The sequence below is a fragment of the Diospyros lotus genome, chromosome 11, assembly GCF_014633365.1.
Source record: "Diospyros lotus cultivar Yz01 chromosome 11, ASM1463336v1, whole genome shotgun sequence".
In the NCBI taxonomy this organism is placed as follows: Eukaryota; Viridiplantae; Streptophyta; class Magnoliopsida; order Ericales; family Ebenaceae; genus Diospyros; species Diospyros lotus.
Window position 1 is genome coordinate 17,582,531 of NC_068348.1, and position 133,762 is coordinate 17,716,292.

At 37.0% G+C, this 133,762-nt stretch overlaps 6 protein-coding genes and 2 non-coding genes across 18 annotated transcripts; 3 read left to right on the forward strand and 5 right to left on the reverse strand.

Moving 5' to 3' along the window:
• Window positions 1–10,886: 10,886 nt before the first annotated feature.
• LOC127812458 (uncharacterized) lies at window positions 10,887–13,799 on the reverse strand. Of its 8 annotated transcripts, none has more exons than XR_008025925.1 (3): window positions 13,547–13,799; window positions 13,101–13,165; window positions 10,887–11,815 (listed from the first exon to the last, which is right to left on the reverse strand). XR_008025925.1 is itself a non-coding variant. In XM_052352846.1 (2 exons), the coding sequence occupies exons 1-2, from the start codon at window positions 13,636–13,638 to the stop codon at window positions 11,407–11,409; spliced, it is 501 nt and encodes a 166-aa protein (XP_052208806.1). In that variant the 5' UTR covers window positions 13,639–13,799; the 3' UTR covers window positions 10,887–11,406. The 8 variants fall into 8 exon arrangements, 2 of the variants coding, with proteins under 2 accessions (XP_052208806.1, XP_052208805.1); XR_008025921.1 differs by having other exon boundaries at window positions 13,537–13,799; XR_008025926.1 differs by having other exon boundaries at window positions 13,514–13,799.
• On the forward strand, window positions 13,743–13,814 carry TRNAT-CGU (transfer RNA threonine (anticodon CGU)). The gene has a single exon. It is a non-coding gene; the product is annotated as a tRNA-Thr (tRNA).
• Window positions 13,815–24,584: 10,770 nt separating this feature from the next.
• Window positions 24,585–24,691, reverse strand: LOC127813806 (small nucleolar RNA R71). Its single transcript, XR_008026212.1, has one exon. It is a non-coding gene; the product is annotated as a small nucleolar RNA R71 (small nucleolar RNA).
• Window positions 24,692–40,524: 15,833 nt separating this feature from the next.
• On the forward strand, window positions 40,525–40,854 carry LOC127812756 (uncharacterized). Its single transcript, XM_052353283.1, has one exon. The coding sequence runs from the start codon at window positions 40,525–40,527 to the stop codon at window positions 40,852–40,854; it is 330 nt and encodes a 109-aa protein (XP_052209243.1).
• A 7,175-nt stretch (window positions 40,855–48,029) lies between these two features.
• On the forward strand, window positions 48,030–71,871 carry LOC127813313 (uncharacterized). The gene is made up of 15 exons (XM_052354234.1): window positions 48,030–48,190; window positions 48,283–48,454; window positions 48,604–48,655; window positions 48,778–48,817; window positions 49,774–49,875; window positions 63,642–63,754; window positions 63,873–63,938; window positions 64,036–64,175; window positions 64,459–64,552; window positions 64,660–64,721; window positions 65,591–65,695; window positions 68,377–68,452; window positions 70,818–70,930; window positions 71,374–71,433; window positions 71,531–71,871. Exons 1-15 carry the CDS (start codon window positions 48,103–48,105, stop codon window positions 71,640–71,642), a joined length of 1,395 nt encoding a protein of 464 aa, XP_052210194.1. The 5' UTR covers window positions 48,030–48,102; the 3' UTR covers window positions 71,643–71,871.
• Window positions 71,872–78,384: 6,513 nt separating this feature from the next.
• On the reverse strand, window positions 78,385–78,991 carry LOC127812469 (14.7 kDa heat shock protein). Its single transcript, XM_052352864.1, has one exon. It carries the CDS (start codon window positions 78,973–78,975, stop codon window positions 78,559–78,561), a length of 417 nt encoding a protein of 138 aa, XP_052208824.1. The 5' UTR covers window positions 78,976–78,991; the 3' UTR covers window positions 78,385–78,558.
• A 154-nt stretch (window positions 78,992–79,145) lies between these two features.
• LOC127812468 (heat shock 22 kDa protein, mitochondrial-like) lies at window positions 79,146–80,500 on the reverse strand. Of its 4 annotated transcripts, none has more exons than XM_052352859.1 (2): window positions 80,199–80,500; window positions 79,146–79,723 (listed from the first exon to the last, which is right to left on the reverse strand). In XM_052352859.1, the coding sequence occupies exons 1-2, from the start codon at window positions 80,425–80,427 to the stop codon at window positions 79,311–79,313; spliced, it is 642 nt and encodes a 213-aa protein (XP_052208819.1). In that variant the 5' UTR covers window positions 80,428–80,500; the 3' UTR covers window positions 79,146–79,310. The 4 variants fall into 4 exon arrangements, with proteins under 4 accessions (XP_052208819.1, XP_052208822.1, XP_052208821.1 ...); XM_052352862.1 differs by having other exon boundaries at window positions 79,146–79,717; window positions 80,199–80,499; XM_052352861.1 differs by having other exon boundaries at window positions 80,202–80,497.
• Window positions 80,501–81,288: 788 nt separating this feature from the next.
• LOC127813553 (bifunctional adenosine 5'-phosphosulfate phosphorylase/adenylylsulfatase HINT4) lies at window positions 81,289–106,900 on the reverse strand. The gene is made up of 6 exons (XM_052354576.1): window positions 106,705–106,900; window positions 106,527–106,573; window positions 82,497–82,573; window positions 82,307–82,373; window positions 81,655–81,732; window positions 81,289–81,550 (listed from the first exon to the last, which is right to left on the reverse strand). The coding sequence occupies exons 1-6, from the start codon at window positions 106,780–106,782 to the stop codon at window positions 81,436–81,438; spliced, it is 462 nt and encodes a 153-aa protein (XP_052210536.1). The 5' UTR covers window positions 106,783–106,900; the 3' UTR covers window positions 81,289–81,435.
• Window positions 106,901–133,762: the final 26,862 nt, after the last annotated feature.

A 133,762-nucleotide genomic window follows, 5' to 3' on the forward strand; every position in this document is an offset into this window, starting at 1 on the left:
AAATACTGTAACATCACTATTCACAACGTTGGATTACTGTAGCATCATGCAACAATGGTAAAAAAATTGTTTTTTGATCTAGATTTTGAAAAAATATTTTTATACTTTTAAAAAATTATTAAAAATAATAATTTTAATAAAATATATCATTTTTGATAATACATATATTATATAAAAAATATTTTATAAATTAATTTAAAATACTTAAAAATCTATAATTTATATATTAATTATTAAAATTTAATAATAATTAATTTGAATAAGTTGGCTCAAGATATGACTCAATGTCACATGACAAATTAGGGTCTGCAGGTATGAACCAGCATTATGTTTTGTCAGATATCTGCACACAGTTTTATATCGAGGCATTTAGCAGTTTTCTGTTATCATTTGTTCTCAGCTGGTACAAGTTTTTCAGTTATCATGAGCCGTCATTATATTTTGTTAGATCTCTGCTCAGTTTCATGTTGAGGTCTACTGCCTAGTTGATTGGTTCAGCTGTCAGGGTTAGGGTGGTGGCATTAAGAGAGGAATTTACAAGGGACTTGTGGAAACAATTGAAGGAATCAATGGCCATGGCATTTAGTATTCATAATGCGGCAAATCCTAACCATCCAGTTCCTTCCCTATCCATTTTTAAGTGCTGCACTTAGGTATTTATTGAGTTGTGAGAACTTTTGTAATGCCCTGATATTTTGGAGAAACTAATTACTCCTTAATTTAGTAATTATTAAGAAATTGAGGGAAATTATTATGGGTATTAAGTGGATAAATTATAGTATTTATTTAATTTCTGAGTAATTTGGCCTTATTAGAGATTATTTATGGGAATTAGATTAATTAGATGGGAAACTCAGAGAGTCAAAATTGAAGTTTGACTTTAGTGTGACAGGATTTAATTTTATTAATTGGGATGTGGAACTAGTTTCTTGAGCCAATCTAATAGGTTTGAAATTTTTTGGCACACACCAAGAAGGGGTGAATTGGTATATAAAAAAAAAATTCTTAACTTTTTTTTTTAGTAAACAGAGATGTCTATGAAGACCATAACTTCGTTAAATTTTAAGATCTTGAAATGGTACGATGAGGTTTCAACCATATAAAAATAATCTCGTCTTGACAATGAAAAACACAAAAATGAAAGATATGAAATCTTTTTCAATAAGAGGTTAAATATACGAATCAAGAGAAGAATATAGAGATGTTTAAAAAAAAACAAATAAATAGATAATACAAGCATAAGAAACGATGATTTATAGTTGTTCGGCTTTTCAAGACTAGTTCACTATCTTAACTTCCCACTAAGGATTTTGAAATAAATCTACTATTAACCCCTTGCTCAAACCGAGTAGGTCCTCTAGTTCGCAACTAGGAAAGATACAAACTTCCCATTCAAATGATCCCTCTAGCTACACAAGCTAGGTAATACAAAAGATGAATAATAAGAGAGAATCTAAGAGATGAATCTCTTAGTTACAATAATATTTCAAAATACAAAATAACGATTGAATGAATTAATATAAATTTAGATCAAAGCCTTGAAGAGAGAAAAAATGAAGCACAATCGATGTAAATAGAAACAAGTACAAATGTAACCTCAATTCAATTCATTTCCGTCCATTAGTCTCTTCTTGATCAACCTGGAGTTGTATTTATAGGCATTCAAAAAGATTGAAGAGGAAACTAACCGTTTGTAATCGTTGGGATTTGATAAACTAGTCGTTGGAAGGTTTTTGCGAAAAGAGTTAATCGACAGATAAAAATGGTTAGTCAACAGAATCAGGCAAAATAACAAGGTTGGTTGACAAATAAAATAGGTTGGTCGACCAAGTCATAAAAACAACAAGGCACTTAGTCGGTCAAGACAAAAATAGGCATGACACTTAGTCAACTAAGGCTATCCTTCTATTGACAAACTTAAAGAGCTAGTCGACCAAGTCATGATAAAAACACTGTTAGTCGGCCAATCTTATAGCTCAGTCAACCAAGTCAGAAACAAACATGCTGTTGGTTGACAGAGCCTATAGCTTAGTCGACCAAGTCAATATATCTATTCTATTAGTCGATAAAGTGAAAGCATGTAGTCAACAGAGTGAAGGCATGATGATATAAAATATATTTATATTTCTTTAGTTTAAGTAAATATCCTCATTTTCTTTAATTTATATTTTATCTTCCATTTACTTTAATATATAAATATAAATAAGAAAGTACCCCCTCATTTAGATTCAATAAAAATATCCAAAAAAATCAAAATTCATAATCATAAGAAAATAGAATTTTGGTTTTAGTACAAACTCGGAATTTAACAAATTTTTCACTCTCAAAATACATACCTTATATTTATTAAAAATTTCATTAAAAATCGTCTTAACAACAATGAATACTACCTATCAAAATACCAAAAAATAGTTTTTCAAAATAAAAATATTTTCTTATATGTCTCCTCACAATGCTCTAAAATTATATTAAAGATAAAAACACTCAATATCCAATTGTTCAAAACTAATTTTGTGAAATCATTTAGGAAATTCTTTTAGATCTTAAAGCTTATTTGCGTAAATCTCCATCTATAGAAAATTATAGATAATTTGATTTTTTATCATCAAAATCAAACACAAGAGTAAAATATCACAATCAATTTAATAAAATAGAGTCAAATAAAATAATTAATTTTTAACTAGAGAAATTATTTAAATTAGTTTGAATAATTAGAAGGGTATATTAATGTATCCATTTCGTGAGATATGTCACATGAAATTAAATGGTTATGGGAGACTATGGTTTAAATTTAAAATTAAGCTAGTCAAACCCTAGGAAACTCAAGAGTCACTTGACCAATTTAGTGGTCTTCTTAAATAAGAGCCATGAGATCAAGAGATGATTAATGGCCAAGATTAAAAGGCATGAGGGAGTATAAAGTGGGTTTAGAAGACTAAAAGACACAAAGCAAGACAGAAAAATTAAACTCTCTACTCTCCCTCTCTCGCTTGGCCGAACACTCTAGGAGGTGAAGGAGTTGTATTTTTGTTGCAATTTTCTACCAATTTTGGTCAATATCAGTCAAGATAAGGGGTACAGGCTATTTATTTGTTGTTCTGTCATGATTATATTTGTAGCTTGCTTGTCTTTTAAGTTTAACAAGCTATTTGGCTTACCATTTTTTTCGAGAGTTTATTAGCTTTTATACTTATAAATTGTGTAAAATTTAAAACTTGAATAATATTTAAGTTGATAATATACTTTAAACTATCATTTATATAATTATTGTTTGGTTTGAAAAAATTAATAACTATTAGAACTTAGCAAAAATACGAAAATGAACATGTTATTGAATAATATAAATAAAATTCATCAAATACTATTTTTTTTTAATAAAAATAAATTATAACTTGATGTTCAACTAAAATTTTTTTTACTATTAGATGATAAATTATATATAATTATTAAAAAATATATTAATACAATGTTTTATGTTTAAATTTAGGTTTAATTTATAAAAGTGTTAAATATATTAATACAATATACATTAAAATATATATGTATATACATTATATATATATATTTTGAATGGAGGAGAAGATGGAGGCGACGGTGATGGGTTAAAGGCAATGGGTTGACGACAATAGAGGTAGATGGAAGAGGCTTATTCAAAGAAGGCAACGGACAATGGCGATGGCGATGGGCTGGAGGCTACAACGATAATGCTAGAGGCGGCGACGAGCTGGAGTTTAAAGGACATAAAGGGTTGTAAATTTTAAAGTTTGTGGATGGCAAATTTGTGATTGACTTGATCAACGAAATAAGCTCTAGCAGCTTATTTAGACAAACTTGGGAAGATGCGAGCTTATTGAAAATGTTGTTAAAATAACTTATAAGATTGACAGCGTTTAACCTATTAGATTTTTAACAAATGCATAACAAAATAAATTGTACAACATTTAAGCGGTTAAACCACTAAGCCAAACACCCTTTAAATTTTGAGTTCCATGTTCTACCAAGTTAAATCTTATGCTCAAGAATGTGTTTCAAGTTATGCAAGAGATATATGTGATTTTTATGACATGAGAAACATGCAACTAGAGTTTAGAATGTATTAGCTCACCTTTTATGCATTTGTTTGCTTGTACATATGCATTTTTAAGATTACCACCCTTGCGCAGTCCCTCGTCATTCGTATCCTCAATTTTGACAGAAAAGGTAAATCGTAGGTGGAGGTTGTGTAACACCTGAGATTTTTATACTCAAATATGATGTAATACCCGAAATTATTAGATTCAGATTCTTGAGGAAATAAGACATTTCAAGAGATTGTGGAAGTCTTGAGGCAAAAGTTCAGTTTCTGAACTAAGGGTAAAATTGTAATTATTGAAGTACGGGTAAAAATATAATTTACCTAAAATCTTAGGTATTAACATAATTTATCCTTTCTCCAAGGGCTATAATGCAATTAAAAATTGGCTCAAAGACCAAGTTACAAAGGGTCTAAGTGCAATTACCCTAAAAGTTCAAGCCAATGTATAGTTCTTGGAACTTCGTGACTAGATTGTTAGGGAAATGAACTAAGCCAACTAAACCATTTGAAAGTCATAATTACGGATTTCAAATAACAATCCACTTCAATTTTGGATCGAAGTCTAAGTTTGCTTAGTCTCCAAGTTTGGGATATAGGCAAGCACTCATGATGACTTTAGAGATGGGATAAAAGCTCATGATGACCTCGCAATGTGGCAATGCGTGATTGGTTATAGAAGTTTGTTTAGCCTCTAATATCTTATCCTTAAGGACACGTGGCAAGCAACCATTGGATTACTTGGAAGCTAAGTTAAAGCCTCATAATGATGCATAATAACCCTCTGAGGTGACAGATAAGGCTTCATAATGACTACTGAGGTGGCGACACGTGATTAGCAAGAAAAGTTTATAGATAGGCCATGGGTGGATTTGAACTAAAGTAATTCAATTCAATTTAGGTTGGGATTTCAAATCCATGGCTATAAATACCTTTCTCTCTTCCATATACTCCTCTAACTTTCTTCCTTCCTACAACTTAGACAACAAGGTGTGAGGGTTTTGTTAAGAGAGAAAGCATTAAGATCTACTTTCTCGTCCAGCCAAGTTTGAAGGTAAGTACACTACGAACTATCTACGATGTTTAAGCACGCTCATGAATCATGTTTATGTGGTCCCTCATGTTATGTTTTAAGTAAGTTTTATGCTCTCAAGCAAGTTATGAGACTGGGGTTTAGTAACGCTACGCATGGAGGTTCTTACCCCTGCAAGTTGGTAGAACCTATCATGTCCCCTTATGTTATACGTTAATGTTTCAAATTCATGTTATGTCATGTTTAAATACACCTTATGGTTCTCTTATATTTATTGAGATTTGCGTAATCTCACCTCTTATGTTCCCTCCAGGTAATCATGAATGAGGAGATCGAATCGTGGACGTGGAGCGTGGTGGCTCGCTAAAAGGAATTTTCAAGAATTTAGATTTTTTTTCTCTCTCTTTTGTTTTAGAAAGATTCATAGTATTGAACTCCTATGTTATATGTACACTATTGCTTTATCGTATGTCTTTAAAACTTATACAAGGTTATGAAAATGCCGAGTCTCGTTTTAAGTTCCAGATTCCTCTATATGGATGCTATTGCTACAAAGCATATTTGCTAAGTCTTTCTTTCTTCTATTGAAACCATGTTTTCAGTGTCAGCCTTTATATTTAAACGAAACATGCTTTGAATTTTATTATATTTGAAACTTTACTTAAATTTATAGAAGTCTTGTTTTTCTACGCTAAACCTTAGAGTTCATATGAATATTATTAATATTAAGCATGTTATTAAGTTATAGGTGTTACACTTTGGCTTATTGTGCAGGATAATGAATTGAACTCAAAATCTATTGGTGTGGATCTCAATTTATCGTGGTCTAACCACTTGACCTATGCCCTGACGCTGTACAATGTGCATTCTTTGTAGATAGAACTAGCGGTTCCTCCAAGGGCAAAGAAAAAGTAGACACTTGATAGATTGTGTTTTTCTTATAGAGGCATTCGAAAGTCATTTTGTATCAAAACTAGAAAGAATTTGTGGGATTTTATCCCTATTTATTTCCGGCCATACTAGAGAATGTGCCAAAAATTATGTTTTGAGAATTTTGCTTGTAATATTGGCTTGAATTTTTATTATGTGGTCATGTATTGAATTTTTATTATGTGGTCATGTATTGATTGATGTGAAAATTAGAAGAAAGATCTGGTCTAGGCATTGTCATGGTGTGGCCAAAAATTAAGGGGCATTGGAAAACCTATTTTGCAGATCTCTGTCATGTTTATGTTGCCCTAGAGTTGTAAAAGTTTATATATTGTGATGGATGAAGACTATGATGTATTGGACGATGGAAAAGTATTGCACTATTTTGTGTATTTTGATTGTTTAAGTGTTTCCCTAGTGTTATTCAGTGCCTTGGTAGATAATGGTGTCATGCTAAATTTGAATTTGAGTTATGAATTGGCAAGATAAGAGAAAATGCTTATGCTAACTATATTGGAGTTGGAACGTGATTATTATAGTGTGTTTTATTTTACTGCCTAAATAGCATTATTTTTTTTAGATTATCCTGGGGTTTTCAAGTTTCGCTCGATTAATTTTTAAGGGCGAGTGACCTTCTCCCCTGATGCATTCTTCGGATAAATCTGAATGTGAATACAGCTTATATACACTCGGATTGGACCTTCGAGAAGCGGCTATCTTTTCCATGAACCCTCCTTTACGACATGTAGACGGGACCCCCGAAGGGGCGATAGGACGCACCCAGACCTTACCTCTACAAGGGCAACTTACCTTCCAGCATTTAAATGTTGCCTTCTAAGTTACCGCTGAGATTCGAACCTCCGATACTCTTGTTATTCTCCTTGTGCTTTACTATTGAACCATGTTTATGGGGCCTAAATAGCATTATCTTGCTTTAGTAAAGGAATATTGAATGATTGAATTTCTACGTTACAGTCATTTAGAGTTTGCAGGATATTAGGTTCAATGAAATAGAAGTTTGTTCCTTGAGAACCTTAGAGCAGAAGTCTTTAATATGGTGTTCTTGGGTAGCCATTTTGTTCATTGGCTTGAAGGAATGAACACTAGTTGTTAACAAGGGTTCATTCCCACATTATTTGTGACATGGGACTATGTGGTTTGAATTTGATGTATTTGGACACATATATTTAGAAGGGATGAAGTAAGAGGGTGTAGAAGTGAAATTATTTACTTGATCTATGAAATGGAATTAAATTTTGGGAATCTTATTATTTTCCTCTGAAGTGAAGCTATAATTGAAATATTGGAAAATAATAGAGCAAGCCTGGGATTTCCAAAAATTACAGAGAAATAGTTCATTGGCATGATCTTGGGAAAATAAATTAACAAGCATGAAGTATTAGTGAGTCTCAGTTGGATTAATAGTTAGCTTTTAGAGTTAATTAAGAATTTTTTATTTGCTTGTCTTAATTATGTTTATTGCTCACTTAATAAGAATGAACTATTGTTACCGTGTCGAGTTTGGTCATTTTGACTATCAAACACTTTTAGTATTGATGATGGTCATTAAAAAGAGTTTTTGTATATGGTTGATTTTTTATTGATGGGGCAAAATGATTTCTCTCATAAAAAATTGTTACAATTTTACGTATCAAAGACCTCCAAACGATTCAACGTGGTTATAAAATTAGAATTGAGGTAAAATCGGAGTGAATTGCAATTTAAATCCTCAAAATCGTTGAAATCGCGATTTCGACACGTGATTTCGACGATTTTATTTTATGCTCACTGGAAACTTAGAGACAAAATTTGATTAAGGTTTTACAATCTGAATCGAGAGTTTTATTTGCTCGCCTTAGTTATGTTTATTGCTCGCTTAACAAGAATGAACTATTGCTATTGAGTTGGTCATTCTGACTATCAAACACTTCAGTATTGATAACTTTAGTATTGATGACTGTCATTAAAAAGAGTTTTTGTATATAGTTGGTTTTTTACTTGTGGACATATTGATTTATCTTATTATCATTGTTGTTAAAATCACAATTTTATGCGTATGAGTTTTCAATTTTATGTATCAGAGACCTCCAAACTATTCAACGCAGTTATAAAATCAGAATTGAGATAAAATTTGAGTGAATCGCAATTTAAATCCTCAAAATCATTGAAATCATGAGTTGAATAGTAATTTGAATGATTTTACCTTTTGCTCGTTGGAAGCTTAAAGATGGAATTCAATTTCATCTCTAAGCTTCTTAGAGATTATTAAGGCTTTTGTAATCTGAATCAAGGGTTCCATTTGCGAAGTGCTCTGCAAACCCTAGCTCCCCCATGTCAAACTGCCATCCACCGTCGTCTTCCCTTGCCGCAAGGTTGCTCGGTGTTCGGTGTCGCTATCGATTGAGTTGATTTACCTTCCCCTGCTATCGACTCAATTTACTTTTTCGCCACCATTGATTGAGTCAATGCCATGTTGCCATTAGTGCTTGGTGCCTTCCATTTCCCTCCGTGCAACACCATCGATGCTTGGTGCCACCATTCTCATAAGTTGGTAACAACTCCGATTGCTTGGTGCCACGATTGATGCCATTGATTCATTTTTTTTACAAAATTAATTCATTTTTATTGTAAGTTGGTAATATTACTTTATTTTTTATAATATTATGTCATTATAAATATATATTTATATAAATTAAATAATATTTTTAATTATCTCTAAAATCTTACAAATCTACAATTTGATTTTACAATCTAATTTTATGGACCCTCATTTGATCCACTTAAAATCTCAATTTTAACAACCTTGCTTATCATAGTTATAACATTGAATTTTCTTGTGATTACCTCATAAAATCTTTCCTGGAGTGCCTAATTGTTACTTGTTTTATATAAAGAAATACAGACCGTGAGTAGCACAAATGTTGCAGCAGAATAAAATTGTGTCTCAAACCAAAAAAAAGAAAAAAAGAAAAGAAAGAGAAGAGAGATATTTCTGGCCGTCCAATCCTTTTGAGGTAACAAGGGCCCACTATTTGCAAAGTTTTTGCATATGGTTATAATCTAGCAGCGGTTTATACTTGCCAATAACATGTTACTGCAAAGTATTGACATTGTTGTTGTAACATTCTGCAGTTACCTATAGCTCTTCTTCTTCTAATGAACTATCTTGATCTTGGGAAAATAAATTAACAAGCATGAAGTATTAGTTAATCTTAGTAGGATTACTAGTTAGCTTTTAGAATTAATTAAGAAATTTTAATTTGCTCGTCTTAGTTATGTTTATGGCTTAACAAGAATGAACTATTGTTGTCGAGTTTGGCTGATTATCAAACACTTCAGTAATGATAACAATCATTAAAAAGAATTTTTGTATATGATTGGTTTTTTATTTGGACAGATTAATTTCTCTCATTATCATTATTGTTAAAATCATAATTTTATGCAAAATATTTTATAATTTTTTTTCTATAAATGATTTTATAATTTTACGTATCAGAGACTTACAAATAATTCACCCTAGCTATAAGCTTCTCAGAGATTATTAAGGTTTTACAATCTAAATCGAGGGTTCCCATCTACAAAGTGCTTTGCAAACCCTAGCTCTCCTATGTCAAACCGCCATCCACCATTGTTCCCCCTTGTCGAATGTCGTTCCCTGCCACGTCTTCGTTCCCCTTCGTGCAACACCATTGGTGCTCGATGCCCCCGTTTCCCTCCATGCAACACGAATGTCGTTCCTCATTGTGTCGTCATTCCCCCGTACAACACCGTCGGTGCTTGGTGCCATTGTTACTGTAAGTTGGTAATAGCTTCAATTGCTCGCTGTTGCGGTTGATTCATTTTTTTTATAAAAATAGTTCATTTTTACCATAAGTTGGTAATATTACTTCATTTTTTATAAAATTATGTTATAAATATATATTTACATAAATTAAATAATATTGTTAATTATCTCTAAAATCTTACGAATTTACGATTTAATTTTACAATCTAATTTTATCAACCCTCTTTCGATCACACTTAAAATATCGATTTTAATAATTTTACTCATCATAATTATAACATTGAATTTTCTTAGGATTACTTTCATAATATTTTTCTTGGAATTGTTACTTGTTTTATATAAAGAAATACAGACTATGAGTAGCACAAATGTTGCGGCAGAATAAAATTTTGTTTCAAAGCACACAAAAAAAAAAAAAAAGTCAAGAGGGATATTTCTGGCCATCCAATCCTTTTGAGGAAACAATGGCCCACTACTTCCAAAGTCTTTGCATATGGTTATAATCTGGCAGCGGTTTATACTTGCCAATAACATGTTAATGCTAAGTATTGACATTGCTGTTGTAACATTCTGCAGTTACCTATAGCTCTTCATCTTCTTCTCTCTCTGTTATTTTCTTGGGGGCACGGGGATGGGGGGGGGGGGGGTAATATTTGATTATACCACTTAAATGTAGGGGGGGAGCAACTAAGGCTCAATACACTTGAACTTGAGACATTGGGCTCACAGCTCACTAGCACTATCACCTACCACTAGGCTACAACTCCGGTGGTAATTACCTATCTTTCTTCATTCATCAGACTCTCTGTTGATCGTGTAATTCCATCAGATTTAAGTTGTTCTTTGCTAAAGATTTTATCCAATGCCATGTTTATTGGGCTACAAAGAACAGGTGGTAACAGCATATTTGGCATCATACTCTTGTCTCATAAATATTAAAACAAGTAATGTTCTAATTGAGGTATCTCAGGGTTTGATTTCTTCCCACAGGATTGCCGACACTGATTAACAAAATTGTTTTTTGTGGCTGCTTGACATATTGGTTCTTATCGGTAACATGCTAGGTGTAAAAATAAAACTAAACTGAGACTGATTCTGCTTCTCCTTTTCCCCAAAATAGTCTCCCTTCTGGCTGATTATGCTTCCAAATGTTTGTGAACTTGACCAGCATGCTCCCACTGATCTCTTATTCATGTTAGCTCTGGAAGGAAAAAGAAAAAAAAAAAGCGGAAGAGAACCATGCATGACTACTGAAATGAACTGTTCAACGTTGATTTCTTCACCCAAACCATCTTACTCCATCATTAGACACATCTCAATGAAGAAATAAGGGCTGGACAATTCTTCTGCTTGATTAAAGCTTGCCAGTTATGGATATAGACTGCTTGGTCAGGTTCCAAAAAAGGAAATTCAAGCTGTTGAAGAACTTTAAGAATATCTTCAGTTTCACCAAGAAGGCAGGCTGCATGTCTGACACATTCCTCACTTTCTTCAATAGCATTGCGGATGCACTTTCTTGGGTGCAATCTGCTACCTGAAAACCAACTGTACTACGCCCGTGGGAACTATTGCGGATGCACTTTCTAGTTATATGATGTGCGGTAAGTTGGTAAGACAAGCACCCAATATATCTGCAATTTCAAGAGATGATTGCTCAAACAATCCCTTGTCTGTCTGTTTATTGCTTTCTTCCCAGTTCAGCAGCATAGTTTGACTGATTCTGTACATTGTATTAGCGGCTATAGCATTGGTGGGCCAGTTGAATCGATTATCCTTGAAGCGTACATTTGCGTTTCTTTCAGTTTTCGCAAAAATATTCCTAGCCATGTTGGAAAGTCTTTCCAATGTCTCCCGAGAGGTCTTTGCTTCAAGAGCTATTTTCTGAAGATCAATGTCCAGCCCCTTTTGGTAAAGATCAACTCCTAGCCAAATCATCTCTGCTGCATCTCTAATGTTCACAAGGTCTTCTTTGCTGTTGGCATTTTTCTCCACAAGCCTGGCATATTGGAGGCCTTCACTCACACCGAATAATAACCAAGAGATCGAGAGAGCATAATTTGAAGGGAGTGTATAGATGGAAATGAGGGGAACAACAAGAAAGAGGAAGAATACTTGAAAGAAAGGTAACAGAGAGTGAGAGAGAAATAACAAAAATATTCAATTCATTCCTTCATATGCCCTCCCATCCTCTAGCTGTAGCTTATTTATAGCCTCACAGCCCATGCACCCATGTGCAGTATAACTGGAAATCATAATTACTTATAACTAAGGATAAATATCTATAACAGAAAGAGAAAAAAAAAATTACAAATACTGTCCTTGGAACGTGACAATAAGCAACCCACCCACGAGCCACTATCGCAACTAGAATTTCAGCAGCAACTGTAGAAAATAGTCCTCTCACTCACTGCAAGTTTTAGCAGCTAGTACTTGTCTTGATTATCCCTAGCTATCATACCATCACCATCTCCCAACCACCCTGACAAAGGCAGCATCAAAATTCATTTTAACATATCTTTCTTCAAGTTCATTCAAGCCTGTGGTGATAAATTCAGGGTTTTCATTCTTTGTGGTATCTTTTTGTCCACTACACAAAGTATACCAGTGTTCTTCCCAACTTTGTCTCTCTAGTTAAGTTGTCTGAGTAATTTATTTCTCCATCTGCTGAGGTAGAACGTTGTTAATTGTGCAGATCTTTTCTACTGTGCCATGCTATTTTTGTTGACTACAGAGTTGTATCCACCATGACCGGGCTAACATGCCCAACAATATTAGAGGTTTCAAGTGGCTATGAACCAGAAAGCAATCTGACAGATTGACCAAGGAAACTTAACAGTTATTGTTAAAACTTAAGCAAGAGAAAATCGTATTTCATTTCCAGGAAAATAGTATTCTGAGTGTTAACAACCGACTTCCTCAAAAATATGACACAATCTAACCACCTAGTCTGAAACCAAACAAAAAGATAAGGATCAAGAGTTAGCCCACTTTTGACCACAACAACCAGAAAAGAATAACCAAAAAATAACCAACAAATGATGGATAAAAGGATAAATGAACAAGGCACAAACCCATCGGATTGACCTGATAAAGCTACGAAAATAAACTGCTTATCTCCCGACACTACCTCTCAAGTAGATGAATGGATATCCTTCATTCCCAACTTGCTTGTTATCCTTTGAGAAACAAAAAGAAAAAAGCCCATTCCCTTTTGATAAAATCGTCACTCGTCAATTAGTTTAGCTCAATACTAAAATACCTGGTGCAACCAATTATTTTACCGTTATATGCTCAAATTATTAGTAGCGGTTCGCATGTGATCTTGAACTTCTCGTCTGAGATTATCCTACAGTACAACACAACAACATAAAAAGCTTTAATCCCACTATGTGGGGTGATTATCCTACAGTATAGTAACAAGAAATTTGTACTAACAAAGAAAGAAAGGGAGAAAACACTCTTGCCTTCTCAACTTAACTTGAAACCATAGAACAGATAACCAGCGAAGAAATCAAAATATTGAATCATAAATATGTCACAACATAAAATTGCCAGGGTAAATGAGGTAGAAGGAGGTGTTTTCGTCCAGCTAAACTTAAGAAGAAGAAAAATAATAATAAAAGGAGTAGCTATCCAGTCGGCATATTCCAGATACTGTAAAAAATAAAACATGTGGATGCATCTTGGTTCGAACCAGAGAGCATAGAGTTTAGATACCCGTACGAACATAGGTTGAGTAGGTCGAGGACTGGAATTGGCAAGAAGAATTAACGATAAATCGATGCGTACGCCGGCGACAACCAAACCTATTCCGCACATCTCGTCGCCTAAACCCTAAACCCTATCGTGCAGGAGAAGGTTTTGAAAGAGATTTTGTAGTTTCCTGTGAAGGCTAATTGGTTCAAAGCTTCAGGCGTCGCGTTGCCTCCGTAGCATAGTGGTAGTGCGTTCGCTTCGTAAGCGAAAGGTCGCGAGTTCGATCCTCGCCGGGGGCTACTACAGACTTCTTTGAGTTTTGCTACTTGTACGCATTGGAGTGACGCACAGGAGAGGGAAATGACGAAAATACCCTGAAACTGCCACTCAAATTACATGCTTCTTCCTCACCCCTCTCTCTCTCTCTCAGGTTGACGCATAGGAGAGTTTTGCCCATTCATTTTCCGTTACATTTGATCAAATTTTGTTATTTGGGTATCTAAATTTAGTAGTTAGATACTATCGATCAAATTTTATTATTTGAGTGTGTAAATTTAGTACTTGAAAAATAAATTTTACGTAATGTAATTAATTTCATATTGTAAAATTTTATCAATTTCATATTTTGTAACGATTGTGATTGTTATTATCATATGGAGAATGAAAAATAATAGATTATTTTATGGTAAGTATTGAGACTTACTATCCCAAGCATTCCACCTATGTGGAAGCACCATGATTATAGAAATTTGTTTAGTAGAATATGTGATGGGAATTTGTATTTGCAAAGCCATAACTTAAACTTTTTCAAGGAATATGTAATGAAAAATGAATAACGTTTTGCCTTACTAAAATTTTTGTTATCTTTTCCTCTATTTGGCTCATTACGCTCCATATGAATGATACACTAGATGCCATAGCCAAAATATATATATATATATTCAAGATCCAACTATTCACAAATACATATTTCAAAAATAAAATGTATTTAATTGATTATCTTCCTTAAGTTATCAATTTTATCATAAATAATATAGAAACATAATTAAAATTTTAATGACAAGTCAATAGGTAAATCAACTTTAAGTAAAAAAAAGAGGGGGGGGGGGGGGGGGGGGGGGGCTATAATTTATACATAACAAAATCATTGTCTATTATTAATATCTCCCAACATTGATCCTATCACCTCATCTTCCTCGAAACGTCGATGTGGCACATAGGTTGGCATAAATGGTTGACTTATTTCATAAGTCGACATTCAATTTACTCCATAAGGTGCATTCCAAGGTTGATACTGAACGCCCAGCAAAGAGGATAAATTTTTTTAATTTAACTATAAAAAAATGACAAAGTATAATGTCGAAGCATACGATATAACAATTACGTACCATCAACTATTGTAAGTGAGTGGGGTTAGCACGGGATTTATTGCTTCTTGCGCTATTTGTATTAGGGCTTGAGTAGGTTGTGTATTATTTTACATTGAAGAGCTATTTCCTTTACTTGACTTCGAAGTTACATGTGCCAAAAAATAATATCGGCCATTATGTGCAAACATTTGATACTACTAGTAGATAATAGATAACTAAAATAGAGTTGTAAACATATCTTGTGTTTATTGGTACTTGTTTCCACTGGCCCTTTTTTATGAAGTTTTCTAGGAACTTCCTTTGTTTTTGTGCAATGTGGATCCAAAATGGGACAGGATGATGTCTTCGCAACTTCAACACAATCAAAGGAGATTTGAACACTGCCTTGGGAAATGAGATTACGTCCACAACTTGTTATCGGTATTGATATGGTTAGGTTGTTCAATTGATTTTCGAGCAACTCCGTGAACTCGCAGGGGCATTCTTCATCTACTACCAAATTTGTCACATTAGCAGATAAACTTTGTAATTGATCATATCTTACCTGCTCAGAAGTGCTAACCCAACCATTGTAATTGATCTTTATCCTTGTGTATCCTCTATGCACATCTTTCCTCCATCTCCTCGAGATATAACTGTTGGGAATCAATTCCACATCGTTTCGGATCAATACTGATAGAGCGTGTCTACAAAGTATCCCTCGAAACTTGAACAAGTGACGGCTGCAAACAATGTGACACTTCTCTCCCTCAAACATAATCGTAAATCTCTTTTTCTTCGTAGTTTCATTGAATATGATAACTTCTTGGACTTCGTACTTAGTTCCAAGATAGCCAACTTCGATAGATATCGCAATACACTTTTCTAGTGAGCTATTCTTGAAATTCTTTGAATTTTTAGATTGTGTAAACCTCTTGGAATTGTTTCTCTATACAATACCTAGTTGCGCATGGTACCATCTGTGAATATGACTTAAAATCTGTCTGAAACTCCTTTTCAACTTTACACCTCAAAGCCCGCTCATATTGTTCAACAAATAACTTCAACAAGGTTTTTGAGTTGACATATTCGTCAAAAAATACATTCATACTCTCACTCCGATGCGTTGTTGACATCCCAGCCCAAAAACTTATTCTCAAAAAACAAAGTACCCAACAACCTATTTCTCTAAAAAGCCCGAATAACCAATCATTGTCATGCAATGTGTATATATCAATAATTGAACTCCAACCCCGTTCGAGTTCTTCCGAACTTTGCGATTCGTAGACTGCTTTGCGCACAACCAAGAGTATTTAACCCTTATGAGCGTGGCCCCTAAATTTTGTAGGTAACTTTTTTAGTATGTTCCACAAACACCATTTATGCCTCGTGTTCGGAAAAACAATTTGATTGACATTTTGCATAGCCCTATCCTGATCAGTTATTATACCAATGGGCATATGACCCTCCATGCACTCCAGCTAAGTCCTAAACAGTCAAACGAAAGTCTCAGTATCCTTACTGGAAACTAAACCACATCCAAGCAACGTCGATTGTCCATGATGATTCACACCCACAAAAAGGGCAAACAACATGTCATACTTATTGGTTAAGTACATGGTATCGAATGTGACAACGTTGTCGAATTCCTTGTATGCTTGTCTACATCTATTATCGACCCATAATACATTCTTCAGTCGGCACTCATCGTCCAAATCCACACTAAAAAAAAATGACATTATGCTTGCATTTTTGAAAAGTAAGCTTATATCGCAATTGCATCTCCCTCCACAAGCCTTAATTGCCTAACTTTATTAATGTAATTTCTACAGTCCTTTTTTGACAAATGATAGATTCTTATATCCACATGCTTCAACCACAGTTGAGTTGTAACTTTTGTGCATCGGAATACCAACTATGTCATTTACTTCAAGTTTTCGTTTCACATGTTCACTCAAGTGTCGATTACATCGAAAGAACCTAGATTTTGAAGGATTTGTTTTATGATTATGCTCTAGAATGACTTTGGTAACACACTATGTTCCTATCACATCTGTCGCAGCTGTCAGCTTAGCTAAACACCCTGTTTGAATAGTTGCTTGAGGCTTCAAAGAACTGCTTGTAGCACTAGTTCTCTGGCCTTCTCAACTACAAGCAAATGTCACATATTTCAACAACCCATCATCACCCTTTCTTGAACTTCTTTTTTTGGTAGGGAAAACCCACACTATAAGCATATGTTCTGTAAAATTTAAAAATATTGTTATAGTCCCTAAACTTCATCCCAACCGTAGGCATAATCTTACTGCCCTCTGATGTGCATTTATCATTCACCCCTACTTCAATCCCATCGTCGGAAACTACTACATTCTCTTCGTTAGAATACGAAAATTGACCTAAGAAACAAATTCATTAGCCTATTGAATTTCAAATTAAGAATTTAATCTGCCTAATTCATTCACCCCTACTTCATTTTGCTACATTTGTTTCCTTCAACTTTGCTATTGAATTAGGCAGATTCAAGATAGGTCCTCTCCTATGGTCAGAGGTCCAGTTTGATTTGTAGGGGAGATTATCTTTGTGCCCAATGAACTAACAGCCCGTAAAACACGGGTTGTTTGTTAGGCCAATTAATACTATGTCACTTGTGGAGATGCTAGAAATTAGGAGAGGACCTATCTTGAATCTTCTTTGATTTGTTTGATATTTTGGTATGTTGCGTGTTTTCTACTAGCTTGGACTACTGTGTTCTTTTAGTACTTTGAGGTTATACTTCTAAACAGATGCTTACTTATTTTATTTTAATCGATGTGTTGAGTTTTCTTAAATAATGTTGTTTGGGTAGTATATTAAATGATAATTGATGTAGATAATAATGTTGATTAAAAATATATTTGTGCAGAAGGATCTCTACTGAATCAAGTTGGGTTCAAAATTCGACTGATGAAGATTTCAGTGATGATGATTTTTTATTTACAGAAGATGATTTGGATGCGTCTATTGGTGATAACACTGATGCTTAGTTATTTTGTTGCCAATAAACGAGTATTTATTGACAAGACACCTTATAGAACATCATTGCTTACTGGAAAAATGTACATGCTTGAAATTTTAAATGGACATCCAGACGTGTGTCATCGTAATTTTCAGATGCAGAAACATGTTTTCGTGAATTTTTGTGATACTTTGAAACATAAAGGGCTATTGACAGATGGGAAAAAAGTTAGTGTCGAGGAGGGTGTTGCTATGTTTTTTATGATTATAGGGCACACTATAAGATATAGTATTATTGGCGATAGATTTCAGCATTCCAACAACACAATCCACAAATGGTTTAAGCGTGTTTTACGGGCTATTTGTTCATTGGGCACAGAGATAATCTCCCCTACAAATCAAAATGGACCTCATGAGCGTCTCTTGTGCAAATATCCTTTCTTTAAGAATTGTATAGGTGCAATAGATGAAACACATGTTACAGCTTGAGTACTTGCATCACGACAAACATCTTTTTGTGGAAGAAAGACTAATGTAACACAAAATGTGATGTAGGCATGTGATTTTGATATTGAATTTATATTTGTGCATGTTGGATGAGAAGGTACGGCAAATGATTCGCGAGTATTCATTGACACAATTACAAGACCCTTGAACAACTTTTCAATGCCATTGGGAGGTATATTCTAATACTTCAAATGATGTATTAAATATTTTTATAGTATTACAATCTTAAATCATAGTTTTTTGCAGATCAATTTTATCTTGTTGATTCTGGCTATCCAAACATGCCTGGATTTCTTGCCCCTTATCGAGGTCGAAGATATCATCTGTGTGATTATCTTGGACGAGGAGGACCACGTGAAAAGGAAGAGCTGTTCAATTATAAACATTCCTTGTGTCGGAACATAATTGAATGTTGCATTGGAGTGTTAAAGGCAAGATTTCTTATTTTGAAATTAATAACTAATTATCCACTTAGTAGGCAAAGACAAATCCTTACTGCATGTTGCACAATACATAACTTTATTCGTCAGGAGGACATTTTAGATAGGTTAGGTCATCTCCAATGGAGACAGCAAAATGAAAAAATCAATCGATTTTGCCATTTTTCCGTCTCCAATGGGACAACAAATCATCACACCAAAATGGTGTGATGAATAGTGGGACGCCATATTTGGCATCCCACTATTCACCCACGACAAAAATGCCGTGGGAAATTAATACCCAAATTATCCTTCCCCTTTCAATGTAAAAAAATGTTATTCCCATTATATCTTTTTTTAATTTTGTTTTAGTATGTATAATTATTGATTTTAGTCTTAATTTATATATTTAATTTGATCATTATTTTTAAGAACATAATAAATTAAAATTAAGCAAAAAAAATTATAATTATTTAACAAGATAAAATAAATTACTTCATAAGATTTAAAAAATTGAGAACAACATGAGCAATACAGAAACGTAAACATTGAAAATTAAATTGCAACATACACTAAAAATGAAAGACAAATATTTAATAATCCGGTAGATTATTTTCAGATCCTCCAAGACCATCAAAATAATGACCAAATGGAGTTCAGGAACTTCCAAGTTCTTTGTCCTGTTGTTCACCTCTTTTCTTCATGATTCTTCTCTGTTCTTATCGTATAAATTCGCGTAGTTCTGGATCTGAAATAGAGCTCAAATCTTTTAGTAGAATTTTATTTTCAGAACAAAATTCTGCAGCGTTGGCTTTTTTTAGATTACTTTTAGTTCGAGCTCTCTGAATTTCATAAATTTGCTGTCTATCTTCAATTCCCTTACGTATGATTTTAGCAAGTTGACGTTTCTCTTCCATCTTTTTTGCAATCATTTTTGAAAACTCTTCTTCATTTTTCCCTTTTGATTTCGCCTTTTTAATCCCAATAAGTCGTTGACTCGAACTACCACTAGGATTTTCTTCATTTATATTAAAAGAAAATGAAGACAATCCAGGAGACCCTAAGGTAGGAGTCTTTGGAGTTGGAAACTCTACATGTGTTTGAAAGCTTGGTAATTTCACTTGCACGTGTTTTTCAAATTTTTCGATATACACTTATTTTGGTCTATAAACTTAGCATTTATACATTCAATGAGCATAATTTCTACTTGATTTGATTCTATATATGGTTATGTAGATGTGGAGCATGTGTTGAAGATAATTGGAGCAAAAAAAAAAAAAAAGAGATGATGATGTCGCATTTTTTGAGCTAAAATGGCAATAAAGGCAAGGTCAAAGGTCAATTCGGGGTTGAGGATGATGATGTTTGTAACACCTGGTGTTGCCGGTGTTATGAGAATGAGAAAAGAAGTAAGAAAACTTTCAAAAATGCCCTTGAGGAGATGTTAGATCCTTGAGAATGTTGGTGCCCTATGAGAGGGACATTTTGGTAATTTGGATAGTGAAATCCAACAAAAGGTAATTTGGTAAATTAAAAATAATTCCTATGTGGAATTAGGTGAGTAAGTGAATTTAATCTCAATTTTGTATTATGTGGAGATATGGGATTAATAATTCATGAAATGGGTATTTTGATAACTTGGAGTGATTCCATAAAAGAATTTAATTATGGAAAATATTGGGAAATGGTTGATATTCAATTATATGTGAAAATAATTATTTTTTCCCTAAATTGGTGAATTAATGTGGTAATGCCACATGGATGACCAAGATAAAGAATTGGAAGCCAAGTTTGTGTCTTAGAGTGACACTTGGCATAATCTTGGAGATTTGAGAGAAAAATATATATTAGAAATGTGGGGGCATATATATATATATGTGGAATTATGAGTTGGAGAATGATTTAAATAAATGCAAAAAAAATGATTTTAGTCTTTCAAGCATTTAATGAGAAGCATAATGGTGTTGGATTAAAAGAAAAATCCAAAAGAAAAGTAAATGGCCATCATTAATGATTGAAATTATGGTGAATTAAATAAATCTAATGAAAAATGAGAAAATGGTCACCCATTAATGCTTTGAAAAATTGTGGGATTTATTTAAATGTGAAAGAAAGTGATTATGTCATTCAAAGTGGTCTCTCATGTGATGGGGGAAAATGACCAAATTAAATAAATAGAAAAGAAATTCTATTTTGGGATTTCAAGACAAGATCAAGGGTGGAGATCTAAGAAGACCAAATGGCATGGATTGTGCTTCTTGTGTTTTCTCCAAGAGAGAAGTCTTGTTTATTAAAATGGATGGTTGAGATTTAGTTTTCCCTTAAGCACATGGATTGTGCCTTTAGTGAGTGGCTAGGATGCATTCTTGAAATATGGGGAACTAGTATAAAATGGCAAGAAATGAAGTCTTCTCTTCCTTTGGTCATTTGGAGAAAAAAATAAAGAAATGAGGAAATAATGAAGAAGAAAGAAAGAAAGAAAGAAGATGATGAAGAAATCAAGGCAAGTATACTTTCTTCTCTTTATTTTTTTGGTATGCTTATATGCAAAAATTAAGTGGCTTGTTGAAATGCCATTTTAGGTGGGAGAAAATGATGCTGGAAGCTCTTTTGAAAAAAAGATTGGAAGGTTCAAGAATGAGGTAAGGAATGGCCCCATGTGGAGGAGGCCTTGCATTGCATTGTAAGTAGGTTGCATAAATTTTTATGTATCTCTTTGCATGCTTTACTTGTACATGAGACCTATGGCCATGGGGGTGGGAAAGAAGTGGTAGGTTGATGCCTCAAACCATGTTGGGTTGTGATGATGGAGTAACCTAACCATGCTTGCATGCATTTGCCATTACATAGACTTGTTATGCTTGTATTTACTTTGCATATGCACCCTTAATGAGCTTTTAAGCTCATGAGGTTTGTTGGACCTCTTTGTAAGTGTTAAAAGCCCCATAGAAAAGGTGAAAATGGGAGAGAAATGGCTATGAGTGTTGAAGGCTAAAGTTGTGTAGCCTATGTATTTTGGTTGGTAATGTAAAATAAATTGTATTTTATTTTGGTTTCATGTGTATGAAGCTTCCATGTTGTGTATGGTAGCTAAGAGAGGGAAAAATTTTGATGTGTTTGAGGTATGTTGTAATAAATAAAAATAAGATGGTTTGTTTGTGAAATGAGGCTTTGGAATGAGAAAAGTGGAGATTTTGATGCAAATTAGGGGTGTTTAAATTTCTGAAAAATTTGGGGTGTAAAAGCCCAAGAAAAAGAAAAAAAAAAAAAAAAGAAGTGAGGAGGCCAGCAGGGGTAGCATGCAGCAGCGTGCGGGCGCGCGTAGCTGGGCCCCGGGGCGCGCCGTGGGCCCTGCCGGCCGAAATTGTTTTAAAATTCCAAAATTTGGGGAATTTGGGGCATTTCTAAATTGATTTTGGGCCCCGAATGAATTTTCAAAATAAAGGGATTTTTCAAACATTTTTGGAGTTAAATGCTGGAATTCGAAAAATGAAAATTTTTTAGTTTTTCCTCCAAAATTAGTAATCAATCAATGTATGGATTGAAATGGTGCTCTTTGGAGCCTGATGAAATTCTTGGATGGAAAAAGAATTAAATATAAATAAAAAAAATGGCGGTTGGGTATTTTCATGAGTTTTCTTTTAAATGAAATGCAGTGTGGTTGAAGCCCAATTCTGCTAGTGAATCCTGGGGTTGAGGAAGGGAAGGACAAGCCTAGTTCCCACTTAGGGTGTTTCGTCTTGAAATATGGTCCACCCTTCACCTAAGACCGGGCAGATGGACAATTCGGGTAATTATTCACTAGTAACACCTGTAAGTGGGAGCGGGGCATTACAATGTCGCAAAGCACTAGAAGAATGACGTCATTGGTGAAGTGTTGGAAATCAAAGAGAAACGGCTCACTATGCTGTCATGAAAAGCATTGCATGGTAGGGTCGTGGTAAGAATTGTTTTCTATGGCTCACGGCCTTATCGCGGAAAGCATTCTGTGATAAAGCCGTGATTGAAGAAGTATTATGTGGCTCATGACCTTACCACGGAAAGCATTCCGTGGTAAGCCCGTGACAAGATTTTCATTTTGTGCCTCACGACCTTACCACGGAAAGCATTCCGTGGTAAGGCCGCAGTAAGGCTCTAAGTTTCACGAAAAGGCCGTTTTGAGCCCGTTTCCTTTCAAATCAAGTGGAGATGGGCTCTCTCAAGGGGCACGACTTTGGAGACCTAAAAAAAATTATATAAAGAAGGATTCTTGAGAGATTTAGGAGCTTTTAGAGGAGGAGAAGACGGCAAGTCAAGGAAGAAGAGGGAGATTTTTTTGAAGATCTTCAGTTTTGGTTGTATTTTTCTGTTCTTTCTTCTCTCCAATACCATGAACTCCGTTTTTATTATTCTTTCATTGGTTGAAACTATGTTAGGCTAAGTACTTTGTGGCTAAGGTGATTGATGAAACCTAGTTCAATGATGGTTTAACTAAAAGTATTTGGGTTTTATTATATTCTTGTCTTTCAGGTTAATCGTTTGTTATGCACTAATTCTGTTTTGATGCTTGGTTGCCATTAGAACGTGTTTGTGATTTATATTACTTTCAAGAGACTCAATATAGATTAGCACTTGGTAATAAATGACATAAGGTTCGATAATAGGTAGAGATACCGTTATGCCTTATGAAATCTTATTTAGATGATCATTGTAGATAAATGTATGTTTGTATAATTGTAGATTAATTATAGATAATTAATCTCATATGTAAGCATAGATTCAATTGACCATCGAGAAAGGCTTTTGATTAACTTAAGATCATCAATTTTCAGCTCAAAGCAAGAATTATAAAACCCGATCACTAAAAGATTAAACCAATTAAAGAACTACAGTGGATTCATGAACCCTAGTGCATTAGATTTCTACATTCAAAAACCTAAAGAATTATTTTGTGTTTTCCATTTGGTGAGTTAGTTTTAATTAATATAAAACTTCCATTGAGTATCCTTTTAATTGTGTGTGGTTTATTAAAGTTAATAGTGGTTAAAGTAGGGATCGAAAGCTAATCCTCGTGGGAACGATACTTTATTTATCATTATATTACTTGTTACGATTTTCGTTCACTTGCGGGAAAGAATACGCGAACATGTTTTTGGCGCCGTTGCTGGGGACTAGCTATTTTGATTATTGCTTAAGATTAGCTTTAACACTTGTGTTGATTCCTTTAATTTTTTTACCCTGAACTATTTCAATTTTTGTTGTGTTAGGATTGAAATAGTGCATGCGATGTTCATAACATCTTGATCTTGTGGAGTTTGATCTGGAGATTGAACAAACTTTTCATCAAAGACGTCGTGAACAGAGAGCAAAAAAGGAACAACAGCGAAGCACTATGGACGACAACGAAAATCAGCTTGTTTAAGTGGAGTGTACTGTTGAGATCAATGAGAGAGATATCCTAATGGGAGATTTCATGATGCCCCCTATCATTGAGAACCGGTTTAGCATAATCTATCCTCCATATGGGCATGATAACTTCCAATTGAGGTCAAATGTGATTAATTTATTCTCCAACAACATTCCGTTCTATGGAAGAAGTGATGAAAATCCTCACTATCATCTCGCTCGCTTTTTGGAGTATTGTGGAAATTTTAAATATCTAGGCATCAATGAGGAAGCACTGAGGATGCGACTTTTTCCTCATACTCTAAAAGACAAAACTCGGGAGTGGTTGGATTCACTATCACCTGGTAGCATCACTACATGGGCCGATTTGGTTCACAAGTTCACACTAAAGTATTTTCCACCAACTAAGATCAGCAAATTAAAGCATGAAATTTCGACTTTCTAGCAAGCTGAAAATGAAAATTTTCATGAAGCATGGGAACGATATAAAGAGTTGTTAAGGAAGTGTCCAAATCATGGGTTTTCTTTATCAGCTCAAAATCACTATTTCTATGCCGGGTTAACTCCTTATAGCCGTTCGACAGTTGATTCTACAGCAGGTGGTTCTATTAGAAACAAATTAGCTGGGGAGCTACATGATTTTTATGAAACAATGAGTAAGCAATTTGTAATGTGGCTAGATAGGAGTTCACATAGGAGAGCAGCTGGAGTACACGAAGTGGATATGAATACGTTGATGTTGGCTAAGATTGATACTCTGTCAAAGCAGATGGAAACCTTAAAATACTCTCCATCAGTTAGTATGCTGGAATGATCTTTTCCAGTTTGTGTAACTTGTGGGGTAAACCATCTGTCATCCGAATTCCCATTGACCGTTAGGGACCATTCACTCACAGAGCAGGCTGCTTATGCATAAAACTTCTCACGTCAACAAAATTTCCAACGTCCATAGAATAATCCATTTTCTCCAACATACAATCCCGACTGGAGAAACCATCCTAATTTTTCATATGGCAACAATCAGGGAATTCAAAATCCACCAAAACAGGGGAGACCACATGAGAAAAAATGAGGATGGGAAGAAGCAATTTCAGAACTTCAAGAACGAAGCGAACGGACCAATGCTGCAATCAAGAATATAGAGACTCAAATTGGGCAGCTAGCTAAAATTCTTATTGAGAGGTAACAGGGCACATGGCCAAGCAATACCAAAGTTAATCCCAAGGAGCAAGCGTCACTACAAGGAGCGGGGTGCAATTACCAGAAATTCATGTTAAAAGACCAAGTGTGGAAAAGAAAACTAATACTGAAAAAGAGACAACAACTGAGACTAAGGAGCCCGAAGATGTAGCTGAACAAGAGGAAGTGATTCCATTACCAGTCAAGCCTTATGTAACGACCCATTATTGGGTTTAGAATTTTAGAATGATGTATTAACTTATTTTAGTTATTATATAAGTTGAGCAAATTTGATTCTTAATGTTGAAATAGATCTATGGGCTTGTATGTATGGGTTTAAATTAAATGGATGGGATAATGAGTTGGGCTTCAATTTATTTAAGGCAAGTGGGCTAAGAGTTGGGCTTGGGCCTTTAAGGAAATAGAAGATGGGCCATTTATTTGGGCTTAAGCCCAATACAAAAAAAAAATAAAAAATAAATAAATAAACACCCACCATCTACGCATCATTACTTCCCAACCCCCCTTTCTTTTTCTTCTTTCACCTTTTCTTTCACTTCTTCTTTATTGTTTTTCACTCCCTCTTTTACTTCTCCTTTCTTCTTTCACTCCTCCTTTTACTTCTTCTTTTTCCTTTTACTCCTACTTTCTTCTTTCACTTCTTTTTTTTACACCTTCTTTTTCTTCCTCTTTATCTCATTTTCTTCTTCTCCCTCCCGACTTCTTCTTCTTCTTCCTCATCTGATACGCATTCTTTTTCTTCTCTACTGCTTCTATTCTGTTAAATTTTCTGTGGCAATTGAAGCTTCTGTGCGAGTGCTTCATCTTGATTTATTCATCCTCCTGTAAGTATCCCTTCTTCTTCTTCTTTTATTTTTCTCCCCTTCCATGTGTAGCATCTCTATTAAATTTTTTTCTATCTACATAGTATAAAATTCCTAAATATTGTGAGTCTATTTGATGTCTCAAAAGGGGTTTGATTCACCCCAATATTATTCTGTGAATGGCATTTTTCACCTCCATTATGATGGGAGTTTGTCCACCTTCATTGCTCATTGTAGTGTATTTATTGGTATATCTTATATGTGAATGATGTCTGGATAATTAATGTCTATACCCGAATGTCCCATGAAATTGTGGAAAAATATCAAGTTAATGTGTGAAAAATTCGGATGCTACAGTACCATACAGTACCTATACAGTATCTCGATACAGTACCTATATAGTATCTCAATATAGTACCATACAGTACCTATACAATATCTCAATACAGTACCTATATAGTATCTCAATACAGTACCTATACAGTATCTCGATACAGTACCATACAGTACCTATACAGTATCTCAATACAGTATCTCGATACAGTACCATACAGTACCTATACAGTATCTCGATACAATACCATATAGTATCTCGCTATAGTATAATACCATATTCGTACAGTATACATACAGTATCTTGCTACAGTACCATACCGTATCCGTATAGTACCCCGCTACAGTACCCATCCTAAAGTTTTTATTAATATTAATTAAACATTTACTTAATGTATTAGAGCGATTGTATGGTGGAAAAATAACAAATTTTGCCATAACATTCTTCAATGGTATTAGATGTATATTGAGAACGAGAATTTAAATTTTACATTGCTGGTAAATGCATACATGATGCATACATGTACATGATGCTCATATATATATGTTCTTAGCGCACTTATTATTTTGCGCAGAAATAAAGGGTACCCTAGGAGCGCTTGACGCGGGACGAGGTGGCCATAGCCTGGCAGGTTGTGCTCGATACGTTATGTGTTGATTTACTGATATGATGATTAACGCATATTTTGCATCGTGGCTTATGAGCCTATGGGATTTATACTTATGATGTATACACTTGTATGATTATACATGAACAAAAAATTGAAATTTATAATTCTATGAGATATGATTTCCGACTTATATAATTGAATATTGTTATGAAGTCGTTGTACACTCCTCTCGGTGTCATCATGATTTCTCTTTCTTCATACTGCTCCTTTGTACTAGAACTTGCTGAGCCTTGTGGCTCACTTGATCTTCTTATGCCATTCCAGGTAAAGGTAAAGCAGTCATTAAGGGCGAGTCCAGTGGGACTACAACCCAAGGGTAGTGGTGTATAGAGGCACTCAACTCGGAGATCCTAGTTGCGTTTTGGTGAGGTAGATTGATGAGATTTTAAATTGTTGTTTTACATTAGAGCCTCATATTCGGTTTGTATGGCCTAAGAGCCTAGATGTATCAACATTGGTTTGTAACAAAAGTTATTGATATTCCGCTGCGTGAAAATAGATAAGTGTGTGTGTTTATTTTGAGGTATTGTTCTATATCATCCTTGTGATGACCTCCTTTCGAATGTCCTATGCTAGCGGGCACATTCGGGAGTGGGCCCTTACACCTTATGTTCCACCTATTCCATTTCCTCAAAGGTTGCGCAAGCACAAGTTAGATAAGCAATTTGAGAAATTTTTGGAGGTATTCAAGAAGCTACATATCAATATACCATTTATTGAAGCTCTGTCTCAAATGCCCAGCTATGCAAAATTTATGAAAGAGATTCTATCGAACAAAATGAAGCTTGAGGAGCATGAAACTGTGATACTAACAGAGGAGTGTAGTGCCATAGTACATAATAAATTACCGCTAAAGTTGAAAGATCCAGGAAGTTTCACCATCCCTTGCACCATTGACAGCTTATATTTTGAACGATCTTTATGTGATTTGGGTGCTAGTATTAATTTGATGCCATTTTCTATATTTCAAAAGCTCAGGCTAGTCGAAGCAAAGCCTATGAGGGTATCATTACAACTAGCAGATCGGTCCGTGAAACATCCACATGTAATTGTTGAAGATATTTTGGTAAGAGTGGACAAGATCATATTTCTAGCAAACTTCATTATTTTGGAAATGGCTGAAGATAGGGATATTCCCTTTATTTTGGGGTGACCTTTTCTAGCTATTGGACGAGCGCTTATTGATGTGCAGAAAGGACAACTCATGTTAAGGCTTAATGAGAAGCAAATCACTTTTAATGTGTTTGAAGCACTAAAATTTCCTACTGCTTCAGATTCTTGTTTTCAGATTGATATTGTGGATAAAGAGGCAGAAAACACTTTCACTCTAGAGCACCCATCAGATCCTTGGGAAACATGTGTGATGCACTCACAAGTTGAGAATACCGACTCAGTTACGATTAAAGAATGTGTCAGATATTTGCAAGGATCTAAACTTATTCAAAAGGGGAAACAATACAAGGCATTGGGCTTCCATTCAACAAGCTCCAAAATTGGAGCTAAAGCAGCTGCCATCCCATCTTTGATATGTTTATTTGGGTGAGTCTTCTACTCTTCCAGTTATTATTGCTAAGTCCATTAGCCAATAAAAAGAGGATAAGCTACTCCAGGTGCTTTGAGAACATAAGTCAGCTCTTGGATGGACTATAGCTAATATAAAAGGGATTAGCCCATCCCTTTGCATGCACAAGATACTAATGGAAGACACCTACAAGCCGGTGGTGCAACATCAACGACGACTAAACCCTTATCTTCAAGAAGTGGTTAGAGCTGAAGTACTGAAGTTACTAGATGCTGGAATTATCTATTCTATCTCAGATAGTGCTTAGGTCAGTCTGGTTCAAGTGGTGCCTAAAAAGGGAGGTATTATAGTGGAAAAGAACGAAAACAAGGAGCTCATTCCAGTTCGACCCATTACCGGATGGCAAGTTTGCATCGACTATCGTAAGTTGAATGATGCAACACGAAAAGATCATTTTCCCCTACCTTTCATTGATCAAATGTTGGAGCGCTTAGCAGGTCATTCTCACTATTGTTTCCTTGACGGTTATCCGGGATATAATCAAATTCCAATAGCTCCAGAAGACCAAGAGAAGACAACATTCACTTGTCCATATCGTACGTTCGCTTACCGACGGATGTCGTTTGGTTTGTGCAATGCCCCTGCCACTTTTTAGTGTTGTATGATGTAAATCTTCTCTGATATGGTAGAAATATTTATTGAATGGTTCATGGATGATTTTTCAGTCTTTGGTTCTTCATATGATGAATGCTTAAAGAACTTGACACTTGTTTTGAAGCGTTGTGAAGAAACAAACTTGGTGCTCAATTGGGAAAAGTGCCACTTCATGGTCCAAGAGGGAATTGTATTGGGACATCAAATTTTAGTTAGGGGTATTGAAGTTGACAAGGCAAAAATTCAAGTGATTGAGAAGCTTCCTCCGCCAACATCAGTTAAGGGTATCCGTAGCTTTTTGGGACATGCTGGCTTTTATAGACGATTTATTAAGGACTTCTCCAAGATTACAAAGCCTTTATGCAGCTTGTTGGAAAATGATGCAAAATTTGAATTCTTTAAGGAGTGCCTAAAGTCATTTACCACTCTAAAGGAAAAGTTAATTTCAGCACCTATTATTGTGGCACCAAATTGGAACATGTCGTTCGAATTTATGTGCGATGCTAATGACTATGCAGTTGGGGCAGTTTTGGGACAACGAAAGGACAAAGTCTTACATGTGATTTACTATACTAGTTGGACTCTCAATAATGCTCAAATGAACTACGCCACTACAGAAAAAGAGCTCCTAGAAGTGGTCTTTGCTTTCAAAAAATTTTGGCCATATCTCATTGGTTCAAAGGTGATTGTCTATATGGATCATGCCACAATGAAATATCTATTTTCAAAAAAAGATGCAAAACCAAGGTTAATCCGTTGGGTACTACTTCTCCAAGAGTTTGATTTGGAAATTCGAGATAAAAAAGGATGCGAGAATGTGGTAGTCGACCACTTCTCTAGATTAGAGCAACAAAATCAATCTGAAATAGGGGATATTAATGAAAAATTTCCAGATGAGCAACTTTTAAGAGTGGAACGAGCAAGCAGCGAAATAGAGGTACCATGGTATGCCGACTATGTGAATTACCTTGCAAGTAACCTTGTGCCTCCTAATTATGACTACCACCAACAGAAAAAGTTCTTTTCGGAACTCAAATATTATTTTTTGGAGGATCCCATTCTCTATCGATGAGGCGTCGATCAAGTAATTTGGAGGTGTGTTCTAAAAGATGAGATGGAGATGATCTTAGAGCAATGCCATGCCTCCCCCTATGGTGGACATTTCGGAGTAACAAAAACAGCAACTAAGGTACTTCAATCTGAGTTTTATTGGCCAACTCTATTCAAAGATGTTCATACCATGGAAAAAAAGTGTGATAAATGCCAAAGAATGGGGAACATCTCTAGGAAGCAAGAGATGCCACTACATGGCATTCTTGAGGTTGAATTGTTTGATGTTTGGAACATTAACTTTATGGGGTCGTTTCCATCTTTGTTCTCCAATTTATACATTCTAGTGGCAGTGGATTATGTCTCCAAGTGGGTTGAAGCCGTAGCGTTACCAACTAACGATGGTCGAGCAGTGGTAAGTTTTCTGAAAAAGAACATCTTTACTCGTTTTGGAACTCCTAGGGCCATTATCAGTGATGGGGGGAAACATTTTTGTAACCGGCATTTTGAATCCCTTTTGGTAAAGTACGGGGTGATGTAATACCCAGGAATGATTTGAGGTCATAAATAATATTTGATGAATGGTACAAGTGGAATTATCAAAAGAATAAGGCTTTAGGACACACTATTGCAGTCTTAAAAGACCAAAGTGGCTCGAGGGAGTACCCCGGACCTTAGATAGCCAAGGAAAATGGTATAATATCGACAAGTGATTCGAATTATGATTTTTAGTGATGAAATAAATTGGATCAGGAACAGTTTTCGGTACAGTTGTTGACCGGGCTGAGGAAAATCGAATCGACGTAGGAGACATCCGAAAAGTCAACGGAGCATGTTGAGGACTAACATTTTATGTATAGAACAACCCTTAAGAGATTTCGGGTTAAATTGAATGGATTTAACGTCAAATCAATCAGTCGGGCCTAAGTGCAGTTTTCTAAATTTACCCGAGGGAGGTCAAAACAGTAATTTTTCAGAAGTTTCAAGGACTAAATGAAGAGTGCTAGTCTTGAGGGTCTTAATGGTGTAGTTGGATTTATCAGGGGTATCATGGAAAGAAGAAAAATGGCATTTGATGAAAGTAAGGGTGGAAGTGTAATAAATCAAAAATGTAATAGTGTGAACGCAGCAAAACGGCCGCCGCAAATCCTCGCATGTGGAGGCCTAATCCGGCGATGGGACGGTCGGGGAGGAGCTGGGGGAGGTCGTATACGGCGGTGGGTTGCTTGTAGGCCAAGTTGTGGCCGGTGATTGGCCGGATTTTGGCCGGATTTCGAGTATAAAAGGAGGCCGCGGGTTTTGATTTTTGGGCTTCAAATCGATCGAGTTTTTGAATGGTTTCGGGAGAGTGAATAAGGGGCTTTTGGTCGCGAGGCATCAAGGAAGATTTTGGGAGGCTTTAGAAGCATTTTCGTCAAGTGTAGAGGCCGATTGAAGCTTGGCCGAGGGTTGGAGGCGGTCCGCCACCGTCGACCTGCAACTGGCCGTTTGGGCCACTTTCCGGTGGCCTTTCGGCCTAAAAATGGTACCATCTGGATCGATTCTCCAAGGGCTTCAAGGGGGTACCGGTTTTGCAACCATCGGAGCAACCGCCGGTGACCGGTCTTGAGGAGGAAGACGACGCGCGTGGCTGCACGCGCCAGCTTCCACGCGCAGACACGCGCCAGGCACGTGAGGGCGCGTGTGATAGGGGCATTTTGGTATTTTTCTTTCAGTATTTTTGTTAATTTATTTTAGGAATTATTGTGTTGAAATATTTTGGAAAATAACTAAGGAAATAATTATTTTGGAATTATTGAAGTGAAAATTGGGAGAAAATAGAGGAAATTATGAAAAATTTGAGGAAAATAGATTTTAATGCTTCCTTAATTAAATATGATGTTTAGGAAGTATCTTGGCTTGAGGTTGAGCACAAGTTCAAGTATTTGGGGTTTGGCACGCAAATCGAGGCCGTGCACAAGGATCGAGGCAATCCAAATTCGTTCAAGGTGAGTGGTTTGATTCCAGCTTTTCCTTGTCTTGGAAGTGTTTTTAGGTGCTTGTGGTGGGTTCTAGTGAGTGGTTATACCCTCCTAGACATAGATTGTTTTACAAGACTTTTACTTAAGATCATTGTGTCGATATTTGCTACATTGCATTAATTGTTTTACTTTAAAATGTTGGTGCATGGCGTGTAAATTTTTATATCATTTGGGGTCAAGTTTAATTGCATCGTTGGATCCGTATGGGGCGGGATGGGGTCTACTTGAGATTGGGACAATGTTAATCCAGGTGAACGGGTGTCACACTGGGGCACTCGAGGGAATAATGTTAAACTAGGTGAACGGGTGTCACGACGGTGCACTCGAGGGATTAACGTTGGACCAGGTGAACGTGTGCTACAGTGGGGCATTCGAGGGATTAAGTATGTCAAGGTGATATCTCGAGTTAGACGTGTCTTGCATATTTACGTTTGTCTGAGTATGCCATGCTCGTGTGTCTCTCATGCATTGTATGAACTGTTTTATGCCGTCACTTAGTTGTTTATCATCTAACTTGGGCTATGCCCCTGGAACGTTTAATGTTCCAGCCAGGAACTGCTGCGAGGGCAAGGATGTGGCCGGTTGAGGGCCAATGGTGCTTAGTTTGTTAAGTCGTAGTAACGTTCGGAGGCTTTAGTATGTATTTCAGGTTGTAAATGAACAGTTGTATAATAGCGATTTTATCATTTGGCCTGTATTAAGTATTTTGCTTTGGAAATACTATGGTGTTTTGGTATTAGTGTGTCCGCTGCGTTGTATTAAGACTCGTTTAGTTTAAGATTATTGATCTTGATAGTTAAACGGGCAAGACTGGGGTTCGCGGGGTTTTGTTTCTGCATGTGAAGATTGTTCTTGAAATACCGCGCGTGTTGAATTTAAAGGAAAAAAAAAAAGAAATCTCGGGAATACCCTTATAGTGACATGCCCGGCGAGACGGGGTGTTACAATTGGTATCAGAGCCCTAGGTTAAAACCCTAAGACGATTTGGCTAGGTTGTTGAACTTAGCATGGTTAGAACTATTGAATGAGAACTTAGAATGGGATTATGGATTCTAGGAGACATTCGGAACATAGTCGAAAATGGTACGGAGACTTTAGAAAGGTGAAATTTGAGGTTTTCAATTTGAATATACGTTTAGCGTTAAGTGAAGATGAACAAGTTCTATTCACATCTTTTGGAAATTAGGAAGCCAATAATGAGGGTCGTCGAAATGAAAGAGATGTATGATCCAAAACCTTTGAGGAATAAATACTTTGGTGATTCTAATACAACTTGAGGTATAGTATAAATCTCCTTTGGAAGAATCTTAGTGAATCGTCTTAGTACCCTCCCGATTGGGACATGTTAAATAATGATGATGTCATGCCTTGACAAAGATAAGTGAAACAACGGAGATTATTAGGAGAACCTGTTAAGGGCGTGGGAAAGAAGAACGACTTGAAGATTTTAAGGTTAAGTTAGATGTCTGAATTAAGGATTTAAGAAGAACGGATTCAGTTAGGGCTAACTAATGAAAATCCCTACTTGGAGATTTGGGAATTTTTGATTGAAGTCTTTGAGGTTATTAATTGGAGAATACTAGACCTCGCTAGGAGATAGAACGTCAGGTTGGGAATTAGCATCCAACGATGAGGTTCGAATGTAAGGTTGGTTCAGTAACCTTAAATTGAGGATTCGTAAGATCTGGAAACCATAGATTGAAGATCATTAGTCAAAGTCATTTTTGCTAAATGTTGGGATATCTGGTGATTAATAAGAGTAAGCGAGTTGGGATGTTTAGTTTGATATGATATAATCTGATTAGGTTTGTGAACAGATGATATGAAGAATCGAGGGTAGGAATGACTTGATATAAATATCGAGAAACCATTTGCAGTAAGCAACCTAGGATGATTCGATAAGAGCTTTGAGAATAAAAAAAAAAAAAATTTGAGTTAGGAATCCGAAATTGTTGATGAGGATATTGAGATAAAGAAATCGGAATTGTTGATAGTGGAAATAAGGAAATATTACCTTAAGAAAACAACTCATAAGAACGAATCATATGTATATGGTCCCATATGTTATTCAAGGACAAAGAGTCAAGGTGTGGATTTGAGTCTGATGAAGGTTTTGGGAAATGATAGAAGTAAGAACTGTATCGGGGAGTTCAGGATTAGACAAGAAAAACGAATCGGAACTAAGTAAGGATCGAATTCTTGTTTGAGGTGTTAGAAGTTTTTCTCGATAGTAATTAGCTTGAAAAAAAAAATGCTCTAGGTTATAGTGGGAATTTTCCTTTTGAATAAAATCTTGATGATATAGGATTTTGGAATTTCGAACAGTGACTACGAGACAAAGAGGGATCAACCATAAATTGGCTATAGTTAGGATCAAGTTATGACCGAAAGTTATTAGGTTACGAAACGTGAAGTTCGCATGTTTTGGGAATTAGATTTTTTTTGGGGAAATTTGAAAGAATATTTTGACTTGTCAAGAATTTGCAAATAAAACCTTACTTGATAATCTTGAGATCAACGATAGATTAGAGATTCGTGATTTAGGACGAACCTTGGAGATTAGGAAATTTTGGGATAAGAGAATTACGAGTTTGACTATGATGTTTCTAAGGAAAATTTACGCGTACTGTATACACTTGGAGACAAAAAGATATTTCAACTTATGGAGACAATGCTATTTTAAGCTTGAAATGACCCTAGTCGATTTAAGAAGGATACAAACTCAAAGAAAATAATTAGCATAACGATGATTATCAAGGACTAAGAGGTGGTCATAAAAGTCTTGGTTTGAATTTTAAGGCACCAAGCAATGTGATAGGCTTGCTAAAGCTTGATTAAGCTCATAAAGATATCTTGGGATTGGATTAGGTCTTAACAAAATTAAAGTTGATCCTAATAGATTCAAAGAAATAGGAATGATTGACATAATGACCTATGGAGTGAGTGTTAGTTGAAAGTCAACCGTGGAATAAACATATAAGGAGAATGGAATTTCTAAGCCAATCTTGTGATAGATTAAGCATACGACAGTGACGAGAATATGGTTGAACGATCTAGTATAAGTTTAGAAAATGATAAACTGGAAATACAATTGATGTTGGAGTATTTGATAAATTATGAACGTCTGCAAGAACAACAACAAGAGCGTGAGGTTCCGTCACATGCGTAACAAATTTGGAAAGTAAAAGAGATTAAATTGTGAGAAAGAAATCTGAAGTCTTAGGAATGGATAGGATAAGCGTGCTCGATACGATTGAGTGTTACTCTGGAAAAAAAAAAAACATTAGGAATCCAAAAGATCAGGGAGTTGGATTAGTACCAATAGAACCACTGTAGCTCTCAGAGATGGAATGAGGAATTCTAAGCATAACGATAACACCATTGGTGTTGGTTTGTAACAAAGGATCTGAGCCTAAGGACCAAGGCAGAGGACTGGTGGTTGGCTCACGGTTTGGGGTGTGATACCTACGAGTCAGAGCAACACAACGAACTGTGGAGACGGTCAGGTGCCAAAGTTTGGGTGACACTGAGGATGTTATGTATGGTTTAGAGTCCAAGTTCCTAGGGACCAGAGCATCGTGGTGAGATCCCTAAATCATTATTGAAAGGTTGAAGGATTGGAGAATGACCTAAGCAGGTTAATTGCTATGTGGAATATGGTAGTCGATAATCAAAAAAAAAAAAAGAATCGAAAGAAGGAAAAGTAATCTCAAGTGACGAAACAAAATTTGGCAAGCTATTAACAGAGATTTGTAAAGGCTTCTTCTAGGATAATTACAGAAATTCGTGAAGTTAAGGTTACTAAGAAATGATTAGTTGGCCTGGGAATTCAGGAGTTGTGATGAAATAGTAATTATGCTCCTAGGTCAAGGTAGAATAGTCCTTGGTATAGACATGTGTTGGGGGTTGCTTCCAGATTAAGCAAATGGTGGGACAATTGTTTTTCAGATATGGCCTTTGGAAGAATTTAATTACGATTATTTACCTAGTTTTGGTAGTGTATTTAATATTACGTGCCCCAGGAATTGTGAGCAATAGGCTCTATTTAGTTGTCTCGAATTTTACTTTTGGTGATATAAGAAGATTGAAGCAACACTAGGTATATCTTGATACTCTCGAAAACATGAGTTGATCTTTAAAAGAGACAAAATCAACATGAGGATGTGGTAAGTTATATGTTGGTAAGTAAACGAAAGTGTTGCTCTTTCCAAGAAACATGTTGCGATTTTGAGAAAACATATGAGTAAGTTGTTATAAAAGAAGACGTGGGTTTCCAATTCCACTAAGGAAATTTTATTTGGGTTAAAAGACAGTAGGCCAAGCTATTAAAGTTATGCTAGATGTTGCTAAAGACTCGGTAAGAATCAAAAGTTATTCAATAAGGTTTTCATTTAAGGAAGTAGTATGAAAAGTAGATCGCCTAGAAAGGAACGAGATTAAATCTATTCCAAGAATCAAGGATAAGAGGAATCTTGTTTAACTCAATAGAAAAAATGTTTCTCATGTGGAAGAATATGGAAAGCACCGTTTAGTTGAAGTAAAGCGTTTGGCGGTACTAGGTTGAGGAGTTACAAGTGATGGACGTATATAAAAATGGAATGTTGTCAATAAATTGAAACGACACGAGAATTCTGTGTTGAGATAAATTGATTTGATTGATGGATGGTGTTTGAAAGAGAAATAGTAACATGTCAGGATGTTAGGTTCCAGTAAAAGAAATTGTGTTTTGAGAGACCTAAATGGATAATTTGCATGACCGGCTGTAAGAGGCTAAGAAGTTATTTTTAAAGTTAATATGCAACCAAGGTAATGATAATTGAGAAAGATACGTTGAGTTCATTCAATGTTATCAATTTCTGTGCAATCATGACAACTGGGTAAGTTTAATGTTATCAATTTCTGTGCAATAATGGCAGATGGGTAAGTTTAATGTTATCAATTTCTGTGCAATGATGGTAACTGGGTAAATTCAATATTATGAAATTCTGTGCAAAAATGGCATCCAAGCTAGTTCAATCTTTGCATGATCATGACATATGCATTAACATAAGAGTGGTTGGGAGAATTATTAGTCAAATAAAATAGGTTTTGAGGACCCAGTTATAAGTGATATTGGATTTTATAAATTATTTTGGGATTCGTGTAGCCGTAGGTATAGAGCTACAACGGGATATTCTGGAAGATCAGAAATGAGTCTGGTAAACCCAAACCCTATGGAGATAAAAGTTATGAATGATTACTAGGAACTAGAAATGGTATATAAGGCATTACATTTGGGAGTCATTAACACCGGTGGTGATACAATTGTCATGGACAAAATTTCGAGGACGAAATTTCCTAAGGGGGGGAGAATGTAATACCCAGGAATGATTTGAGGTCATAAATAATATTTGATGAATGGTACAAGTGGAATTATCAAAAGAATAAGGCTTTAGGACACACTATTGCAGTCTTAAAAGACCAAAGTGGCTCGAGGGAGTACCCCGGACCTTAGATAGCCAAGGAAAATGGTATAATATCGACAAGTGATTCGAATTATGATTTTTAGTGATGAAATAAATTGGATCAGGAACAGTTTTCGGTACAGCTGTTGACCGGGCTGAGGAAAACCGAATCGACGTAGGAGACATCCGAAAAGTCAACGGAGCATGTTGAGGACTAATATTTTATGTATAGAACAACCCTTAAGAGATTTCGGGTTAAATTGAATGGATTTAAGGTCAAATCAATCAGTCGGGCCTAAGTGCAGTTTTCTAAATTTACCCGAGGGAGGTCAAAACAGTAATTTTTCAGAAGTTTCAAGGACCAAATGAAGAGTGCTAGTCTTGAGGGTCTTAATGGTGTAGTTGGATTTATCAGGGGTATCATGGAAAGAAGAAAAATGGCATTTGATGAAAGTAGGGGGTGGAAGTGTAATAAATCAAAAATGTAATAGTGTGAACGCAGCAAAACGGCCGCCGCAAATCTTCGCACGTGGAGGCCAAATCCGGCGATGGAACGGCCGGGGAGGAGCTAGGGGAGGTCGTATACGGCGGTGGGTTGCTTGTAGGCCAAGTTGTGGCCGGTGATTGGCCGGATTTTGGCCGGATTTCGAGTATAAAAGGAGGCCGCGGGTTTTGATTTTTGGGCTTCAAATCGATCGAGTTTTTGAATGGTTTCGGGAGAGTGAATAAGGGGCTTTTGGTCGCGAGGCATCAAGGAAGATTTTGGGAGGCTTTAGAAGCATTTTCGTCAAGTGTAGAGGCCGATTGAAGCTTGGCCGAGGGTTGGAGGCGGTCCGCCACCGTCGACCTGCAACTGGCCGTTTGGGCCACTTTCCGGTGGCCTTTCGGCCTAAAAATGGTACCATCTGGATCGATTCTCCAAGGGCTTCAAGGGGGTACCGGTTTTGCAGCCATCGGAGCAACCGCCGGTGACCGGTCTTGAGGAGGAAGACGACGCGCGTGGCTGCACGCGCCAGCTTCCACGCGCAGACACGCGCCAGGCGCGTGAGGGCGCGTGTGATAGGGGCATTTTGGTATTTTTCTTTCAGTATTTTTGTTAATTTATTTTAGGAATTATTGTGTTGAAATATTTTGGAAAATAACTAAGGAAATAATTATTTTGGAATTATTGAAGTGAAAATTGGGAGAAAATAGAGGAAATTATGAAAAATTTGAGGAAAATAGATTTTAATGCTTCCTTAATTAAATATGATGTTTAGGAAGTATCTTGGCTTGAGGTTGAGCACAAGTTCAAGTATTTGGGGTTTGGCACACAAATCGAGGCCGTGCACAAGGATCGAGGCAATCCAAATTCGTTCAAGGTGAGTGGTTTGATTCCAGCTTTTCCTTGTCTTGGAAGTGTTTTTAGGTGCTTGTGGTGGGTTCTAGTGAGTGGTTATACCCTCCTAGACATAGATTGTTTTACAAGACTTTTACTTAAGATCATTGTGTCGATATTTGCTACATTGCATTAATTGTTTTACTTTAAAATGTTGGTGCATGGCGTGTAAATTTTCATATCATTTGGGGTCAAGTTTAATTGCATCGTTGGATCCGTATGGGGCGGGATGGGGTCTACTTGAGATTGGGACAATGTTAATCCAGGTGAACGGGTGTCACACTGGGGCACTCGAGGGAATAATGTTAAACCAGGTGAACGGGTGTCACGACGGTGCACTCGAGGGATTAACGTTGGACCAGGTGAACGTGTGCTACAATGGGGCATTCGAGGGATTAAGTATGTCAAGGTGATATCTCGAGTTAGACGTGTCTTGCATATTTACGTTTGTCTGAGTATGCCATGCTCGTGTGTCTCTCATGCATTGTATGAACTGTTTTATGCCGTCACTTAGATGTTTATCATCTAACTTGGGCTATGCCCCTGGAACGTTTAATGTTCCAGCCAGGAACTGCTGCGAGGGCAAGGATGTGGCCGGTTGAGGGCCAATGGTGCTTAGTTTGTTAAGTCGTAGTAACGTTCGGAGGCTTTAGTATGTATTTCAGGTTGTAAATGAACAGTTGTATAATAGCGATTTTATCATTTGGCCTGTATTAAGTATTTTGCTTTGGAAATACTATGGTGTTTTGGTATTAGTGTGTCCGCTGCGTTGTATTAAGACTCGTTTAGTTTAAGATTATTGATCTTGATAGTTAAACGGGCAAGACTGGGGTTCGCGGGGTTTTGTTTCTGCATGTGAAGATTGTTCTTGAAATACCGCGCGTGTTGAATTTAAAGGAAAAAAAAAAAAGAAATCTCGGGAATACCCTTATAGTGACATGCCCGGAGAGACGGGGTGTTACAGGTGAGGTATAAAGTTGCTACACCATACCACCCCCAAACAAATGGCCAAGTGGAAATTTCGAATAGAGAGCTAAAGAAGATCCTTAAGCTTACAGTGAGTACTTCCCGAAAAGATTGGTCCAAGAAGTTGGACGGTGCATTGTGGGCGTACAGAACAGCCTTCAAAACGCCGATTGGTATGTCCCCATATCGCCTTGTTTTTGGTAAAGCATGTCACTTACCTGTTGAGCTAGAGCACAGGGCATATTGGGCAATGAAAAAGTTGAAGTTTGATCTCAAGAAAGCTGGTGAGAAACGGTTGCTATAGTTAAATGAGATGGATGAGTTCCGATTGGAAGCCTATGAGAATGCCAAGTTATATAAGGAGAAGACCAAGAAATGGCATGATCAACATGTACACCGAAAACAGTTTCAGATGGGGCAAAAAGTGTTGATGTTCAACTCGTGTCTCAAGTTGTTTCCAGGCAAATTACGTTCAAGATGGTCAGGCCCGTTCACCGTGGTCCAAGTATACCCCTATGGTGCAGTTGAAGTGACTCATGACACTAAGGGCACATTCAAAGTCAATGAGCAGAGGCTCAAACCCTATCTTGGCGGTGATTTTCCAAAGGATAAGGTTTCTACCGCGTTGGACAACCCTGAATAAGCACATCAGAACTGTCAAGCTAACGACGTTAAATAAGCGCTTATTGGGAGGCAACCCAATCTCTTCACCTTTCCACTTCATATCAAGTTGCATTTATTTTTTTATTTTCTTATTTTTTTCATAATTATTTCATGTGCATTTTTGTTTTAGGTTAGATTGTTAATCTTGTGAATTTGTTTTGTGCATCCACAATAATGTTTAGGTATTATTTGGATTGTTTTTTTTCTTTTTACAACAATATTAAAAAAAAAGAGAGAAGAAAATAAAAAATAAAAAAATAGGAGCAGAGGCAGTGGCGTGAACCACAGCCCTTTTTGTCGCTCACAGCCAGGCCGTGGCATGCATGCCTTGGCAGTGGCGTGAGCCACTGCCCTCTCTATGGCTCACGCCCAAGCCGCAGCAAGCATGTCACGGCAGTAGCCTGGGCCACTGCCCCCTCTGCTACTCACAAACAAACCGCAGCATGCATGCCGCGGTCCGACCGGGTTAAGAGCGGCCTTTTAAGGCCGTCCCTTTCTTTCCCCCATCTTTTAAATCTATCCCTCTCTTCCCCTCTTTGCCTCTCGCATCCCTCCTATAATCACTCTCTTCCCACTATTTTCCTTCTTCCACCTTGCTTGAACCTGCATTCCTTGCATTCCCCACACTTCCAACTAGTGCATCTCCCCCTTTACATTGGGGCATCCACAATATGTGTTTTATTTGTTTTTGATTTTGCAATTTGTGAATGATTCATCTTGATGTTGCATGATGGTGGTATATAATAGAGTTGGGGTTTGTTTTTGAGGGATTATTGGAGGCTTTTTGTGGTGTTTTTGTTTTTGGGTTTCTCACACCTTGCATAGCCTATTTTACCTTGTGATTTCAGTTATACATATGATGTGTTTGATAAAATGCCCCAACCAATGTTCACATGTACATTGCACCTTAAGTTTGGGATTGTGGGATTTAAGTTTGGGGGGGAGTTTGGGCATCCATGTGACTCTGTCTACTTCATGTCATTCTTATTCATTGTTGCCCTCTCATGTTCAAACTTGTGCATTGTAGGTACATTTTCAGAAGTGATAATGTAGTCGAAGAGCCATCATACACCAGCTGCTTACAAGGGCAAAGCCATTGCCGAAAGTTCCAATACCTCAAAATGAGCATGTGTTGATCTATCTATCATCACAACCTTGACACTATGGACCGGGTACACTCCTTCCTTTTCTTTCTCTTCGTTCCATTGGGACAATGAAACGTCTAAGTTTGGGGGAAGGTTCACTATGGGCAGCTTGCATATGTCGTATGGTCTGGTTATATGGTTTTATCAAAAAAAAAAAATTGTCTTATTTTGTTGGGTAGACGTGCCATCAATGATGAAACTTATTTGATACCATTTTGATGCAAAGACTAAAGATAGTGATGCTACTCATTTCATTTTGTGATTCATTATCCATGTTAGACTAATTTGAGCACAAGTGTCAGAAGGTTCAATCCATAGGTTGACTACACTACTAAGTTTCCATTTAGACTTTCACCCTTAAACCAACTTTGTGAGCAACTTAATCACCTAACATAATGAAAAGAAAAGTTTGGGGAAGGGTGAGCCATGATGGCAAATGTTGAGGAATGTGTTGATTCTGTGCATGTTAACAAATTTGTGTGGAATGTGTTAGACATACTAAGGGAAGCTAGGCAATGACCATAAGCTAGTGATCCCATCCCTATGTCACTATGTCGTGCACCAAATTAAATTTGAGCCTGCATGTATCTTATACCTTTCTTCGTAGCCTGAATGACTTGAGTGATTATGCTCGTAGGGGTATCTTAAAACCTAGTGCCCCGTGGTCATCTGGCTTGGGAGTCATCGGCTAAAAGCTCATTACAAGGGTCATTCAAAAAGCTTAATGGAGTGAAGGCTTGCACATAAGATATCTAAAAAAAAAAAAAAAACAAGATGAAGCATAAAATGTACTCGTTTAGCAAAAAAAAAAAATCGCAAGGCTCGCAAAGAAAAAAAAATTCAATAATGGTGCCGATGTTTGTAATCTTGGGGATTGAGAAAACTGGTGGGTTTGACTATCTAGTGGATGTTAGCATGCCGAAGCATTCAAAATAAAGGAGAGTATTCACAAACTGAGACAACGCCATTTTTGGCTGAGTCCAACTAAACTTGAACAATAAAGAAAAAAGTGATTGAGAGCACCTAGGGATTGAATGAAAAGACCAAGTTTGGGGGTGAAGTGAATATCACGAGTGGGAAAGTGTACAAGACCATCAAGGGGTCGGGATATCAATAACCTTATGCATGATATTGTACCTAACAGGATTCGCGCACACACACGTCAAAACATGGAATAGGTCCAAAACATTTGTGTAGCATTACTAGAAAACTCTGTGTGAATTATGAATGATACCAAAATCTGAGGCTACCTAGAAGGCTATCCAACTTGTAAGTGATTTTGAAATATTAACTATTCTCTACTTGAGGAGTGATATATTTGAGTCGATAATCTTGCTCAGGATGATCAAGAGTTTAAGTTTGGGAGTATTTGATAAGTGTCTTTTATACACTTATTTTGGTCTATAAACTTAGCATTTATACATTCAATGAGCATGATTTCTAGTAGATTTGGTTCTATATATGGTTATGTAGATGTGGAGCATGTGTTGAAGACAATTGAAGCAAAAAAAAAAGTGATGATGATGTCGCATTTTGGAGTTAAAATGGTAGTAAAGGTAAGGTTAAAGGTCCATTTGGGGTCGAGGATGATGATGTTGCAAAGCACCGGAAGAATGATGTCATTGGTGAAGTGTTGGAAATCAAAGAAAAACGACTCACGGTGTTGTCACGCAAAGCATTGCGTGGTAGGGTCGTGGTAAGAATTGTTTTCTATGACTCACGGCCTTATTGTAGAAAGCATTCCGTGATAAAGTTGTGGTTGAAGAAGTATTATGTGGCTCACGACCTTCACGGAAAGCATTCTGTGGTAAGCCCGTGACGAGATTTTCATTCTGTGGCTCACGACCTTACCGCGGAAAGCATTTCGTGGTAAGGCCGCGGTAAGGTTTTAAGCTTCACGAAAAGGCCGTTTTGAGCCCGTTTCCTTTCAAATCAAGTGGAGATAGGCTCTCTCAAGGGGCACGACTTTGGAGACCTAAAAAGCATTATATAAAGAATGATTCTTGAGAGATTTAGGAGCTTTTAGAGGAGGAGAAGACGACAAGTCGAGGAAGAAAAGGGTGATTTTCTTGAAGATCTTCGATTTTGGTTGTATTTTTCTATTCTTTCTTCTCTCCAACATCATGAACTCAGTTTTTATTATTCTTTCATTGGTTGAAACTATGTTAGGCTAAGTACTTTATGGCTAGGGTGATTGATGAAACCTAGTTCAATGATGGTTTAACTAAAAGTATTTAAGTTTTATTATATTCTTGTCTTTCAGGTTGATCGTTTGTTATGCACTAATTCCGTTTTGATGCTTGGCCGCCATTAGAACGTGTTTGTGATTTATATTGCTTTCGAGAGACTCAATATAGATTAGCACTTGGTAATAAATGACATAAGGTTCGATAATAGGTAGAGATACCGTTATGCCTTGTGAAATCTTATTTAGATGATCATTGTGGATAAATGCATGTTTGTATAATTGCAAATTAATTAGAGATAATTAATCTCATATGTAAGCATAGATTTAATTGATCATCGAGAGAGACTTTTGATTAACTTAGGATCATTGATTTTCAACTCAAAGCAAGAATTATAAAACCCGATCATTGAAAGATTAAACCAATTAAAGAACTACGGTGGATTCATGAACCCTAGTGCATTAGATTTCTACATTCAAAAACCTAAAGAATTATTTTGTGTTTTCCATTTAGTGAGTTAGTTTTAATTAATATAAAACTTCCATTGAGTATTCTTTTAATTGTGTGGCTTATTAAAGTTAATAGTCGTTAAAGTAGGGATCAAAAGCTAATCCTCGTGGGAACAATACTTTATTTATCATTATATTACTTGTTACGATTTCGTTCACTTGCGGGAAAGAATACGTGAACAGTATCATTAAGAATGGGCCAGACATGGTCAAACTTAAACCCTTTCTTGTATTGATCATCCTGTGACAATAATATTTTGCCTCGATCGATCTGTAAAATGATATCAATATACATGTTAACATTTATTACGAATAATATAAGAAAAGAAACTTTTTAATCAATATTTACAATATCTTGTTCAGAAGCACCACTTGGATTTAGATTTTTCACTTATCGAATGCATCCTCACAATTTACCAATAGCTTTTGAAATAGTCGTGTAGCAAGTTTGCAATTATCTTAGCAGTCAAATCTGAGTGATACACTCTGGTAATGAGTTGTTGTAATCAGTCTCAACTCGAGGCCAGAATCTCTCTTTCGTTTGATTCATACCTATGATCGGGTTTTGAGAAATATCTAGATATACACGACATAGGTGTATATCTTCTTGAACGATGTATGAGCCACTTCTTTTGTTGGAACTCATTTTTTGTTGGTTAGCAAAGGGTGAAGGTTAGCAGAAGGTAAATGTGGCAAATAATGAAGAGGTGGCACATTATTTATAGTAAAATAGAAAGAATGATAGGGTTAGATATGGGGAATCAAATCCAATGGGTGAGGTTTGATGATATCCAATCAATGGTTGTGATACATATTCGCATAACGAGGTGAGACTTGGGGATAAGATAAGGTTAGGTATGAGTTACTATTTAGCAGATGGTATATACCCGAAGTGATCTACTCTTGTACAAACAATTCGTGAGCCACGTGGTCCCTAGAAAAAATAATTTGCAATGAAACAGGATAGTTGTAGAAAAGATGTAGAATAGGCATTTGAGGTTCTACAATCTAGGTTTGCAATAGTTGTAGGACCATCACTCTTTTGCCAAAAAAATATCTTACACAATATAATGATTGCGTGCATTATTATGCACAACATGATTATCGAGGATGAACGTGATGTTGAGGCGCCAATTCGAGATTGGGTAAAAGCACCAAGTCCAGACGTTGAGATGGTTGCTGATGAAGGCACCCGATTTCAAGAATTCCTCACTTGACATCGAAAAATCAAGGATAAAGAGGCTCATATTGCACTTCGAAATGAATTGATTGAACATTTGTGGGAGAAATATACTAATTCTGAGAATTAAATGTCGAGTCTTAATTATATTTTTTTTCTTTGTAATGTTTTTTTGTTCAAATAATCCCTTTTGAATTTTGTCGTGTTAAATTATAAATCTTATAGATTGCGATATTATGTATAATATCGTATTTTATTTTTTAAATAAATGCAATATTTTATGTAAATACGTATAATTTTTTTACATATTTAATTTAAAATTGCGTCAATAATTAAGTAATTTTTTGAAATAAATTAATTGTTATGAATTAAAGAAATAAGAAAATATAAATAACACTATTCATTTGGCGTAAATTTTGGTGTAATGGGTTGGAGATGTATTGATAAGATAGTGTGAAAGTTGCACCATTTTAGTGCAAAAGTTGCACCATTTTGATGTTTTGGGTTGGAGATGGTCTTATTCACTGAATATTCAGTAGATAATATGGTATTTGATGATATGACGGAGTCAAGTCAAGATCGAAAAACCATACATTTTGATACTAGTCAAACAACTCAAATAGGACAAGTCAGGGATCAAATTATTTCACAAATGTGAATGAGTATCAAAGGACTCGTACATGAGTCTGTAATTTTATTTTATTGTTTTAATTTTAAACTGTGTTTATTTTTAGTATTTGTATTAAAACTTGTAATCGAATCTCGCTTGTTATTGAATTGTTTGATGCAATCTTATAATTTATAATTACATTATGTAATACCAGTTCACGTCTTTAATTTTTATTTTAATGCTTGCTATCTATAATCACATTATGATCCCACTTGCTATTTTTTTTCAAGTCAATTTATTTATTTATTTAAATTTAAGTAGTTTTAATTTTTTGAATAATTAAATTCATTTAATAAAATATTATTTTAAAATTATTTTCAAAATTTCAAAGAGAACGCATGTTTTAGTTTTCTGTTTTGAGAAATAATTTTTCAAAATGATAAAGAGAATGCATTTTCATTTTTTTGAAAATAGATTACTAAAACAGAAGATTAAAAATGAATTTAAAACTCAAAACTGAAAATTGAAAAGCAAAGAGAACGCAGTCTTAGGGGTTGTTCTCTTCGTGTTTTAATTTTTAATTAATTTTTAATTTTGTGTTTTGAGTGTTTGTTTTTAGATTGTTGAAAATGCGTTCTTTTTGTCTAGCGTTTTTCGTGTTTAGGAAATTTTGAGTGTGGTTGTGATGAAAACAACCAAAATAAATTTTTATTGTTTTAAGTTTTCTTTACAAAATTTTTCATCATTTTCAAAAATGTGTTTTAAAAATATGAAAGTAAGCACGTTTTCACTGTTTTGAAAAACTGAAGAGTAAAAACAGTGAAGAGAACAGAGTCTTAGACTCTATAACACATAAAACCATTCAGGAGACTTCCACAAAGAGCATACAACACGAATACATCTGCATACATCTTCATTTCTGTTTCAAGACATCAGTTTTTGACTTAAGTATCGGAGAGTTTGTGTGGAGAAGATCCATGCGTGCTTTCTAATTGTCCCTATGTTATAGATCTTGTTAGTGCTACATCCTGGAAGACCCTCCAGACTCTTTCGAAAGCCAGTCTCCCAAAGACTCGCCAAGGATGAGATATTCGAAGACCCTAAAGACCTATCTAAAAACCCTCGAAACCTTAGCTCTCCTGAATAGCGGATTGTGCCCTCATTTATTGATCCCTCAGTAACATTTTGGACCTTCCTATTCTCCAGAAGCTCTACACTGATTGTTTTCTAAAATAAATAAATTTACTTATTATATTTAAAAAACAACAAACTTATTTAGCCAAAAATAAATTGTAAAGAGGGCTAGACAAATTTCATATCTATTCATATTTATATATAAGTACTATTATATAAACAAATAAAATTTAATCAACAAGATTTAATTTCATAACCTTTAAATACAATAAATTTAATTTTATCACTCTATAACTTTAGTTTTCATTTAAATTTTATTTTAAAATATAAAAATTAAACTATAATTATTAATTATCACTTATTCATGCATAGTACGAATTTATTTCTTCTTGGTGGCAGCGTTGTGTTTTATTTGGGGGTGTTGGTTTTTGCAGAACCTCTCTCGAGAGATCAACAACTCAGAGATGGCGACGAGATCGAACTTCTACAAGAACCCATCATTCACCTACAACAAAGACTTCAGTCTCAAATCCGTCCTTCAGAACCTCCAAGGTATCCACAATTCCATCTCTCCCCAACTCTTCCGTTCCCAAATCCCTAATTCCAGGGTTTTGTTTGTTCACTCCTTTTCACTCAATTTTTAGCTTACAATGTCGCCACCGGGATCGCTCCTCCTCCCGGAGAACCCAACTTGGGCGGCGAAAAAGTTGCTCCTCGAAAACGCCCCCGCGCAAAGTGTCCTTCGGCGGACCGGAGCAACGCTTCCACAGGGAACGATGGACCGATGTCTCACCAGGATTACATTGAACAGAGGAGGTGGCTTTGAGATCTTGCTTTGTTCTTGCTTGACTTATAAGGAACTTGAAATTTGACGTCGTAATTGATGATTATTTCAGTTCGAGATACGTCTTTTGGGAGTCTAGCTTTGTTGAGATACTTTAGCTGATATATTTATGTATCCACAGGAGTGAGGTGAATTCTTTTCACAATTGTGTGGAATTGACTGCAGACATATTGGTAACGACAATTGATTCATTTTTTATATTTAGTTCATTTTTTCATCAGTATTTTTTTTATTTTTATTTATGAAAAAATAAGGTATTGTATTTATCTTCTCGTTTTTTGATGCTATCTTACAGGACAACTCTCATTCGAGCCTACATTTGGTAGAATATGATAGTAAGTTCTCGTGTGACTCCCTCGTTAAACTTTTAGATCTCTCTCTTTATTTTTTTATGCTTTCTGTGAATGTTGAAATTATTTTCAGTAAAGTATAATTGGTTACCTTTTTCCCTGCAATCCAATGAGATACTGAAATTTATAACTAGAGATTAATGTGGTAGTGTAGATATTACATCTTATAAGTATCATGAAATAAGCACCCTATGAGAAATATAGCTATTATGGAAAGCCTGTTGTCAAGCATGAGAACTTGAAGTTTGAGAGCAGTTGTTTTGGCCATTTGGCAAGATTAGGTAAATATCCAATCTGCCACTTTCAGCTCCCACAAGTAACGGGAGAGCATTGGTTTATTTATTTTTCTTTCCTAATCAAGTGGTTAGTAAGAATTTTGGAAGTATTTGATGAGAATTAATTGAGAATTTTCTCATAAATGATCTTCTTTTGGATAAATGGTTAATAGAAATTAAAAAAAACATTAAATAATTGTGCAAAACCAACCAGTCCTCCCCCTCTTCCTGGACAAAAAAGGAAAAAGAAAACCTTGCCTATGGATTATCTTTTTCTTTTCCCTTTACAAAAGCTCATCCTTTGGTAGAATGACAATTTTACTGTTAATCATTTTGCTAGTTTTGTTTGTCCTTGTTTCTATCTTTGGTGTTTCTAGACCACCTTGCAAGGTGGTTATGTACTTTCAAGGAGTTCCTTAAGGGCCATGTTAGGAAACTTGCCAGTCCTCTGCAGCTTCTTTCTTTGTTTGCCCTCCTTCTCATTTTCCTTTCTCATGGCTTTTTACTGATTATATAGGTTTTAGTGTTAATCCTACTTTTTTGCTGTTGTTTATTTTCTTATCATCTTCTGGATGACTAGTTTAGTTTCCATTTACTTTAAAATTTGTTTCATAACACTGGTTTAGTTGAAATCTGCTCATTGAAGATGTATCCATGAATGCTCAGGTGATCAAAGTAATTCCTCGGAATGTGACGAGAAGTTGGATCATCCTCCTCATTCTGGTTCTGTTTTGGGTTACTGTGAGAAGAAGCCAGATCCTCATTCTGGTTTGTTTCTTGATGCCTATCCAAATTCTGTCTGTTTATGATTTGTACTGAATTTAGACTTTCAATTACTAGTCATTGTTCAGATATTTAACATATTTTTTGCATACTGTTAAGAATGAGGTTGGTAATAAAGAGTGATCCTTTTTTGTTGGTTATTTGGACAAGTAGTACATGTCATATTATGTATTTTAACTTTATTCCGGAGGATTGCTGTTTTTATGGATGAATCTTTTAGTCGATTGGCTTTGCCAACAGTGTAAGATTAAAGAGGAATCTTGGCATAAAGAGAAGGAAAAACAGGTTTTCTAGTATTACTGCTGGGTTATGGAAGGATAGTTACTGAAATGTACTCAATATGCACAATCACTTGGTCATCACAAGCAGTTGATTTGTGTTTGTAGACGTTCTTGTCTAGCTAATAGTGGTAATATATGTACGAAGGTGCAGGATGAATGATGCACTGAAATGAGAATTTGGGATTTTTTTATTGTTTCAAGGCGATAGTGGTTTAGTTTTCAGATAAGAAAAGCTAGGGTTCCTATTAGTGATTATTTCTTTTCTTTTCTTTCCTTTTTTTGTGGGAAGGAGTTGCAGGACTGTAGTTGTGGGAGGTATAGGTATTTAGGCCATCTGGTGACATGTCCGTGGAGTTTTAAGGGTTAAACAGGATGGACATGTGTCATTTGTTTATTCATTTTTTGTTTTTTTTATGATTGGTCAATGTACAATTCTCTTAACAGAAATAATGCACCTCCATGAAGCCTCAACTCTAACAATGGAGCTATTTGACCTCAAAAATACTTTGGATTATCTTATAGGTATTAAGACTACCATGTGTTTGCCAAAGAACCTAAAAAGCCTTGGGCTTAGGCTGCCAAGGAGTCACAAAATATGCTAGGCAGTGCCTTTATGGCTGCTCTATTTATTTATGGCATGACAAGATGGTAATCATTTTGAGTGTCGCGATCCCAAGGGTAGAAAGGGGAATTATCAATAAAGGGGAATTATCAATAAATACACTTGTATCTGTTAGCTAGGCAGTTAAGGAGTTAGAACAATACAACAACCTAACCTCTTCTGTTGTGAGGAAGGCTATATGTGTAACCGAGAATGGGGAAAGTGGATTATCGAATAACAGAAGAACTCTCTCTCTCTCTCTCTCTCCTCTCATTTCTACTTCTCTCCCTCTCGTTCTCTCTTTCCTCACTCTATCTATTCCTTTCTCTTTCCAATTTTGTTTTTTCTTCTTCTAAATTTCCTATTCAAACCCTAGTAAACCCTAGAGTCTTGACAAGTGGTATCAGAGTCGGATGAACTAGGTGCGGAGTAATCGGCGGAAGCCATCATGACAAGGAAGGTCTGATGATAGATACACCTAAGCGAAGTCGGACGATCTTGGGTGGAAAATTGAACGAACCCACAGGTGGCAATTCAAGAAGTAGTGCATTACGGGAAGTATGGAGCCAATGATTGTAGTTGAGGTCGGTGATTGGGTAAGAGACGGTGATTGGGTAAGAAGGTGTTGGTGTCAGGACCCAACGGTTGGTTAAGGATGGTTAGAAGGTTTAAACGGCTGTAGGGGAAGTTGTAATTGTAGCTGATAGTGTAACAAATAACAATAGGTTATTAGGTGCAATTGTATAATTGTAACAATAGTTGGGGGTTCTATATAAAGGGGCCTTCCCTCTCAATAGAGGATATAAATGAATTGAATGAATCAGTCTATTTTCCTCTCACTCATCTTTCTCTCTTTTCGTCCAAACCCTTCCTTCTCAATTACCCCCTCCTCTTGTTTTGTTTTCTTCCCCATTCTATTCTTCTTCTTCTTCTTCTTTTAAATTACTATTCAAACCCTAGGAAACCCTAGGGCCATGACAAGTGGTATCAAAGCAGTCAATCATTGGCTGTGATTTTGATTCAATTATCGATGGAATTAATTGAGCTATAATTCGAATCATTCGGTTTCATTTTCCAACGCTATTAAGATCCGACGTGGAGCCACGTTCCTTAGCTGTGATTCTTGGAAGTTCTCCAGCGGTATCAGCAGCAAGGTAGGTCGGGTGAAGTACTGACGATTAAAAGGTTGGTCGGTGCATTGCGGTGATTTCGACAAACTTAAGCAAATAAGTAATTCTTGGCTTGGCTTGAGTCTTGAAGGCGAAACGGAGCAACAACCAAAAATTGTTGTGTGACTTTGGGAAACAACTTGGTCAGGCGTTCCAACGACTTTTAAGGGCGAGCTTGAAGCAATCAGAACCTAGCCCAAATTCTGCAAGACTCCAGTTAGAATTGTGGCGGGCGATTCTTACCCGAGTAAGAAAACGAGATAGACCCAGAGAATTTCGGCCGAATTCCTTCGACCAAGAACTAGGTAATTGTAATTGGGTCCAACATGGCGAGACAAGCAAGGCCAACAGTGTTCTTGGCATTGAACGAGGTCCACGAACAAATCTGGGGGCGCAAGTGACTCAGTGTTGTGGGCAAGCAAGACAAAGCAATTTCGATCGGATCTTGGGGACGAATAGGGAAGGTGAAACAAATTCAAGAGGCATTCAACAAAGTGATTGGATAATAGAAGACCTGTTAACGGACCAAGATCGAGCTTTGAATAAGGCCGAATTCCTTCTACCCAAGAATTGGACGCTCTCAATTGGGGGGGTGGAGTTGAACAAGGAGGTGCACGCGACTCTTGAAGATTGATTAGAGTCGTTGTAATCGTACGACTTCTTCCTCTTCCGAATCAAGTTCAACTTGGAAGTTGATACAGAGGTGACTTTGTGGTAACAGTAGGCACTGAGGTGTTCGAATTGTAGAAAGGGTGCTGGTGGTAGCGAACATCCAAGGAAAGATGGCAGCCATCGATGAGGTGATTGAACAGAAGATCGAGCAGAAAATTGATTGCAAGTTGGATCACGCGATAGTAAACCCACAGGAGGAATTTTCTAGACAATTTCAAGAAGTGAAGGACCAATTGCAGGGCTTTGTACTCATGTTCGCAGGGCGGAATCAGGTTAAACTACCTATTTTCTTGTTTCCCAGAGAAAATGCTAATCCAATTAGTATAAGGAATAGAAATCCTCACTCATCAGATCTTGTTTATGTTGGAGCTTCAAACCTTAATCGTCTATGGAATCAAAATTCCAAGAATAGTCCATGGAATCGAAGATCCATTGTCAAATCTCAGAGAATAACTCAGAGATGTGAAACTATAATAGTGAAAGAGGACTTTGGAATGTCCAAAGAAGAAAACAGTAGTAAGAAGGAAGTTGCTAATAATGCATTACAGTCTCAAGAGTTCCTTAAAATGGAACAGCCTAGGGAGAAGTCAAGATAATGGAGACATGATTCACTGCTTACTTTAGAATTTGAGTAGAAGAAGTGTTCAGATTTTGGTAGTATTGCCAAGGAGGATGATTGCAATACCAGAAAAGATATTGGCGGTGAAAAACATTATCTAGAGGGAAACTATACTGATCAGGTGGTTTGGACAGCAAGTACAAAGGAACAATCTGATTCCTTTGAAAAGAAGTTCATGAAACAACCAACATTGAAGGGACGATGAGGTGGAAATTTTGTGTGAACGGTAGGTGGCCGGTCTCAGCTGCTAACTACAACGATCAGAGAGTGGTTGCTTCTATTTTTGTTCCAACCGACAAGTACGTGAGAGCTTTTGACAAATTGTCGGGCTTATAGAAGTTATACAAGCTTGCTCCAATCAAGCTGTGGAAGAGAAGGAAAAGAGCTAAGATTGGAAGGCTTCTCTTGCTTTCTCAAGGACAAGAAAGTTCTGCACCGGGGGGTAATTGTCAGGACCCAACGGTTGGTTAAGGATGGTTAGAAGGTTTAAACGGTTGTTTGGGAAGTTGTAACTGTAACTGATAGTGAAACAAATAACAATAGGTTGTGAGGTGTAGTTGTATAGTTGTAACAGTAGCTGGGGGGTTCTTTATAAAGGGGCTGTCGTCCCTCTCAATAGAGGATATCAATGAATTGAATGAATTAGTCTATTACCCTCTTACTCTCATCTTTCTCTCTCTTCGTCCAAACCCTTCCCCTTTCCTTCTCAATTTCCCCCTCCCCTTGTTCTGTTCTTCTTCTTCTTCTAAATTCCTATTCAAACCCTAGGAAACCCTAGGGCCATGACAGTCGGGGGAGGGGTTGAATTCTAGTGAACGCAACTTGAAGGTGAGTATGACAAAAGCGAACCCAAGGGTTGCGATGGGTGCGATCAATTTCCAACGCCTTGGGTGTCAATTGCGTTCATCACCCAAGCAAGCTGGACGACCTTCCCTCACGGCAAAGAAGGCGTCGGAAGTAGCAAGGAAGGGTCGAAAGTTGAAGGCGAACAAACAAGTTCGACAATTAGCAAAATCTCGTAGCCGTTAGGGTTGGAATTTGAAGGCGAAATCTGGTTGTGAGTTAGGCAGCTCCCCAAGCGATCTTAGTAGTAATTTGGCGAAGTGGGCAAAGCTTCAAGGAGCGATCTTGGTTACAGATTCAAGCCGATCAATTCTCGGTTGTTGTTTGATTTGAATTAGGATTGGAAGGCCTGAAGTGGTGAATTGAAGCCTGGGCAAATGACATAAGGTACAAGATTGAAGCAATTGGAAGCGTGGATGGAGGCTATAGAGTTTGGGATGTCCCAAACTCAGGAGGCGATGGTGCAAACGCAGGAAGACATGGTGATTCTGAAGGAAGCAATACGGGGAAATACGAAAAAGAACCAAGAACTTTTGGAGCAATACTTGCAAAGGTTGAATATTGTTCTCGGCATGTTGTCTTCCTTGCCCCAGTTCCAGCTATCGTCGGATTTCCATCTAGGGTACGATTCCGACCCACTTCTGCCAACCCAAGGCAGCATACCAAGGACTCGAGGAGATTTTGAAGTGGAGGAATTTCCAATGGTTCAAGAAACGCATGTTTCGGAATTCCCATTCTTTTCCTCTTAACCTACCCCCCTATGCCAATATTGGAGATTCCCAAGTTTGAGGGAACGAAGCTAAGATGGTGGGTTAGGAGGTGCGAAAGATTTTTTCAATTTTACAAGGTGCCGAAGGAATAGAAAGTTAACTTGGCTGCAGCCTACTTAAATGATGCAGTTGATTCTTGGTTCTAGGGGTGGATCCAAGATGAAGGAAATGACAGGTCACTGGGGAAAATTTACAGAGGGGCTGTGTGAATGGTTCAAGGAAAGGAGTATGGTAGATGTGATTGGGGAATTCAGTAAATTAAAACAAGAGGGGTTGGTGGTGGAATTTCAGGCGAGATTTGAGGAGTTGAGGTCCCTTGTCTGTACTATACAGCCGGGGTTAACCAAGTAGTACCTGGTGTCCATTTTTACAAGTGGGTTGAGGGAAGAACTGCACTCAATGGTGAAGATGATGATGCCATCATCAGTGAAACAAGCAGTAGAGAAAGCCCGGCTGCAAGAACTGACACTAGAAGCAATTTTTAAGAAGTACGAAATGCCGTTGAGTGGTAGTCAGCCTAATAATCAGCAGTTGGAAGGGATTTTCGAGGTTAACACTAACCTTGATGCAGTCAAAAACCCTATGCCAGAGTAGAGAAGACAGATAAGATCGTGTTATAAATGTGGAGACCACTTCCATCCAGGCCCATCAATGCAAAAGACTGCTACTGGAAGGACTAGATACAAAAAATGAAGAGGATGAAGAACAAGAGGGTATTTGCCTTGAAGAAACCAGAGAGTGCAACATGATCAACGGTGTGGAGTTGTGTTCTGTTCAGGCTGTTGAGTTTGAATAAAGGGCTGAGGTGAAGGAGAAGGATTTGAGGTCTGCACTTCTACTACTCAAAGGGAAAAAGCAAAGGAAGGGGCAGCAAGTAGTGAAAGCAGGGATTGGTTGAACCATAGCCGTCGCTGTAAATTCTTAGGTAAATTCTTGAGGACAAGAATTTTCTTAAGGGGAGTGGAATTGTCATGCTTCCAGGGGTAGAAAGGGGAATTATAAATAAATACAGTTGTATCCGTTAGCTAGGTGGTTAAGGAGTTAGAACAGTACAACAGCCTAACCTCTTCTGTTGTGAGGAAGGCTGTATGTGTAACTGAGAATGGGGAAAAGGGATTATTGAATAACAGAAGAACTTTTGGCTCTCTCTCTTTTCTCTCATTTCTGCTTCTCTCTCTCTCATTCTCAGGCAAATTAAAAGGATAAAAACAAAATACATCAAATTCAAACATAAACAATTCATAATCAAACAAAAAAATCAAGAAAATAAACACAACAATCCAACATGAATCATCATCAATCATGAGATGATCTTCTTGATCATCATCATCTAAATTATATTGGTCACTTCCAAAGTCTTCCTTTCCTTCCTCTTCTTCAAAATTAATATCTTCCTCCTCATCTGTAAGTGTTAGTACTAATCTTTCATTGAGAAGAAGATACTTTTGCCTTTTCCTTTCCCTTTGCCATAACACTTGTTCCTTTGGCTAATCTAATGTGATGGACACTCTCCTCAACTCTAGCAGCTCTAGCAATAGTACTCCATGTTAAAGAATCATCTTCAAACACAGTCTTCTTCCCCATCTGATGATCCATCCATTCTACCCATCAGCCATTCATTACTATCATCTATGTTCTTCAAAGAGATGGGGTCAATGCGATCATGTGCATCATATCAACGCTTCAATGCTTGAATGTATTTTACAAACGCGAAATCATTCAAGCGTTGTTGAGCTAGCCTATTTATTTATTTATTTTTTTGTTATGAATTTGCGAATACAGAACATTTTTAATAAGTATATGTCATTTGAAAAAACTAAAGAGTCTATGTTAGTTGTTACTTACATGCTCAAAAATGCTCCAATTACGCTCACATCTAGATGCACTACGAGTAAGGCTAAGCACTTTAACTGCAAATTTTTGCAAGTTGGATGGAAGATCCATAAAATTTCCACCATTTAGCTGTTGAGATGGAATAATTAGGTTGATGCTATTTATCAAACATCTTATAAACTAATCTTAAAAAATTAACTATGCACTTATTTAATTGAAAATTGACATAAATCCCAACAAACTCAATTACCTAGGGATTTTTTCTTTCAATGTCGAATAGCCAACTCCACGTGGAAAACTCCTTTAGAATTTTGATACAAATTGAATGAGTCATTAGTTTTGTCTTGCTCCTCATGGCTTGGAACCAACCTTTGCAAAGCTTTGTACAATCCCGTCGTAATCTCTTCATCTTTAGAAATATTGGAATCTGAATAAAAAAACTCTGGATTGAAATAGTGTCTAGCTGCATGCAAAGGTCGATGGAGTTGACATTCCCACCTTTTATCAATGATTTTAAACACTTCATCATATTTTTCTTCTCTTTCCTGAAAGGATTTTGAAATGGTTTCCTTAGCTCTATCCATCGCCTCGTAAATGTATCCCATTGCAGGTCTCTTTTCACCATCAACCAACCCAAGGACCCAGGCTAAATGATCAAATGACTTAAGAATTTAAATAATACTAGTCCAAAATATGGGCATTAATATGGTGGCAGTCACTCTTTTACCTGCAGCTTCCTTAGCCCATTTGCTTTTTGTCCAGGCCTTTGAGGTGAACATTTTTTTCAAATTTGTCTTTTGCTTATGTATTCTCAAAAGTGTGAGATAAGCAGTTGCAAATCTCATGACATCGGCTCAAACAAGCTCTCTTTCTCTTGTAAACTTCCTCAATGCATTCAATTGCATTGTCCTCTTCAATGTCCTACCAACAATAGGCATTTTGCCTATATCTTCTAACATTAAATCAATACAATGTTCCACATAAGGAGTCCAATATAAATGTTTTTGCTTTGCTTGCAACAATTCTTCTAAAAATTAAGATAAGAAAATAAATTTTAAATTTAAACACTGGCTAAAGTAAGATTATGAAAATGAATTGAAGATTTTGTGAGTAAATTCAAAATTGAATTGTCTGACCTGCAAGGACACTATTAGATGCATTATCCGTGACAACTTGGACAATATTTCTCTCTCTGATATGCTCCACTAGGCTATCAAATAATTTAAACATGTTTTCCCCAGTCTTTGAATAATCAGAAGCATCAACAAATTCCAAGAAAAAGGAACCCTTTGGAGATTTTACAAAAAAAATTATCAAAGTTTTCTGTTTCTTATCAGTCCATCCATCAGCCATAATAGAGCAACCATACTATGCCCATTCTTCCTCATAAGACTTCATCATTTGTTTCACATCAGCAACTTCCTTATGTAACAAAGGAACCCTAACCTCATGGTAACTTCTTGGTTTCATCCCAATGCCAAATTAACCAATAGATTCAACTATTACAGCAAAACTAGGATAGTTGATATCATTGAATGGAGTTGCCACATCATACATCCATTTAGCTATATCTTTTCAAGCTTTCTCATGCAATTCCTTTTTACAAACTTCATTTATTGTGGTTTGTTTCATCCTCTTCCTATCTTGCAATACTTTCTCCACACTAGGAGTACAAAATACATCCATTGGCCCTCTTACTTTTGGCTTTTTCGCATTGAAAGACTTACTACTGCCCTGTTTTGAACTCTTAATTTTAAGTCCAACAATATAATCTTCATCTACATAATCGCCAAAAGCATCCACATCTTCAAATTCTGGAATAGAACTTTTCTCCATACTCATTGCAGCTTTTTTCTCCATAAATTCCTTGATTTCTTCTTTAATATGTGGTGGACATTTTGCACTAGGTTTAGTATTACAGAATCCTCCAACAATATGCTGCTTAGCTCTATAAATTCCTCCATTTGTAATTTTTTTCGCAAAAATTACAAATCAGATCATTTGTGCTATTGGCAAGATGAACATATTTCCATGCTAGGTGTTTTCGATTACCAGCAGTGGTACTACTAGAAGACTCCATAAAAGACTGAAAAAACAGCTTTAGTCACAACTGAGTGAATGCCAATGTAGGTGCTGGGCTGAGCCAGCTTGTTCTTTTCTAAAAATGCTTTGAAAGTTGCATGGGCTTAAGCTATTTGTTGCTCAAGCATGAAAATGCAAGCTTGCTTGTTTCAAATGCATTGGCTGAATGGTATGCACAAATATGTGATGTTTTCTTGCTATAATGTGTTCTTGAAATGTTGATTATGATGCACTCACAGTTTATGCCCAAAAAGTATGTGGCTTGTCATATATTTGCATATGTTTAGAACTCCCTAAGAAGAATCCAAAACTGCAATAGCATACTAATGTCTAAGAGGAAGAAAGGGAAAGCCTTAAAGGCCTTGGGTTTGTGGTGACCCTATGGTGTTCAGCCAATGGTCCTGAAAGCAAGTAAATGGTTACTTTGCGTTAAAATATTTTTAGATGGAGGACCAAGCCACAAGAATGAAAAAAGCTCCTTTGGAGCCATAATAGGACAAAGAAAGCTTAAAGTTTCCTAATACTTTGAAGTGTTTGTTTTGGATGTATATCTTTTGTAAAGGTCGGATCATGCTTGTAAAGATGTAAATGATAGTTTTGAGGAGGGGAAGCATGATGTATTTGTTGCCTATGAAACATACAAGTTGATGTTTTAAATATTTTGATGGATTAAAGAGAGTTGTGTTCTTGTATACCCTATAAATCAATCTAGAATAGAAACTAGGGCCTAAAATAATCTTGTAATGCAGCTCAAAACCCTAATAAATGAAACAAGTTTGAGGCTAAAATGGTCCATAAAGGGCTTGGTTTTTGTCATGAACCTAGGGTTTAGCCTAGGGTTGGAATGACAATCAGAAGGAGCTGATGAATAGAATCAAGAACAGAATATTTGAGAGGAAGAAATGGACAGAAATGGGGGAAAGAATGTAGAGAGAAATGAGGGAGGGAAGTAGAGAAAATGAGAGGGAGATTGTAGAGAAATTGTAGAGAGAGAATCAGATTTCATTCATTTAATTCAAGCATATTCATCTCCTCCTACAATGAGCCTTTTTATATGCATAGGTAGCTCCTTAACTAATTTTTAACAGCACCCATGTGCTCCTAACAAACAACCAAATATCTCCTAACAAACTAATATGAGCCTATTACAATATTACCCCTTTTGTTATATCCCTATCCAATATTATCCTTCTGATCCTCCTAGGGACATGACAATTTCCCCGCCTTGAAACATGTCTTGTCCCCAAGACATGCCAAACCTTCACAGCTTCCATTATGCTCCCTTTTTCCTTTTCTTCCACAGCTTAGATGGAGAAATTTTGAAGATATCTTTCACTGCCAATGGAAGGATCTTAGGTGACTTTTGCTCTCCATGCATGGTATGAGTCTTCCCACTGCTAGTAACACCATAAGCAAACATTGTACCATTAATTCCTTGCATGGCACCACCTACAACCTGCTGGGCTGCAACATCAATTTCGGTCTTCAATCCTCCCTTCAACAAGGGTGACAAAAATTCTAATCGGCCAATTGTAGCAACAACGAATATAATGGAATGAGACTTGTTCTTTCCAGCCAAACTCTCGACAGCAACATGGTGACACCATTTAGGATCAGTGAGACTTCCTCTTGTTGGTGTTGTCTTCACCTTATCATTAGCTAAGGAATCCTCAGCATTATCCAACATCATAGGCAGTGGAACCTTATCATTAGGAACTCCACCACCCATTCCCTTTCTTATAGAATTATGATCTTGGACACCCTCCAATCCTTCAGTCCCTGCACTAGTCAACAGAGGTTACGAATCGGCCTTGGCTTCCTCGATCACTTCATCAAATGCTTCCCCATTTTCCTCCTTCGACTGTTCCACTCCAAGGAATTCCTCCTTGTTAAAACTTCCGTGATAATCATCAAAATATTCCACCGAAAAGTTGTAACGATACTTCTTAATAAGTATCATCGCAAACTCTTGCAACTTCTTGCGTATCATAAGGCCAAATTCCTTACTTGTATCCTGTATCCCATTGCTTGTTCCTTTGTCCCTGTTGCTGCCAACTGCAAATGCAGCCTTCTTTGGCTACCATTGAGGCTCCATTTCAGCTGAAAATAAAGCACTCTTTTGCTGCAATTGAGGCTCCAATTGTCTCATATGCGCATTGCTTCCCAAGGCTTCATGAGCAGGCCATCCCATTGAAAACGCAGCATCCTTCGGCTGCAATTGAGACCCCATTTGTTTCATGTGTGTCATGCTCCCCATGGTCGACATCTCACGGACATGCCACTTGGAAGACTGATACATTCCGCTCTCTTTAATGAAGTTAGATCAGAATTACCATAAAGGAGCGCTGGAATTCACAGCCAATAATCACCCATCCAAATTCGCCTTCAAAAATTCACTCCCAGCTGCTCCGAACTTTGCTGGAATCAGATACTGAAATTGCTGGGCTTCTTAGCCGAGAATTACTCATCCCTTTCGGTTACGATCGGTCTCGATTTCAACAGCCAAGACCAATCGAACTCGCTGGAATTAGCTGTTGGAAGTTGTTGAATTCACAACCAGGAAGTGTGGGTCACTGGATTACAACAGCCTAACTTAGATCAACTCAACTTGTTCCTCCAATACTCACCTAATCGAACCTCTCAATTGCACCTTCCGAACACGAGCCCAACCGTTAAGATTTGTCAGAATCTCAAACGGATCTGCTTGGCCAAGCCGCCTTTCAATTTGGAATCACCCGCCCTGCTCGTTTGGAACCTGACCAACACTCAGTAAATTCACAACCGAGAGTCACTCTTCCTCATCATTTCCAAGTTCGCACCGAAGGTTACCTGAATCGCCTTATGGACTCGAACTCACTGTCTAATTCGCCTTCAGTTCGGAGCCAAGTCGCCTTGCTCTTTCTCTCGGTTGAATCGTTCTTCACCCTACAATCGATTGTCGGCCCTGTTCAATTTGTCACTCACTGAACCTTGCTCGATCGATTTCATAGTCTCTTCTTCCTACTCGCCCAATCACCTGTCAAACTTCACCTTAAACCTCTACTCGATTGATTTCACAGAGAGTCGCATATTCCTACTCGCCCAATCACCGTCATTGGTTCCGGAATTCACTCATCTTCGCTTCAGCCCGAATTCGCTAACTCTGCTTTAGCAACTTTGATATGGCTTGAGAAGTTGCATGCATTCACTTTGGAAACCACCTTTCGGAATCGTCCAGATCTAATTCAACAGCTGAGGACTGCCGCTCAGTTGTAGTCGAACTAATCAAAATCTTAGGACGAGCTCTGTTGCGGTCTATGAGGATTCGATTGACTCTGTTGGAGCGCTCTATGAGTTTGATCAATTCTATTGCTGCTCCTCAAGAGTTCGCTGGAATCACCCGAAGTCTTTGCTCTATCGATTCCGCCGAGAGTCGTCGGAATCAACTGCTACCAATTGCAGGAATTATAGCCAAGGAACGTTTGTCTCTGATACCACTTGTCATGAACCTAGGGTTTAGCCTAGGGTTGGAATGACAATCAGAAGGAGCTGGTGAATAGAATCAAGAACAAAATATTTGAGAGGAAGAAATGGACAGAAATGGGGGAAAGAATGTAAAGAGAAGTGAGGGAGGGAAGTAGAGAAAATGAGAGGGAGATTGTAGAGAAATTGTAGAGAGAGAATCAGATTTCATTCATTTAATTCAAGCATATTCATCTCCTCCTACAATGAGTCTTTTTATAGGCATGGGTAGCTTCTTAACTAATTTCTAACAGCACACATGTGCTCCTAACAAACAACCAAATATCTCCTAACAAACTAATATGAGCCTATTACAATATTACCCCTTTTATTATATCCCTATCCAATATTATCCTTCTGATCCTCCTAGGGACATGACAGTTTTGGACAGAAAAGAAGGCTGGAACTTGTTAGGAAATGAGCCCCATAGTAGGCCGAGAGAAAGGGAAAAAACAGCAGGAGAAAAGTTAGGAGAGAAATGAAAAGGTGTTTTAGAGAAAGCTCGATAAAATGGAACAAAAATTGGAGGGTTTAGAGAGCCTTCAGAGCTTGGTTTTGGCAGGTCAAGAAGGCAGACTATTGCCTGGAAATGTGGGCTACAAATGGGCTCAAGGTTGGGCCAAAATTTGTTTAAGGTGAACTTTGGTTAGGTTAAGGTTAATGGGCCAAAGGTGTAATTAAAGAGAGCTAAAGGCGCTTGAATAGGGTCCAAAATTTAAGATAGTATTGGGTTTATATTAGGCCCAAATATTATTGGGCTAACTGTTAAAGAGCAGGCCCAATTACCCAATTGGGTTCAAAATAATAGGCCCATGGAAATTGTATGGAAAGAAACATCTTCATCAAATGGTTATTTTAAATTTGAACAGAAAAGGTTCTTTGTAAATATTAGAAAATTGCCATTGTGTTGTGGTTTAATTTTTCTTGTTGCAAGGGTCCCTGTTGAAATACACTTAAAATATTTGTTCTGTTTGCTGAACAATTGAAAGTTGTTTTGTTGGTATTGCTAGGAATTACATGGTTCCTTTCGGTGAATCTAGGGCTCTTGTTCCTATTAAGTAAGCAAGCAACCAACTCCTAAATTCTCACAATCCCTCCATCATACACACCTTGTAAATTACATGGATTAGTTCACAGGATATCCTAAAATGCTTGATCACATACCGAACAAAATTTCCATGTACAGTAGATGGACCTGGCAATTGGATGTGCATTTGTCATTTGGGCGAGAGATTTCAATGACAGAATCCTGCCTAAAACTCCTTGAATAGAAGTTAAAAGTCTGGTGTGAAATTTTTTTATCTTGTCATTCCTTTAAGTTGGGTATATGGAGTTGGCAGCTAGTTCCAGTTTCTCAGTAACTTGGTTTACCTCTTGTAGGTAATCTGGATGATGCTGATAGAGTAAAGAATAGGAATGAGCAGCGTTTTGCTGTTCCTGGAGAACCTGTCTGCGTGGTTTGTGGGAAATATGGAGAATACATTTGCGATGAGGTGTGATACTTCTACTGTAGCTTTACTAAAATGCTTATCAGACTCAGATCTTTTCTTATCTTCATTCCTGTACCACATGCAGAAGCTTTACAATTTCTCTGTACGTTTGTTTTGATAGACTGATGATGATATCTGCAGCATGGATTGCAAAGCTGAGCTTTTGGAGAACCTAGAACTTTCCAAGGTGTTTGCTGCCTTAAAATTTTTCTTCAAAGTAGATAACTTCTCAATTTTCTTCTGCCTTCAGACCCCTGAAACCCTTTCATTGCTAATGTTTAAAGGAACATTTAAGCAACCAAAGACAACATGAATCCTTACATAGACCTAGTTCTTCACTTGTGGTTGAATTTGGAGGGGACACCTGGGATCATAACCGTTTGCGTTGGTCCAAAAAGCGATCAAGCCTTTGTACATATGAATGGTAAATTTCATCCTCACTACTTTAAAATTTTGTGAACAAGTTTTTCTCAGAAGGGTGCTTTAGCTGTTTAATCCATTAGGGGAAGAGTGGGAGATGTCATATTTAATATTTCTTTTTCTGTGCTTTTTGCTATTAAACCTATGTTTGACAGTGCACTTGATTCTTTCATCGAGATATTAATTTGGGGATTCTGTACCTGTGTTCTTGTAACTGCAAACATAAAAACCATTTGCTTTTTTCATTCTTTAAAACTGTTCATTTAATTGCCATCTTGCTACTGTAGCTGGAAATGCCAGAGGCCTGGGCATCTGGCTGAAGACTGTTTGGTGATGGCGTCCAACGTTAAATATCCTGGTTTAGGAGAACCGTCTGACGAGGTATTTTCTCTCTTTTGTATGTCAGTGAATATTTCAAATGATGTGGTGTGTACTTTGTTTGGTGACCATAATTTGATTAAGCTTATCAAACCTTTCCTTTTGTACAGGTGGCAGTAGGTCAAAAGAAATCCATTTCCTTGCCCAAAAATCTTCTTGAACTGTACAGAAGGTTCTCCCCCCCCCCCCCCCCCCCCCAATTTATGCATTTATAATCTAGGTGCATCTGTCTCGTTCACTTTATATGATATTATTTTACTTAATTGTAAAATAACTTTATTATCTAATGTAGTTGCTCTGGATTGATATATGAAACAAACTTTAAAACAATCATTCACTACTTGTTGCTTTTGGTTTGAGATTATTTTTATGTTGAAACTTAGTTATTTCCCTCAGAAAAATGGGAATGCTCCCTCAAATAACCATGTCATGGATAACAACTCTAGATGCTTTTGAAAAGTTATGTTGAACTATGGATACTTGTGAAAAGTTATATTGAAGTTTGGACATTGAATATCTTCAATTGGTTAATGTCATTATAGAAGATGGGAAAAAAAGGTTTCATTAGGCTGTATTACATTTTGGTGACTGAGTTTCTAATATTTTCATTGATAGAATTAGTTAAGAAGTTCAATTTAAAACAGAAAATTTTGTTCTTATCTATGTTCCCGCCGAACTCATCTTGAATGGACACATCTGTACATTAAGCAGATTCATTGAACCCGTTTCAGAACTGAAAACTAGTTGCCTTTACTTATAATATGGTTTAGGTTATTGCATTCATTAAACAAAGAAATTTTAAGGTGTTTTATTATGCTCCCCACGTGGAGAGTTATTGAGTATTTCTGGTCATTAGGAAATATAAATGAGTGACCTTGTTCCTGTTCTTTGTTTTGGTCTCTATACTTCTGTATTTTGTATATTTTAAAAGCAAGCTTGTTGAGTAGAGAGTAAAAGTTCAAAAGGTGGATTAGTTGATTGACATTTGCCTATTCATTGTAGACATGTATATTCATTTCTTTGGTCTATGTTTATCTGCAGATGCCACCAAATTGGCAAAAACTTGTCAGATGCAAAGTGTAATACATGCTGTAGGTCATCAACTTTGGCCACTTGCCTTGGTTGTAGTACCACCTTTTGTGACAGGTAAGCTAGAATAATAATCTGATACTTTTCTGCTTCTGAAATGATTTGTTAAAGCACTACTCTGTCCTTACTGATACTAATGATATGGGACATTTGTCACTATCATTTGGTTTGGATTGACTTTTGGTTGTCCAATGCTGGATGCATGATAGTTGGTTATCTTGAGAATTAGTAGATGAACCATTTTATATGAGAAGTATTGAGCAAATTGAGGGGCATTATTTACTTGGCTTCGTGATGTTCTTTTTTTATTTTATTTTTACTTTTTCTCGGCATGGTTGTGAAAGGTGTGCCTTGTCACTGAAAAATCTCTAAGAAAGTGCCTCACTCCATGCTAGGCTATAAGCTCTATTGCCATGCCTACAATAACGCCCTCGTGTTTGTGCTGGCTTCTTTTAGCAGGCTGTAAGCCTAAGAGAATTGAACCTTTTATAACTGATCAATCATGTCTGTCTTAATAATCATATTCTTGCTTTCTCAAGTATATATATTTTCTTATTTCAGTTTTATCATCATCATCATCATCATCATCATTTAGTATCTTGTAGTTGATTATCTATTTTATATATTTATGTATTTTTTATATGTTAAGTGTTCAGGGTTATAAAATGTCTTCTACATATAAAAGAGTGAAACATTGTGCTTACATTCATCTGATTTTCGTCAAATTTTACTGGATGTGTTTTTATTACATGTCCCTTTTTTTTTTTTTTTTTTCTGAAACCATTATATATCCCATATCCCTTTTTCTTACCAACATGACACATACACCGCCGCGTTCTCTAACATAGACACAGTTCTTTTTGTTTTTATTTTTCTAAGCCAAGTATATCTATGGTTAATATTCTCATCTCTTTCACTTACTGTCACATATACATGCAGAAGCATCTTATATGCTCATTTTTTATTTTTTTTCCCTGTAATATCCTATCATTCACAATTCTATTAGTGAAGCCAAAAGTCGTAGTTGTTCTATAGTGTCCGATCATCTTGATTTCTTCTTGTGCTTTTTAGTTCATTGGTCTTGCATCACATGTATATTGTATACCAGTTTTTTACTTTTCTCAAGGAGGGAAAGGCTTGGTAGGATTCGAGTTGTGGAAACCTCTTTGCAAAAAGGTAAAGGAAGGCTACGTACAAATGTGACCCTCTCCTGACCCTCAAAAGCAAGAAGCCTCATGCATTAGGACACCCTTTTACATAAAATATGAATTTTGCATGGTATCTATTTAAATTCGCATTATGAATATGTTTTCTTCCCCCTTTTTGTTTCTTCGTAATCGAAAAACTTCAACCTATACACATAGTTGTTAAATCTAGATTCAAATCAGGAATTGAAATCCTTATTTTATGAATCGTGAATTGAGAATCAAATCGAATCGTAAGATTCGGTACACATTCTCAATTTTAACTATAAATAATATATATCCATAGAAAATAAATAATGTGCCCACCATGATCAATTCTTTTAAATATAAATAGATAAATAATACTTCTAAATATATTTGCTAAGTTTAAAATTATACCAAAAGGCAAAAGTATATTCATGTTGCCTTTATATTCAAATTGCACCAAACCAAACTACTTTCAAAATAACAAGCTAGAAAAAAAAAAAAAAAAAACTACAACTATTTGACTACTAATAAACTCCATTGTCCATAATCTTCACTAGTTATCAATCATCTTCATCTTCAAGTTCAAGAGCATCACCATCTTCTTTGTCTTCAAAAATAGCCAAATCGGACGAATATTTGATTAAAGCGCACATGCAGACGAAGTCGCATGAATCGGACGAATTGTGCGATTCTAAGGGATTTTCTATTCACCCTATAGATTCAACTCGATTTCTATATGAATCGAGTCGAATTGTACGATTCAACTCGTGAATCGTATGATTCTAACAACAGTGTCTACACATAATGCTGCCAAAGAATGAAGATCACATACTACAAAGAATCTACAAGAAGGTAGTCTTTTGGTTCATTTGTTTTGGATTTATTTTATTGTCTAGATAATCTCAAGAGCTCTTGTTTGGTGAGCTAGTTCAGAGAGCTTTTTCTAGAAAATTTGTTTCATAATACTCTGGTTTAAAGGGAATAACAATGTTGTCTGAATAGTCACATTTTTAGAGTTTCCATTGTCTTTTATAATGAAATCATTAAAAAGAGAGAGAGAATAAATATCGAAGCATGGGGATCATAACAAAATGGGCCCTAAGTCTCATACAATGTATTGGATAAACCTGAGACTTAACCTTAAGTATCAAATGATGTGAACATGTGTCTTGCACATCCTCCTTTCATTAGTATATATACACAATTAGAAGTTCTGTTATTCAGAAATATTTTATATGTACCAGATTACAAGCTTTACAAGTTCTTTGTGACTTGTTGCCCTCCATTTAAGGAGTATGAGATGATGAAGTTACTAATATCATAATTGAGCCACTTCATGTTGTCATTGCTGCTTGTCCACTCATTGAGAAAATTGATACCCCTTTCTGTGTATTGAAGACCAGGAAAATTTATCAAGAGAACACTTGAGAAAGATCTATGGGACCCATGATTATCTGGTTCCTGATCTTTGCTTTTTTGGTTATGCAGTAACTGTATTAGTATATGCTGTGACATCTTTCTTCATCATCCTGAAAATCCTGTATCTTGATATACAAAAATTTCCAGTGCAGGCCATTTGAGCGAGCACATTAGGGGACATCCCTCCCATGGACAATATTACTCCTATAAGCTCAAACGTTTGGTAAGATCAAACTTTCTTCTATATGCCTTTGGATTTTCAGTTGACTATTCTTCTCTTTCCTTGAATATACCTACTTCGTGTTATTGTTTTATTTTGTTCTTTTTCTCTTAATGTACATTATGAGATTGGTTGCTGGATTCTGTATCTTTTTGAATTGGGTACAGTGTTAGCACATTTAATTCATCTCTTCTGCAGTGTTTATGTGGGGGCAATGGGGTTGATGTTTTAATGCCTAGCTACCATCAAAGTTTTTGTCCATGCTAATTCCTTAGCTGGTATTTATGTAATGGCCATGATATGACTGATGCAGCTCAACATTGAAATGCAGAAATTGTGCATCAGAGGAAACTGCTAAACATGCATTTTATACTCTGCTTGGAAAAGAAGTTTTACCACTTTGTGATTTTTATGCCACTAGAATTATTATAGACGTAGACTTACCATAGACAATGTTTTCTGTTCTGCACTCAAAAGAAATATGAAGGAGGCTAATACACTTCACCATGAGCTATGTCCTATTGATCCTCTTTGATTGTATCAATTAAAGTTGACTAAGATTTTGCCACACTTGTCAGAGTTTTGAGATTTTTCATGCAAGATACCATGGTTCATAATTGTGTGAAATTGGCTGTCATGAGTGCAATATTTTGATGAGTGAAGATAGAAAAATTTACTGAACTTTTTGGAATAATTCTTCTACCTGTATATTGCTTAATTTACTCAAGCAGTAGCCATGAAATGCTTGACTTTGCTGAATGTGTTATAATGTTCTGTCCCTTTTTTCTCAACCATTTCTGTTGCATGCCTGTTGTGTGTCATTGTCTCTCATTTCCTTTTATTTTAAATCACATTCTTCAAGAGGCTATGGAACCACTTTGTTTCAACCAAGCTAAATGGACTTTACAAGTGAAGAAATAAGTTATATAATAGATGTTGATTTATGCATCATGGTTTGACAGCTGCTTTATCAAATTTAGGATTGATGAGCAGCTTTTGACTCTTGTATTTCCTCATAAATAAAGAGCTTCAGAACTTGATTTGACACTCTTTTTATGCCCTTTTTGGTTGGCTTAATTTGGCTAGACACCTTAAATTTTATTGTTCTTGTTCCTTTGGAGTGGTTTCCATGCTAATGTGGACCATATAACTTGTTTTTTGTTATTGCCTATCCAAGAACGACAAATATTTTTCAGAAGTGTCTGATTCATGTTGGATATCAGCATCACTGGATGCTTCTGGATATGCATCAACCCATTCAAACGTGCCTTAAGAACTTTTGATTTCCTTAGAAATGGACATGTCTTGAAAATTTGAGACTTGTGCCCATAAATTGAGAAAATGTGTGTATAATAAGTTGAATTCAAATATCTCTAATCAATAGTTCGAGGAGAGAATGAATTATTGAGGATGCTACTCGTAGAATCAAGATGGATGGCTAAAGTGGGGAAAGTACTTGTAGGTTGTAGCATTTTGTGCAATTGTAAAATGTCTTTAAAGCAAGAAGAAAAGTTTTACCAGATGATACCAGTTCTATTGTTTAGCATGGAAATATTGGGCAGTTAAGCAACAACATATGTAAAATATAAGTGCAACTGAGATGAAGACACCATAGTGGATGTGCAAGCTATAAGAAAAGACAATTAAAAATGAGATTTTTTGTAATAAAGTTTACGTCATGCTATTCAAAATAAAGATGCATTTAAGATTGTTGACATATGAGAAGAGGGGATTTAGAAATTTGTAGCAAAAGAAATAGAGGCAGACCTTAATAAACCTGGTAGGGGGAACTTTTAGGCATGATATGAAATATAATGACTATATAGAAATATTATCATAGATAGAGATGATAAACAAGTTAAAATCCATATAGGCAACTCACCTAGTTAGATTAAGCCTAATGTGGTGTTATTATTACTGTTTTTGTGTCTAATGCCTTATAAAACAATGTGAATGTCCATCACTTAACAAAATTAGAATGACATACAAGATATGATAAAAATCAACTATAAACCTTAAAATAATGTGGATTTATCAACTTGATAATGGAAATTTAGAATGCCGTAATAATGTCTTACTATTTTGAAAATATTTTGAGCCTTTCTAATTGAAAAATGAAGTAATGGTTATATTTTCATGCGTGCATTCATACAAAACATGTATTTGCTGTTACTTCATGCTATTGCTGTGTGATATCTTACCTGTCCTGTGTACCTTGTCTGCGTGGTTCTTTGGTTCAATTCTTCTCATTTTTATGTGACACTTCCATTCTGTTTCTTCTAAGTCATGAGGTTATTGTCTGTTAGCAAACAGGCCTCTCTCTCTCTCTCTCTCTCTCATGCATGATGGTTCACTTGTCTGGCGTTAGGTCAAGTGCTGTAAATCAACTTGCAAGGTGACGGATATCAAGGATCTTTTGGTATGTCAGTTTTGCTTGGACAAGGCTTTTGAGAAGTTTTATGACATGTACTCTGCAACATGGTAAGTGCCCTGTATCATGTGCAATTTCTCTTTTCCCTAACGCTGACTGTATCTCCTCCAAAGTAAAAATAAGTAATTGCCAGTGTTTTATTGAAGCTTTCTCATTGCCTTTTTCTTAAACTTTGGCTTTAAACCAACGCAAGGTCTCAGGGGATTGTTGGTTGGCTGAAATATGTTAATACTGAAAGTGTTCTGCACAGATTTGAATGACTGTAAACTCTCAAACTGGTTGATTTAAACTGATTAAATATTGTATACTTAGATCCCATAAGCTAAAAAAAATTATAATGGTGAAGGCTGAAATAATTTTAGATTTTTATCTTATGATGCCTGTGATTGAGCATGCTCTTGCTTCAATAATACAAAGTTAAAAGTCAGCCACAATGACAGCTCCCCCATCCCCGCAGTTGGTTTTTTGGTTTACCTAATGAATTTAATTACAGGAAAGGAGCGGGGCTTTCAATCATCTGGAATTCTATTTGCTGTGAAGATCACTTTGAATGGTAAAGTTATGAAATTCAAATAATCAAAAATCAAACAAATAGACAGATCACTTAATAAGTACAACAGTTCTGAGACTCGAAAAGTGGATGGCTACAGGCACAGGATGAATTGCTTGAACGCTGGTGTTGAGGACTCTGCGTATGTTGTCAGCAAGGATGTCCACGGCCCATATAACAAACCTGTTAAGCTGAGCGACTTCATTTTCTGATTGTTGGTGACTGACGCTGCCCGTGCTCTACCTACGTTCCTCGTGTTGATATTCTTTTTATGCTATGTAAATAGCCTATTTGCAAAAGTAAGAGAGTAAAGCTGTGTGTTGCTTTTCTCCCGTGTTAGAACATGATTCCAATCGGATTCCGAAACACGTATATGAATATGTTGTGGTTAAATTACAGAGATACCCCTTTGATGGTTAAATCACACCAAAAGTCACTTAACTTTGGTTTCTTTTTTATTTTGGTCATTTAACTTTAATTATTTGCTTTGTGATCACTGAAGTTTGAAATTTATTACAATGTGATCACTTAACAGATTTTCCGGCAAGTCCCTCGCTGGATTGGGTGACATGGCAATGATGTGACAAAAAATAATAGTGATATGCTGATTATGTAATAAAATTCAATCAAAATATGTCATGTTTCTTAGCTTAAAATTGCATCATAGCGGGTGATTGGAGGTGTCAACGTCGGCGAAGCAGTCGAAGGCGTTGATCGCGACGACTGAGGCACGGGCAAACGGAATGGAAGCGCATGTGATTGACGATGGAGGCTGCAAAGGAGGCAAATGACGGTTGCAATGGCGAGGGTACAAGTGCGAGGGAGAACAATTAGAGAGGGGGAAAGGAGAAAAAAAGGGTAGATGGAGGTGGTGTTGGCTGTGTTGAGACTACAGGCGACGGTTGCAGCGGCAAAGGTTGCAGGGGTGAGGGTATAGGCGCGAGTGAGAACGAGGAAAGAGGGAGAGAGGGAAAGGAGAAAGGGTAGATGGAGGCGGCGTTGGTTGCGTCGAGGCTATCGACGAAGGTTGCAGCAATAAGGGTATAGGCGTGGGTGAGAATGAGGAGAGAGGGGAAGGAGAAAAGTAGATGGAGGCAGCATCGGCAGCGTCAAGGAGAACAAGGAGGGAAGCAGAGAGGAGAGAAGGAGAACGGGTCGATGGAGGAGGCGGCAACGGCACTACGTCAAGGCTTTCGGCGATAGCTGAGCGGTGAGGGTTTAGGCATGCTAGAACGAAGAGATAGGGAAGGAGAAGGGTTTTATGGAGTTGGGGGTTATGACACATGACATATTTTGATTAGATTTTATTACACAATTAACATATCACGTCATATCATCGCCACATCATTGTCATGTCATTTGATTCGGCGATGGACTTGTCAGAAAATTTGTTGAGTGATCACATTATAATAAATTTTAAATTTTAGTGATTACAAAATAAAGAATTAAAATTTAGTAATCAAAATATTAAAAAAAAACACCAAAGTTTAAGTGACTTTTTTTATGTGAGTTACCCCTCCTTTGACATATTAGAAATAACGAGAGCCTCTCTTGCTTTTTGCATGAATTGACCATTTTGGGTTCATATCCGAGAGGCGATGCTCTCTGTCTGTCTCTGCCTGCCTGCCTGCCTGCCTGCCTGCCTGCGTGTGTGTGTGGGCGGGGGGGGGGGGGAGGGGTGTTCATTCATTCCTCTATTTAGGTTCATCTTTGAAAATGAGCTTACATTGGATTCTTCCTTTCTCTCTCAACTATCTCGATAGTGGGGTTTTATGTCTGAGTGACCATGGTAGTTGACACCACCTCCATCAATGGTATTGGTGGGTTTTATGGTGGCTGACACTGGTTATGTTTTTATTTTTTGGGGGGGGGTATTTAGAGGGAAGTGATTTTTTAAAAATCTTAAAATGATATATATAACTCATAAAATTGAAATAGGTTTCTAACATATGTTTGATAAGATAAGGACGTCTGTGTCTTTCTTTAAAACCTCAAAAGTGTCGCATCTAATTTACCCAAATATTGTTAAAGAAATTGTTGAGTTCACATATGTTTTGATGACGGTGTTGTTAATAGCATGTTAATGCAAAATTTTAACTATTAATAGCATGATTCAAAGTGTATCCATATCTCTTCAAGTAGGAGCTTCACAAATGTTCTGGTAAATGAAATGTCAAAGACTAATTTAATTATCTTTCAAATCACTTGAGTTAACCTGTGTTAGGAATCGAATAGCACATATTTGGACTTATATAATTGAGTATTAAAATAAGTTTAGTAAGACTCAAGTTAAGTATTATCTTGTTAATTTCAAATAGCTTTGTAAGTTGTTCAATAGAGTGCTCAAATGACTTTCCAGTATTGGTGAGCAATTTAGTTAATCTTATTCATCAATCAATTGGAGAGAAGATATTAAAAATATCAAACTTTTGTACTTATATAAAAAATTAAGTAAACTACTCACCAACCGAGTGAAGAAAACGTGCTAGTTGTTCCTATCAGCCATCCATTCCACTTAATTCCAATGTAATGTATAGAGTTGTTTGAGGTACATTTTCGGTTTAATTAACCCAAAGAATGTAAAAGAGATCAAATTAGTGGTAATTGAACCAAAAAAATAATTGAAAAATAAAAAAATAATAAAAAATTGGCAATAAATATCCTATTGAGTTTCGTGCACCATGAAAATAGCCTATCGGGCTTTGTTAGATAGCCTATCTAGCTTTGTTGATTGCCAATTTTTTAATTTTACAATTTTTTTGTTTTGTTTTTGTAATGGGGTTTTTTCATAGTTTCCCAATAATTTGAAAAAAATTAAATCATTGATTTTGATTTACACTTTCAAATTTTATTTTATAAAATATACTAACATCTACTTGGTTCAATGTAAACACTTGACAGATAGAAGGAACACTTAATCATCCATCCATCCCACTTAATTCCAATGTGATGTATAGAGTTGTTTGAGGTGCATTTTCTATTTAATTAACTCGAAAAACGTAAAAGAGATCAAATTAGTGGTAATTGAACCAAAAAAAATAATTGAAAAATTAAAAAAAAAATAAAAAAATTGACAAGAAATATCCTATCGAGTTTCGTGGCCCATGAAGATACCCTATCGGGCTTTGTTGGGAAGCCTTATCGGGCTTTGTTTCCCAACAAAGCCCGATAGACAAAGCCCGATAGGCAATTTTTTGCCAATTTTTCAATTTTTCAATTTTTTTTTTTTTGTAATGTGATTTTTTCCTAGTTTCCTAATAGTTTGAAAAAAATTAAATCACTAATTTGGAATTACACTTCCAAATTTTATTTTATAAAATATACTAACATTTACTTGGTTCAATGTAAACACTTGATAGATAGAAGGAACACTTAATCATTCATCTATTCCACTTAATTCCAATGTGATGTATAGAGTTGTTTGAGGTGCATTTTCTGTTTAATTAACTTGAAGAACGTAAAAAAGATCAAATTAATGGTAACTGAATCAAAAAATAATTGAAAAATTGGTAAGAAATATCCTATCGAGTTTCATGGCCCATGAAGATAGCCTATCGGACTTTGTTAGTTAGTCTATCCAGCTTTGTTGCAAAGCCTATCGGGCAATTTCTAGCCAATTTTTCAATTTCATAATTTTTTTTTTTTTTTTGTAATGGGATTTTTTCCTAGTTTCCCATTAGTTTGAAAAAATTAAATCACTAATTTGGAATTATACTTTCAAATTTTATTTTATAAAATATGCTAAAAAATTGAAGATAACACATTTGCTGAAAATATTTCTAGTGAGGCACCAGAGAGTGATTTGAATTAGGGGTGTTCAAAAAAATTGATGCACCGCGAAAATCGGCCAGACCAAACTGGTCGATTTTTTTTTTTTTTTTTACGGTCGAAAACGGTTTGAAGGCTGTCCAAACCGCGCGGTTCGCGGTTTGGACAGTAGGCGGTTCGGTTTTAAAACCGAACCGCCCATAAAATTAAAATATATATATATATAAAGGCACCCATAGCTCCACGCAACCCCCTCCCCACCCACAACCCTAATCCCTACTCGCAATCTGCAAAGCCTCATCCCCCACCCGCAACCTAATCCTTAATCGCAATTGATAGCCCCCCGCCCACGCAACGATAATCGACAGCCCCCTCCCCCACCTACACAACTCTAATCGGCAGCCCCATTCGGCCCTCCCCCACCCGCGCAACCCTTCCCCGGTTCCCCCTAATCGGAATCATCCGATCACCGTTGCTGCTGCAACCTTCCAGCTTCCACCATCTTCCCTTCTGCTTTCTCTTTCTCCTCATCCTTGGAGAATCGTGGTAGCCCACACCCAAGGTTCCACCGCTGGCTGTGGCAGATCGAGGCAGAGGAGAGGATGCTCGAGTCGAAGCGTCTAGGTGTGTATTTGTATTAACGTCTAGTGTGTGTTTGTTTGTTTGTTGTGGCTATTGATACATGAGAAGCCTGGTTTTAGATTCACTGATGTTGGTTTGTACTAGAGAGGATATCCTGAATCTATTCAATTCTAGATCTCATCCTGTTTTGTTTTACATCTGAAAACTACTTTCTGTTTTGGGACTTGAAGGAATAAAATGACTGAAAAACATAAAAATTGCTTAAAAATTCAAAAGCTTGGTCAAATTGTAATCCTTTGGTATTGTCTAGTTCCTCAAAATAGTCATCATGGTGAGTTTTGAAATCTTTAGGAAGAAAAAAAATGAATTTTTCTAGAGTTAAATCCAAGAGACAAATGTGGTATGAGTAGCCCTTTGGCTCGAGCAATTTGATTATATATACTTATTGTCAGTTTTTTTTCCCTCTCTCTTATGTTGTTTTCATCATACTTTTTCCAATTGTTTGTGATCATCATTTTCACATCATCCATGTACAAGATTTATTGGATAATTATCGCCATTTGTTTGATAATTGCTATGACCTGGTGACAAGAAATGAAGTTGCTAATATTCTTAGTTGAATATATTATAACAATGTCGCATGTTTTATTTATTTATAACAGGTTGGATTTATTTATAACAGGTTAGAGATTGTATATTAAACAAGTTATTTTCAAACCACAGTAAACTGCACCAATCCAGACCACAAATGCGGTCTAGATTGGTGCGGTTTGGACACACCCAAATCAGACCGTGGTCTGGTTTGGTCGCGAAACCGCACTAGCGATTTGACGTGCTGAAAATAGTTCAAACCGACCAAATCACACCGTGTACACCCCTAATTTGAATTAACCATGTCCCTTAAAAGTTTTTGAAAATTACAATATAAAGTTATAAGTTTAATTTAATTATCAAAAAAATTATAATATAATATTTCAAATTCATAACATCATCTAGAATGAACATTTTTAGTTTTTGAGCATTTACTCTATTTTTGGGGGATGATTGTCAGTGAAAAAGTAAGAAAATCAAATATCATAACATCATCTTTATCATTATTAGTTAAAATTTCATAAAACTTCGACAGAGTCTTCATTATTTTTAGGCCATTAAACCTACATTAGAGACTCAGTCTCTCTGTCCATCAATATACAACCACACTACCTTTCAATCATTAATTACAAGTTTATATCAAGAAAACTAAAAGATTACAATTGCTAAAATATTCTCAATTCTATTGATTGTCTACATCATTGCCAAAATTATCATCACCGTGATTGCTCAACTATATAAGACACCGACAACGAGTGTGTCTAGTCTCTTTGCAAATGCTTCATTTTCGACTTGCTCTTGCAGTGGCTATAGAAGCGTCTCTTGATTCTGTGGTAGCGGATGTGCTCGACTTTTCAATGGAGGAAGACTATTAATTAGGGCAAGATAAACGGTTGTGCCACTATACACCTCATTTTTCATATTTTTTTCCTTCGACGAACTTCCCTACCGGAAGGAATCCGACCCTCTCTCAGTCTATCCGGTTATCTTCTTTGTACGGGTAGGTATACAACCACCCCTCTGACATGTGCAACAATAACCCAAGCAGACTTGTTAAAGATCAGATTGATAGAAAATTCATATACTTTTCTAACCCAGCTTGCGATGTAATATGAATGACAAAACGAATAATAGTGCACCCGCATGAAACTGTCATGTATAATAAAGAAAGTTGGATTTATTGGGCTTAGTTGGCCCTATCGAACTTTGTTGGGAAAGCCTATCAGGTTTTGTTCGGAAAGCCTATCGGGCTTTGTTGGATAGCCTATCAGGCTTTGTTCCCAACAAGCCCGATGGGGCCTAACAAAGCCCGATGACGGTGTGCTACTTCTAAAAATTTTGATGACGATTGCCTTTTTTGAATTTTTTTTTTTTCCACATAGATCTGGAATGAATAACTACTAAAAATGTTTTATTCACAACCACAACTATTTTACACAACTTTAATAAGCAATGTCAACACAAAAATATTTTTAAAAAACGAAACAAATATAAATCAAAATCAATACCTCGAATACTTGTTAGAGAGGGAAACTTCTCATGAATGCGACTTCAATGAGGTTGTTGCGATGATTGATGAATAAGTTAAATGACCTAGCGAGTAAAAGATTAAATATAGAAAAAATAGTTAAATTTGATAATTTCAGCAATGGAGAGAAGAAAATAAGTGTGAATATTAGAAGAGAAGAGAGATAAAAAATATTAGTGAAAAAGACAAGAGTATTTTAGTAAATAAGGTTAAAAATAACATATATTTTACATAAAAAATGATTATAAAATGCATTTAATTTGTTTGATTGTACAAAAAAAAAAAAAATTCTGTAAAATAGTTAAAAACAAATCTATTATATTCATTTAGCTTAATTATGAACTCATCCCGCCACCAATTTTGTTTCAACTAACTTTTTGTTGCTAATATGGAATGAGTTTGTCAGCTTAATTCCTAATTCAACCAGGTGGGGTGGGACCCCGCCAATCTATTTTTCTTACTTAACAGTGAAATTAGAAGAGATCATTTGAGTCATTGGGACAATATTGTCTTTATAATAATTTTTTTTTTTTATTTATGCCGGCAAAAATCAGAAATTATACAAAAGTCAGATGCAGATGGGAGAATGGCGATTGCAGAGACGAGACAAAACGAGGAGGACAAAAACCCAGTGGGATAAAGAGCATAACGCTCAATCATCAATCCTTCCTCAACCTAGGCACCACCAGCCAAAGCACTCCGTTCCTAACCTCCGACCTAATTCCGGCGGAATCGTATTGGTCAGGGTTGAAGCTGATGGAACCTCCGAAGAACCTGCCGTCATAGTTGTAGGCGGGGAGCTTGCCGTCTCTGCCGTAGAAGTAAATGAAGCCCGGCTCCGACCACACTCTGATGTCGTCTTCCCCGACTCCCGGCACGTCTACCCTCATGTAGCACTCATTCTCCGCCTTCTCCACCCTGCACGCCCCCACTTCTCCGCTCCTCAGAAATGGGTTCCCGCCTGTGGATATCGCCCGGGTGGCTGAGGCGAACGGTGCCGCCGGCAGCCGTGTTTGCTGGTGGCGGAGGAGCTTGGCTAGGAACAACGGGACGCTCATTGCCGCCTTGGACGCCATTTCTCTGCTAATGGCGCCGCTGGCTCTGCCTCTGTTCGGGACTCGATTTGTTCTCCTTAAAAAGGCAAACGTAGGGCTCAAGGCTTGTCCCGAAGGCGTCGCCTACTCGTGCGGCCACCCGTCGAGTTCGAACCCGACATCAAATATTTTAGGGCCTTCACAATCACATGTTTCTTTCAATGGTTAATATTCATCAAAGCTTTCACTAGTCGGTACATTTTATTCATCATTCCACAACTACAAACCTGAGTAACATAACAGTATACTGTTTCTCCCAATGAACACTACAAAACAGGGCTGAATTCCGTAATAGATTCTAACGACACGGGGAATTTTCAATCCACCTTGACCTGAATGGCGTCCTTCCTCTCACCCTCCCTCACCTTGGGAACAACAACCTTGAGGACGCCGTTCTTCATCTCGGCTTTGATTTGGTCGATCTGGTAGAGATCAGGAGGGAGATCGAGTCTGCTAGAGTATCTTGGCCCGAACTCCTCGGCCTCCGATTCCTTCTCGCCTTCACCTTTGATGATCAGAGTGTTCTGCTCGACGGAGACCTTCACATTTTCCTTGCCGAGGCCGGGCATGTCCACTCGCAGATACAGAGCGTCATCTTCTTCCTTCACGTCCCATCCTCTCCTCGGTCCGCCGCTCATTCCTCTTAAAGGAGAATCCATGAGTTGGTCCACTAGGTTCAGCACCTGGCTCAGGCTCCTTGTCGGCGAGAATGGATCGAACGCATCTGCAACTTATTAGGAAAAGTCGAAAGTTGTTCGGTCAGCAGTGTGGTTGAGTAGTTGATTGGATAAATCATAAGCAATCAATCACAAAGAGTAAAAAGAACAGATTGATGAAATTTAGACAACTTGAGAGTTAAAAACCTAAACGGAATGTATTAAGGTTATAAATTAATTCCTGTCGAGTGCGAAAGAACAATCAGAAACCAAAACAATAAAGAATCTACTAGAGATGCAAAACAGAATAGACGTTGAAAGACGCTACGGACAATCATAATACTCGTCACCGAAGGGATGGCGATACTATAACTTCAAATATCGAACGAAACTCAGACCGAGCAATAAGTCGAGCTTAGAATTCAGTTAACGAGGCAAAAGCAAAACTCTAGACAAAAAAATTTTGCGTCAAGCAAACCGAGCAAAAAGCCTATACAAACAGATAGTAGCGCAAACACAATCAGGAGATTGGCCGGGACAAGTCACAACTACCTGAGAACAAGGAGGGAATAGAGTCGCGGCGGCGAGAGACGGAACGGCGATCAACGTCTACTCCGCCGTCGTCGTAGTCGTCGTGCCTTGTGAGCTGAGTGTCGGTAGCGAAGGAACGAGCACCACCGGGTGAGTTGAGCAGCGCGGACGCAGAGCGTAGGCGGTTGAAGAAGAGAGGCTTGGCCGCCGCGGCTCTTCTGAGAGCAAATAGTGAGGCTGAAACCATTTCTTTTCCTCCGGAGAAAGAGGGGGCTTGGACAAGTGCAGGACAAGCGGTAGTCCGGTGACGCGGTTAGGCTTTCATTATATAGACAGCGGCGCACCGTGCACGAGAGAGAGAGAGAGAGAGATGTAGAGAGTTCGAGAGACCGAGCGTTGGAAGAACGTTCTGGAAAGGTCAGAAATCGTCTGATGACGTCACTCTCATTATTCATTAATTGATTTACTGCTGCTTCCGAAATTATTTATTATGAAAATATAAAAAGCTACTTTGGAAGTTTAATTAATTAAGTTTGCCAGCAATGCCACCATATCCCATCTTGTAACTTGTGGGCTCAACCAAACTATGACAAGTTCAACCTTTTAAATTCTTTTTATTTTTTAAAACTACAATACATTTTAATAAGAAATGTTTAATCTTACAGTAACACAGTTATAATTTAATTAAAATTAATCAATTAATTATAATAACCACCCTCTTAATATGTACCCAAAAAAATTTAATTCAATTAAGAGACATAAAGCTTATGCTAACATTTTGATTAAATTTCACTCGGTCACTCTTGAAATTATCGTTCTTGCACAGTTTCCGTCGCTCGTATCCTCGATTTTGACAAATGAGGTAAATTGCAGATGAAAACTTTTTACCTCACAGTACAGGATAAAAAATCGAACCCATAACTTATTGATGTAAATCTCAACTTATCATCATCCAACCACTGCATATACAATCATGAATACATACATACATTTTAAAGCATAATATAAATACAATCCATTTGAGTGGTATTCTTTCCTTCCTACTTTGCATAAATAAATAAGATTATAAATGAACTAACAACATCATATCATTCTGTGCACGTACGCCGCGGTAAAAACTAAACAGTTCATTCATTATGAGAGTTTGCATCACAAGATTCATAAAGATTACAAGGGTTTTGACAAATGCATTTGCTTACATCGAATTATAGTCAAATAGATAGACACATAGAATGTTGTTGTATTATTATTAACATCACACTTTTGGTGGAATAGAAGCAGCAGCCAATGGCTTTATCCTTTCCAACAACTTCTCCACTTCAATAAACCCACCCAGAGGTCCCAACGGCAAGTATTTTACACTTTTCCATCTGTTTATATATATAAACAGTTCAGAATTAAAAGGCAATCAGGTTATTGTACATAGGGTAGGGTTAAAACATTTTGCAGCAGCTAAGAGAACTTCATTGCTTACCTGGGCGTGAAAGGAAGCGCCAAACAGTGGAGGTGGAGATGGTTGACACTGTTCAGAGGGGGTTGATGAAAGCCAAATCTAGTATAATGATAAAAAAGAAGATTCATATATTCCAGACAAGCATTAAACAAGGTAAAACAACTCAGTCCATAACATAAAAACTTCCGCCATTACAGGGTTTTAACTCCTCCAAACGCATACCAACTTTACCAAACGCATTACAAAGAACCAGACCACCTAGTTAATTTAACTTCAGAATGTTCATTTGGCGCTTTCATCAGAACTAACTACACACCAGATGGAACTAAAACCACCAGTAACAAGCTTTCTCTTCCTTATTTATAAAATCTGACAAAGCATTTCTCTCTAATTTTTGTGCAAATGAACCATTCGATATCATCAAATTACAGATGTAAGAACATTAGCATGAAACAAACATGAACGCACAATGAAATCAAGTCAAGAGGACTAAAGAGTAGCGACTAAAACTTTGTGTAACCGAATTTCAATATTATTAGTCTCAGGCAGGCAACTTCTCAAGATCAAATTTGTTTACATGGCAAAGTTGACATTTGACAGCACCCCCCCCCCCCCCCCCCCCAAAAAAAAAGAAAAAGATGCCAAAAAATAATTCTTTCTAGAGAAGCAATACCTATACTGTGTGGGCTGGGGTGCATCTCGGCACAGTAAAGTCTGCCCCACATTTAACATGTGATTCACTGGAGAAAAAAAAGTAAACTTCACAGATCAGCCACAGCAACAAAGATGAAAAGGAAAATTAAATGAAACTATTAAACTGGTTAGATTCAATTTTAATTGCCAGCGTCTGGAATTTTCTTTACCCAATGAGAAGTCTTCAGTTCTCTTCTGGAGGTCTTTGACAGTCGGGATGTGCTCCACAGGGATTACCAAGTAATGCCTATCTAGACACCAATCCAATGAATCAATTATGAAAACCACAATAATGACAATGAAAAAAATGCTATCAGGGAATTGCTTGAATACCATATTTGTTTGGAACGGATCGAAAAACAAGGACCAAAACCACGGAAACAATAAAAATCCTAACATTTTCTCTAGAATGTGAGTACCAGTTCAAACATCATGCAAAATGTAATAAAGTGATCCACTTTCATGGAATGCTTTATCTCACCCCTTAAAAACTGAAGGTACATCCAGTTTTATTAACTATTTAATAAAAATGCAAGTATAGACATTGTCTCTGCTCCAAGAGCATGCCCCCATCATTTTAACATATCTCCAAAACCTCGCTCTCCATTTCTGCCTATTGAGGAATGATATACAACAATAGATCACCGATACAAGGAACGTTGTTTCGCTTCTCAGCTTGATAAATGGAGTATCCAGCTGGGATTGTATCTTGATTGACAAAATTCTCCATTCAAGCACTTCATAGTGCCAGCTCACAAGTACACTTTTGATACCTCTTTGTCTCAACAAATACAATTTTGGCCCAAGGACTCAACTTGCCATGATTGTAATTCACCCACTCCCACTCCTACTTCCCCTCCCTGGTAAGAACTCACAGACCCAAGATCACCACACATGACCTTTTACCTCTGGAATCTCTGACTACGGGACAATTTGATAACCTAACTAGAGGCTCGTCCTGGGAATATCCTTCCATGCAAATTGCATGACCTCCAAACTCGTGTATTCTAAGTCAAAGCTAACTAGTTCAGGAAGCCACTCATCTCTTCTCCTTAGAGGAGGTCTTAGCTTAACCAATCACCAAAAAGAGTTTTCCAACTACCCAAATGATGTGGTCTATCCCATACGCCCATGTTTCAATGATCTGTAGCATGACTGACTACTTAAGAAAATAACAGTACCACTTCATCTCTGCCTTCAAGATCTCCACTACCTCCACCATTAACAATAAGACCCACTATCAACAAGGATGAAATTTTCATTTGATACATTGCTTTGCTTCACTTAAAAATAGAAAAATTTAAGTACAATGTGGGAAACATAAGAGAAATAACAAAAAGGAAAAACATTAAAACATATTAAATGTTCAGAAACAAGAAACTAACACCTGTGCAAACATTAGAACATACAATGTCAATGATTTAATTGAAAACATTTGGGCATATACATCCTTTTGCATAAAGGCAAACTAATCAACTTGAAAGTAAATTTCATGCATGCCATGAATTCATCTCAAATAAATCAATTTCACCAAGCAAAAGGGTATATGATATGCATAGCTTCCAAGAATAAAACTACCACTAACAACAACAATCAAAGCCTTAATCCCACAAGGTGGGATCAATTATATGAATTCCAAACCTCTATCCATATCCTTTGTATGGCTATTATATCTTATGTCATGTTCAAGGGTTGTTCTTTCTCTCCTTCTGCTACTAACTTCCTCTTTCATCTACTCACTTCAGAGGTGCGTCTATTAGTTTTCTTTTCACATGTCAAAATTATCTTAAGTATGTCTCTCACATCTTATCTTCAATAAACATCACTCTCTTGTTATGTATAACATCATTTCTTATTTTGTCTTTTCTTGTATGCCCCCTATCATAGTAATGGTCACTACACAACATTCTAAGTCGTTTATGTTGACTCTGTGTATATTTTGTTTCCTTGTACAGTGTATAGATTATGTTTCCATTTGTTTATTGTTTGCATTTGTTTTGTTTCCTAATGGTTGTAGCTCTCTTCCCTATTAATAGGGAATGTCTTCCTGTGCATATGGTTAAGTGAATAAGAGATTTTCACTATTCCTCTCCTATTTTCTACATGGTATTAGAGCAAAGCTCTTAGGGTGTCTGTTCGATCTTCATCATCTCCATCCCATGGCTTGTTCTATCTCTCGGCCTTCATTGCCAGCTACCTTGCCCTCATTTAACGAAGGGTCTCTCTGAGTTCCTCTGTCATAACCGATTGTCGCTACAACTGGTGCTGCCCACCAGAAGTTCAGGAAATAGGAGGACTCCGATGCTAGCAACCACCACTGGTATCAAATCTATCATTGGCCGTCGCGGTTCGCCTTGCAGCCGTTGCTGAAGCAACCCCCACCGATCATCGAGTGATTCTCCTCCACACGCTGTCGCGTGCTTGCCCAATTGACGAGTGATCCTCCTTCACCTTTCACGCCGTCGTTTAGCATTGCAACTTTCAGATCCATGCCGCCTGCCGATCTTCAGATCTGCTACCACATAAGCCGCTCTTCTCCTGTCGGCCTTCATTGCCACCTTTTTCTGCAACCAGTTGCTTCTCCAGCCTTCTTAGCCAAGTTTTTTTGGCCTTTATTGTCGTTGCCTTCAAGCTAACCCAAATCTAGTTCAGATTCGATAGACCCAATCTCTAACGTTGCTGACTCAGATTGAGGAGGTGTTGTTGCTACTATTTCCAGTGCCCTTGCCGCTGTCTCATCTCCCTTGTGTCACTCGTTCTGTCATCTCCAACGTCGCAGTGTCCCTGCTCTGGCGAGTTGTTGTGACCTCGCTATGAATCGACTTTTCTAGATTTGTTTCGTATCAAAGCGTTCTTGCCCTTGTGGCTGTTGGTATTTTCTGCTATGATGACTAACAAAATCTAGGGTGTATGGATGAAAACTCAGCAAAGCAGAGATGAACCTACACTGAATGCAGAAGAAATTAGGAAACTAAAGTCCTTAAGGACTCTTCAAGGTGACTGCTCTTTGGCTCAAGCAGGTGTGTGCCTTAATTCTAAGTCCTTTAATGTCTCATATACAGCTAGGAATAATCTTTGGGTCTTAGATTCTGGAACCACCAATCACATGACACCTAACATAAAATTCTTTGAGACCTTTGAACCAATATCTAGCTCCAGAAAAATTACAGTTGCTAATGGCCAAGCTATCCCTATAGTTGGGCAAGGAAATGCATATTTGAACCCATCTCCACCTACCTAACAAGTACTTTATGTGCCTAGCCTCTCCACCAATCTACTTTCAGTTCACAAGCTTGCCCAAAGCCTTAATTGCTCTGTAATTTTCTCACCTCATGATTGTGTGTTTTAGGACCTAGCCACAGGGAAGATGATTGGTATTGCTAAGGCACTTAATGGGTTGTACTACCTACAAGGGAGCAATGAGCCACCTGTAGGAGATCATCTTAGCTTAGGTCATGCCTCTTCTCTACATACTTCCACTTAGTCCACTATCTGGCTTCAGCATTTTAGATTAGGTCATCTTCCTTTCCTTTTGTTAAAATCGATGTTTCCAAACTTGTTTAAAGGCATTGATATTAGTATGTTTCTTTGTGATGTGTGTGAATTGTTCAAACACCATCGGATGCCTTATGCTATCAGCAATAAACTTTATTTGTCTCCTTTTTCTTTAGTGCATTCTGATGTGTGGGGGCCTTCAAGAGTCCCTAATTGTTCTGGGGCAAATTGGTTTGTATCCTTTATAGATGACTGCACTAGGATGATATGGGTTTACTTACTCAAAGACAAAGCAGCCATCAGCAGCATTCTACCCTTGTTTCATAGAATGATTCTCACTCAATTTAGGATTTCTATTAAAAGGTGTAGGATTGATAATGCAAGGGACTATTTCAACCATCATCTTAATCATTTTTTCCAACAAAAGGGGATTATTCATGAATCCTCCTGTGTGAAAACTCCCCAGTAGAATGGAGTTGCTGAGAGAAAGATGAGGCATCTCCTAAATGTTAATGGGGCTCTCTTGCACCATCATTCAGTTCCTAAAACCTTTTGGGATGAAGTAGTGTTAACAGCAACCTATTTAATCAATAGGGTTCCCTCAAGAGTCCTAAATTAACTCTCTCCATTTCAATGTCTCTTTACTCACTTTCCAGAAATTGGTTTGCATACTTCTCTCCCTCTTAAGATATTTGGTTGTGTGGCTTTCGTCCATGTGTCTAAACATCAGAGGGATAAATTTGATGCCCGAGCCTTTAGGTGTGCATTTCTTGGCTATTCTCCTATTCAAAATGGGTATAAGTGCTATCATCCTCCTACTTGAAAGATCCTTGTATCTAAAGATGTAACTTTTGTTAAAAATCAGTCCTTTTTCAAGGTCACTACTTTTGGTCCTCAAGGGGGGAGTGTTTTTGTTGACCATGATCTTCCTATTCTAGAAGAGTCTCAGCCCTATCAACCTGATACTTCTTTGGATCCTAACTCTTCTGATTCTCCTATTTATTCTAATCCTAAGACAACTAATTCAGGAGACTTGGAACCTTTTTCTAATCCTCCAATATTTGTTCAACCAACGATATCTCATGTGCGGTTCAAAGGCTCACCATATGTGTATAAAAGGAAGGAACAACTAAGCAGGATCCATCATCTACCCCTCGGCCAGGTTTGGAACTCACTTAGCATTTTGATTCACCTAACCCTATAAATTGTTCTAACCCTGAAATCTCAGACCTGGATTTGCCTATTGCTATTAGAAAAGGTGTGAGGAGTTGTACACAGCACCCTATAGCCAAATTTGTTTCTTATCATAGATTGTCCCTAAAACAAAAAAGTTTATTGTCCTCCCTTGATTCCATAGCTATTCCTAAGACTATAGAAGAGGCATTATAGAATCAACATTGGGTACAAGCTATTAGGAAGAAATTAGGGCCTTAGAAAAGAATAATACCTGGGAAATGGTGCCTAGACCGAAGGGGGTTCAACCGATAGGGTGAAGATGAGTGTTTAATGTGAAATACAATGTTGATGGTACACTGGAAAGATACAAAGCCCGATTAGTGGCTAAGGCTATACTCAAACGTATGGCATAGATTACTTAGAGACATTTGCACATGTGGCAAAGATGACTACAGTAAGGGTTCTCCTATCTTTGGGTAGCTGTTATGGTTGCGAGTTGATGTAGCTAGATGTGAAAAATGCCTTCATATATGGTGACTTGGAGGAAGAGGTATTTATGGACTCCCCAGATGGTTTTCCTAATGAAGGTTCGGGTTATGTTTGCAAATTAAAGAAAGCACTTTATGGATTAAAGCAATCTCTAAGAGTTTGGTTTGATCGGTTCTCAAGAGCTATGAAGGCAATGGGGTATCGATAAAGTAGAGGGGATCACACATTATTGATAAAGCATTCAAAAAAAAGGTACTCTAACAGCTTTACTTATTTATGTTGATGACATAATTGTACTAGCAATGATAAGGATTAGCAGAAGTTGTTAAAGGGAAATTTGGCCCGAGAATTTGACATCAAAGACCTTGGTAGGCTGAAGTATTTCTTGGAAATAGAGGTTGTATACTCAAAGGAGGGTATATTTCTTTCCCAAAGGAAATATACCATGGACTTATTGGAAGAAATCGGATTGCTAGGTGGAAGGGCAACAAATATTCCCTTGGATCCTAACCTAAAATTAGGACCAAGTGACAGTCCATTGGTTGATAAGGGGAGCTACCAGAGGCTAGTCGGAAGGTTGATTTACTTTTCTCACACTAGGCCTGACATAGCTTTTGCTGTCAACTTGGTGAGTCAGTTCATGCATAGTCCTACTGAAAAGCATATGCAAGCTGTACAGAGAATTTTGTGCTATCTAAAATCAAAACCTGGACAAGGTCTATTGTTTAAGTCAGGGCAGAAGTTGGAAGTCAGGGGATACACTGATGCTCACTATGGTGGTTCACTTGTTGATAGGAGGTCCACTATCGGCTACTATGTGTTTTTTGAGAGAAATCTAATGTCATGGAGAAGCAAAAAACACGGGGTTGTGGTCAGGTCTAGTGCTGAAGCAAAGTTTAGGACAATGGCTCTTGGATTGTGTGAATTATTTTGGCTGAAAATTATGCTTACTAATTTGAAAATACTTGGTCATTATCCCATGGAGTTAATGTGTGACAATCGATCGGCAATCAACATTGCACACAATCCGGTGCAACATGACCACACTAAGCATGTTGAGATTGATCATCATTTTATCAAAGAAAAGCTAGATGCTGGAGAGATTTGTTTATCTTTGTTCCCTTAAAAAATCAACTAGTTGATTTGCTCACTAAAGGTTTACCTCTTAAGCGGTTTGAAGAACTTGTAAGCAAGCTGGGAATGATCAATATTCATTCACTAGCTTGAGGGGAAGTATTAAATCTATGTATATTTTGTTTCCTTTCCTTATATAGTGTATAGATTATGTTTTCATTTGTTTTGTTTCCTAATGGTTGTAGCTCTCTTTCCTATTAATAGGGAATGTATTCTCATGCATATGGTTAAGTGAATAAGAGATTTTCACTATTCCTCTCCTATTTTCTACAATTTCACTACACAATCTAAGTTGTATAACAAATATGGCTTTTATAGTTGTCTAATAACATTTTTTTTTTCGCTTTAAAGGGATTTTATGATTGCGTAGAATGTTAGATGCACTTCTGTTGATATTCTGGTGATAATTAGTGTTGATGGTGCCAGATATTTTGGAAGAGAGAGCTTTAGAAAAGAGATGGTGTTTTATGGAAATAGATTTCAAGCAATATTTCTAGAACTCTTAGATACATATTTATAGTTCCTTAAAACAACTTTTAGTACAAATATTTATATATTTAAGATGAGTATCTAGATATTAATACACAAAAATCTAGAACATTGTCTAAATACCTTAGATTTATCTAGATAATATCTTTCTTTAGCTAGACATATCTATGATCTCTTTGACTTTCTATAATTTGTTGGAAGAGGATCATAGCTTCAACACTCTTCCTTGATACTCTTCCTACAAACTCTGAGTAAACTTTCAAAATATTCAAATTTTGCTTTTGGTAGTGCTTTGGTGAATGTGTCAGCTAGTTGGTCTTAGTTGTTGCAATGCTCCAGGCCAACTTGCTCGGTGTTGTCTGCTTCTCTGACAAAATGAAATTTAATCACGATGTGTTTGGTTCTCCTCAGTTGGACTGGATTCTTGGCAATGGATATGGCTAACTACTTGTCACAATATAGCTTGGTGGGATTTGATTGTGCTTCTCCCATATTTGCCAAAATCCTTCTGAGTCAAATTGCTTGATTTACTATTGCACAAGCTGCAATATACTCAGTCTCAATGGTGAATTGTGCTACTGTCTCTTGTTTCTGAGAGAGCCAAAAGAATATTCCATTGTCAATATTAATTGCATACCATGATGTACTTTTCATGTCATCAGTGGATCTGACCCAATCACTGTCTATGAAGCCAACCAATTCTACATATTCTGCAGCAGTAAATTTTATTCCATGGTCAACAGTTGTTTTGATGTACCTAAGCACTCTTTCAGCAATTGCAAGATGATGCTCTCTTGGTTTGTGCATAAATCTAGAAAGAAGGCTTGTGGCATACATGATGTCAGGTCTGATAGTTGTGAGATAAAGCAAGCTTCCAACTAATTGCATGTATTGTCTTGTATTTACCTCTGGTGAGTCATCCTCCTTCCACATCTTTTCATTTGCAGCTGATGGTCTCAATTGGTTTGCTTCCCTCCATTTTAAACTTTTCTAGCAACTTAGTTGCATACTCCTCCTTACGTATGAAAATTCCTTTCTGGCTTTATGTGATATCCATGCCAAGGAAGTAATGTAAGAGGCCCAAGTCTATCATTTTAAACTGCTTCTTAATTTGTCGCTTGAATTCTTGAATTTGTGCAAGGTTGCAACCTGTGACAATTAAGTCTTCTACATATAACAAGAGTATGATAATATCAACGTTTCCATGAGCCTTGATGTACAATGTAGGTTCACTTGGACTCCTCTTGAAGCCTTGTTGCTGAAAGTAGGAATCAATCCTACTATACTAAGCTCTTGGTGCCTATTTAAGGCCATAAAGTGCCTTTTTAAGCTTTAGGACTTTGCTTTCTTGACTTTCCACCTCAAATCCTAGTGGTTGCTCAATATAGATTTCTTCTTCAAGGAATCCATTTAGGAATGTTGACTTAACATCAAGTTGAAATACCAATCACTCTTCTGTGCTGCAAGTACCAAAACAAGCCTGAAAGTGCCTTGTCTTGACACTGGGGCAAAGGTTTCATTATTATCTACTCCAAACTGTTGAGTCTCCCTTTGCCATTAATCTTGCTTTATATTTTTGGATAGAGCCATCAGGATTCAATGCGGTCTTGAAAATCCATTTGACTCCAATAACTTCTTTGTCAAAGGGTTTGTCCACCAACTCCCATGTTTGATTTTTCTCTATCATTCTCAACTCCTCCTCCATTGCATGCCTCCGTTCTTCTAGTTGAACAGCTTCTTCAAAGCAGCAGGCTCTATTACTCCAAGTTGGCAAGATTCACACTGTTCATAAACTTCCTACGGTGATTTGAATCCTCTATTTTGTGTGGCAATCAGAGAAGATGATGGTGATAGAGATGCATTCCTCCATGATACTAGACTGATTAGAGAAGTAGCTGGAGTAACAGGCTTTATCTCTTCAGAATCATCTGAATTCTTTGAATTGGAGGAGTTTGATTTTGCAAAGTCTCTGTGAATATCAGTAATTGCACCACCTACCTTTCATCTTTCTTTTCTTCCCATTCCAGCTTGCTTCTTCATCAAATATCACAAATCCATTGACTATAACTTTCTCAGTCTTAACGTTGTAAATTCTATAGCCTTTAGACCAAGAGCTATGGCCAACAAAGATGCCTTTTTCTGCTTTAGACTCCAATTTGTGCGTCTTCTGATTTGGAACATGGATATAGAAGATGCAACCAAACACTTTCAAGTGTCTCTGTCAGAATTCGATTCTGACAAGGGGAAATTCTCTTGCAATTCAATGAGAATTGCATGGGAATTGAGGAACTGAGAGAGAAGAAGAATAGAAAGACAGAGAGAGAGAATTTGAGAGGGAAAGAGATCGAGAGAATTAAGAAGAGAATAGAATCAATTGTATTTAATCAATGCCTCTAAGGGCCGTGAAGCTTGGTTTATATAACAAGCCTTGGCACCAAACATTTGAATATTACATTTGAATTTTAATCCACAACTTTCTATAACTACCTTCCATCTCCTTATTACAATAATACCCCATATCCTCCCGCCTTAGTAACCACTAACTTACAGGCCCATGACAGTCTTACTGATGTTTTGGTGCCTATCCATGCTTTTAGTGGAGTCTTGTCTTGCAGAGCCTTGGTGTTGAACCTATTTTGTAGGTATACAACTGTGAAAACAGCTTCTGCCCAGAATTTGTTGTGCATCTTCTTGTCTCTCAACATTGCTTTTGTCATCTCTGTTGATTTGTGATTCAAAATAAATTGATATATTTTATATATTTGGATTTCATTTCATTTGCATGTCATTTGGATTTATTAATATGTAAATTGGTCGGTTATTTGTGGGCTGTTGATCATCTCATTAAACCCTCCATCCAAGGGCTGCCATCAAAAGCCCCTTTGTATATAAAGCCTATTGGTATTCCAATCGACCAGCACAAGAGAACAGAAGCCAAAAGTCGTGTGAGAGAGAGCAGATACGATCAGAACCCTAAATCGAGAATTAGGTATTGATCTTTCACTGTTTTTCCATGGGATTGAGTGTGAGAGTAGAAGATTGTCTTGAGAGTGCTCGAATCACTTGGTTAATTAAGAGTTGTATTCTTTGTTTGTATCATCTTCTTGCTTCAGTTGTTGGTTCTGATTTCGTTGTAAATATTTGTAAATCCATTGTCTATCATTTTAGTGGATTGACAAGGGTGAAGCCCTGCTGCGAGTAGGATCTATTTTGGATCCGAACACGTAAACGTTGTCTTGCTATTCTGTGGTGTGTGCGTTGTGGTTAGTGTGTTTGTGTGCGTTTGTTGGCTTTCTGTTTTGGTATTTCCGCATTGTTCTTGGTACTGATGTGGATGTAGTGTGTTGATAGGTTAAAGATATTAACAATCTGCATGACTGCCTTATTTTTTCTTTCACAGACACTATTTTGCTATGGACAGTATGGGATTGTGAGTTGATGCTAGACTCCTGCTTCATGGCAGAATTTGTTGAACTCTATAGAAGTGTACTGAGTTCTATTATCACATCTTAAGAGTTTTTAATTCAAAACCACTTTTTTTTTCTACTGCAGCTTTGAATTTCTCAAAAATCTTTCACAAAAATACCCAAGTCATTCCAGAAAAGTCATTCATGAAGAGAATAAAGTACCTACTGTTGTCAAGTGATAGAGTCCTCATTGGACCACATATATGTGGGCACTAGCTGCAGCTTCTGAATTCCTCATTGGACTTGTGACCACTTATCCTAGGTTGACACCTTGGAACCCATCACACCTACTCTTTTAGCTCTTGACTTGTAAAACAACATAGGTACATCTCCACCACTCTGTTGACAACCTTAATTTGCCCATCCATCTAAGGTTGATTGGTAGAGCTAAAATTGGACTGCATACCCTGCAATTTAAACAATTCTCTCCAAAAATGATAGTGATAGTGGGATCCCTGTCATGCAAAATACTTTTAGGCATTCCATAGAACAACATTTTGTCACACACGGTGACAATGGCGCAACATCAGCCTATGCAGATCTGTTTTAGTGGTCTTTCCTTTTATGCTATGTTGTTATATTTTTAATTACTTTATGCAATTGTACTTGCTGGAATATGATAGCTGTAAGAAGATAGGATATTTTTTAGGCAGGGTCCACGTGTAAAGGGGCTTGGAAAAAGACTAAAGAGTTAGTTATGAGAAATGGGATCTGCTGTGGTAGCACCCCATGCTAGGGGCCTATATAACCCCTAGACCCAACTTGTAGAGGCTATGCAAAAACAAAGAATCTTACTCTCTCTCTCTCTCTCTCTCTCATTTGCTTGCCTTCTCCTAAGATCCCTACTGACCTACTAATTCATACCAAATTAGTAGGCTACATCCTTTGTCACCCCAGGGTTTGTGACAAACTGGTATCAAAGCACTGGTTCTCGGCATTCCGGTAGAAGTTAGGATGGCAGATGAAACCCGCATGAGGAATTTTGAAACGCATCTCAGCAGGTTAGCTCGACAATGACCGAGCTCCAAAATAGGGTGGGCCAGATGGAGGCTAGAGAAGCCTAGAACCGCGAGGCAATCCGGGCTATGGATGGTAGGATGGAAGGGGCCTTGAAAGGAATGGGACAAAGATTAGAAGGTATGGAGCAGAGGCTAGATGAATCAATGGCTAGGCTGCAGGAGGACATGCAACAATTTATGTTAATGTTTACGCGACAAAACCAGGTAAGAATGGATGAAAACTTTCCCCCTAGAGATAGAAATGAGCCTATATTGCATAGAGATGAGGGAAATAGAGAGGGTGCCAATGCAGAAATAGAAACTGACCTAGAAGAAACATTGGAAAGGGTGGTTGGCAATGATAGAAATGGTAACGATAGGAATGGTGTGCATAATGGGCAACACCAGGGGTTCACCATGCCTCGGATGGAGATTCCTATCTTTGAAGGGGTCAACCCCCGGTGGTGGGTAAGAAAATGTGAGAGGGTGTTTGAATGGAACAATGTACCAATGAGACAGCGAGTAACACTCGCTGCAACCTACTTTAATGAGGTTGTCGATGCTTGGTTCCAAGGGTGTGTAAGTGTGCAGAATGAATTTACCTAGGAGGAGTTTGTGACCAAACTATGTGAAAGGTTTGGGGAGAAAAATAGGGTGGACACCATTGAGGAATTCAACAAGCTAAGACAAACTAGGAGTGTAGAAGGGTACTTAAGAAGGTTTGAAGATTTGAGGTCCTATATGACTCAACAGAACCCACACTTTACTGAAGCTTATTTTGTATCAAGCTTTTTGAGTGGGCTTAGTGAGGACATAAGGCCAATGGTTAAGATGATTAGGCCCCAATCAGTGGCACAAGCAGCTGAGAGTGCTAGGGTTGCAAGAAATGATTGCAGAAGCACTCATGAGGAAGCAGCGACAACAACACAAGGGGTTATCGATGGGACCAACCAATGGAGGGGGAAGGCATGGGGGCCAGGAAGTCGGCAAGAGTGGAGGTAGCACGAAACCAGGAACAGTGCCCAATACAGGGCCTTATGGGGAGCAATTGAGAGAACAAAGAAGATTGGTTGGCCTCTGTTTTAGATGTGGAGATAAGTACCATTTTGGACATCAATGTAAAAGGCAGATTCTACTACTGGAAGGGGAAGAGGAGGATGAAACGGAAGGTTCTAAGGAGGAAGTAGAGGAGAGTGGTGAATTGGAAGAAAAGAACAATGGAGAAATTTCATTGCATGCACTCAAGGGAGTGACCAACAACAAGATAATTAAGGTAGCTGGGCGTATGAAGAATCATGGTTTACTGATCCTAATTGATAGTGGAAGCACACATAGCTTCCTTGATGAAGAGACAGCTAAGAGGCTGAAGCGTCCACTCCAAGGGACCCCACCCCTAAGTGTGACAATCGCAAATGGCAGCAGGATACTCAACAAATCAGCATGGCACGGGTTCACCTGGGAGATGCAAGGAGAAAAATTTGAGGCTACTACAGTTAGGAGGATGTGATGTGGTATTAGGGGTTAATTGGATGAAAGGGTTATCCCAATCAGTTTTGACTTCAATAGGATGGAGGTGTCATTTGACAAAGGAGGAAGGAAAATGACATTGACAGGGGAGAAGGAATCGGGAGCCTGCAAGATGATCTCGGGAAGGAAGTTGCACAAAATGCTTAAGAAATAGGGTCAACTATCCCAATTGTTCTCACTGGTGGCTATGGGGGAAAGCTTACTGGTGGAAGGGAGGAAGAGCTCGAAACAGGGCTAATTGGGGAAGCACGCATGACAGTAACATCTCAACCTCAAAAGCTTAACCAGGTACACACTAAGCACCTAATTGATGAACTGTTGGATAGTTACAAGGACTTATTTGCTAAACCCACAACCTTACCTCTGACCCGAACGTTGGATCATTCCATAAACCTGAAGCCTAATACAAAGCCCGTCAATATCAGGTCCTATAGGTACTCTCCAACCCAGAAAACTGAAATTGAAAAGATGGTTAAGGATATGTTATACCAATCCTTCATAAGACATAGCCAAAACCCATTTGCCTCGATAGTCCTCCTAGTTAAAAAAAAAGGATGTATCTTGGCATTTTTGTGTTGATTACTGTAAATTGAACCCCTTAACCATTAGAGATAAATTCCCTATACCCTTAGTTGAGGACTTGATGGATGAATTACATGATGCCCATTTCTTTTCAAAGGTTGACCTTAGGTCCGACTACCATCAAATCAAAATGAAGCCCGAAGATGTCCCTAAAATTGCTTTTAGGACACACCACAATCATTTTGAATTTTTTGTGATACCATTCGGGCTCACTAATGCCCCAACAACATTTCAGTCCCTAATGAACCAAATTTTTTAGCCTTACCTAAGGAAATTTGTCCTAGTATTCTTTGATGACATACTAGTATATAGTTCCACCTTGGACCAACATATATCTCACCTCAAAACCCCCCTGGATGTCCTTAGAGCTAACCAACTTTTCATTAAAAGGTCAAAGTGTGCATTTGGACAGAATCAAGTGGAGTATTTGGGGCACTTAATTTCTAAAGCAGGGGTCAGCACCAACCCTAAAAAAGTGGAAGCCATGTTAGCCTGGCCCAAACCCACAACCGTGAGGGCCTTGAGAGGGTTCCTAGGGCTAACAAGTTATTATCGGCGGTTTGTCAAAGGATATGGGACTATAAGCAAGCCTCTAATTGAACTTTTAAAGAAATGAGGCTTCAATTGGGGGCAGGAGGCCGAGACAGCCTTTGAAAAGCTAAAAAGGGCAATGAGTGAGGTCCCAGTTTTGGGATTACCCGATTTTGACCAACCATTTGTAGTAGAAACTGATGCTTGTGACAATGGAATTGGAGCAGTACTGTCCCAGAAGGGAAGACCCTTAGCCTTCTTAAGTCAGGCTCTAAATGGTAGACATGGGGGCTTAAGTATATATGAGAAGGAATTTCTGGCGGTACTAATGGCAATGAATAGATGGCGTCATTACTTGGAGGGGGGTAAATTTCTAATCCAAACCAATCATGAGAGCCTGAAATTTTTGTTGCAACATGTTATATCTAGGGTTGCTGGAACTAATTTCTTGGATAGAAATTCTACCACACTTACTCTCACACACTCACGGATTTGATCTAAGGAACAGATTTAATAGAATCAACAGAAAATAAAATAGAAAACAGAATTAAACCAAACAAGAAACACAAACCACACATCCACAAGAACATCAAGATTATCCTGGTTCATGCCATGTGAATGGCACTACATCCAGCCTCTAAGATCCTCCTAAGAGCAGTCTTTATTTCCAGAAAATGATCAGTATAGTAGCGGCCCTTCTCTCCCTTCTATTCCTGAGCGCCCCAATTATTTTCCCCCAAGATTACAAAGCTAACAGCCCTAGCCTTTCTCTCAGAAACAATCAGCACTCGTTACAAACAGAAAAATGAGAACTCTCTCTCCATTTGCTACCCCTTGCCCTCTATTTATAATAGAAGGCAGAACCCCAATGAAGACTTTCAAATATTTACAGTTTACACCCCCAACTTATCACTAATTACAGTTTGGGTTACAACTTCTATTTAATACCTCATTGGACCTCAAAAAACACTGCCATAACTGATCTTATTTAATCTATACTCTAGACAACATTTTAACAATTCTCCACCATTGTCTTGAGTATACTTCAACCTTCATCCATCAAGCCTTGGCCTTCCAATAGATGAACTTGACTTGCTCTCATGGGTTCTTCCTGCTGCACCTGATCACTCAAAGAACACAAACACATCAAAGAAACAAATCAATGTTGTAAAACATAACAATGGATCACCTTTGGATAAAATTAGCTGCAATAACTAAACTTGCAACTCTCATTAGATATTATCTACCTCCTCAAGGGTCTTCCTAATGAGTAACTTTTCCTAACATCAATATGATTGATATACTCCATGGTGGGACTAAAGACTAAGCCAAATGGACTGCCCATTGGCTGTTTCAACTCCTCCTACCTAGACTATATTTTAGGGTTCCTGCTGCATACAAAATGCAACATATACACCCTAAATGCATAACTTCCAGCTAGGCACACTCCACCATAAACCAAATCCATACATGATGTTACTCATTAATCCAAAATGTCCAAACATTTTATACAGCATCACAACACAATGAACCTTACCCGGATTGGCCTTAACTTTACTAGACTTCCTCCTAGCTCCCAAAATCGGCCTTTAGGATTTACCACTGACTTTCTCTAATGTTTGCTTCAAACAATCAGAATTGCTCATCTCTACCTATCAGTCTACCAAGATATGCTTAAGACTAGGGTAACCTAGGCTGCTTTAAGCTGTCCAAACCCTATTCCAATCTCTATGCCTTAGTCTTTCCCAACTTATCCTTCCTCCCACACTCTCAAACACTGATCTAAACACTCAGCTACACCTTGAGAGTTCTATTTTGGAGAAAATACCAATAAAGCTGCCCATCAATATACTAAGCATACCACTGGAATATTCACAGCTTCCCTATGCACTCAATTTTAACCCTTTTGGACTCTTCCAATCTTATATCTTACCTAAGGAACTACTATCATATCTCATACCTAGAGAGACCTTCTAAGCAACCAATCCTTGCTTACCTTTCCCTCTAGCCTCTTATTCCTTGGTTATACTATAAGATCACTTTTCTCTTAGTTTCCACATGGATAATGGCTGTTAGTGATACCTATTTGATCCAAATTAAGCCTTCATGTGCTGCTATAACCAATGGCCATGTCTAGCCATTTCCCTAGACTTTTCCCACTTCCCAGCACTTCCTTAATTTACAAATAGACACTGCAACAGCACTCCACCCCTTTAACCTAAGGGATATTTCATCTAAGTCCAAGCCTTTCCCCAAATTTACATGGCTCTATGCCATTCATTTGGACATGAGTGCATCACCTTTTCTTATACAAGAGGTTCTATATCCCAGTCTATCCTTAGCACCCAAGGCAGTGCATAAGCTTCTTAAACCCAGCATTCCATACCTCACTGGAGCCTAACTTAAGACCTATCACTACCCATCCTAGGCAGCACTCTAAACCTTCTATTCCCTTGCTCATTTCCTACAAGATGATTCTATTTCCCTTTCCTTGCTTAATCCTGATTTTGATCAACATGGACTACACCATACAAGACAACACTTGCACACACCCTTTTCCCCTCATTGTTTACGAGGACCCTTATTGCAAGAGCCAAAGCTATCTTAAACACTAGCTTCCTCCCTCTCACAATTCAGCCCAAGCTTACACAATGAATCTGATCAAAACATTTTCCAGATTTCCCTATTGCTATATCCTGGTTCATAGGTTAGTTCAGGACATTCCCAAAGGTTTCTCTTTGCTGTTTTCTTTACACAGCATCCCAGATTCCATCCTTTGCCCTTGGAATCAACTAATTCCATGTCCTATTAGTAGAGTTTTCCCTCATAGGTAAGAACCCTATCTTTAGGAGACCTAGGTATACCTATTACACAACTCTACACACCTAAGCCTTCACACCAGAAGCAATTTCCAGCAAGCTTCCTAAATTCCAGCAAGCTCATATACGCTTGGGAATTCCTTAGGAACACACCATCTTCACTAGGTTCACCTCACCTAGCTCCACCATGAGACAAGGCCTAGATAGGTTCCCAAAACATCCTAGAAACTGATTTCTAATGGGATTTACTGATTTTGGAGACTTCTACATTTGGAGACCTAGTCAAACTACCTGGTTTCTATTCCTATACACCTGCAAATTTTACCCTCTCCTAATATCCCTAGCCTTAGATACCTTTCCTAGTCCTTGCTCACCATTGTGAGCCATCCTCAAGCAATGCCCTAACCTAAGTTATCATAGGCTATCTTTAGTGGCTGCAGCTTATCCACAGAACCTGCAAGCATGCACCACATAACCTCTATTCTTGAGGGTTGCTACCATCTCTCTAAGAGATCCTTGCAACTCTTAGGACTTCAATTCTCACTATCTAATTATTCCTAAGGACATTAGGCTTTCTATTACAACAGGGATATATTTTACAACTTCTTAATAATCTGGAATAGCTCCACCATGCTTCCTAATTTCTCCCATCTCCAAATTCCCTTAACCTTACTTTGATGCCTAGACAAACCATTCCCCCATCCACCATGACTCTATGGGTAAATACCCTTTTCCTATGAGAATTACACCCTAACCCTAGGACCTATGCTATTTTTACTGCATACCTAGAAAGACTATAGGACATCCGCACTCTCATAGCCAAAACCACACATGGTGTTTGAACATTTGGGGTTGGTTCTTTCTTGGGATTCTTTCTTCCTATTTGGGCAATTCTTCTTCATATGCCCTTCTTCATGGCAATGAAAGCATTTAATCACTTTCTTATTGATTTCTTTTCTCTTATCACAGATTTCCTTTTTCTGTTCATCCGTAAGGGATTCTGGTGGTTTTTCTCACTGCCTAAGGCCTCTTCCAGCCCTAAATTTCCTAGCAAAGCCCTCATCTTCATCTTCCAAAGGCCGAAATCATTCTGGCCATCAAACTTCTCTATGTCATACCTAGTGGCAGCCATTATTTGACACTATTCTATGACCGAGAATCAAAACAGAAGAAATCTTGATGAATCTTGATACTAGAAATAGGCTCTGATACCAATTTGTTATACCAATTTGTTATATCTAGGGTTGCTGGAACTAATTTCTTGGATAGAAATTCTACCACACTTACTCTCACACACTCACGGATTTGATCTAAGGAACAGATTTAATAGAATCAACAGAAAATAAAATAGAAAACAGAATTAAACCAAACAAGAAACACAAACCACACATCCACAAGAACATCAAGATTATCCTGGTTTATGCCATGTGAATGGCACTACATCCAGCCTCTAAGATCCTCCTGAGAGCAGTCTTTATTTCCAGAAAATGATCAGTATAGTAGCAGCCCTTCTCTCCCTTCTATTCCCGAGCGCCCCAATTGTTTTCCCCCAAGATTACAAAGCTAACAGCCCTAGCCTTTCTCTCAGAAACAATCAGCACTCGTTACAAACAGAAAAATGAGAACTCTCTCTCCATTTGCTACCCCTTGCCCTCTATTTATAATAGGAGGCAGAACCCCAATGAAGACTTTCAAATATTTACAGTTTACACCCCCAACTTATCACTAATTACAGTTTGGGTTACAACTTCTATTTAATACCTCATTGGCCCTCAAAAAACACTGTCATAACTGATCTTATTTAATCTATACTCTAGACAACATTTTAACACAACAGAAATTGCAAACTCAACTACAAAAGAAAGAGATGGTTAAGTTAATGGGGTTAAACTATTCAATATAATATCGGAAGGGCAAGGAGAACATGGCAGCAGATGCCCTCTCAAGACGTTATGAACATGGAAACTTGGCAGCCATTACTATGGTAGTGCCAGATTGGTGTAAGGAGGTAGTGGATAGCTATAAAGGAGATGAGTAGGTGCAAGAACGCATGCAAGAAGTGGCGGTAAGGCCACAAGAGACTAGGGGTTACACTCTAAGAGAAGGGCTGCTGCGACTACAAGGCAGAGTGGTCATAGGTTGTAAGAAGGACTTGAGGAAAAAAATACTACAGTTGCTGCATGAGTCTCCTTTAGGGGGACATTCGGGAGTCTAAAACACTTATTTAAGGATTAAACAGCTATTCCATTGGCCAAAATTGAAGGCTGACGTGAAGGAGTTTACACATCTTGAGATACTTGTAAGAGGTGCAAGTGTGAAAATGTCGCTTACCCTGGGTTGCTTCAGCCCTTACCAATACCTGACCAAGCTTGAACTAGTGTTTCCATGGATTTTATCGAGGGGCTACCTAAGTCAGAAGGGAAGGATAGTGTGCTGGTGGTGGTCGATAGGTTCACTAAATTTGCACACTTCATAGGGTTGGCTCACCCCTATACGGCCCAAGAAATGGCCAGAGCTTTCATGGACAGAATAGTGGCCTTGCATGGGGTGCCGAATGTGATCATATCAGACAAGGACAAAATATTTACCAGCGTCATGTGGCAAGAACTGATGAGGTCAATTGGGATAAAACGCAATATGTCGACTGCCTACCACCCTCAAACAGATGGGCAAACGGAGAGGGTAAACCAGAATCTAGAAACCTATCTTAGGTGCATTTGTATCCTACACCCTAACCAGTGGTACAGATGGCTTGCTTTGGCCCAGTGGTGGTACAACTCTACCCACCACACCACCTTAAAATGTCTCCCTTCGAAGCTAATTACGGTTACAAACCCCTAATATTACCAACCATAGGAGGGCAAACTACAATGGCATCAATGGAAGAATATTTGTGGCAAAGGAAGGTGGTACTTCGACAGCTCAAGAAGGAATTGGACTCGGCCCAAGACAAAATGAAACAATATGCAGATCGGAGCAGAAGCGACAAAGAATTGGAGGTTGGGGAGAAGGTTTATTTACGATTGAAGCATCCCTATTTGAAATCCCTTACTCAAGGACTAGTTACTAAACTAACCCCTCAGTATTTTGGGTTGTTCACTATCTTAGCTAAGGTGGGAAAGGTGGCCTACCAATTACAACTCCCTGAAGGATCCCGAATGCATCCCATCTTCCATGTTTCTCTCTTAAAAAGGTCATCGGGCAAGGAGCAGGTCAACCCCGAGCTACCGTCCTTGCCTAAAGAAAAGAAAATGGTGGAAGAACCATAAGTAATATTGGACAGGAGGGTGATCCATAACCATGGGGTCCCTCTCATTCAGGTGTTGGTCAAGTGGTAGGGCGAAGACAAGGGAAGCAACACCTAAGAATATTTGCCAAGCCTTCTTCAACGATTTCCCAAGGCAGCCAGTCTCAGTATTTCTTGAGGACAAGAAATTGTTCGAGGAAGGGGCAATTGTCACACACGGTGACAATGGCACGACATCAGCCTATGCGGATCTGTTTTAGTGGTCTTTCCTTTTATGCTATGTTATTATATTTTTAATTACTTTATGCAATTGTACTCGCTGGAATATGATAGCTGTAAGAAGATAGGATTTTTTTAGGCAGGGTCCACGTGTAAAGGGGCCTAGGAAAAGACAAAAGAGTTGGTTATGAGAGGTGGGATCTGTTGTGGCAGCACCCCATGCTAGGGGCCTATATAACCCCTAGACCCAGCTTGTAGAGGCTATGCAAAAACAAAGAATCTTATTCTCTTTCTCAACTATGCCTCTCTCTCTCTCTCTCTCTCTAAAATCTCTCTCTCTCTCATTTGCTTGCCTTCTCCTAAGATCCCTATTGACCTACTAATTCATACCGAATTAGTAGGTTGCATCCTTTGTCACCCCAGGGTTTGTGACACATTTCTATCCATGGTAATACAATACCTGTAGGAATCTCAAAGTGTCTACAAAGTACTAGGAGTCAAATTGCAAGTACCCACTTCAAAGTACAAGGAATCTCAAATTGTCTCCAAAGTACAAATTGCAAGCATACAAGCAAATGTCAATTGCACTTTGTAAGAATCTCAATTTGTCTCCAAAGTACTAGCGATTTAAGATAATTGAAAAAATAGTCTTTGTGGCTTACAAACTAAGGCTACTAGAGAATTTAAGAATTCATCCTATGTTCCATGTCAAGAGAAAGAAGATAGGAGTGTCACAACCCCAAGGATATAATAGTAAATATAATAGTAGTTGTAGTTTAATGCATTTATTGCATTGTAGTCTAGTGTAGTTGTTCATATTGTACCTTTCAGTTACAACTAAAACTGAAAGATAGAGAACTACAAATAGGTTATCAGTTAGAGGATTGTGTTTAATTGTTGAATGATATCAGAATTTCAGTCATCTCTCTCTACAATTCTCTCTTGATTTCTCCCTGATCTTCTCTCTCTTTCTCTATTCTTTCTAAATTCTCCCTCCGTTCTTCTGAAATCTCCCTCCCTTTATGTTCTCTCTCCCTTGGTTTCTTCCAATTTCCACTTAAAACTCTAGATTAAACCTAAATCCCTCACATTTGGTATCAGAGTCAGCGATTCTCAATTATGATTTCAGCAATTCTTAGCAACTAAATTTAGATTTTGAAGCGCAGAGTAAGGCAATTCTTGGCTACTGATTTATCTATTTCCACTGTTGATTGAGGCGGATTCAAGTTTACTGAATTTAGATCTAGGCAAACACTACAAGTAGTTCAGAGGTAAAGTTAATGATTCTCGGTTGATTGATCCAAGCGATCCTTAGCAGTTAATCCAGAGCAACCGATCCTAGGTTGCTGACTTGTGAGGCGATCGATTCTCATTCAGGCAAATCATAGCAGCTATTTCAGAGTCAATCGATTCTCAGGAGTTAGGTGTTATGTGACTCTTGGAGACAGATTCAGGGGCAGATTTAGCTCGAAGAATTTAAACTGAGGAAATGGAAGAAGGTACTCGCATGAAGTAGTTGGAGGCAATGTTGGATGTTCTGGAGCTAGGTTTAAAGCAGACTCGAGAGGAGATGAGTCTTGGCAGAGAGGAGAATCCAGTGACCGGAGAAGCTAAGTAAACCTTGGAAATAAGTGTACAAACAATTGACAGAAAATTTAGAACAAATTTACTAACTTCAACCAAAAGCTGGATGACTTAATGATTATGATTTCAAAGAGGTTTTAGGTCAGTTTACCAGTGGAATTTCTTTCAAGTTCCAATGTAGAACCAATTCAAGCAAGCACTGGAATCCTACCTAATGCTTCCAGTTTGCAAGAAGCTGATGAATTACCTACACTGGATCAGGTAATTCCAACTGAAGGATCATTCATCTATGAGGAAACTAGTGCTGGAGTCCTTCCTTAGATTTCTGACTTACAGGAATTTGAGGAGCAATCTGAATTGGTAAAAAAACATTGATTCTTTAGATATTCCAACTATAAACCATGTTAGAGATGAAAGTTGCGATGAACAGAATCATGTGTCCGATGAGATGTATGCCTTTGGCATCTATTCTAGGTTGAATCAAGTCTTTGATGCTCCACATGAAGTCAAAGATGATCTAATTGGGCAATCAGAACCAGAACAATCTTATATTGGCTCCAAGGAAACTGATTGTAAGGCTAATGAGGTCCTAAGACTAGGAATTTTGGACTTTTGGACTCTAGAAAATCATTACAGGAGGTTTAAATCTAGATATGGAGGTCATGTTTCAGCCATTGAGGAACCTACAAAACATCCTCGTCTCCTCCTATGCAGTCAGGATGCCAAGAAAGGAATGGCAATTGTAGGAAAAATCACTACAATGACATTGGAGGAGAAATCAGTTAAAGATGAACCTTTAGTGCACGCTAGCAACTAGGATGCAACAGATGCTTTTAAAGCACTGTTGGAATCTGTAAATGTTGAATCCAACTGGACTTAGAAGCAAGCAATGCAAATAATCATCAATGACAGGAGGAATGGGGCTTTAAGAACTTTTGGTGAGTGTAAACAGTAAAATAATGAGTAACCTGGACCAAAGAAAGAAGCTAGAGGCTGGGGAAAGGCATAATGACTGCATGAAGATCGAGGATATCACTGGAACTTCTGTTGAGAGGAAAACAAATAGATTTTTGAGGAAAGTTTAGAATACAGATCAACTGGAAAAAGAGAAAAAGTCAAGAAGGAGAAAAAAAAAAAAAAGAGGAAAAAGAAAAGAGAATGGAACAAGAGAAGGTGAAGGAACAATATGAGAAGGATGAATCAGATAGAGAAAACAAGGATCGGATGAAGAAACAACGACACAGTTGTTGTAATTTCTTGGGGATAAGAAATCTCTCAAGGAGTAGGGCCCAATGATATAATAGTAGTTGTAGTTTAATGCATTTAATGCATTGTACTCTAGTGTAGCTGTTCATATTGTACCCTTCAGTTACAACTAAAACTGAAAGATAGAGAACTATAAATAGGCTACCAGTTAGAGAGGATTGCAATTAATTGTTAAATGATATCAGAATTTCAGTCATCTGTCTCTACAATTCTCTCTCGATTTCCTCTTTGATTTCTCCCTAATCTTCTCTCTCTTTCTTTGTTCTTTCTGAATTCTCCCTCTATTCTTCTGAATTCTCCCTCCCTTTCTGTTCTCTCTCCCTTGGTATCTTCCAATTTCCTCTTAAAACCCTAGGTTAAACCTAGATCCCTAACAAGGAGTTTATGAACATATTCAGCCATTGTTGCCAATGACTCTGGAAGGGAATATCTCCATGAATGAGTAAAAGAAATAGAGAAGGGGCTCTCGTTTGTTGTGGCTGGAGGGGGGGAAGATGGTTGTCATGTGCCTACTAACAAGCATGGAGCAGGCAGCTGGAGCAAGTGAAAGTCTTTATTTTTTTTCTGTTTTTTTTGCACAGCCTTTTCTTTAACAACAGTTAGCTACACTCCAGGCTACTGTTATGGCATTCAAAAAAGACTTTGAACTATTTTATTTGTTTGCAGCAGTAGTATGTTAACATTAGAGGGACAAGTAGTTAGATTTGTATTTTATAAATAATTTTTGACAGTTGAATGAAGAATGCTAATTGATTGTTGCCATCATCTCTCTTTGAGAGCAGAATACGGAGGCTTAGTTTTCCTCAAATTAAACCATCCAAATAAAATAACCCACCTCTATTTTTCCCACACCTTTGACCATCCCAGCGACCACGCCATGGGCAAGCACAGGCATTATCAAGCCAAAAAAGAGCCTACATTAACCCACGAAACCATAACCCGCTCCTAAAAACAACCACGCTACAATAAGCCCCAATTCTAAAAGTGGGCCTAACTCTTCACGAGTCCTCAGTTGTCCAGGCAATTGGTACACTCAAACAAAAACGTTTAACAATCAGCGGGAGCACTTTATTACGACATAAAAGACGGTTACATTTGCCAGGAATATCAGAATTCCAGATTGTGTAAAAAGAACATTGAACACAAACAGTGTAAGGAGAAAGGCAGAGAATGAAACCTGAAGGCTGAAGGTTTAATGTCTTGAAAAGCAACAACCTTCTCATCCTGCAAGATCCCCACCCACCATCAACAAATTTACACAAGCTTTTCAGATAATTAAGCACACGCACAGTGTGTGTGTGTGTGTAAATACATATATATATATATATATCTATAGGGAGAGAGAGAGATCGGACGGAGTGGAGGAGAGGGGTGGAGGTGGAAGAGCGGGCGATTTGACAGAAGATGCAGGAAGTCGATGCCGGCACCGACATTCCCCTTGCCTCCGTCGGCGGCGAAAATTATTTCATGGGTTTACCAACGCAGATTTGCATTGGCTCGCAAGGAACACCAATCTCTTAATCATGGCCTGCCCCAAAAAAATAACATCTAACCCACCCGCGGATCCAAATTATTACGAAAAATAAAAAATAAAAAATAAAAAAAATACAAAGAACGGATACATGAATAAGGCTGATTCCAACGTAATTATTTTATTCTAATTTTTATGATATTATAAATAATTTATTTTCTATTTTAATTTTATCTCAAAAACTGTGTCGGATCTAATCACACTTTTTATCTTTTTCTTTATTTTATTTATTTAATAATAAATTTTAATTTTATTTATTTTATTTTACATATAATCTTCACTATTATAAGAATTTAATATTTATTTTATAATTTAATAATAAATATTATGATATTAAATATTAATAATATTTAATATATTTTTAAATCACTTTACTAATATTTTTTAAAAACAATTATTTAGCAAAATTGTTTAAAATAATTCCATAATGATAAATTTAAAATTTTAATATGTTAAAATTAAAATTCCAACAATTATCGTATTCCAACAACGGTCATATTTAAACAGTTTATAAATAAATAATTCATTTGATCAACAAATTTATAATCCACAAATCTAAAACACCAACTGTCATCACCATTCTTTATTAATCTCACATTAGTCATCGTGTCCAACAACATCCGTATATTATTTCAAATGATCCATGAAGAACTTGAAGACGATGAAAATGAAGAAACTATTGTTACAACTTTAATTGAACACCATATTCAGTCTACAAAGCACAACTCTATATCACGTTGTCATGGATCTGTGATATACCACCATGACATCAATTGCAATAGAGTTGAAACTCATGAAAGCCTTCATTATGATTATTTTGTTGATTCCCCTACATATCCATCACATTTATTTCATAGAAGGTTTTGTATGCATAAAATATTATTTCTACGAATGAAAGTAACAATTGAATCACATGATCAATACTTTGTTCAAAGATTTCATGTTGTAAGAGTTCTTGGATTATCATTACTCCAAAAAAATGCAATTGCATTAAGAATGCTTGCATATCGATCACCTGCAGATGTTGTTGATGAATATGTCAGGATTGACAAAAGTACAACAATAGAGAGTTTAAAGAGGTTCATGAAAGCAATAGTTGAGGTATTTAACGAATAATATTTGAGGCAACCAAATAGTATTGATATTGCAAGGTTGATAATTGTGATTGAACAACACGGGTTTCCAACAATGTTAGGTAGCATGATTGTATGCATTGGAAGTGAGCCTATTGCCTAACTACATGACATGGAATGTATACAAGTCGTGCCCATGAACCAACCATTATTTTGGAATCAATAACTTCATATAATCTATGGATATAACATGTCTTTTTTGGATTATTGGGATCATTAAATGACATTAATGTATTAGATAGATCCCATGCATTCTCAGAATTGGCAAAAGGTCACAGTCCTAAAGTAAAATACACTATCAATGGATATGAATATACCATGGTGTAACGCCCCAACCTTTTCAGGTCATTATATTATATGCTAGGATTCTTATTTTTTTTTTATTTTTTGCTTATACGAATCATGCTAAAATTCTCAACATATCTTATAAGAATAACACTCCCAAAATAGAACTAAGGAAATGAAATACTTAAACATATGCGAAAGCAAAATCAGAACCTTAAGAAACCTCGAAAAATCATAACATCAACAAGTTCATACATATCGTTCGATCATCATAATGTTACAATAACTGAAAATAAAACAAATCAATCTAACAGGAAAACATGTCCTAGCTTTGGCTTAGGACCCATCACAATTTTCATCATGCTTACGCCTCAATCACTCATTTGTCCGCTCGTCTCGTCTGGAACGTGAAATATTTCAAGGACAAATGTCTAACATTAGAAGATAAATCTTCTAAAAAATGGTTAAAATAATCATGAGTGATGCATGGACATAAACAAACATATGCCCAATGTAACTTCCCTAGCCCACCAGCCCGGCATGGAACCCTAGTGTAACACCCTGTGTTACCGGTGTTAGAAAATAAGATAAAATTCCAAAAGTACCCTTTGAGACAGATGTGGGAAATAAAATGATGGTGCCTTAGGGGAGGGGCATTTTGGTAATTTGGATACTGAGCAGTTCAGTGGGCCCTAAGGTCAATTTCGAGAAATGAATTAGCAAATTATCGAATCGATGACATGGAGTGCCTCAGGACTTGGATGTCTAGGGAAGAGGCATGAGATTGGTGAGCGTCTCAAGGTGAGGTTGATGATGCTAAAAGCAATCAGACCGAGAATAATTTCTGAAATAAATTTTGTATAAGCCCGAATAGGTGTCAATACTGAATGGTTGCAGGAAACTTTCGGGAATCTGAGGGAACCCTAGGGGTGGTCCGATTTTGCAAGTAAGGTAATCCTAAAGTATTTTCGGGTGGAATAAAAGTCCTGTGCAGGTGCAGAGATAAAATCAATGTTTCTAAGTAAAAGCCTGATATTGATTTTCGAATAAATTGAGTTTAGGAGTGACTTGATGATAATTAATTAAGGCTTGGAAGATTCAAGTGTTATTATTCAAAATTCTCAAGTGTAATTATAAATTCTCTAAGTGAAATTATGGAGAAAATGAGAGATTAATATGTAAATTATGTAATATATATATATATATATATATATATACGCATTGGATGCGCTGGAGCAAGCCATCATCAGTGGCTTTTCTTGGATTCAAAACACAGAGAGAAAGAGGGAGCCTAGCTGAGGCATCGCGAGGTAGAGAAGAGCTTGGGAGAAGAGAGATCGAGAGAAAGATGAGCAGGCTGAAGGCGCGAGCATGGATTGGCGGCAATGGCAATGGAAGCTGGAGCAATAGCGGCTGAGGTGCAGCGACGGAGGGCGAGGCACAGGCGGCTCTCGGTGGCCGAAGAGTGGTCGATGGTGATCGCTGGTGGCTGGCAGAGGGCTAACCGGTTGCAGTGGCTGCGATGGCAGCCAGAGGAAGCCGCGGCTAGCAGCGGTGCTGAGGAAGGCCAATCGGCCATGGCGGCATGCTGGTGCGGCTGGTGCGCGCGAGTGGCTGCGGCCGACGATAGTGCCCGCGATGCGGCCGACGATAGTGCCCGCGATGCAGCCGATGGTTACCGGAAGCGGCGAGGATGGCGGCAGCAGCGGCCATTGAGGGCCAACGGCGTGGCTGGCTGGCTGCTATGCACAGGGACGACCAGACGCGCAAGGAAGAAGGAAAGCAGGGTAGAAAAAAAAAAAAGAAAAGAAAAGAAAAGAAAGTAGAATAAAAAAAAGAAATAAAGAAAAATATGAAAAAATGAGGAAAAATAGTTAGAAAATTTTAGAAAATTGGGAAAAATTTGGAAATTATTTTGAGGCTCGAGAAGCATGCTGGAAGCTCAAAAATGGGGTTTTGAGCGTAAGGTGGCGTCCCATGAGGTGATGCCGGTGTGAGCATTTGGTCGATTTTCTCCTTCGAATTTGATGAGGTAAAATAATTAATTCTTTCTAGTTATTTTCATTATGTGAGATGATATCATGTGAATTATAGGTTGGATTAAACCCTCGGTTGGGGTCTATTGGAAGTTGTTGATGGATGGTTCTACGATGTATAGCAAAAATATAAACCCTAGTTTAATTCCTGTTGTTGGGTTTGTGATTGCATCTAGGGTCGACCGAGAAAGCGGTGATCCTAGAAGAGTTCAAAGTTCAAGCTAGCGTTCTCGCCCGTGGAAGAGATAAGGCTTCGAGTCAGGTAAGGGACGACCCCAATGGTGGCAGCCATGCGAATGTTTGGTAATATGTTTAAATATATGTTGTGTGCAGTCGTGTGTTATGCATGTTCTATAGGTAGTCTAGTGGAGTCCTATGGCCATGGGAGAGACTAGATGCATGCTAGGAGTAATTTGGGGCGGTTAATGCCTTGAACAAGTGGGTTTGGAGAGTAGTGATACCTCGTTATTCATGCATACTTACTTGTCATTGCATCTCATATATTATTTTGTTTACATTCATTTGCACCCTTACTGAGTCTTTATGACTCATGAGGTTTTACCTCGTGTTGTAGATGTTACAAGTCTAGATGCAAGCAGGGATTATGTCGGGAGGTTGAAGTGGTGACTAGCGTTGTTGCCCACATTGTGAATTGTGTTACCTCCTATATGTATTCATGTGGTGGTATGTATATATATATCCTTGTAGATGAATGTATATGTTATTGGGCACTGGATTGTATCCAGTTTGTTGTAATCGATATAATATAGTATATGATTGTGTAGACTTCTGGTTGTTAATGGCTTGTTGGGTGGAGCCAAGTTTATGAATAGGTAAGGATCAAGGAGGTACTTCCCATAAATCCCCAGTACTCAGCAAATATTTAATGTGTTAGTTTTGTGCTTGAGTCACCTTTGGCTTGTTGTGAGGCGAGCTGAAGAAAGGTGAAGCTCACTCGGGTATCGGGTCCCGTCTGCTGTACTTCTTTTTATGTTTTGGGACCTACTTCTCGAGTGGAGCGAAGGGAAGAACGAAGCCTAGTTCCCACCTAAGACGTTTCTCAATGAAACATAATCCATCTCTTAATTAATTTGGTGTTGTGTGTGAGTAATCCGGTCGATTATTTACTGGTAGCGCCCGTAGGTGGGAGTGAGCCATTACACCTAGGCAGAATGCCAACCTAGTTTTAGAATAATCCTAACGTTGTTCCATCAATTGCTCTTAAAGAATTATGACTACACTATCAGGGCAACATCCCATCCCGACACAAGTATCGATATGCTAATAATATCATGCCGAATAAAATATCATAACCATCAATGCAACACTATATGTACAGATATGATAAGATGTGCATAAAATACATATAACTTAGCCACTTTCATGACTACCATGCTCAATTGCTCAGCATAGGCAAAATATAACATGTATAAGCTTTTGGGGAAAACCACTCACATTCAAATTAAGATTCAAAACATCTTGAAAAGCATGCATTGCCTTGATTTGCGTGTTAAGCCTCAAAAATCGCACAATCACTCAGTTTTGAGCCACAAAGTACCATATTCATCATATTTATTCAAATAAATATTAAACCCTATTTTTTCTCAATTCATTTCTATTTTTCCCTATTTTCTCCAATTTTTCTTCACTAATATTCCAAAATAAATACATACTTAAACATTTTTTCAAATATTTTTCCACAATAACTACAAAAAAAATTATAAAAATATTAAAATAAAATTTTGAATTACCTGATAGGCCACGCGCCCACACGCGCCTAGGCGAGTGGTTGCACGTGTAACCCTCGCGCTGGTCGTCTTTTCCAGCACCGACGATCACCAGCGATGAAACTAGCCACACAGCCTTGAAGTTCCATTCAAGTCGATCCTAATGCACTATCTTGAAGCTTGAAACAACCACCAAAAAGCTTCGAATTAGCTAAAAATCAGTCCGTTAACGGTGAGTCTTCGATTTTTCAGCGAACCTTTCAAACTCACTCAAATCTACATCAAAACCCTCCAAACTTTCCAGAAATGCTCCTTAGAATGTAAGGAACAAAAGCTCCTTATCCCTAATACTCGATTTGCCCTCTAACATGCTTGATTTCAAGCTTCAAGCTTGATAAACTCTCGGCCAACCCCTTTTCTATTTATAGCCAAAATCGACCCTCTAAACGACCATCTCTATGGAACCCAAGGTCACTAACATCTTCTCTTGCCCTAGATAAGTCCAAAAACCCTTGAAAATGGCCCCTAAAACTTGATTACAATGGCCAAAATTTTAGCCACTCTTGACCATAATTCCGGCCATTTTACTCACTTTTGTCGACCATGGATCGGCTTAAGCAAAGCCTTGAGGCCCCTTAGCCCACTTCCTCGAGTCTCTCATGGCCGAAAACGATGATGAGATGGGTGGTTGGAAACTTAGTCGGCCATGGCTGCCCAATTTTTTTAAAATTTGCACTTCTACCATCTCTCAACTTTTGAAATGCAATTTTGCCTTTTCCACAAGGCCCCTGGGTTTTCCAAAAATTTCTATTGAGACCCTCATGTTCTAATCTTCTCGTTTGACCCCTGAACTTTCAGAAATAATGTTGTTTCGATTTTTCTCAGAAATTTTCAAAAATTACACTTTAGCCCGAAATTATGCCTTGATTGCAAAACCTTCTTATTTTATGCCAAAACCACTTAAAGGTTGTTTATCAAGCCAAATTTGACTCTTTTAAGGGTTCCATTGACTTTTTGAAAGTCCTTTACGACAATTTGATTTTTCAACCTGATCTGAAATTGTACTGAAAACTATCTCTGATTCGATTTTTTTCAATGTCATAAATCATATCTCAATATGTTTGTTAGGGATATACCTACTTCCTTAGGTATCTAAGCTCTTAGGTATTCCCTCTGGCTGATTCAGTAATTTTCTCAAGCTATTCTGATATCGATTCCTTTGAATCTTCATTTTTCTTATTTTAAAAATAACCCAAAAGTTTTGGGTATTACACATGAGATATTATCTTACAAATGATATATGTCCCTCATGGCCTACTTTTGTTAAAACCATTCCATCTCCTCAAGGGAATAAGAAGAAATTGTTTGCTTCACAATAAGAGTCTGCTAGAAAAGACGTCGAACAAGCATTTGGAGTCCTACAATCACAATTTGCAATAGTACGTGGATTGAGACATTTTTGGGATGTCGAAACACTTAAAGATATAATGACAACCTGTATAATATTGCATAATATGATAGTTAAAGATAAACGTGGTATAATTCATAAAGATGTGGATTTCAACTATGATACAGTTGCTGACACTCCAACAATTGAATTGTCTCTCAACCGCACAAATGAAATTATGGAGTTCATATAGGTTCACCATCAAATTCAAGACAACAGACTCATATGCAACTCTAAGATGATATTGTGGAGCATTTGTGAGAATTGTATGGTAAACAATTGAATTAAAATAAATTGATGTACTTGTTTTCTATTGTATTAGACAAAATAGTTAATTCCAAGTTAACGCTCATGAGAAATAGCCATCAATACTAAACACAACAACAATTGGATTAAAACCAAATCAAGCAAGCAAGACAAAAAAAAAAAAAAAAAAAAAACAATAACAATTGATAAAAGGAAAAGATACATAAATTTCAAATTAGATGTTCATGAAGTTCATTTAATCCTATATGCACATCTTCTCATGCTAGCAAAAGGATTTTGTATCACCGGCACCCATGTCTTTTTCCCTGCATGACACTCATGCTCAATTAATTTATTGAAGCTGAGCAAAAATTAACAAAAGCAATAGAGGAAGCAGAAGCCAAGATACGCATGTTTTCCTTCTATCAATTTCAATCCAATTTCACCATGCCCTGTCACCCCACCACCTTCTTCAATTGGCTCTCGTGTGGACCACATGAATGAGGGCTGAGACAACATTGGGAGTTGACTTTTAGTCACCTGCCAATCGATTGTCGATATAGTCAACTACCTCTATTGAGATAGTTGACTCTTAGTGTTCTAGCATGCTAACTGTTAATGTACTGTCGTCATTAACACTTGATGAAATATCAAAGACACAATGGGTGTCTATTGCAAATACTAGACATAACACCATATGGTGTGTGACTTTTTAAGTTCATTGTTTGCTAGTAAACAGATAGCAACAAAACTCGTTTTGCACCGGTCAACACTCCTTGACCCATCATAAAAGTCTCTATATTCCAGTGATGATCTAAAAGGTCTTGGGAAATGCCTAGCAACAGTCCAAGATAATATAAAAGATAATGAAGTCTAACTTCAAGTGAGCCTATTATAGTTGACGATTACCGTATACTATAATCATTCTGTCACCTAACGTCTTGACTAAGCGAGAGTCATGGAATGATAAACTCACAAATTTAGTAATTATGTGTCAGATTTTATTAGCATGACTAGATGACACCTTAGGAAACTCTTTTCCTGATAATCAATCTGCCGTGGACATGGACTATCTTGTCATACTAGTAGTAGACCACATAGGACGTTCACCTTATAAAGGATGATGAGGATGACATATCTTATCTTTGAACACCTATCTTCGTATACCAACAATACAGAACCACATAAATGAACATCCATACCTCATAATTGGATCGTTCGGCGTATTAGCAAATCCCGCACATCGATACATAAGACAACCATGTGAATTCAAGTCTAAGGATCAGCTACACTATTACAACTAAATGACATGACATGACCATTATCCACAATGCCATGTGATCAGTCATTAGTGTCATATTCAGTGCGTTGTTCTCCAATAACCACCCATGAGTTTACTAAAAGACATTTCCATGTCATATGGTATATGACTCATTACCCTTACTATCAGTAACTCATACTAATCAAGGTAGAAAACTCTATACCAGTCCATACTCGATTAATCAAAGTCCCCATCTGATTAATTTAAGGACCATGAATCATTTAAGAAGTCTTGTCACATAGTCTTAACACCTTAAGAATCAAACTCTCATACAGGAGATCTAAGGACTTATTTATACATCAAACTGGAGAGTTTATGAATGAAGATAAACTTGCATTTAATAAATATATACAAAGATACAACAAATGTATTTATTATAAACCTGTTAAACATCATCTAAATCTAGAATTAGAGCATACAACACTAACACATACATCCATTTAAATGCATATTCATTATTTTCATTATCCCTATCAACTTCCAATTCAAATGTGGCATCAAGATCCACCTTTTTTAACTCAAGAACATAAGCTCTCAACCATCCATAATAAGCTTCCAGTGTTCCTTGAATCTCGCTCAACATGGTCTTTCTTTAGTAGGTCATCTTTCCTCTGAGAGACCTTTCCTGGGGGGTTTCTCACCAAGGTTTTTTTTAGCTTAACCTCGAGATAGCTACATGTGACTAGAAAATCACGTATCTTGCAATTCAAGGAGTCGCATGTCCTTGCACGTGCACACCACGTGTCTTAGTTATCGACTAAAGGGTATAAATACCCTTCAACTTCTGGCCTTTTTTTTTACCCTTGGACTACCTACACTCGTGCAACTCACATTCTTCCGAATAATTTGTCATTTCTCTTGGATAATCACCACTGCATACTTCATCCATATAGCATCCGCATTTCCACTTCACCATGGTAGAATCTGACTCAAGCATCAGAGGACCTACGTGAGAGAAATCCCCACGTGCCTTCCAACTACATTCTACCTTACAGACACTTCTTCCGAGTATCCACCAACTCTCTCGGCCAACAGTGACCTCACCCAAACAAGCTTTTTTTAGTTTTTTCTCATTTGACCTTTTCTAGTTCTTCCAAATTTTTTCTTGTGCATTCTTAAGCTCTCTTGGACAACAAGTCGAGCCCCCACTTGCCCCATGGACTTCTTCCTGACATGCTTTCTTCTTCTATCCTTCCTAGCCTTGTTGAGTTTTTTCGAAAACAAATTTCTTTGAAATTGTAGAATCAGAGCCCTAACTTATTAAATTCATAAAGAAAACCTAAAATCTTAAATTCTATGGCATAAATTCCTAGCTACCAATTTATATATAGTTGCAAACGTATATATTTATAGCATTTAGAGTGAAAGAATCTTACTTTCTTTGTTTTTTATACTCGTTGCCCATGTTAACAACATACCATTCATGAACAACCACCCCACCTAAAGTCATTTTGCTTCTTTCTTTGGACCACAAGTGATTCATGTCAATGGATGAATCGTTTCCTTATTATTATTTTTTTTAATATGTGGTAGCTCGAGGTTTGGTCAAGAATGGGAGGAAATCTCTCCTTAGCCCCTTTGTCTTTAACTTAAAGAAATCCCAATTTAGGGTGTGTTTATTAGGATTTATTTTTCATTACAAAAATGTCGTTATTCATTGCAAAGAAAGGGATTGATTTTAGGTTTCAAATGACGTCGTTTTAGAGTTTTGAATGAGTTAACCTAATGAGTCAGTGTAGGATCTTGTGAATATTAAAGAGATGAGTTGTAGTGTATACTTAGAAATTTCCTATTTAGTGTTTCCAAATCAGTTTAGGATACTTTCCTAAACTAGGTTTAGGAAACTTCCTAAAAGGCTATATATATTTTCATTTCTTATTGATAGAGTTTCCTACGTTGTAATTTTCCCTTCCTCTAAGAATGATAGTCGTGTACATATCATAATGAATTCAATCATTCAATAATAAGCTTTTATATGGTATCAGAGTTGAATATCTCCTCTTGCCCCTAAAACCCTAAGCGTGCCTTCATTGAACGCATCTTTTTTTTCCAGCCTTCAAGCCACCTATCCAATTGTGCCTTCATTACACATCACTCTTCTTTCCAGCCACCAAACCTCTAGTGCTACCTATCTCTTACTCGTCAACGTAGGGTAGCCATGTATGAAGTTTTAGAAGTAACTCCATACATAGCAACTGGAGAATCAACCTCCACAGATCAATCCACTGAAATTGGAACTGGATCAGGAGAAGGCGAGTTGCCTAAAATCCACCAATCTTACCGCTTAGATGGAAGGAATTACCTACAATGGGCCTAGTTGGTAAAAACATTCCTCAAAGGCCTTGGAAAGATCAGTCATCTGACTACTCCACCACCCAAGTCCACTTATCCCTCATTTCCAACATGGGACATTGAAGACTCTCAGACTATGTCTTGGCTGTGGAATGCCATGCAACCTGAGGTAAGTCAAAATTATTTGTTTTTGACTTCATCTAAAGATATTTGGGAGACTGTGAAACAAACTTATTCAAAAATCCAAGATGCATTAGTGATTTATGAGGTTAAAACCAATATTAGTAGCACTAAACAAGGGGGCTTGAGTGTCACAAAATATTATAATCATATGAATGAGTTATGGTTGGAGTTAGACCATTATCAAAATCTGATAAAAGGGATCTCTGGATCCTAGATACTGAAGCCACTAATCACATGACCCCTTATTCTCACATTTTTTATTCCTTTCAACTCATTTTAACATCAAAACAAATAACAATTGCTAATGGCACTTCAGTTCCAATTTCTAGCCAAGGTAAAGTCACTCTTAACCCTAATTTGTCTACTAACCAGGTGCTTCATGCACCCAATTTATCACCAAATCTTTTATCCATTCACCAACTAATTAAAGATTTGAATTGTCATGTTATTTTTTTCCCTTATTTGTGTGAGTTTCAGGCCATGACTGATATTTTACTCTTGAAAATTAAAATAGTTTTGATAATGACACAAAGTTATGAAAATCAATCTTGAACTCTAAAGGAATAAGTTTGAGTGTTTAAATTCAAAATCAATGTCATTTTGATAATCTCGACCTGCTTTCAAAAGAAACAAAGTTAAGAGAGTTCAATGATTAAGAATTTTGTGTTTGAAATCTCACTTATATCAATTAAGTGTTCTTCTACATGTTATCAGTTTAGTGTTAAGTTTTTCCAAGTGAATAGTTGACTAAGTATGTTTGATCTATCGACTATGTCTAGCATCTATTGACTATGTACAATACATTTGTCGACTATGTTTTGCTCTGTCGACTATCTTGTTGGTTTTGTTAACAGTAAAATTTGTTCTGTCGACTATTCTTGTGTATGATGGTAGAAATTTTCTTCATATTTTGGGTGTGTCGACTATTAGTAGATTTGGTTGGTTATCTGTCAACTATGCCTTTTTTTATTCAAAAATATAGTCGACTAAACTTTTTAGTCTGTCGACAGTTTGTTTCACAAAAAGTTGTAACGGCTAGTTTTTTTAGCATTAAATGCTTGCTCAACTGCCACAATGATTGAATTTTTGTATTTATCTACCATCATCTATAAATAGGTGGCTGAAGGATCGTTGAAGGTTGCTGAATACATTTATTATTTTCATCTACTGAGCATTCAAGTTTACTTCGAGCTTTAATTTCTATTCTCTCTGTAATGATCTTTTCGAGGGTTTGTATCAACACTGTTACATTCATTTTAAGACTTTATTTTTCAGTTGGAGAGAACTTGTAATTAAGAGTTATACTCTTAGATTCTCGTATTCATTTTTCTTGTATTTTACCTAGCGTAAGCTAGAGGGCCCATTCAAGTGGGAGGTTTGTAACTTTCCTAGTTGCGGACTAAAGGACTTACTCGGTTTGAGTAGGGGGTTGATAGTGGATTTATTTCAAAATCCTTAGTGGGAAGTTAAGGTAGTGGACTAGGCTTGGAAAGCCGAATCACTATAAATCATCGTCTCCTATGCTTGTGTTCTCTGTCTATTTGTCTTTTCGAGCATTTATATGTTTCTCACTTGATTCATATATTTAACCTTTATTAGAAAATATTTCATATTTTTCAATCTTATATTCTCCATTATTAAAATGAGATTATCTTTATACGATTGATACCTCATTGTGCTATTTCAAGGTCTTGAGGTTTAACGAAGTCGTGGTCTTCATAGACGACATCTCTATTTTATCAAAAGATTTTTTTTTAGGAAAAATAATTTTTATATACCAATTCACCCCCTCTTGGTGTATGCCATAACATTTCAATACTATCAATGACAACAGGAAGGACGATTGGTGCTGCTAAAGAACACCACAGGCTATACTACTGATGAGGGAAGGGACTTATCCTACAAGAGATCAGCTATAGGTTGCTTGCTCATCTCAGATCACCTCAAATCATAAAGTTATCTGGCTGCAACACTGTTGATTGTGTCATCCTCCTTTTACTCTTTTGAAAGACATGTTTCCTACTTTATTTGGTTCTCTAGATTCTAGTTTGTTTCACTGTGATGTGTGTGTCATGTCTAAACATCATCGTGTGTCCTACCCTCATTGTAATAAAATTTCTTCTAAACCATTTGCTTTGATTCATTCAGATGTGTGGGGATCTTCTAAAATACCTAATTTTTCTTAGGCTTGTTGGTTTATATTCTTTATTGATGATTATACTTGCATGACTTGGATTTTCTTACTAAGGGATAAATTTGCCATTAATACTGTACTACCAATTTTTTGTAAAATGATTGCAAACAAATTTGATACTCCTATCAAGAAAATAAGGACAGACAATGCAAGAGACTATTTTAATGATCACTTGCACCAATTCTTTCAACAAGAAGGAATTATCCATGAATCTTCATGTGTAGATACTCCACAACAAAATGGAGTAGTTGAAAGGAAGATTAGACATTTCCTTAATATGGCTAGATCCCTTCTTCATTACCATAGGGTTCCTAAGATCTTCTGGAGAGAAGTTGTCCTTATAGTAGCCTACCTCATTAACTGAGTTCCCACAAGACTTTTTATAGTATCAATGTAACACCCCCACTCTCGGAGACCCTATAAACAAAGACTTCAGGAGAGAGCATCATAAAATGAAAATCAGAAGTAAGAACTCTAATAAGAACACACAAACTTTACATTTATCACATACTAGTGTCATCCACTACCATTCCACTACGTACATCATTTTTTAACATTTTGGATAAATAGATGTCATCCCTTACATTACATTAAGCCTTAGATGAAGGAAACAAATGGTCTAGGTCATAAACGATACACAAGTCTCTACAAAACTAAAGCAACACCCCAGGGTCCTTTGCTCTGGTGAGCTCTGTACACTGCTAAAACAACGACCAACCCTCATGGCCCATCCTCATCCTTGCCTTTGCTGGTACCTGGAATGGTGAGAAGAAAATATGAGCCATAAGCACCAACAAGTATGTATATAGAAGAAACGAATATCAAATTGGAGACCAACTTACTCAGGAACTAATCTGTAACCAACATAATGTCATGCTGAATGCATCATGCCATACCATGAATTATAATATCAATGTCAATAGTACAAATGTAGGAATACACATATATGGTCCTTGGGGCCCACATAAGGTACACAATCAATGGCACCCAATGTCTCATATACAAACTTGCAACTGCCATAAACTGGCCAGGGAATCACATCAGAACCACGAACACCATCACCTTAAGGGTTATAAGTTGTTGTGGGACTCAAACCCCTAATCTTATGCATCACAAGATATGGTTGTTGTGGGACTCAAACCCACAGTCTTACGCATCATAATCACAAGCCAATACCATCACCGCTACCACCATGTAATGCACCATATAGGGTATGCAATGGCCTCTACAACATCAACATGATGGTAAGACACCTATAAAGCCAAACATTAGGTCATGCTACACTCATGAAGTAAATCACACATGCAAAATGCTCTATATACATATACTCGCCTATCTTACATGAGTTAGCGCCCAGAGGCCAATTGTGTCATGTTAATGCTTACGTTCCCAACACACACAAAGCATGATCATCAATGAGTGCAATCCATGCCCCAATATCACCAACATACATGTGTCATAACATATGCAACCTATCAAGGAAGACATGCACCTTAAATGCATTTCATACCACATCCTCGATTAGTCCCAAGATTTACCCACAAGCAAACCCAAATGCGCACATTTAACTCCCAAGGACACTTACCCATGAAGTGAATACAATAGAGGTTACTTGGGAAACAACTGAAATTTTGGTATAGGAACAATGCAAAATAGGTCGACAGCCTCCTACAACTGGATAATAGTGTCAAGGTTCTGGGCAAAAGAGGTCGACAACTTCATCACTTCAGCAAAAGCGGTTGACAGCCTAATGGAAACGGTCGACAGCTCGCACTTACTAAGCCAAACGGTCAACAGCTTCCCAGGCACCTATCAACAGACAGGTCGCTCTGACTTGAGACAAAACACTCGTAACACGCAAGAAACACTAAAAATCTTGCATGATCTACATCCTAACAATAAACACACCATTCCCAATGAATTATAGGGTAGAACAAGCCCTATATCGAGTTTCAAATCACTTTTACAAGAGTTGAGAGAGGTTTACAATCCTTTCTACATAAGCATTTCTTAAGAGTTTCCTTCCAAAAAAAGGGTTATTTTTTATAAATAACCCCACAGACTCTTTGCTTCACAAATTTAGGAGATTGAGAGAAGATTAGAACTTGCCTTAGTAAGCTTCTCTTTTGATTTTAGCTTGGAAGAACCTCCACAAGAAAGGAAATCTTCAATCCACCTTCAAGCCACAAGAAAACACACTAGAGAGGAGAAACAAGATAGTGAGGTAACCTCTCACTTGAACACAATCTTCTTGCACCTTTAATAATAAAAGAAGAATGATAAAATGAAGAAGAGTTGGAAGCCCTAGCTCCCCCTTCTCAAACTGTCGGCTCCCTCTCTCTCTTTCTCCCAATTTTTTTTTATTTTCTCTTGCCATCTTCCCTTTTATACTTGTCCCATTTCCTTAATTATATTTATTTACATAATTCCCCACTTAAACCATGCTTCTCCTATATTAACCCCGAAAATCCTTAATTACACTTTCCAATATTCCTAAATACCATAAATCCTATAACATAAATATATATATACATTTGCCCTACTTTATATTTTTCCCAACTTCCTTTGGTTTGACTTCCACCTTTGAGTCAACACAGATTTAACTCGCTCATTTCTTTTCTTTTATTATTTTTCCCAAAATACCGGGTGTTACAATCAAAGTCCTCATCAATGCCTCTGCTCATTTTCTAAACATGTTTCAGCATGCCTCTCTCCCTTTACAAGTGTTTGGTTGTGTTTCCTTTGTCCACATACCTAAACATCACCAAGATAAATTTGACCCTAAAGCCCTACGTTGTGCTTTTATAGGATACTCACATACTCAAAAGGGGTACAAGTGTTATCATCCCTTCACTAAGAAGGTTTATGTATCTAAACATGTTACTTTTGTGGAGTCAACTTCCTTTTTTGACTCCTAGGCTGGTCACCAAGGGGAGACTATGGTTCATGGTGACCCTAGTGATTCTGATCCCTTTCTCACTTAGCCTCTTATCTACTCCCCTCAACTTCCTGCCATCTCTCCTACCATCTCTATCTCATCTTCTCAGCATCATGATCAATCTGATACACCTCTTTAGCCTGTTGATCAGGACCCTAATTTTTCTTCAAGAGGTAGTCATGAGTTAGCATGTGATTAAGGTAACCCTAAGCAAGAGCAATCAACCACTCAAGAGTTGTTATCTCCAGTTAGGTATAAGGGATCTCCTTATGTATTCAAACGTAGGCAACCTTAACATGCACTAAAGTTTTCCCCTAGTCAAGGTATAAAGGTCATTCAACCCTCATCATCAGTTCAAATTAATACTACTACTGCTGATTTGGACCTTTCTATAGTTATTTGAAAGGGGTTAAAAGTTATACTCGACATTCTTTGGCCAACTTCTTGTCCTATTATCATCTTTCCCACAACTACTAGGGTTTCCTAATTTCTTTAGACTCCATTAAGATCCCTAAGTTAGTTGATGATGCCAAAAAGATCTGAACTAGAGGCAAGCTATGTTAGAAGAGATGAGAGCTCTAAAGAAGAATCATACATGGGACTTAGTGCCTAAACCAGAAGGAGTTACACCTGTTGGCTACAAGTGGATTTTTAATGTCAAGTACAAGACTGATGGAACCCTAGATGGGTATAAAGCTAGGTTGCTAGCCAAGGGCTACACCTAATCATATGGTATATATTACCTTTGAAACATTTGCCCCTGTGGAAAATATGTCTACTGTGAGAATACTATTATCCCTAGTTGCCTATTATGGATGGAATTTATAATAATTGGATGTAAAGAATGCATTCTGGCATGAAGACTTAGAAGAAGAAGTATTTATGGAATTGCCTCTCGGATTTCATGAAAGAGATACATGACATATTTGCAGGCTCAAGAAAGCTATCTACAGGTTTAAATAATCCCCAAGAGCCTAGTTTGACAGATTATGAAAGGTTATGACAGCAATGGGGTATAGCTAAAACAAGGGTGATCATACCTTATTTTTTAAACATTCAAAAAGTGAGAAGCTTACTGCTTTATTAGTGTATGTAGATGACATAATAGTCACCAAGGAAGATACAGAAGAACAAAAGATTCTTAACGATAAGCTAGCTAAGGAATTCGAGATTAAAGATTTGGAACTTCTCAAATACTTTATGGGAATTAAAGTAGCCTATTCCAAGGCTGAAATATTTCTTTCCCAAAGGAAATATGTGCTGGACTTGTTGGCTGAAACAAGAGTATCAAGTGGCAGAGCTTCTAATGTGCTAGTAGAGCTTAACAACAAGTTGAGGATTAGCCCTAGCAGTTAGTTTGTTGAAAAAGGTAAATATTAAAGGTTGGTGGGCCGATTGATCTATCTCTCCCATACTAAGCTTGACATTACATATGCTGTCAGCCTAGTGAGCCAATTTATACACAGCCTATCAGAGGAACATATGCAAGTAGTGAGGAAAATTTTAAGTTACTTGAGGCTACTCTAAGTAAAGTAATCTTGTTCAAGTCAGAAAGAGAATTGAACATTAAAGGATTCACAGATGCAGACTATGCTGGATCTCTTGTTGATAGAAGATCAACAAGTAGGTTTTGTGTATTTCTAGGTGGAAACCTTATGTTTTGGAGAAACAATAAGTAAAGTATTGTGGCAAGGTCAAGTGTAGAAATAGAATTTAGGGCAATGACCCTTGGCCTATGTGAGGTATTGTGGCTAAGAATTGTTAATATTGGTGCCCTAATGCTAGATTTAAATTGCATATAAAATTTATTATTATAGGACTAATGGTGTAATTCTTGCAATATATATATATATAACAAAATTTGTTTTCATATTTTGAGATTATATCTTTATTCATAACTCTTCAATCATTATATATGAATGAGTCTTTAGATTTTCTGTTAAATGTCTTATTCTTAAGTGTTAAAAATATGTGATAATTAACCTTTATAATAAGGATATCTTAATGATAATTCTCAATCCTTAGAATCCTCAAAAGGGGACTATGATTAGTCGAGTACGGACTGACACATGGGATACTACCTTTGATTAGCATGAGATGCTAATGATAAAAGATGGTGAGTTACATGCCATAATCTATGAGATGAATATAGTATACATGTGAGTAGATTCTAGTGGAACATTTATTGAATGAGACGCAAGTGATAGATCACATGGATGAGAGGATCTATGGTCTATCACAGGCTTCGATTGTGTTATTAGTCCTTAAACCAAAGGTAACACAATGGTCTTATGTGTCAGTGCCAAGGATTTACCATTACTAAGAACCATCTGATTATCAGGTGAGAGATGCACTGTGTGGTCCCTATGTAGTGGCATATGGAGGTAAGTAATTGTTAATGAGATCCATCAACCTTGGACATGAGATAAACATCTTATGCGATCATTAGTGGTCTTGATTGCAGAAACCCCTAGCCAAGGTACACTTGATTGGAAAGTGTTCCAATATCAGAATGAGTTCCGATATGTCATCTCAATCTCACCACATTGATTTTGGTATAGTCATCGAGTCATTGTGTTTAATCAGTCCATGACTCTTGCTCGATCGAGATGATAACTGGTGGAGGGATTATAGTACATGGGAATTGAAAGTCCAAATAGATTATATTCTGAAGTAAGACTTCATTACTGGTAGGATCACCCTAACATAATGCTAGTTGTCACTCAGAGTCTTTTAGGGTATATTGAGAAGATGGACATATCCTCGTTGTAGACCAAAATGTTTGGTCAACATCAAAGAGTTTGACGTGTCTTGATTGCTACTTAGTAGTGAATGTAGAAGGTCACACGTAAATCCGGTTGTGATGGTTGACTAAGTGATTAAGGCTGAAATCTTCATTAAGAGTTAATGGCATTGTCGTTAAGAGTTAACTGATCGGGTTAAATGATTAATTAATAAGTAATTGTCAAGAGTTGACGTGCATGCCGTTGATAGTTAACGGGGGCCTTAGTATCATTATGAGATAATGAAAGTCATATTAAGAGTTAATAACGAGCCTAAATGCAATTTTTGAAAGTTTGTGTAAAGGGTCAAAATCGGTCAACGGTTAGTTGGAAACTATCTACAGTTTCTGTCGATGATGCTAATAGAATGTACGACCGTTTGTTGTCTTCTACAACAAAAATGGGGCGCGTGGCGACGATGGATGATGGGATGACTAAGAAGGACGACCTACATCCTTAGCACGCCCTCTCTTTCTCTTTCCTTTGTCCCATCTTGATTCTCTTATTGGATTTCCCCTTTTTGTGTGTGGCCTAGGGTTTCCAATTTGGGAGATATATATATATATATGTTTGTGTTTATACTAAAAAACAGAGAGTCGATTTGTGTGTGTTGGCTCATTTTTCTCAGCCATCCTTGCTATTCATCTCCCATTCAGAAACCCTAATTCCCATGACTCTTTTTGCTTCCTCATAGCTATTGTAGCTCATTGTTCTTGATAGTGAGACTATCAAGTTTGAGACGCCTCCTTTCATTTGAACCCATTCCATTTCCCAACCTCAATCTCTCTTACTCTCTCTGTCTAGCACAAAGAGAGGGTAATGGGATTCATTATTTTGCTAGAGTATGGACTTGATAGGCCCCTCGTAGTTTCGGGGACAGTTCGGTTTAACTGAAGAAGTTTTGAGAGTTATTTTTGGATCAAGGAGTTGTTGCTATTAGGAGGATTTCATCATCTACATCAGCTTTCAAGCATTGAAAGGTATGCTTACTAAACCCTCTATGACATGGTTTAGTTTCGGTTAGCATATGGACATTGGAAACGAGTCTTGCAAGGTGATTTTGATTTATGTTTCCGCTGCCTTCTTATGTGTTTTCGAAAAAAGTTTTTGAAAATCGATTAAATTCTTGCATTGGTACACCTCCTAATGGCGTTCCTCATCAAGAATCATCCTAGAGGATTTGAGGATCAAGGTTCAAGACTCAGTTAAATTGTTTTGTGACAACCAATTAGCCATCAACATTGCTAACAACCCTGTCCAACATGATAGGACAAATCATGTTGAAATAGACTGAATGTAACACCCCGCTTTTTCAAGACGTGTCACTATGCTGGGGCTCAACATATAATTACAAATTCTCTCCCCACAATACTTCTCTTAACACTCTAAGTATCATATTTCAAATAAATTTCCCAATATATCATCACATGTGCGGAAGCAAGATCAAAACTTGATATGGTACGTACTTGAATTTAATCATAACTTGGAAATAGTACCATAGTATAACATCACATCTTCAAACAAAATACATGGAGAACCATCTCTTGGATGTAACAACTGTGTACCTCATATATAATCAAAAGATACCTCAAAATAACGTTGAACCATAACATTATTACATGATCGACTCTTGAACATTATTTGTAATACATAACATTCTTACATTTAACAAGACTGTTCATCAATGGAACATAAGTTTCTCAACCTTACTAAAACATATATGAATCCTCATGAAGAAGAAAAACACCAGAACAACTTATCAAATCCATCGGACACATCACCTCGTGCCATTACATCTCAACCACTTCCGTGCCTTTGTTGGAAGTCCCAACTGGAACGTTTGAATGTTCCAGGGACATAACCCAAGTTAGATGTTGAATCATCTAAATGAGAGTTCAAAATAGTTATATGAATGTATGATACACGGACATGAACAAACAACTAGCCTAGTGTAACTTCCCTGGCAATCAATGCCCGGCATGAAACCATAGGCAATCATCCCAGCATGCACACGGCACGGGAGACCTATGTACGTTATTCTGATAACACCTTTGGAGAATTACGGTTACACTATCAATGCAACATCCCATCCCATTCAGAAATATTGATATACCAACAATATTATGCCAAGTGAAAAATTACGACTTTCGATGCAACAATACATGTACAGATATGTCAAGATGCACATAAATTACATATATCTTAGCAAGCTTCATGAATATCATGCTCAACATAGGCAAAACATAACACGTATAAGTTTGTGGGGAAAACTACATGCAACAAAACTAGTTTTAAGATAGAACCACTCACATTTGAAAGTAACTCAGATCATCTCAAATCTTATGCCCAATCTTGATTTTCATGCCAGAATTCAATAATTGTACTATTAATCAATATTGAGTCTCAATGTACCCTAGACATCATATTTATTTAAAGGAATATCAATATATATTTTTCCATAATTTTCTTACAATTTTTCTCTATTGTCTCAAATTTTTCTCCACCATAATTCATAAAATAATTTCAAAAAAATATTAAAATTAATTTAAAAAAAACCCCACACCTCATGCGCTCTCACGCACCTAAAAAGTGTACTGCGTGTAATGACCAATGCATGTAACTCACGCGCTGGTTATCTTCTCCAACTCTGACTACCGGTGTTGTTGGTTTTTTCCTCCCAACTTGATCTACACCTCTAGTCAATCACATTGGTGCCCTTATTGGCCTGAAACCATCACCGGAAGGTTTCTCATCGGTTGTTTAAAGCTTCGGCTCTGGCGAGCTTGCAACTTTCTGGCCACCCCTCAAAGCCCAGATAAACCAACATGAAATCCCTAAAAAATTTCCAGAAATGCTCCCCAAAACATGAGGAACTAAAGCCCTTTATCAATGACACTCGATTTAAGCTTAAACACATTGAATTTCTCTTGGTTTTTGAAATGAAACCCTTGGCCATACCCAACTATTTATAACCAATTCTCGATCAAAATCCATTAGATCTCAAGCTTGCTTAACCCTTAAGTCTCAAATCTAGCCATTAAGTGGCTCGAGTAGCCCTAAATGATCTCGAATCCACCAACCAATTTTTTGATCACTGTCCGCCATAAATTATGTCCTATCCACAGCCGATTTCGACTAATAGCCACCACAAGTTGATTCATCATGGCCTGGAGCCTTATCTTGAGGTCTTGGGCAACCTTCCTGACAGCGACAAATGGTTGATTGGTGGTGGCAATGTGGCTGGTCAGCCATGGCAGATTTCACACTTGCAGTTTCAAAAAATGCACTTTAGCCCCTCAACTTATTCCTTTTGCATTTCTACCATTTTTCCTTGAAGCTCCTGAATTTTTCAACTATTCCATTAAGACCCATAGGTTCTAAACTTTTCATTTCATCCCCAAAAATTTAGAAATAACGTCATTTCGACCTCCATCGGGCAAAACTAATAATTTGCATTTAGGCCCGAATGTACGTTTTGACCATAAACCCTTTTGTTTCATCCCAAAAACCACTTAAGGGTTGTTTCTTATGCAAAATATGAAACTTCTCAGGGCTTCGTTGACTTCCTAGGAGTCCTTTACCATCATTCAATCTTTCAGGCTAATTCATAGCTGTATCGAAAATCATCTATATTTTGACCACTTTCAGTGTCATAAATCATGTCTCCAGACACTCATCAATGACATACCTTTTTTTGGAGATATTTTCGTATCAGGGAATTCCCTGCAGTCAATTCGGTCACTCATAACTATGAGAAATTACACTATAATCTCAAAGCTTCTGAAAATTTAATTTTTGCCCCAAGATAAATTAGTCGAGTCCTTTAGACATTCTCAAGTATTACACCGACACTTCGTTAAAGAGAAGTTAGATGCATGCCTAATCCATATACTTTATGTTCCATCACAATAACAAGTGGCAGATGTTTTAACTAAAGGGTTGGTTGTCAAAAGGTTTAAGGATCTAACATGCAAGCTGGGAATGATCGATATACACTCTCTAACTTGAAGGGGAGTGTTCGATCTCGTGAATATTGAAGAGATGAGCTGTAATGTATATTTAGAAGTTTCTTATTTAGTGTTTTCAAATGAGTTTAGGCTCAGTTTAGAATACTTGCCTAAACTAGGTTTAGAAAACTTCCTAAAATGTTGTATATATATTTTCCTTTCTTGCTAATAGAGTTTCCTATGTTGTAATTTTTCCTATGTCGTAATTTTCCCTTCCTATAAGAAGGATGGCTATGTATATATCATAATGAATTCAATCATTTGATGTTCAACTTTTACACTTAGTATTAAGACACATCTACTCATCTCACCACGTTAGTAAAGGTATCTGTCAGAGCTAATTAGGATATAATTGTAATCAATATTAAAATATTAGGCATAAATTAAAATAATTCTCAAAATATAATTAAATTAAAAATTAATAATAAATTTAAAATAAATCAGGTGAGTACGCATTTTTTATTTGAAAATGCTATTTGTACTTCTTGGACTACACAATACAGTTAAAATGATAAAAATATCCCTTACCTAAGATGGTGAGACGAGGCGGCGTAAGACAGTTAGGCATATGACTAAAATGCCCCTCACCTAAAACGGAGAGGTGGCACGAAGCGGTGAGGTAAGTTGAGGTGAGGCAGTGAGGCGTAAGGGGTATTTTAATCATTTGCACACATATGTGTAGCCCAACGTGTAGATTTTGATATACAAGTAGCATGGTCTTTTTATTTTGCAGGATTGATCTCCTGCCTACGTCGGGCATTCTTATGTTGCTCAACGCGGGCCCCTTTCCCCATCATCACCCAATTTCACCCCACCCACATACAACCCCCCCTCCCCCCAATTATCCCCACATACACATACATGCATACATACATACATTCATTTAATTTTATATTTTTTTAAATATTACTTAAATTATTATCTAAATAAATTATTAATTCTAATTTATTTAGTTAAAGTTACAATTAAATTAATAATTACAATTATAATTTATTTACTTTTTAAATCATAACATAATTTATACATATTTTATGTTTTTTTTAACTATATTTGTCAGATAAGAGTATAATCGAATAAATCAAATTACTTAAATTGAACGAAATATTTTTTTTTAAATCAAACTAACTCAATTAAATAGATGCTCAAATCAAACAAATTGAAAAATAAAAAAAAATCAAAATATCAAACCTTTTATGTTGTTCGACACTGACATTATCCAGCCAATAACAGACTTAAAATTCTCCTCCAATCGGACCCTCTATTTCGCCCCCCTCCCCAATTAAATCACGTCAAGCTCTTCTGAGTAATTTAATCGATTCGGTTATACTCATATCTGATAGATACAATTAAAAAAAGACATAAAATATGCATAAATTATGTTATAATTAAAAAAGTAAATAAATTATTAATTATGATTATAATTGTAATTATTAAAATAACTATAAATTTAATTTAATAAATTAAAATCAATAATTTATTTAGATAACAATTTATAGTAATAGTTAAAAGAAATAAAATTATATGTATATATGCATGTATGTATGTGTGGATGTGGGGGAAGGGGGTGTATGTATGCATGTGGGGATGGGGAAGGGGGCGTACGTGGGTGGGGTGAAATTGGGTGATGGTAAGGAGAGGGCTTATGTCAGGCAACATAAGAATGCCCGACGTAGACAGGAGATCAATCATGTTTTATACTGTAATGCCTATCACAACAACTATATTTCTCTTTTTATGAGGGGTAAGGCCAATTATTTTAGTTTGGGAAATTGGCAAAAATAGGACTTTCGGTACTAAACTTTTGAAAAATATGACACTTTATAAATCTTTGCAAAACTAGGACTTTTGAATGTGTATTGGACAAAAATACACTTGCTTTTCAGTTAATACTCTCTTCGTTCTTCTTTTTTAATGGCATTTCTTCTTCATCGCTGATTAATTTGCTAAGAAGATTTCCAAAGTCTGTCACACACAACGACTGTGCATCTTGTTTTTTCCACCTAAGTTGTTATTCTATTATATTTTTTTTATTCTTTTTCAATGGTACTTCTTCTTCCTCGTTGATTAGTTTACTAAAAAGATTTTCAAAATCTGCCACACACAGCAACTATGCATCTTGCTTTTTCTTGTCTAAGTTGTTATTCTATTCTTTATTTTTTTTATTTCTTCATCTTCTGCAAATTCTCCATCAAACAAGCACAAAGGGTATTCAAAGATATCAGTAGTAGATATTGATGCAAATATATCGATTCGATCAAATATATCAGTTATTAATAGATATCTGTTAAAAGATATCGGTTTAATTCACCGTTCTCTTCCTGTTGAGCCAACTTGCTCATATTAATTAAGTTTTGATGATTAAAAAAAATATTTTTATGATATAAATATATTTCTTTCTCGTATAAAAAAAATTATTTTGAATTAAAAGTGGGTCCAAAGAGTAAATTTATTTTGAATTAAATGTGGATTGTCTTTAAATATATTTCCTTCTTTTGATCATTTATGTCTCAAAACTTCATGTTTGAATTTTCATTTATTGATAAATATTTTTATTACTTATGCAAAAATTATATTTATTTTGAATTAAAGGAGAATTACTTTTAGACATGTTTTCTCTTTCTCATACAAAAATTAAATTATTTTGAATTAAAGAGAATTGGTTTTAAACATGTTTTCTCTTACTCATGCAAAAAGTAAATTTATTTTGAATTAAACGATATTGTTTTTAGACATATTTTATTGTTTTAATAATTTATGTCTCAAAAGCTTATAATTGAATTTTTAAATCTTAATTTCTCATATAAAAAGTAAATTTATTTTGAATTAAAAGTGAGACATGTTTTCTTGTTGTTTGAGAAAGTCTAAACATTTTTTGAATTTCAAATTTCATATTAACCTTTTCTTTAGTGACTAAAATGTTTATAAATACCCCCAAACTCATTTTTTGAGTATCCATTGCACATATTGCACATCCAAAACTCTCAAACTAATTTTCAAGCATTCCAAAACTCTCAAAGATTCATTGTTCATTTATCGAAGAGTCACAAGGCAATAGGAGAAAAAGAGATCGCAAAGCCGAATTCGATCTTCTCCATTCAAACTGAGGTCACTATTTATTTATTTAAATATTATTGTCTTGTATAATTTGTTCTTAATTACTTATTTGTGTCCAAGTGTGGACAAATTATCTGTAACATTTAAATTAGTATTGTGGATTGTATAGGTTTTATAGAATTGTTAAAATCTAGGTGAATCTAGTTTCCAAGGTAAACTAGAGAGAAAACTTTGGTGTTGGTGGTTTTCCTATAACCCATTGTAATCTAGAAGTATATCTAGTTTCCAATGTAAACTAATATGAAAACCTTGGTAAGATTAGTGGAACTCCAAGGGTAGTTGAGACCTTGGGAGAGTGGAGTAAGTGTGTGTGGAGATATCGAACCACTATAAATAGTCTTGTGCCTATTTATTTATTCTTGCTATATCTTGTGACTTGTAATTTATTAATCTCAAACTTATATATACATAGTTATAAAATCTTAATTTATTTAAAATTAAATAACAAGAATTTAATTAAAAGAAAATAATTTATATATATTATTAGAGAAAATAATTAATCAATAATATTTATTAAAATGGAGAAAAATTTTAAACACTCAATTCACCCCCTCTTGAGTGGCCATACCTTAAGGGACCAACACTTTTGTTTTTAATTCTCATTCCTTCACACTACCACCATTCATCACCACATACGATGGAAGGCGTCATTAGAGTCAGCTTCTCCCAGAGACACGAAAATCTACAAGACCCAAACAACTTCCACCACTACTGGATCTTTGGTCCAAAACGTGAACTTTTATGTAGGTGGTGATGCTCATTGTTGTTAATATCTTTAGTTCATATATAACACTTAAAAGTGGAATGTCCCATAAAAGTGAAGAACAAGTTGCAAAAAATTAATGCTACTTTGTATGTTTCATCCACTTTGTAATAGAAACCATTTCATGTTTATGTGCAATTTTTGTTATTATTGATATATATTTAATTAACTGATATATTTGAAACGATATTTTTAAACTAATATTTATCAACAACCGATATCTTTGAATCAATATTTATCAAGAATCAATATATTTGAACTGATATCTTTGGATGGATATTTTTGCATCAATATCTTTGAATATATATTTTTAACAGATATTTATCAATAACTGATATCTTTGAACAATCTTTGTGCTTGTTTGATGGAGAACTTATAAGAAGCGAATAAATAAAAAAAATAGAATAAAATAG

Coding starts and splice junctions, on each gene's coding strand:
- LOC127812458 (XM_052352845.1), bottom strand. CDS start 13,638: ATGTGCGGAATAGGTTTGGTTGTCGCCGGCGTACGCATCGATTTATCG. Junction 11,816..13,513: donor TCTAAACTCTATGCTCTCTG/GTTCGAACCAAG, acceptor CCAATATGCCAG/GCTTGTGGAGAAAAATGCCA.
- LOC127812756 (XM_052353283.1), top strand. CDS start 40,525: ATGGATGAGTTCCGATTGGAAGCCTATGAGAATGCCAAGTTATATAAG.
- LOC127813313 (XM_052354234.1), top strand. CDS start 48,103: ATGGCGACGAGATCGAACTTCTACAAGAACCCATCATTCACCTACAAC. Junction 68,453..70,817: donor CCTATAAGCTCAAACGTTTG/GTAAGATCAAAC, acceptor GTCTGGCGTTAG/GTCAAGTGCTGTAAATCAAC. Junction 71,434..71,530: donor TGTGAAGATCACTTTGAATG/GTAAAGTTATGA, acceptor GGATGGCTACAG/GCACAGGATGAATTGCTTGA.
- LOC127812469 (XM_052352864.1), bottom strand. CDS start 78,975: ATGGCGTCCAAGGCGGCAATGAGCGTCCCGTTGTTCCTAGCCAAGCTC.
- LOC127812468 (XM_052352859.1), bottom strand. CDS start 80,427: ATGGTTTCAGCCTCACTATTTGCTCTCAGAAGAGCCGCGGCGGCCAAG. Junction 79,724..80,198: donor TCCCTCCTTGTTCTCAGGTA/GTTGTGACTTGT, acceptor TTTCCTAATAAG/TTGCAGATGCGTTCGATCCA.
- LOC127813553 (XM_052354576.1), bottom strand. CDS start 106,782: ATGTCGGTGCCGGCATCGACTTCCTGCATCTTCTGTCAAATCGCCCGC. Junction 106,574..106,704: donor CCACCCCTCTCCTCCACTCC/GTCCGATCTCTC, acceptor GGGATCTTGCAG/GATGAGAAGGTTGTTGCTTT. Junction 81,551..81,654: donor GCGCTTCCTTTCACGCCCAG/GTAAGCAATGAA, acceptor ATATATAAACAG/ATGGAAAAGTGTAAAATACT.